Below are 144,179 nucleotides of genomic sequence, written 5' to 3' on the forward strand. Positions count from 1 at the left end.
GGGTTTAGCGATTCCTTGGAAATTCTTGCCAAGTCCCTTGCCAGGTTCATACCCGCTCCAGTTCAATATGCTTTCAATTTTGTTATCCCACCATTTATCTTTATCTACGGCGTTGACTCGTTCGATGTGGTGGTAAGTTTCTCCGCCTATCCTTCTTCTTCCTTCGATTGCTGGGATGGTTTGGGGACTGTATATGGGATTGCTACCGTCGCCATGAATGATCACCTCTTGGTGATTCCACTCAAACTTCACTGCCTGATGTAGTGTTGATGCCACGGCTCCGGCGGCATGAATCCATGGTCGTCCCAACAACAGATTGTAAGATGCCGACACGTCTATCACTTGAAAGTCAACATCAAACCAAGTGGGCCCCATCTGCAAACATATGCTAATCTCCCCAATAGTGGACCTCTGAGAACCGTCGAAAGCCTTAACGTTGATGGCCCCATCCTTGATTTCATGCAGCCCTTTTCCTAATGTCCTGAGTGTTACCAACGGACAAATATTGAGACTGGACCCTCCATCGACCAGGATCCTGGTGATAAAATATCTTCGCACTGCACGGTGATGTGCAATGCCTTGTTATGACTCAACCCTTCTGGTGGTAGCTCATCTTCATAAAATGTGATTTTGTGACTTTCCAATACCTGACCCACCATATTTGCCATTTCTCCTCCACTGATATTGCTTGGTACATATGCCTCACTCAGAACTCTTAACAAAGCATTATTGTGTGCATCGGAACTTAGTAGCAAGGCCAGGATAAATATTTGCGCCGGTGTTTTGTTCAACCGATCAATGACTGAGTATTCCTTTACTTGTATCTTTCTCCAGAGATCATCGGGCCCGGTTTCGGTGATGGCTTGTCGCCCAGAGGTCTGCTTACTTGACTCAGCCAAGTGTTCCGGAGTATAAACCCTGTCGGTTCATGTCATACCCTGTGCCGCAATCGTTTCCCAGAACATAGCTTTCCCCTTCCTTCTTGCCTCGGCTGTGTAGTCCCATGGTATGGCTTTTGTGTGGAATGGCGTTACGGCTGTCATTGCTACTGGAATGGGCACCATTGCTTTGGAAGGTAGTACAACAACTTCAAATGGCTCAAGCGCCTTTGGGGACCCAAGCTCGACCTCAATTGGTGTTGGCGTCTTTGCAGAGGCCGGTGTTTCAAACTCACGTGGTATGGACATGTTCACCTCGGCATCTTCAGAAGGCTGAATCTGGACTACAATCGGATTAAGGGTGACTGTTGGTTTCTTTGGATCGTCACCTTCGGTGACCAAACCGATTGTTCCCTTGGGATCCCAATCATCCTCTATTTCAATCATATGGACACCTCCACCCTTGTGGTCTGGTAGAGGGTTATTCCGAACATTCGGGGCTGGCTCCTTCGCCACGATGATCTTGTTGTCAATCAAAGTCTGGATCTTATCCTTCAGAGAGCGGCATTCATCAATGGTATGCCCCTTCATGCCAGAATGGTATGCACAGGTTTTATTTGGGTTGACCCATTGGGAAGGGATTTCAGGGATTATAGCAGGGATAGGGGTGACATAACCAACAGCTTTGAGTCTTTCGTAGAGCTGGTCGGTTGGTTCTGCAATGGCAGTATACTGTTTGGGAGGTCTGCGGTCGAAATTTGGTCGGGGTCTAGGAAAGTTTTGGCGATAGGGAGGTGATTGATAGTGGGATTGTTGAGTGTTGTAAGCTTGGTAGACGTGTGCGGGCTGGGAATATCTGGGTGAAATAGGTTGGTATGTAGGAGGTGGAGGCGATTGATGGGTAGGCGGTGGTGTTTGGTAGGGGGTGTGGGTGTTTGCAAATTTAGAGTGGGCTGATATGTAAGTGGAGGTATTGGGTAAGTTTGGTATTTGACAGGTGATTTGGTTCTCTGTGCAACCATTACGGCACCTACGTCCCTTTTCTTGGACGTACCACCAGACTGTAGAGCCTTGTTGGTGGCTTGCAAAGCTTCAAAATTTGTAACCATACTGATGTTCTAAACGTCAATACCACAAAAGAGGGGGGGGGGGTTGATTTGTGTGGTACCTAATTTTCGCACTAGAAGAACCTGGTTCTTCTAGATATACTTACTATAACTGTTTGCGGAATTAAGAGTGCATAAAATAAAGAACACAGAGATTTTTACGTGGAAAACACCTGGCTCAAAAGGTGAAAAAACCACGACCTAATGCTCGGTAGGATTTTCCCAAACTTTCACTAAAATCACTGAGCAAAAAATAGCATTTACAAACTCTTGTAAACCTAAGGATTAAACTCTAATCCCAGTGTAGCACACAACCTCAACTGTTGCGACACCTTCAAGTTAACTCTAACTTGAATACTCAAAATACCTATTACAATTGCTTCTAGATAAAGCTAAAAGGTACAATATGAAACACCTACTACAATTGAACTAGAAATAAAGAAAAACACAATGGAATTGGTTCTTTACTCTTGGTTCATGTAGCTTCAGATTTACACACTTGAATCACACATAAATTGCTTGCAAAATTCGCCTAGCTCTTTTGTTCTCAATTTAGTTTAACTTCTACGTATGTGCAATCACCTATAAAAGAGAACAATCTTTATTATTTATAGAGTTAGTAATCAGAGTTTGATTAAAACTCGAATTACTGATCCTTCATCAAATTCGAGTCCTAGTACACTTCAAACTCCAATCCTTTATCCTTGATCCAGATATAGTTCTGTTCTCATAAGGAGACTTCAACTCCTTATCCTATGCAACCTTTTCGATCAACTCTGAAGATATTGTTGGTGATTGTTGCTTACCCTTGAGACTTATCTTGACACGTCTGTCACATGAATAAATATATCAACATTGTGTATGTCTCACATGATGGACCTGGTTCATGGTTGAGTTCATTTTGTCAATCTTCAAAACTTCATCTGAACTTGGGCCAATAAATTCCCCCTTTTTGATGATGACAAACTCTGTGCTTTTATTGATCAGAGACCTTGTGGAACTCAGCTTAATTTTCACACTTTAATTTAACTTATCATTAAGAACCAGGTTTAATTAGGTTATAAACATCATATTTTTCAGAATACAAAGTAAAGCACAATATCTCTTCCCCCTTTTGGCATCATCGAAAAGTTGCATATTATATGAATGCCGGATGTTAATTAATACTCATGGCCACTGGGGCAACTGCAAGTGAAAACATGATATAGTTAATCAATAATCAACTTCACAAAAATTTAACTATTAAGATCAGAAGTTTCATAGAACAAGAGAAAACAAAGCATATTTTCATTGATTAGGGGGTGTTTCCACATAACAGACCACAAAAAGAAAAACAAACATCCAACCATGAGCAAAAAAAAAAAGTCCCGAATCTGGGTCACTGAGGGGGTTTCTAAACTGGTTCTAGGGCTTGGAGGAACTAGAGGGTTGGGATTGAAGGAGATTGAGCATTTTTTGGAGCATCCCTTCACTCTTTTCTTTTTCCTTTGCTAGCTCATCTTTGAGACCATTTCTTTCACTTTCTAGTTCAGCAATGCAAGCCTGGAGCCTAGCAATTTCTGTATCTTTTGTTCCGCACTCTAGAACCAATGCCCTAACTTTGCTGTTCACAGGAGTCTTCACGGGTGAACCAGGTTCATGTGGGCTACACTTAGCAGATAGTCACAAGCCTGCAGAGTTTTGATTCCAAAGTGCTCTTTGCTGGAGGCCATCTCCCACTTTTTCAATGGCACATCTAACTTGGCCAAGACAGTTGTCAGTATAAACCCATAAGGTGTGGCATGGGCCTTAGAGCCATTGATGACTCTATCCAGCAGCTTGACAATGAAAGCAGGCCAATTAATCTGCTTTCCTCTCACAAGACACTCCAGAAGGACCAGGTCAATATAATTTGTAGTGTGCCTTCTCTCCTGTCTGGGCAGCAAACACTTGTTCACAAACTCAAAAAGTACCTTGTGCTCAGGCTTCATTTCACTCTTTTGCACAAATCTATCCTCATGCACTTCTTCAGCAGACTTGGTATCACAGAAATTCCAAGTGATTTGGAGAGCAAAAGGGAGAGAATCTAGACAAGGCCACCTTTGCCTAGTATAATCATCATATCCCTCGCAGGGTATGTCTAGAATTCTTCCCAACTTAGGTGCATCAAACTGCACCTCTACTCCTCTCACCAAGCTTGTCACAACCCCATTCACCACTATGGCATTTGCTATAAACTCTATCAGTTCTTTTCTTGCAAGTCTGCCATCCAGTTTAAGAACCATGTCCTTCGAACCCTGTGCTTCCAGTGCATCAACCAATCTTTTCATGCCTGGCTCCTCCAGGTCTTTCAGAATTCTTCCTTTCAATATTTTTCTTTTTCCAAAAAGGACAAACCTGTCCTGCTCTTTCTCAGGTTCCTCTTCTTCTTCTTCTCCACTCCAAGCTTCTTCTTCTTCAGGAACTTTTACTTGTTTTCCTTTAACTGCAGACCTGGTTCTTTTTGCCAGGGAGGGTTCAGCAGAGATAGATTCTGAAGACTTCTTGGTAGAAGGCTTGGATTTCTTAGGTTTAGGAGTGGGAACCTCCTCAGTTGTACCTCTCTCCTGATGGATCAGTTCCATCTCTTCCTCTGCTTCTTTTGCAGCCATAGAACTTTCTAGAACTTTAGCTTTTCCCTTTTCCTTGTTCTTTTTCTTGCTTGCCTCTAAGGCTTTCTGCAACTCAGCTTTACTTTGCTTTACCCTGCTTCTAGTAGCTTTCACCTTTGGTACTGAAGAGACAGTAGACTTTGGAGATGACACCTTGCTCTTCTTTGTTGGCTTAGAGGCAATTGGAGCCTTTTGAGAAGAAGCTTTGCGCTTCTTGGGATCATAGCTTTCTCCCTCCTTCTTCAGCATATCATCCAAAGTTTCTTCCACAGTTCATCTAGTTGTTCACTCAGGTGTACTAGGCATTCAGCAGCCTCCCCAGTTTCACTTCCCCCTGCCTTGGTGCCACTTTCCTCAACTCCTCCACAAATTGCAAGAATTTCACCTTTCTTTTTCTTTCCCTTCCTCTTTGATTCTCCCTCACTTACATCTCTCACAGACCCCACCAACACAAACCTATCATCTACTTTCTCCAATACATCAGAAAAAACATAGCATGTATTTACCTCTTTAGGGGTTTCTTGATTCTTGTCTGATTCAGAAGACCCACGTTCTTCTCCATCGCTTGCAGAGACAAAAGCTTCAGGAGCTTGAGTCAGATGATTCTTTTTCAGAGCTTCCCCCTCTTTGACTCGCTTTCAATTTTTCGTTGAGAGTTGTTCTCAAAACACCAGTAGCTAGGAGGTACAGATGAAGATGTATTAGGAGATACTGGTGGGGGAGTTAAAGGATTTTCTTGAGAGTTAGTCATGGCGGAGAATTTCTGGAGGATTTTTTGGAATTTTGGAGAATTTTGGAGAGATGGAGGATGATCAGGGGTTTAACACTTAATGACGGTTATGGAGTGAAGTAGGATGTGGAGTGTATCTAAAGTAGAGTATGATTAGGTGCAGTAATGGCAGTCTTTTGCAGTGGTCAATCAGGGGTCTAATCTCATTAGGACTCCAGTCTTTAAGTGGTAATTGATCGACGCTAGTTTTAAGGAGATAATCCCGTTTTATTTCGAATTCGAAGAGAATGAAACTGGTTCAATGCACAACGGTTAGATTTTTAGGAGTTTGGTTAGGATAGGACTTCTGCTCATAATTGGAATATTTACTTTTCTAATTGTGCAAAGTATAGAAACATACCTGGCCCTTTCATATGAGCATTTACTGATGAACCAGGTTCTGCACATAGAACTTCTCTTGATTATGCCTCATATATCAGAATAGAAAAAAACTTTGTAAGAGATCAATGAATATCAACACATGTCACAGGAGTATACTGATTAGAGTATGAGACTGAGTAAGAATTAGTCTAGATATTTACATAAAATCAGAACTTCTAACCAAAAATGTTTTGGTTTTTTTTCATTTTTTTTCAATTTTTTTCATTGCATTTTGAACCGGTTCCTTTTAGGTGATCTTAATCATCCCTAATTCCAACTTGTTCCTTTCAAAGTTTTCCCTATTCAGTGCTTTGGTGAAGATGTCAGCTATTTGTTTATCAGTGGCATAGAATTCTATTGAGATTAGTCCTTTCTCATAATTATCTCTCAAGAAGTGGTGTCTAACATCTATGTGCTTGGTCCTTTTATGATGAACAGGGTTCTTTGTCATACTTATAGCACTAGTGTTATCACAAAATATTGGTATGCATCCCACTTCTATACCAAAATCTACTAATTGTTGTTTAATCCATAGTAGTTGAGCACAACAAGAAGCTGCAGCCACATACTCAGCTTCAGCAGTAGATAGGGCTACTGAATTTTGCTTCTTGGTAGCCCATGATACAAGACATGAGCCAAGAAAGTGTGCCATACCTGAGGTGCTTTTTCTATCCACTAGGAAACCTGCATAGTCAGCATCAGCATATCCTACTAGATTGAAATTACTACCTTTAGGGTACCAAAGACACATTTCAATAGTGCCTTTCAAATATCTCAGTATCCTCTTGACAGCAGTCAAATGAGACTCTTTTGGATTTGCCTGAAAACGAGCACATAGCCCTACACTGAAAATAATGTCAGGTCTACTGGCAGTAAGATACAAGAGTGAACCAATCATACCCCTATACAACTTCTGATCAACTGATGAACCAGGTTCATCAATATCTAATTTAGTGGCTGTTGCAATAGGTGTATCTATTTCTTTAGAATCCTCCATTTTAAACTTCTTGATTAGTTCTTTTGTGTACTTCTGCTGATGAATCATGGTTCTATTTTGACTTTATTTGATCTGCAGCCCTAAGAAGAAGTTAAGTTCACCCATCATGCTCATTTCAAATTCAATTCCCATTAGTTTTGCAAACTCTTTGCTTAACTTGTCAGTGGTGGCCCCAAAGATGATGACATCAACATAAATTTGTACAACAAGAATGTCCTTACCTTTTTCCCTTAAGAATAAGGTACTATCTATTTTACCTCTCTTGTACCCATGCTCCAGTAAGAATTTTGACAATCTTTCATACCATGCTCTTGGTGCATGTTTGAGTCCATAGAGAGCCTTGTCCAGCTTGTACACATGTTCAGGACATTCTTTGCTTTCAAACCCTGGAGGTTGTTTCACAAATACTTCTTCCTTCAAATAGTCATTAAGGAAGGCACTTTTGACATCCATTTGATGAAGAGTGAATTCCATATGTGCTGCAAAGGCTATGAGAAGTCTGATTGCCTCTAGTCTTGCAACTGGAGCAAATGTCTCATCATAGTCTATTCCTTCCTCTTGGCTGTAACCTTGGACCACCAACCTTACCTTGTTTCTTGTGACAGTTCCATCTTCATCAAGTTTGTTCCTAAAGACCCATTTAGTGCCAATGACTGATCTATCCTTGGGTCTTGGAACTAGGTGCCAAACTTGACTTCTTTCAAACTGGTTTAGCTCATCCTGCATTGCATTCGCCCAATCTGCATCCTGCAAAGCCTCAACAATATTTTTAGGTTCAATGATAGATAAGAAAGAATCAAAAGCACACAGATTCTTTAATTGTGATCTAGTTTTGACTCCAGAAGTTGGATCAGTGATAATATTCTCAATGGGATGAGAACTTTGATACTTGTGAGGTTTTACAACCAACTGGCTTCTGCTTGATGTTTCAGCAACTTGATGAGGAACAGGTTCATGAACAGGTTCCTACAAGGAGTTTATTTCAATTCCCTTTTGATTTCTTCCCCATGTCAGGTTGCCCTGTAAGGAAGAACCTGTTTCATTACCTGTTCCTTCTACAGGTGTCACTTTGACTTGAGCTGATGCTTCAGCCAAGTCTTTGACCAGTCCAATGGCTTCATCTTCATGTTCCTGTCTCTCAGAAAGAATGTTAGTTTCATCAAACACTACATGCACACTTTCTTCTACACACAGAGTTCTTTTATTAAAAACTTTATAAGCTTTGCTATGTGAAGAATATCCCAAGAATACTCCCTTATCACTTCTGGGATCAAACTTTCCTAGGGAGTCTTTTCCATTATTGTGCACATAGCATTTGCAACCAAAAGCCCTAAGATGGGATATATTTGGTTTTCTCCCTTTAAGTAACTCATAGGGAGTCTTCTCTACTAGAGGTCTGGTCATGCATCTATTTATAATGTAACATGCAGTATTTACAGCCTCTGCCCAGAAGCTGTGAGGCAATTTGCTAGATAGTAATATTGTTCTAGCCATATCCTCAAGAGTTCTGTTTTTCCTTTCAACCACTCCATTTTGTTGTGGAGTTCTGGGGGCAGAGAAGTTGTGATCTATGCCATTTTCATCACAGAACTCAACAAACTTAGAGTTCTCAAACTCAGTTCCATGATCAGACCTAATGGATGTAAGATGATTTCCTAATTGTTTCTGAAACTTCCTAACAAATGCAGAAAACATGTCGGATGCTTCATCTTTGGAAGTAACAAATAAAACCCAGGTGAATCTAGAATAGTCATCAACTAGCACCATTACATACTTCTTTCCACCTCTGCTCATGGTTCTCATTGGACAACATAGATCCATATGGACCAGTTCCAACGTCTTGGACGTACTTACCATTTTCTTAGATTTGAAGGATGACTTTACCTGCTTCCCCCTTGCACATGCCTCACAAATTTTGTCTTCCTTGAACTTGATATTAGGTAAACCTACCACCAAGTCCTTGGAGACTAATTTGTTTAGCTGATTTAGACTGGCATGACCAAGTCTTTTGTGCCATAGGAGGGGATCATTAACCAACACACTTAAGCAAGTGAGTTCATTTTCTGAAAGAGTTGACAAATCTACAATGTAAATATTGTTAACTCTTTTTCCCTGCAAAACAATCTTGTCAGTAGTAAGGTTAATCACAAAGCATTTGGTGGAGGTAAAAACCACAAGGTTACCTCTGTCACACAATTGTGACACACTTATTAAGCTATATTTCAAGCCATCTATCAGGTAGACATTCTCTATAGAATGAGAATCTGTTTTGCCTACCTTTCCAACCCCAATGATCTCACCTTTCTTTCCATTACCAAATGAGACATTACCTCCTTTTAGGTCCTCAAGTGAAAGGAACCGGTCCTTGTCCCCAGTCATATGTTTTGAGCAGCCACTATCCATATACCATATTTGGCTCCTCCCTTTCACTTGGACCTGCAAAAGGAAATCAGGGGTTAGTCTTAGGAACCCAAACTAGTTTGGGTCCCTTTCTATGGGCAAAAGGATGAATCAGATTTTTTCTTGCCCAACTAGGCAGCTTATGCTTTCCTTGAACAAAAGCTTTGTTTCTTTGACTGGCCTTTTCTTTTGCATTACATTCATATTTATAATGGCCAGTCTTACCACAGTGTGTGCAGATTTTATTTTCAGGAAGAGTGAGGTACTTGCTTTTTGGATCCCATTTAGGAGCTTGAGTCCCATAGCCAAGTCCTCTTTTGTTGCTGCTGTGATGCTCTTGCAACCAGGAGAGAGCATCAGAGGCTTTGTTCCACTTGCAAGTTCTGTCTAGTTCATGTTTTACCTTCCCTAGATCTTCTTTTAAAACTTTGATGAATTCATCTTTCCTGTATAATTCATCTTTCATTTTTCCCAAGTTTTCTTCTAGAGTGAGATATGTGTGATCAGCTATCTTTTTTCCTGTTCCTAATTTCAGTTTCAGGTTTTCAGACCTAAGTTCTAGGACACTGTTGTCAAGTTCAAGAACCTGGTTCTTCAACTCAACATTTTTGTTATCACTCTCATTTGCCCTAGACTCTAGACTCTTGCATTTTGCTTTCAGAATCACACATTCCCTAGACAGAACTGCCTTCTCATTATTAATTATCTCAGACTCATCAATGAAGTCTGTTAATAGCTCAGCCAGCCTTTCTTTAGACAAGAACTTAATCTTGTCTTTGAGATGAAGAATACTTACCTCTTGTTCATCATCTGATTCTCCGATGGCCATCAGTGCTTGCTCCTCCTCAGCTTCATCTTCTGAGTCTTCATCTGAAGTTTCTCCCCAAGCAGCAACCATAGCCTTGGTTGAACCTTTGTTTCTCTTTGGTTGAACCTGTTCCTTCTTCCTGTTCCTTCGTTCAGCTCTTTCTTTCTTCCACTGAATTTCCCATTGAGGGCAGTTTTTTATCATGTGGCCAGTCTTACCACACTTGTAACATCCCTCATTGGTCTGTTTCTCCAGAGGTCTTGATTTGTTGAAGTTTGTACCTCTTGAAGAACCCTTTCCTCTCATCAGGTACTTCTTGAAATCCCTAGTGATCATAGCCACTTCATCATCTTCCAAATCTGCACCTTTAGCAATTCTGAGAGCTAAGCTTCTCTCCTTTTTGGGGGTATCCATCTTCATGGTTTGTCTCCTCATTTCATAGGCAGTTAAATTTCCAATTAGTTCATCCAGTCTGAGAGTAGCAATGTTCTTGGATTCCTGAATGGCAGTGATTTTGCTTTCCCATGTGACTGGCAGAACTCTTGTCAGAATCTTCTCAACCTTGTCTTCCTCCAGGATAATCCTTCCAAGAGATTCAAGTTCATTTGTCAAAGTGGTGAATCTAGTATACATCTCCTGGATAGTTTCTCCTTCCTTCATAGTAAAATTCTCATATTGAGAATACAGAAGTGTTCCTCTTGATCTTTTCACTTGAGGTGTTCCTTCATGAGCCACTTGCAGAGTGTCCCATATTTCCTTAGCAGTTGTACAACTTTGGATCCTACTATATTCGTCTGGTCCTAGACCACATACAAGCCACTTCTTGGCCTTAGCATTTTTCTCCCACTTCCTCAGGTCCTCAGCAGTACAATCAGCCCTTGTTTTTGGCACATCAATTCCTTCAGCATTATTCTTAGTGGTTGCTAGGGGACCATCAGTGACTATGTCCCAAAGTTCATAATCTTCCCCTATAATGTGATCTCTCATTCTATTCTTCCACCAAGAATAGTACTGACCGTTGAAAAGTGGAGGCCTGGCAGTGGATTGCCCTTCCCAGTTCCCAGGTGGTGCACTCATGTTGATCTTTTCCTAAGGGGTTAGCCTCTTCAAGGATAACCTGCTCTGATACCTATTGATGTTCTAAACGTCAATACCACACAAGAAGGGGGGGTGATTTGTGTGGTACCCAATTTTCGCACTAGAAGAACCTGGTTCTTCTAGATATACTTACTATAACTGTTTGCGGAATTAAGAGTGCATAAAGTAAAGAACACAGAGATTTTTACGTGGAAAACACCTGGCTCAAAAGGTGAAAAAACCACGACCTACTACTCAGTAGGATTTTCCCAAACTTCCACTAAAATCACTGAGCCAAAAACAGCATTTACAAACTCTTGTAAACCTAAGGATTAAACTCTAATCCCAGTGTGGCACACAGCCTCAACTGCTGCGACACTTTCAAGTTAACTCTAACTTGAATACTCAAAGTACCTAATACAATTGCTTCTAGATAAAGCTGAAAGGTACAATATGAAACACCTACTACAATTGAACTAGAAATAAAGAAAAACACAATGGAATTGGTTCATGTAGCTTCAGATTTGCACACTTGAATCACACATAAATTGCTTGCAAAACTCGCCTAGCTCTTTTGCTCTCAATTTAGTTTAACTTCTGCGTATGTGCAATCCCTGTAAAAGAGAACAATCTTTATTATTTATAGAGTTAGTAATCATAGTTTGATTAAAACTCGAATTGTTGATCCTTCATCAAATTTGAGTCCTAGTACACTTCAAACTCCAATCCTTTATCCTTGATCCAGATGTAGTTCTCTTCTCATAAGGAGACTTCAACTCCTTATCCTATGCAACCTTTTCGATCAACTCTGAAGATATTGTTACTGATTGAACCTGACCCTTGAGACTTATCTTGACACGTCTGTCACATGAATAAATATATCAACACTGTGTATGTCTCACATGATGGACCTAGTTCATGGTTGAGTTCATTTTGTCAATCTTCAAAACTTCATCTGAACTTGGGCCAACACGATACATGGTATATCAATTCGGCATTCACAAGGAATACCAAACTGAAAACGGGCTGGTATATTTAAAATTTATCTTAATTATAATTTGAGTATGCTCGATTATTTTTTATCAGGAGAAATACGATATTTGGTGAAAATTTAAAAACATAATACAAATTGTTCCTTTTAATCATATGTATTACATTTTGACCTTGAATTTGGGCCCGGGCTCAGCACGGGCTTACTGCAACTAGTATTGCTAATACATGTGTTACTTATTCTACATTTTATCCCGTATTAAATAATAAATAGATTTTCATATAGGCCAAATGCATAGACGGATCCATAAAGTTTGTGTCATATTTGTTTAGATACCTCATATAAAGGTTATACCTAATACTTCAACACTATTCAAGTGAGCGTATTTAACACCTTATTCATAGCCATGAAAATGAGATGCGTGTAATTCACACATTGATAAGGTGGTGAAGTAACAAATGAGATTGAGACACATGGTTTTGGACATTGATAAATAATGAAAAGTGCATGTGTTTTTAGTTTGTTTGCATATTATTTCTTATGTGAGTTGCGGGAGATCACATAATTTTTAAAGTAAAAATATGTTCATTACGTATGTCTTATTTGTAGGAATGAACTCGCTCGGAAAAGAATCAAATAGGAAAAAAAATAGACAAAAAAAGAGTAGAAGAGAAAGGTCCTGGATAGCAAAGCAAGGTTTACTTCGCCAGACCGGGACCGGAGCAGAAGAAAACAGCAACTGGTAGCAGTCTGGGTCGCGCATCTAGCCGCACCCTGAGCTTTTCCAATCTGAAATATAAGAGGTCAAATTCGCCCCGTACAAACCCTAGTGGATATAAATACTTCCTAAAATATCCTTTTGAGGGGAGACACTACTTTAGGGTTAGACAACACCTTTGGAGGCAAGAATACATTAGAACTAAGGAAGAAGATTCAACCACAAGTTTTTCCTTTCTTCTTCCTATTTTCTATTGTTGGTTATAAATTTTAGTATTGTATTTCTACATATATGAGTAGCTAATTTATTATCTAGAGTTTTGATTGAACCTTTTGGATAATGAATTCTTGTTACTTTTTAATACTCCCTCCGTTTCAATTTATGTGAACCCGTTTGACTGGGCACGGAGTTCAAGAAGAAAAAAAGACTTTTGAACGTGTGGTGTAAAATGAGGCATATATATTTTGTGTGGCTATAATCATTGCATGAAGGTAAATTGTTTCCAGATATGGAAAGAGGTCATTCTTTTTGGCAAGTACTAAAAGGAAAATAGGTTCACATAAATTAAAACGGAGGGAGTATAATTTAGCCTTTGAATTTCTTTACTTGTTCAACTACGTGCTTATTTCAGTTGACTGAAAGTCCATCAATTGAATGTGCCTATTTATGTATTGCTTATGAAATAGTACATATTTAGGTGGTTGTAGAACAACGTCACTCATAACTTATGGGAGGAATCAATATGTCGGGTTTAAAGGCGGCTTTAGGAATAACCAAGTCGTTACATGGTCATAGTGAGCGGTAAGATAGTTCCAGCTAGCGTAGTTCGAAAAACTATGTCTAGTAAATTATTGTAGTTGCTTGGGATAGAGTTACGACATATAAAATGCTCGTGATCAGTAGAAAATACCTAGGTGAAATTATAGGAGATGTAGCAGTAAGGATTCCGGCAATTGGGGAAATCATAACTCTAGGCCTTCTTAACCTTATATCCAACTTTTAATCTCTTTAGCTGATAGATTTTTACTACTTTTCTAGTATTTGTTAGTTAATTAGATTAAAATAAAATTGTAATTTTTATAATTAGATTTGGAATTGTGTTTCTTAGCGATATTGAATAATTATAGTTATGCCCTAGTTCTCTGTAGGATTCGACATAGACTCTTAGATCAGATTATATTTGCAGCGATCACTTATCCTTTTTAGTACTAGAGTTGGGCGTGATCAAATTTTGATGTCGTTGCTGGGGAACTAACAATATAGTTATTGTTGTAAAATACTGTGAGAGTTTGAGTTTGAATATTTACTTTATTTTATTTTATTTATGATTTGAGAAACATGTCATCTTGAAATTATGGTACTTTAGATGTTGATAGGTCTACTTTTAAATTTTCTTGCGCATATGGTGGAGGAAATCACATTATTTCTTCTTTTTTGAAAACCTGATGTGAGGGGGCCCACTGAGATGTCCATAATTGAAGCATTTTTCTTCATCGACTGTCAACTTTTTACTAGGTGACCGATGTCTTTGATGCTTTGGTTTTCGCAGGAAAGGGTAAGGGTTCCAAACTTAGCGTGTGAGCTTTGATGAAGACGAAATGTATAGTGCTGCGAGAGCCCGTTCACCTTGAAGTGGAACTGTTGTGGCGGGGAATGTCACTAGTTGTGATACTTGCTGCTCTGGTTCCCTTTCACCCCTCTTACAATACAAGAAAGAAGGTGAGAGTAAGCACGACTTTCTTCTTTGCCTTCGTACGTAACAAACACGAAGCTTCGTTCCTCAGCGAAGTGTTCACTTCTTTTTCGCCAGGTTTCATTCGATTTGTTGTGGATTGGATGATGAAAAAACCAGCAAGCTACCGCTTCAAAACTTACCTTATTTAGAAAAGGAGAAAGGGCTTTTTTATAGATGTTGAGGTTGAGTAAAGGGGGCGGAGCTTGAAGAGCGAAGCGAGCCGCACTAGCCTATCAACGTTTTTCAGCAGCAAGCTACGGTCTAACGACCCCCTAACCTAGGTTGGGGCGAAACCTCCAAAATCCAAAACGTTGGTTAGGGTTCCAAACATTTCTCTAATAATAAGGCAAGCTTTCAAGTCGCCGCCCTTTAAAGGAGCGGGCGCATTGAACTGTAATTGTGAAAAGATTGGAAGATTTGGCCAAAGAAGGTGATAGTCCTATAGATTCGTTCCCACAGTTCGATCCTTCCCAGTAAAACGCGGTGTGTTCGAATTCTGGTCGTTTTTACGCGAGAAAGGGGGACCACCCTCTAAGCCTAAGTATTCCTCAATGACTGATAGCGTACAAGTACTGTGAGGGAAAGGTGAAAAGAACCCTATTTAGGGAGTGCAATAGAGAACCTGAGATCCGATGCGAATAATCAATCGAAGCCTCTAAGGAGCGGAGCTTAGAGCCTAGTAGCTCAAAGAAAGATAGCGAAGAAAAATTTTATTTGGAAAGCAAAGATGAGTGTACCAGTAGTGCAAGCAAGCGAAGTCGAATATATTAGATGAGCTTGCTGCACTCCGATCCATTCCCTTAATATAATAGGCCGTCTACGTCAATTTCTCTGTAGCAAGAAGCCTTGTGAACCCCCTCTCATAGGTGACTGGGAAGGGAAAACGCTAGAAAAAAAGTCCTTATTATTATTAAACGTAGTTGTCTTTAAAGTGCAAGTGAAATATCGACTTTCATTCAGCTTTAGAAAACTATAGTAAAGTAGCAAAGTTCAGAGGAGCAGCATTGTGTGTCAAAATTGTCAAAATATTATCGGGAGCGAGTTATCTGTACCAGCTTAATCTTATGTGTGGAATGTATGTGATGCATGCGGTGGTCAAGATGATCAGTTTTATGGTTGTGCTTGTATTTCTTATCCTCCCCTAAAACCGTACTATGATGATTTCACTTTTTCTTTTCAAGTTAATAGGAACAAAGAACGAGGAAATACTGACCTAAAGGAGATCAAGGATATATTAATATGCCTTGTGGACCAAAATAATGAGACACGTTTACAGATAAAAAGGAAAAAGAGGTAACTATTAACAACTTAGAGTCAATTGGTGGAAGATTTTCATATTCAACAAGCTAATATATTTGGATAATGTTGAGAATAGTATGAAATAGAATCAGTAGTTGACATTCTGATGGAGGAATTAAGAGTAGAACACCATCAACCTACTCAATTAGAATTTGGGGATGCCGATGTTAAACAAATGATACTAGAGTCAGCCAAAGACAATGAGGATACAAATTTAGTTGACTCTAGTATCGTCGGTGTTGAGGATGTTGAAAGTCCTGAAGTTAATATATTTAAGGGCATTGATCCTCACTGCAAGCATTTTTTCAAATTATATTTGGATGATTATAGAGTTATCTGAGCCAATTGAAGAGTCAAGGAATGAGGAACAAGGTGCCTATATTCTGAAATTTTTCGTATAAAAAAGACAGGATTACATACCTCATCTAAAGGCCAAGAAGTGTAGAATACTACATTAGTTGCTTGGGCCAGTTAGATTTATTTTACCACCCCTGAAGCATAATCGAAAACATAAAGCCAAATTAGGGGTACAATTCACAAGCTTGAGGTGGAGGCAAAAAGTGTTTCACGTCGTGTCGCGACATTAAATCAAGCGCTTGTTGGGAGGCAAACTAACTTTACTGCTTTTATTAATTTCTAGTTTATTTATTTATTTAATTTATTGTATTATTTTATAGTACTATTTTGGTTTTGTAGGAGTAGGAGCATGTGACACAAAGCCATTGGAAGAATGCAAAAGTAAGTTAAATAGTTGGAACTAAGTGTGGGGTGCCCACAGAAAGGACGAGGACCGGGAGAAGTCTGAGTACCTCATGAGTTGTTAATACTTCGGGCTTTGGTCTATCAGGGAGTTTCCTTTACCCTCTTGCATTTATGGTGTACATTGAGGATAATGTACAATTTTAAGTGTGGAGTGGGGAGATTGTCTGGATGATTTTGTGCTCTTTAATTTTGCTAGTTCAATTGAAAAAAATCATAAAATTTGAAAAATAATAATTAGGTGGAAATAATCCCTCTTGGTTTTTCTATTGTAACGACCCGATGTTGTTTTGTTTTCTAGATCCCCGTTCTCCTAATTAAGACTCCATGTATGTGCCTTTGCTATTTTATAACTTGCGATGATGGTTGACATGGGTTTGGAAGGGTTCAGGTTGAAATCGAAGCACATTGTTTCTTAATAGTGGCCTAAGATGGCCAAGTTTGACTTGAGTCAATATTCTTAGTAAACGACTTCAGAATCAGAATTTGACGGTTTCAATAGGTTTGTATGAGGATTTTGGACTTGGGTGTTGATAATATGCTAGATTCATATAATTTGGCGACTGTTTATGCCCCAACTTGACTATATTTCACTGTTATAAGATAGTTAAATGATGATAAATTGGCTCTAATTGTGAATTTCATGTTTTGCAGGAGTGAGTGGCATGTATGGAGACTTAGAACTGTAATTGGAGCTAAATTGAAGCAAGGGAAGCCCCTAGGAGCTGAGTACGTGGGAAGACGAGAGAAAGAAGAGCTGAAATGATGACCCAAACTAGCGCGTCCACTAGCACGACCATGCTAGCCCAGGAATTCGAGGCAGAATGGTAGGCCATATGCGCGGTCATTAGCGCGACCGTGCTAGCCCAGTTCCAGAAAAATAAAGTTCAGGGGTAAACTTGGAAGTTCGGGGGTAAATCCACTTAACCTATAGAAGGTCCAGCTCGCCCAAGGGATGACTATCAAGGTTTTCATAGCTTAGTTGAAGGCAAGGAGAGGCAAGAGGCAAGGAGGATAATTCAACATCCAGTTCTTCCTTTCTTCCTTTTGTGTTTTACTATTTGTGATGAATTTGACTATTGTTATGATGAACACTAGTATGAGTAGCTAAATATTTAGTCTAGGATTTTGATGGAACCTATTGAAGGATGAACTTCTTGTTATGTTAATATAGTTTGCCTGGTTTAATCTCTATTTGTTCAACTACATTCTTGTTGTAGTTAATTGATAGGATCCTCAATTAGCTGTGCCTATTTAGTGTGCATAACTCGGGAGAGAGTGCATATTTAGGTAATTGTTGAACAACACCACTCCCAAAGTATATGAGGGATCAATAACCGAGGGTTTAAAAGCGGGATTAGGGATAACGAAGCCTTGGGTGCATTCTAAAGTGAGCTGTAAGAAACAAAGCCAGCTAGCGTAACTCGGGAGAGTGCATCTAGTAAATTATCGTGATTACTTGGGAGAGATTTACGGTAATAAGAGTGCTCATGATTGATAGAGACGATTAGGTGAATTCTATGTGAAACATAAGCGGAATGGATTCCATGAATAGGGGAAATCATAACCTTAGATCCTTCTCTTAACTGTTTACACCTTAATCATAGTTAGTCTTTAATTGAGTAATTACATTCAGTCTTAGTTAGTAAAAACATCCTCAATTGTTATTCAGAACGTTTGGGAAGTTGATTACGTAGAATTTTGTAAGTCTAACGAGAGTAATTGATAGGTTAATTCCTTGTGGGTTCGACTCTGGGCTAAATATTCAGATTATATTTGCAACGTCCGCTTTATCCTTTTTATAAGGCATAGTTGGGCGTGATCAGGCGTGTGTTCGGATCAGGTTTCAGATGATCCAGGAGCGTCCCGGCGCTTAATGTTTAAAGTTGGCGCATTGAATGTTTTCAAGTTTTTAAATTTGGTTTGAAGTAAACTGTAGTGTTATCGAGGTTCGTTTGGGATTCTGAGCCTGGTAATAGTTTCCTATGGTGATTTATGACTTATACGCAAAATTTGGTGTCATTCCGAGTAGTATAAGTATGATTCGACGCGTTGAGAGTAAGTTGAAAAGCTTGAAGTTCATAATTTGATTCAATTTGATTTTGGGGTGCGATTCTTAGTTTTGATGTTGTTTTATGTGTTTCGAGGGTTCGATCAGGTCCGTATTTTGGTTATGGACTTGTTGGTGCAATTGGATGGGGTCCCGGGTGGCTCGGGTGAGTTTTGGACCACACAGAGCTAAGTCTAAAAATTTGCCATTGCTGGTTTGGGTTTCCCTCTTCGCGATCGCGGAGGTTGTGTCATGTTCGCGGTGAAGGAATTTGGGGGACTGTGTAATGTTTTTCGTGTTCGCGATCCCCAGTCCGCATTCGCAAAGGTCTGAGGCCTCTGGCCTTCGCGTTCATAAAAGGGTACACGTTCGCGTAGGGGAAACACATGGGAGGAGTCAATACCATTACCCTTCGCGTTCGCGATGCTCAGGTGAGCCAAGCCTTCGTGATCGTGAGAGAGCCCTCGCGTTCGTGATTAAGGTTCTTAGAGCTTTGCCTTCGCGATCGGGTAGAAGGGTTAGCTGGGTAGAGACTTGTTTTTAATCGGGGATAAGGTTCATTTTCTCTCATTTAACTTTGGGTTAGCCGATTTTGGAGCTCTTGGAGTGGGATTTTTCACCTATCATTGCAAAGTAAGTAATTACTACTTAATGTGAGTTTAATACAAGGATTTTGAGTAGATGTTTACATATAAATTATGAAAATTACAGGATTTAGTTTTTAAAAAACTAGGTTTTGATAAAAATGGATTAGACGACGAATGATTATGGAATTTAGTAGAAATGATATATTTGTGTTCGTGAGGTTATGGGTAACTTTTATTTACAAATATTTCCGAAATCCATGCACGTGAGTCTGGGGATGAATTTTAGGAATCTCCATATTTTGGTTGGCTAATTTCTCTAATAGTTAAATTATAAACTTTTGAGCATATATTGATTGATTTATACAATATTTGGTTAGTTTCGGATGGCGTGACACCGATTTCAGGCTTTAGTGTGAATTGTGGACCAGGAAGAAGACTTGAATACGAGGTAAGTATCTTGCCTAACCTTGTAATAGGGAATTTTCCTCGTAGGTGTTATAAATGATTGTTTGTTAATAATTGTGGGTGCTACGTGCGCACGATGTGACGAGAGTCCGAACGTAGCTAAAATCATGCTTATGTCCGGGTAGTTTTAGGACTCTACCATATATTACTTCTTTTATTTGTACTCAATTTGTTAGTTTAATTACTTAAATTATATTTGAAATTGGATAAAGTATTTGTAATGACTGAGCTTCATTACTTTGAGTTTTGGCGGGTTACTTGGCCGTTAGTGGAAATTATGCCTCCTTGAGTATTATTCTTGTAGTAGCTGTTAATCGGGGTTCGTAGAGTATTCTCTCTTCCAGTGGATCGGGCCGAACGCCTAGACAGTTTAATCGATGCATCTATGGTTCGCGCCGGTCGACCCTCGGCAATGTACACACTATTCTGGATTGGCCCGTATGACCTCGGCATAAATCGTGCGTGATATTGATCGGAGTCCGATTATACTTGATATTTCTTCCATGACTTGAGAATTTATAATTTCTTGATAGCTCTTACTTGTTGAAATTAGTATGTGATAGTTTTAGATTTTTAATTGATATTTAGTTAAAGAACCACTTACCTATTGTTCATTATTTCGTTATTACTGATGTGTTCCATTCCTATTTATAGTTCTACACTTTGTTTATTGACCCTTGGCAAGTGTCGATGTCGACCCCTCATCACTACTTCTTTAAGGTCAGACTAGATACTTAATAGGTACATGTTGTTTATGTACTCAAGCTACACTTCTGCACTAATCGTGCAGGATTTGAAGCAGGTGCATTTGGTGGCCATTCAGGCCCTCACCCCTGCTACTCGGAGACTTAGTGGTGAGCTGCTCTCTATGCCCATTCTGCAGCACCCGAAGTCTCTTCTTGTTGCATTTATTTTATGTCTATCTTACTCCAGACATTAGTATAGGATGTTTTGTATATTCTACTAGTTTGCTCGTGCACTTGTGACACCAGATTTTGGGAGATTCTAGTTGAACTTCATGGTTTTTGATTACTAAATTCACCGCTTCACTCTTTCGTTTATTTCATGCTTTGCATTATTACAATCACCTATTAATCGTCCTCTTATTAAATAAAATCTATGACTTTAAAAACCTTAAAATGAACAATTACATGGATATTTTACCGTTGGCTTGCCTAGCGGCGTCGTTGGGCATCATCACGGCCTATATTGGAAAATGGGGTCGTGACAACCTGGTATTAGAGCACTAGGTTCACATAGGTCTCACAAGTCATGAGCGGGCCTAATAGAGTCTTGCGGATCGATGCGGAGACATTCGTACTTATCTTTGAGAGGCTGTGTGTGTTAGGAAATTTCTCTTTATTCATCTCCTATCGTGCAGTTGATGTTGTGCTAAGTATCGTTCTCTTATTCTCTCAAAGATGGTGAGAACGCGCGCGGCAAATGTACCCGACGGTGGATGAGCTGCTCCCCCTGTTGTTAGAGGCCGAGGCAGGGGTCGAGGGAGGGCTCCAGCTCCTGCCAGAGGACGAGGACGTCCTCGAGTTTCTCCTGTTGTGCCACCAGTGGATCCAGTGGAGGATCCTTTTATTGAGGAACAGGGCGAGGTACCTGCAACTGAGCTTGCCCCGACGGATTTCATGTCCGCATCGGAATTTCAGGAGGTCACGGGCCGTATGCTGCGGTTCATAGACTCAATGACGCAGGCTGGTTTATTTCTAGTGGACCCATCCAAATCTCAGGCGGGAGAGGGAGCACAGACTCCTACCGCTCAGGCTCCAGGGCATGCCGTTGCCATATATCAGACACAGGGTGCACTACCTGCGGGCGGGGCTCAGCCAGTTTTAGCGACCATACCAGAGCCGAGACCAGCTGAGACCGGTGAGCTGCAGAACTTATTGGATAGATGGACCAGGCTACATCCTCCTAGGGGTGGGAATTCGTTACTTCGGTTTATTAATTGTGTATACCAAATACCGTACCAAAGTAGTTCGGTACGGTTCGGTATTTCTTATTTTTGTTCGATGCGGTTTCGGTTTGATACATTAACAGAATTTTGTCTTTCAAAAGGAAATCATTTACAAACGTAAAAATATGATATAAATGAAGAGTGGATAGTGAACACGATGTGCTAAGCTAGCAAGTTGTATGAAACATTTCAGAGATGAGTATTGTGTGTGAAATATGTGGAACCAAGCAATTGAAGAAGAATATTAACGAGCAACAGCAGCCAACAACATCAACTAACAAGCAGTAGAATTCACGTTTACATAGCAACGAACGAGCAGCAGAATGCAACAACATCTAACGAGCATCAACAAAATTAGACTAAGGCCTAACGAGGGTAAGCAAAAGCTAAGCTACTGTTATATAATTCTAAGTCTCTAAGCCTAAGGGACTAACTAGGGCCTAAGGGATTAGGGAATTAGTGGGCTTAGGTGTTGGGCTTAGGATTATTGAGCTGGAAAATAGAAATAGAGGTGGGCTTGGGCATAGAATCAAAAACGCAATACCGGGTACCGTACCGAAATCCCGAAATACCAAAAAATCTATACCGAAGAATACCGATACCAAAATAATTCGGTTCAGAATTTGGCTTTTTGGATTTTATGCCCACCCCTACATCCTCCTACCTGTGGCGGTGAGCGATATGAGGATCCCCGAGACTTTATTGATCGTTGCAGGGACACACTGCAGAACATGAGAGTATTGGAGTACCACGGGTGGTCTTTAGCATATTTCAGCTGGAGGGCAGGGCTCGTAGATGGTGGCAGTCCTATCTTCCCAACCAACCAGCAGGTTCTCCTCCCTTGGCTTGGGACCAGTTCACACGTCTCTTTCTAGAGAGATATATCCCACCCTTTCAGAGGGAAGATTTATGGGGTCAGTTTGAGTGACTCCAGTAGGGTCATATGTCTGTGACCGATTATAAGGTGAGATTTTTTGCGCCACGCACTTATGATACTCCCCACCAATGCAGAGATAGTTTGAAGGTTTATTGTGGGTTTGCACTATGGTATCTAGGTCGCTATGGCCCGTGAGATTGATATAGGGACTCCTTACGAGCAGGTTGTGGAGATAGCTTGGAGGATCGAGGGTATTCGTCAGCAGGGCCGAAAGCAGGCGCCGAGGGACAAGCGGCCTCGATGTTCTAGATTGTTCAGTGGTGCTCTGTGAGGAGGCAGAGATCAGTTTGTGAGGGGCCAGTCTAGCACGCCCACGTATTCAGCACCACCGCCTTCTCTGGATGCTCCAGTGCGGCCCTATTTCAGCGCCATTCCAGAGAGCTCCTACCTCCCACCGGCTATTCAAGGTTCTTCCGGTGGGTGTTTAGGTCCCTAGGGTCAGAATCAAGGTCAGTCATCTTCCTCATTGAGAGGTTGCTATGAGTGCGGGGAGCTTGGTCATGTGAGGACATTCTGCCCCAGGCTTCGGGGCAAGGCAGTATAGTAGGGCCATCAGCCCATGATTACCGCACCAACTACCGCAGTAACCGTCCGGCCGACCAGAGATGGAAGGCAGGTAGGTAGGGGTCGCCTAGAGGTGGAGGTCAGCCAGGTGGCACTCCAGCTAGGTTCTATGCCTTTCCATCCAGACTAGATGCAGTAGTCTCAGACACCGTGATCACAGGTATTATTTCTGTCTGTGGTAGGGATGCTTCGTGTGATGACCCGGCCGGTCGTCTCATGAGTTACTGCTCCGTTTTCCCCATTTTTTCTTCTATTTGCTTTAATTATTGGTTTTATATGTGATCGGGTTGGTTGGCTCGGGTTCGGAAAGGTTTTGAGAAGGTTTGAGATACTTAGTCTCTTTTAAGAAGGCTTAAGTTAGAAAAGTCAACCGGATGTTGACATATGTGTTAGAGGGCTCGGATGTGAGTTCCGACGGTTCGGATAGCGTTGGGAGGTTATTTGGGACTTAGGAGTGTGATCAAAATGTGCTTTGGAGGCCCGTAGCAGATTTAGGCTTGAATTGGCGAAATGGAGTTTTTGGCGTTTTCCGGTTGATAGGTGAGATTTTGATATAGGGGTCGGAATGGAATTCCGGAAGTTGCAGTAGCTTCGTTATGTCATTTGGGATGTGTGTGCAAAATTTCAAGTCATTTGGACGTGGTTTGGTTGGGTTTTTGATCAAAAGTGAAATTCGGAAGATTTTAGAAACTTAGGCTTGAATCCGAGGTGTTTTGGTTGATTTAATGTTGTTTTGAGCGTTCCGAAGGTTGGAACAAGTTTGAATAAGGTATTAGGACATGTTGGTGCCTTTGGTTGAGGTCCCCGGGGCCTCGGGTGAGTTTCGAGTGGTCAATCGGATCATTTTGAAGTTGGAAAAATTGCAGAAGTTGCAAGTTCAGCTGTTGCAGGTTTTTACTCTTCACGTTTGCGAGTGGACCCTCGCGAGGTCAGTGGAGGTCAGTGGAAGATTAGACTTCGCGTTCGCGAAGAGTCAGTGGAGGTCAGTGGAAGATTAGCCTTCGCGTTCGCGAGCGAGGCTCTGCATTCGCGAAGGGCTTGATGCTCGTGCATCGCGTTCGCGGGATGGAAGTCGCGTTCGCGTAGGGTCTTTTTGGTCAACGGGTCTGAGGTCGTGTTTGTTCTTCGCGTTCGCGAGAGAGGGTGTGCGATCGCGAAGTGTAAGGCTGAGGAACCATCGCGTTCGCGATGGTCATGTCGCGTTCGCATAAGAGGAAAATTTGGTCAAAGTAATTTTGTGCTTTGCGAACGCGAGGGTTTGACCGCGTTCGCGGAGAAGGATTTTAAGGCCTGGGCAGAATGTTTTAATAAGACTTGTTCCGCGACTTTGAACCCTTATACACCATTTTTGAACGGGAAGTAGAGCTTTGAGGTGATTTGGAAGAGGGGAAATCATTGTTCTTCATTGAGACAAGGATTTTGGACGCTAAAACTCGATTATTTGTGATTAAGGAACAAAATATCAGTGTTAAATCCATGAAAATCAGTAGAAAAAGGTGGAGTTAGGGCTTGAGATTAAGAGACCTTCTAGGGATGATTTGAGGGGTCAAATGAACTCCGATTTTTGAGTTCTTTATACGTACGGACTTGTGAGATGATGAAGAACATTTTGGCATAAAGTTTTTCCAGTTCCGGGATGCGGACCCGGGGGTCGGTTTTGACTGATTTCGGGTTTTGTGCTTAAAATTGATATTTTTTAATTGGAATTCATTCGTTTAGCATAAATTAATGATAAAAATCTGAACTTGGTAGATTTGGAGCACTCGGAGGTTGTTTCGAAGGGCAAAGGCATTTCAAGCTAGGTTTCAGGCCGGATTGAGGTGAGTAATGATTTTAAATGCTGTCCTGAGGGTATGAAACCCCGGAATTTCACAGCGTACGACTATGTTGAGGTGACTCGCACGCTAGATGACGAGCGTGGGGTAGAGAACCGCTGGGGATTGTGACTTAGTCCATCCCGAATGATTATTTTACTGCGTATTTGATAATTAATTGTTTGATATTAGTATATTTTGGGCTAAATACCATATGTGGGCTTCGTGCTAACTGTTTGAACCCTTAGGGGATTTTTTTAAATGATATTTTCCTCACTGATTGATTTCATACTGGTGCTCAGTCATACTATATTTTACTATTTTAAAGAGTCAGCTGTATTATTCTGTGTTAAACACATTAAATGATATTTTCAAAGGTATTTGAGTTGAGCTTCATATTTTACTGTGGCCCGAGGGGCTTATGAGATTCTGACTGAGTAAGGACGAGGGCCTGTGTTTTGAGGATACATTTGGGTCGGGCTGTACGCCGCACCAGTGATATACTGATTATGATAATGAGGCTGACAGCCTGAGATTATGATGCCACGAGATGACTTGATATTGCGCTTGGGCTGTAAGGGGCCCCTCCCGGAGTCTGTACACCCTCAGTGAGCGCGGGTACCCATTGTGATTTGAGATATAGCCCGAGGGGCTGATTATATTGTTACTGTGCCTGAGGGGCAGTTATTATATGTTTTACCTTTTTAGTTGTTTTTCCTGTATGTTGTTTAACTGTTTAAATGATGTTATGAGATTTCACTGCTTTATTGTGATTACTGATTTGTTATGCCTCTTGATAAATGATGAAAAGTGCATATTTTTTAGTATATTTGCATATTAATTTTGGTGTGTGTCGTGGGAGATTACATGATTTTCGAAGTGAAATATACTCATTATGTGTTTCTTATGTGTAGGAACGAGTTTGGATGCTAAATGATCAAAAGATGACAATTCGACACAAAAAGAAGAAATTAAAGGAGTGGGAGCACGTCTATTCTCGTGCGTGGCACGAAGTCGGACACGAAAAAGGAGAAAAGCTTAGGCACAAAATAGCGAAGCGAAGCAAAGGCACGGAGCGCTTCGCGAAATGGAAGAATCTCAAAAGCTGGATCCGCATCAAAGTCCGCGTCTAGACGCGAAGGCAATCGCGGATCCGCGTCAAAGTCTGCGTCTAGACGCGAAGGTAGACGCCGATTCCAGCTCTCCCATCCGAAGTTGGATTGAAGAATTTCGCCCCTCATCAACCCTAGGTCATATAAATACATCCTAAAACACCACTTTGAAGGAGGGGTGACACTACTTTAGGGTTAGACAACACCCTTGGAGGCAAGAACACGCTAGGAACAAGGAGGAAGATTCAACTACGAGTTTTTCCCCTTCTTCTTCCTATTTTATTGTTGGTTATGATTTTTAGTATTGTAGTTTTACATACTATTATGAATAGCTAATTCGTTTTCTAGGGTTTTGATGAAACCTTTTGGGGATGAATTGATTGTTATATTAATATAGTTTAGAGTTAGTTGTTAATCTCTATTTGTTCAACTACGTTTTGATTTTGGTTAATTGAAAGGATCCTTAATTAGCCGTTCCTATTTATTATGTATCTTCTTGAGAGAGAGTGCATATTTAGGTAGTTGTTTGAACAACATCACTCCGGGAGTATAGGCGAGAGTCATAACCGAGGGTTTAGAGGTTGGATTAGAGACAACGATAGGTGGGTGCGATCTAAGTGAACTAATGTGAATCTAGCTAGCGTAGCTTGAGAGAGTGCGTCTAGTAAATTATCATAATTGCTTGAGAGAGATTTATGATATCTAGAGAGTTCATGATTGATAGAGGCAACTAAGTCAAAGCTATAAGAAACATGCAACTAATGAAATCAACAATTGGGGAAATCATAACTCTAGACATCCTTAATTTAGTCTCCAAACCTTTGTCTCGTTAGTTGATAATTTTACCGTTTTATAGTATTTGTTGGTTAATTAGTTAGATATAAAAATCTTAATATTATAATTTAGAAATTGTTCAAACTTGTCTTCTTTGCGATATTGAACAATTACAGCGAAACCTTAGTTCTCTGTGGGATTCGACTCTGGACTTTTAGATCGGATTATATTTACAGCGACCGCTTATCCTTTCTAGGACTAGAGTTGGGCGTGATCAAATTTTGGCGCCGTTGCCGGGGAACTAACGGTGTAGCTGTAGGTGTACACATTGCTAGGTTACAAGTTTGAACTTTTATTTTTGTTTTGTTGTATTTGATTTTTTTTTATTTTTGTTTTACTTGTTAATTGAGAAACATGGCATCCTGGAATTATGGAAATTTTGATGTTGATAATTCTGCTTTTAATCCTCCTTATGCATATTGTGAAGAAAACCACCCATGGCAAAATTATCAAAATATTCCCGAATGTGCACCAACTCAATCTTATGTGTGGAATGTATGTGATATGTGTGGTGGACTAGATGGTCACTTTCATGGTTGTGCTTATATTTCTTATCTTTCCTCAACCCCTTACTTTGATGGTTCTTCATTTTCTTGTGAAGTTAATAGGAACAAAGAACCCAGGGATGATGACTTGAAAGAGATCAAGGATATGCTAAGGTGCCTTGTGGAACAAAATGATGAGAAACAACTGCACATACAAAGGCAAGATGCTGCTATTCGCAACCTGGAGGCACAAGTGAGTCAACTAGTTGAGGTATTTAATGCTCAACAAGCCAATATTGTGGATAGTAGCCAAGAAGAGCATGAATTATATGCTGAAATTGAGGTGCAAATGGAGGAGGTCAGAGTAGAAAACCAACAGCCTAACCAACTAGAATTTGAGGATGTCGATGTTGAAGATGTAATACTAGAGTCAACCAAGGACGTTGAAGATACAAATTTAGTTGACTCTAGTGTGATTGATGTTGAGGAGGTTAAAAATCTTGAAGTTCATGTATTTGAGCGCGTTGGACCTCATTCCAAACACTTCTCTACATTATGTTCAGACGGTGAAATGGAAATTCACCCTTATGAGCATAAAAAGGAGTCCAAGGAAGAGGTAGATGAGCCTTATATTTTGGATTTCTCAAGGCCATCTAGGCAAGGTGACACTCCTCGGTCGAGAGCCAAAAAGTGCATAAGATTTTATCTAATTTTTGGCTCGCAAGAATTTGTACCGCCCCAAGAGCATAATCATAAGCTTGAAGCAAAACTTGGGGTTCAATTCATAAGCTCGACGCGGAGGCAAAATGTGATTCGCGTCGTGCCGCGACGTTAAATCAAGCGCTTGTTGGGAGGCAACCCAGCTTTATTGCTTTCTTTTATTTATTTTTTATTTTTTTAATTGTATTATTTTTGTAGTGTCAATTTTTTATTTTTTAGGAGCATGGAAAGCAAAAGTATTGGAAGGATGCAACAGCAAACCAAATGGTTGGAACTAAGTGTGAGGTACCTACACGAAGGACCAAGCTTGGGAGAAGTTTGAGTACCCCATGAGTTGTTAGTGCTTCGGCCTTTGGCCTACCAGGGAGTCTCTTTTACCCTTTTATTAGTTCTGGTGTGCATTAGGGACAATGCACAATTTTAAGTGTGGAGTGAGGAGATTATCTGAGTGATTTTCTATGCTATTTTAGTTGTGTTAGTTTAATTGAATAATTTGTTTTTAAAATAGAAAAGATTGGACTTTTCCGACGATGGATCTATTAGACAATTTTCTTGAGGGATTTAAGTAAAAAAAAAAAAGATTTTCTGTTGTTAGGTAGTGTAGCAATTACCCCTTGGTTTTTCTTTGTGCCGCGGTTCTTTTCCAAGGGTTTTATTTGAACCGGCTGTAGTTAGTTTTTTTAGGAATAGGAGCCATTGTGTTGTGTTTTGAATTGAAGCAATATCTCTTGACTTTGTTATGCCTTGAGAATAGTGAGTACTTTGGTTGTGACGCTTAGACTCAGTTTTTGACTCTTGTTAAGTACCTTAAATTTTATGATCTTAACTTTGCTTAACTGCTTTGACTAGAGTGTCTTGATGAAACCAATCCCGAGTGAGTTATGTGCCATGTGTGTGTAAGGATTTGTTATATTCTGTGCATTGCATTTGATGCCTACAACTTGCCCTGTGTGTTTGCAAAGCGAAATAGTAGTTTTGTTCAGTCTTGGAAGTGATATAGGCGTTTCTTTGTTGAGCCAGATATGTATATTTTACCCACCTAATTGTTATGTATCGTAGTTAACCCCTTTGAGCCTGTAATCTTGTTTCTTTGGCAACCACATTACAAGCCTTACCCATTTGTTTGAATTAATCATCTATTTGAACCTTTTAACCTCTCATGAGCACTTGAATTATTATGAACTGTGTAAAAGCTAAAGTGTGGGGTGGTTGGTTTGGCTTTTGAGTGGAACTAATGAAATAAGGAGAAAGGTGCACTCTTTTGAAAAAAAAAGTAAGAGCCACTTGAATTGGAAAAAAAAAGTTGTATTGATGTGAAAAAAAATATTCCTTGATAAGTGGTGACTCTTGATGTAATTGTGCTTAAAGAAGTATGGGGTAATATACATTGAGGTGAAGGTGGAGTTTGGTTTGACATAAGTATGGGGCTTGAATGTTAAAGTATATGTATTAAAGTGCTTAGGGAGGTGTAGTCACTCTTATATCAAAATGTATCCTACCCGTCCCGCAGCCTACATTACAACCAAATAAAGTCCTACTTGATCCTAGACTGAATGAGCTCAATTAGTAGAGTATTACACTACGGGCAAGCCTATGGTGCATCTTTTGTAGCATATGAATGTTATTTTTGAGAGTGAGTGAATTCTTTCTATCTTGAGTTCCTAATTGTTCTTAAACTTTATTGTGTGTGGAACTACTCTCTTTTGTTGTGTGAGGGCACTTGATTCATGAAGGAAAGGTAATGTCAGTGACCTCTATGTTAGAGTAAGTGGGTGAGTTGTGAATAATGCGTGATACTTATGAGTCAAATTTCGAGGTGAAGATGTGATAAGTATATTTTACTTGATTTTTAATATATAATTTTCTCTGTAAAATAAAGAAATTATCATATTCTTCCCTAACTTTTAGTAAATTATGTAGGAAAGATTGCAAAGCAAGTGATGCAGAATCAAGGAAGATTTTAAGAAATAGCGCACCAAAGGAGAAAAGTAAGCTGTGATGGAGTAAATAAACCAGGCACAAAGAAGACAATATACAAAGGAACTTTCATAACAGACCCATAACTGATCCATAACCAAGATCCATAATCAACCCATAACAAAACTCATAACCAAAGCATAACTAGTTATGGAGTGGTTATAAAATGGATGTCTCAGAAATTCGGAGAGGGGCATCGAGAGAAGGAGAGCTCAGCAGATAACTGAATCCATTTCAGAGCTTTTCCTTTTCATTTCAGTTAGTTGTTCAGTTCTTTAAATTTCTGCCCAGTCATTACAGTGGCTTTTGTTTCTAGTTCCTAATAAATTTTAGCTTTGAAAATTACTCTATATCCTGCTTTTAATTAAATTGGGGGAATTATTCTTTCTGAATATTTCTTACTATTTTCTTATCTAATGGACAAGAATATTTTTATTAGCAATACTAGCTCCAGTATGGAGTAACTTTTCTCGTGTTGGAAAAATGACGGATCTTAATATTTTTATATAATAGTAGATATTATTCTTCAATTTCACATGCTTGAGCTGAAGCTTTTTATTTAAATTTTATTTGCTTTATAGTTGGGTGTTATTTAATTTGTTAACATCTATCTATTTCGTACTATATATTAACTTCTTACTGATTCTGTAATCGAAAGAGGCAGAAGAAGTAATACTTAATTTTGGTATTGATAGATGTTAACCTATATTTAGTGACATCTAGCTCATATATGTTAAAATTGATTCTACACTTATTTGTAATCGAAAGAGGCGAATGTTGTAGTAATCAGTTATAACAAGTAGAGTAACCGAAAGGGACTTACTAAAAAAGAGCATGCTTTAGTTCAAGTATATATTTCTAGTTCTTTAATATTACAATTTTAACGATTAATTGTATAACCGAGAGGAGCACATGCAGAGCGAGTGCATTTAATTGTTCGACTATAGTAATAATACTATAAATGATTTATACCTTTTTGAGAAATTGAAATTGAAGAATAATAATTCTACTATATAATAGAAATATTAAGTGAAGTCAAGATACCCAACTACCTTTTATTATATTTGTGAACAACAAAATATTTTCTACTGCTCTATTTATGCATTTTTAGTTAGTTAATTTACAACTCAACTCTTTCTGATTTTCTCAAATAGTAATTAAAACAAGAAGCATCTGTAGAATAGATGAAACAATCTCTGTGGGTTCGACATCTTTCTATACTATAATTTGACAGAGTACGAGTTTAATTTATACACACGCCAGGCACTCGTCAAATTTTTGGCGCCGTTGTCGGGGATTGGCTAAAGTCTACTACAGATTAATTGTTTTACTACTAATTTGAGATTTTTTTTATTGTCTAATTATTTTAACTTTTCTGCAGAAATTTCAGAAAGTGTCTGACCCGTTCCTCTTCTAGAGAACTAGTCGAATACGATCCTGAAATTGAAAAATCCTTACGGTTGTTGCGGAAAAAAAACTCACAGTCTCAATTTTTCACAATAGAGGAAATGGAGAACGAAGAACTCAATAACCAACTTCCACCACATCAAGTAGAAGAACAGTTTGATGAGGTGGCACCACGACGTGATAGAATACTCCGTGATTATGCAAGGCCAGATCATTTTGAAGGAGAATCAAGTGTGAGGAGACCACCAATTGCAGCAAACAACTTTGAAATCCGCACAGGCTTGATTCAAACCATTCAACAGTCATGTCAGTTTACTGGTGATGCGAGTGAAGATCCTCACACCCATTTAATTGATTTTCTTGAATTAGTTGAAACTTGCAGGTATAATGGAGTCACAACAGATGCTATCAGGTTGCGGCTTTTTCCTTTTTCATTAAAAGGTGAAGCCAAAACATGGTTGCGAAGTCTACCAAGAGGTTCCATTACAACATGGGACCGAATGACCCAAAAGTTTCTTAATAAATATTTTTCACCTGCAAAAACATTTAAAATGAAGCAAGAAATCAATAATTTTATGCAGACAGATTCTGAATCTGTATACCAGGCATGGGAAAGATTAGCAGCAATGTTAAGAAAATGCCCACATCATGGTATCCAAGACCCTGATATTTTATATGTTTTCTATCACGGTCTTAAACCCTCTGCTAGAAATGTAATTGATGCAGCATCAGGAGGATCAATAATGGGAAAAACTACTACACAAGCAATGCAATTGCTTAATGAAATTTCGGAAAATGCTGTTCAATGGCCCTCAGACAGAATGATTATAAAAAAAACGGCAGGAGTAAATCAAATTGAAGCTTTGAATTCATTGACACAACAAATTGCGACTTTAACACAAAAAGTGGAGGCTTTTCAGGTAGGTGCTCACTCATCATCCCAACTTGAGAATTGTGATGTTTGTGAAGGTAATCATCCGAATCATGAATGTCAAGCTTCAGCGCAAAATGAAGAACAGGTAAATATGATTGGTTATAGAAATAATTACTCATTTGGTAGTCCCATGGCACAAAAACATCCAGGATTTCAATGGAGTAATCCTAATGGTGCTGAAAATCCTCAATGATTTTTTAATCAAAAGCAGCAGGTACAGGGACCACCTGGTTTTCAAAATCAAAACAGAGGGCAACATGATTTCCAGAAATATCAACAACCACCCCAAAGAGCTCATCAGCAAAGCCTCGAAGACATGATGTACAAATTCATTAAGGCTACTGATGAGAAGGTTGAAAGTCAAAGTTCAGCCATCAAGAATTTAGAAATTCAGATGAGCCAATTAGCAACCCTCATGTCTGAACAAATAAAAGGTGCTCTACCAAGCAACACCGAGAAAAATCCAAAGGAACACCTCAAAGCCATCTCTCTGCGGTCAGGTAAAACTCTTGATGATCCATATGCAGATAGACAAGGAAAACCACAAGAAGTGGAACAGGTAAATGAAAGTGAGAATAAAAGAGACTCTGAACTTCTAAAAGAACAAAAAGATAAAGGAAAAAAGGTACAAGAAAATGAATTAATGACAAATCCTCACTCTGTACCCCTCCCTTTTCCCCAAAAGATGAAAAGAGAAAATCTTGACAAACAGTTTTCATAGTTTCTGGATATTTTAAAGCAACTGTACATTAACATACCTTTCACAGAAGCTTTGACACAAATGCCTTCATATGCTAAATTTCTCAAAGAAATTTTGTCAAGTAAAAGAAAATTGGAAGAAGTTTCAGTTGTTAAGCTTACAGAGAAATGTAGTGCTATGCTTCAAAATAAGCTTCCACAGAAACTTGGCGATCCAGGGAGTTTTACAATTCCTTGTACTGTGGGAGGTGCTCACTTTGAAAAGGCATTATGTGATTCGGGTGCTTCAATAAATCTAATGCCTTTTTCAATTTTCATGAAATTAGAACTTGGTGAAATGAAAGATACTGGTGTGTCTCTTCAATTAGATGATCAAAGTCCTAAGAAACCAAAAGGAATTATTGAAAATATCCTTATCAGAGTTGACAAATTTGTATTCCCAGTAGATTTTATAGTGCTTGAAATGGAAGAAAATACTGAGGTATCATTAATTTTAGGGAGACCATTTCTCGCAACAGGGAGAGCAATTATTGATGTTCATCAAGGACAACTAATTTTGTGAGTTGATGAGGAAAGAGTAATTTTTGACATGCAGAAAATGATGAAATATCCTGGGGATGAGTCATCAGCATCTTGTTTTCAAATTGACTTACTAGATGACCTTGTAGACAAATACAAAGATAATTAGTTAATTACTGATTCATTGGAAAGATGTTTAGTCAGGTCAGGTACCACAAGTGATGAAAATGCCACAATCAGAGAAGAAGAGGAAATATTGGAAAAAGAATCAGAAAATGAGAAAGTCTCACAAGAAGAAGTTCAATCAAAAATTGAACTCAAAAATCTTCCTTCTCATTTAAAAATTATTTTTCTTGAACCTGAATTATTTTCCGTAATCATTTCATCTTCTTTGACTCCAGAACAGGAATACAAACTGATAGAAGTCTTGAGGAAACATAAAGGAGCTTTAGGGTGGACTATAGCTAACATCAAAGGAATCAGTCCAGCTATTTGCACGCATAGGATCCTTATGGAGGATAATTACAAACCAATAGTCTAACCCCAAAGGAGACTTAATCCGGCAATGCAAGAAGTTGTCAAGAAAGAAGTAGTGGAACTTCTAGTGGCAGGTATCATTTATCTAATATCTGATAGCCCTTGGGTAAGTCCTGTACAGGTAGTACCAAATAAAGGAGGTATGACCGTAATTAAAAATGATAATAATGAACTTATACCTACAAGAACAGTCACAGGATGGAGAGTCTGTATTGATTACAGACGACTCAATGATGCCACAAGGAAAGATCATTTTCCTTTGCCTATTATTGACCAAATGCTTGAAAGAATTGCAGGGCATAGTTTTTATTGTTTTCTTGACGGATATTCTGGGTATAATCAGATACCAATTGCTCCCGAAGATCGGGAGAAAACCACATTCACATGCCCCCAAGGTACGTATGCTTACAGAAGAATGCCATTTGGACTATGTAACGCTCCTGCTACATTTCAGCGTTGCATGTCGGCAATTTTCTCAGATATGACTGAAAGGTTTCTTGAAATTTTCATAGATGATTTCACACTTTTTGGTAAGACATTTGATGATTGTCTCTATCATTTAACATTGGTGCTTAAAAGATGCGAAGAGACAAATCTTGTTCTTAACTGGGAAAAGTGTCACTTTATGGTAATAGGGGGAATTGTTTTAGGACATAAAATCACTGCTAAAGGAATAGAAGTTGATAAGGCTAAAATTAATCTTATAGCAGGATTACCCTCTCCCACATCCGTTAGAGGTATTAGAAGTGTCACGCCCCTAACCGAGGGACATGAGCGGCGCCCGACCGGGTAGCCCCAGTCAAGCAGACCTGGGTGCCTTTCCAATCCCACGTGTTACCCCGTATTTTCATTGCTCATTAATCAAGAAATTAGCCATTTATTATTAAAACACCTTTTTACAAAACTTACATAACATACATGGCTACTTAATGAGGTTTACAACTTACATCGCCCAACATACAAAATACATATTTACATAAGTTCGTAACCCATATTTACATAAGTTCGTAACCCAACTTACATCGCCCAACATCAATTATGATTCTTTTCCATCATTTGTTACACAGCTCTTACCACACAACCACATTTGGTTTGTTGCCGTTTACTTGCACTATCATATCGGAAGACTTAACCAATAACGTTCAAGGCACATTAATCACATGAATTCACAAATATTCCGCATAAGTAAACACATACCAATCACAAGAATTTAGTTTCACAAATAATCCACGTAGATATCACATACCAAATATTTGTACACCAAACAAGGTGATTTTACAAAGGTCAAAGTTAGCCATACATACCTCGTTTACGCTTTCCTTAAGTTACTACAACGTTCCGGAAATTCTAGCAATTCCAATCTACTATGAGACATAACAAAATTGAACACAAATTAGAAAGGTATTCATGGTTTCAGCTCATTTGAGCATTTAATCAAATACTAGTAGAGCATCTTAGTTTCAAATCTCTTTTCCAAAGTTTTCCTTCATTCCCCAACAAAATCTTTACTTAATTATGCTAAACAACCTTCCCACAAACCTAATTTGTACATGCATGTATACATAATAGTATTACACCCAAGAATCATACCTCAATACCCCATCTCATACCCCAAACTCGAAATTAAAGCCTAATGTATAGAATCTTACCTCTTGGATGAAGAACTTATGAATGGGCTCTTTGATTCTTGAAGGTTGATGCAAGATTTGGATGATTATGAAGCTAGACCTCTCCTTTCTCTCTCTATATGCTCTCATCTCTCTCTAAAATCAGTAAGAAATGACCCCAAAATGAACCCCAAAGCCTATATATTGAAATGGGGCCGGGTTATAAAAATTAGAACACTCCCTTCTTAGCGATATGTTTTACCAATCGATCCACAACTCAATACATTCTCCTAACAAGTCCTTGGGCTATCCACTCGGACTCAATGGTGGAATCAATCCCTCCTTACATGCTTCAGATTTGCGGATTATGGTATCAAGGTTACCAATCTTGAGAATAAGACTTAGAGAGGGAATCAGCTCCCTAACTTGAGTTCTATCGCACGATTGGAGTATCAAAGAAGGGTGAAATTCCTAAATGTCCGAATAGCCTCCAACTTATAGATGTGGTCGACAACACACCGATAAGAAGGACTCTACTAGACACGGCTCCGAGAGATCCTAGGACACTTTAAAACCTTAGGCCTGATACCAAGTTTGTCACGCCCCAAACCGAGGGACATGACCGGCGCCCGACCGGGTAGCCCCAGTAAGGCGGACCTGGGTGCCTTTCCTATCCCACGTGTTACCCCGTATTTTCATTGCTCATTAATCAAGGAATTAGCCATTTATAATTAAAACACCTTTTTACAAAACTTACATAACATACATGGCTACTTAATGAGGTTTACAACTTACATCCCCCAACATGCAAAATACATATTTACATAAGTTCATAACCCACATTTACTGTCTACGGAGCCTCTAAGGATACAAAGGATAATACAATACTTGCCGGTAGCAAGGTTCCGGCTATACCTTACACAATTACCCAAAACATGACTCCGGAATAAAAGCGGCATGAGCCACGCAGGGCCCCGAGAGGAAAGGGGCTCACCAATACAGCTGACGGAAAGTGAAAAGGGAGCTACCGTCGGTGGACTGGAGTACCTGCTATGGATCCACCTACAATCATAACACGAATGTAGCGCCCCCGGCAAAAGGGACGTCAGTACATTTGAATTGTACTGGTATGTATGAACAAACTTTGCCCTAAGCAAACTGAAACCATACACAAGTAACAAGTAGTAATGGAATCAACAATCAAATACACATGAAAGGAAACAACCAAGCCAAACAAGTTTACAATCTCTCCATTTCCCCTTTCAACATTTTCACATCAATGATTTCACAACTTTCTCATATTTTCATTTCAATAGTGATTTTGATCACTTTCCACCCTTATTACCTCGGCCACCCTTATTACCTCGGCCACCCTTATCACCACAACCCACACCTTATTACTTCGTGTTGCAGCGCGCAACCCGATCCAACCGAACAATCACAATTCACAAGCAACACAACAACAACAACAATTCACAAGGACAACGACAACAATTCTCAAGAACAGCAACAACGAATCTCAAGGACAACAACAATAATTCTCAAGGAATAGCAGCACAATTCACAAAGTATTTCCATAACCATCAATGCCATTTCCATCTTATTCAACAGCCCGATGTACTATTTAAGTCACAACGATAATTGCCCACGATAAGCCACATATGATATTACCACAGTTGCTTCAATTGCATCAATTACGATTCCTTTCCTTCATTTGTTACACAGCTCTTACCACACAACCACATTCACACAAACACATTTGGTTTGTTGCCATTTACTTGCACTATCATATCGGAATACTTAACCAACAACGTTCAAGGCACATTAATCACATGAATTCACAAATATTCCGCATAAGTAAACACATACCAATCACAAGAATTTAGTTTCACAAATAATCCACGTAGATATCACATACCAAATATTTGTACACCAAACAAGGTGATTTTATAAAGGTCAAAGTTAGCCATACATACCTCGTTTAAGCTTTCCTTAAGTTACTACAACGTTTCGGAAATTCTAGCAATTCCAATCCACTATGAGACATAATAAAATTGAAGACAAATTAGAAAGGTATTCATGGTTTCAGCTCATTTGAGCATTTTATCAAATGCTAGTTGAGTATCTTAGTTTCAAATCTCTTTTCCAAAGTTTTCCTTCATTCCCCAACCAAATCTTTACTTAATTATGCTAAACAACCTTCCCACAAACCTAATTTGTACATGCATGTATACATACTAGTATTACACCCAAGAATCATACCTCAATACCCCATCTCATACCCCAAACTCGAAATTAAAGCCTAATGTATAGAATCTTGCCTCTTGGATGAAGAACTTATGAATGGCCTCTTTGATTCTTGAAGGTTGATGCAAGATTTGAATGATTATGAAGCTAGACCTCTCCTTTCTCTCTCTAAAACCAGTAAGAAATGACCCCAAAATGAACCCCAAAGCCTATATATTGAAATGGGGCCGGGTTATAAAAATTAGAAAATTAACCCTCCGATGTCGGGTCTGCTATAGCAGAACGGACCGCAAACAAGAATGCTGGCCGCATAATGCACCGCAAAATCGGCGCCCAAAACAGGGCTACTCTGGCCCAGTCTGCGACAGAAATGCGACCGCAAAGTCAGAAATGCAACTGGTTTTGCGGTCGCAGATTTGACATGGGATCGCATTTTCCAGCCTTTGGTAATTTGATCGTAACATTGTGTAGGAATGTCCAAATGATGAACGGTTTGAAGCGTTGGAAACTAGACTTGAAGAATTTTCATTTGATAGGTAATTCATCACATAAAACCTTATACATATTTAGATATGCTCGTTCAAAGTAGGGACTAGTGCAAGCCTATTATGAACTTTTCCAATTTTTCTTAGACTTAGGCCTTTTCTTGGACCCCATATTACTTACCATAAGACTTATACACATATTTACCAAATCCAATTGATGTACCCCATGTTAATAGCACATAAAATATTATAATAAGCCTATGTGGCACCACGAAATCCTAGGTTACTTAGCGAAATTTTCCGGGGCCTTACATTCTCCCCCCCTTAGGATCATTCATCCTCGAATGAGGATTTTGAAAATCAGTTGGTTTTGAAAAAAAAGAAAAACATGATATGCAAGCTCCCAAATTTTTCACTAACTCCCCTATTTTTAGAAAATTTCGCCAGAGTTTCTTTTGTAATTTGGACATATCTACCTGTCAGAGAGCCCCCAAAACATATTTCCCAGCATCATTACACAACTCCTATTATCCCTACAACTGGTATACAATTCATTTCCTCAACACTTGCACATATTCAATCACTTGACACATTTTTGCACATAGTTTGGTCACTACAATGAGTCCCATACAGTTCAACCAATACACTATACGCATTTCAATTAATCATTACCAATCTATACTACCATTAATCATTTACTTATCACAAGAGTTCTTACAAAACTTTCATTTACCAAAAAGGGTTTGCATATGACTCAAATAATCACAACACATATAATTCTTGTACAACTTGAGGAGTTATAATAGTAAAGCATTTAGGGGAGATATGGGGTGTATTTGCACTAAATGGAACACAACATTAGTTTACTTAGAGATAAGAGTTCGCACGATCACTACTAGACTTGTTCAAACAGATGGGGATATTTTTCTTTCATTTCCTCTTCCGCCTCTCATGTGGCTTCCTCAACTCGATAAAGCACCACAATATTTATATATCAATGACAAGAATCTCAGCATTACAAAAACTACTTTATCACGATGATACCCGGGCATGGACTGCACATTTTGAAATCATATCACCTAGAAGGTAACTTTCAAATTGTAACCAGCTGCTATGCAACCAAGAGAAAATATTTTATTTCCACAACACTCTCGGCCTTCAATGGCCTCTTATATCTATAGACTTTGCCAGAACACATTTACCGGAGCAATTTCGACACCAAAACTTACTTAACAAGGATAACAAGTAGATATTTCGCATAAGCTAACTATCCACTAACTTCACCTTCAATAATTTCCACCGGAATGATACACAATTGATATCCACCTACTTTCTTAGGCATAGACATGTGAATCCACAAAAAATATGGCGAACAACTATGGAGACACTTCATACTCCTAGTGCGGCCTAACGTGGAATACACTTATGCAACCTTTATTATCAACTCACATAGCATCTTCAAGGGAAAATACTGAGAATAGCCTGCTCACCTTCCAAACTCTAAATCTCTAGGCGAACACTCACACTAAACCCTTGATGACCTTCAACAATTACTCTAAGATGTGCTATCATAAACTGACCATAAAATTACCTATCAAATATATATGTGACCCCACTGTGAACTTCATCTTTGACTCGTTTGAACTTACAATACCCAATGGTTTTAATACAATGAGGAACAACAGAGTTCAAGATCAGGCTGGAGTTATTCAGGAATCCATTAATGCGCTGAGTAGAGTAATTTCTGAGGTTATATGCTAAGGGACATGAAAGTTACAACTAACAATGCTAACATGGTTAATCACTGTGACGACGTCAATTATTACACAAATGAGGCATAGGGGTAAGTAGTACATTGGTAATAGGAATCATTAAGGAGGAATATTCAAGTACATGACCCAGTCATTTCCTAGAGTGAAGGGAAAATCAATTCATGCTCTGGTACCTTGAATGCGACATGGGATTCAAAATACATGAAGTGGAATTACACTCCTGACTTTAGCTGACACAAGGAATATATGCCGTAAGCCCATGAGAATGATAAGAAGTTGAACAATTATGAGATTATCACATTTCAGACAGCTTAACCCTTCCTGATAGTTGATCATATATGAGAGAACTAAAGATACGGACACTTGTCTTTCAAATCAATATGCTCATGATATGTGCAAAAATTTTGAAGGCATCTAATCTCACACCTTTCATGAGTAAAACCACATAGCTCGGACATCTAAATGTTGGGATGAAATCATGTATTGGTTAGAGGTGTTCTTAATGGTTAACATGATGCTCCAAGGAGAAAGACAAATGACGCTCCTATCCACCCAAAGAGGTGGAATACCAAGGGTAGCAAAACTCCCCTCACATGAAAATGATATAGTCAATTATTCTAGAAGTCGAGTGAGAAGGAGGCCACGTAACCCATTCAATCCGACCCATTTAAGACTTTTGAAAAGGACATACACTTTGGTTTGAAATCATGGCAATTAATTCTTGAGCCTTAAGGAAAAATCATTACTTTTTGAAAGCCAATAGATATGCCCTCGTGGTCCTAGAAAATCATTAACAATGGTGAGAAAGTACTCAAAACCGTTACGAGTTGGTATAAAACAAGACCTCAAAGTGCTCACATGGATAAGTTCGAAAGAATTAGGCGTCTTAATGCATTTATCGAGGGGAAGTAACATGGGTTATCTAGTCACATGAATAAGCGGAGCAGGTCAATGGTTGTTAGAAGAACATCTACAAGGAATACCAGCAATATTTATTTATTCAAACTAAAGGAATATGTCCCCTTCCTTAATGCTACGAGACTTCCCCTTTGATGCCATGAAACGTAAATGAATTTTCTATAATGAGAGTTATCAGATGAAATAGATAGTAGTGTAGCAAAACTAATGAGCACCACTTGGAACCAACAAACTTAAACTAAGTCAAAGATATTAGAAGTCCATAGTAAAGGAGAAATTTGCCCACTCTCGAGGCGCTTGTAGTCATATAAGAAAAATGAGGTGAATTTAATCGAATCGCATAGTTGGATGACTAGTCAAGACATTGGGATAATATCGCGTTGAAGATTACGGTTAAACAACACACCCTGCAAGACAAATGAAAAGAAAGTGAAAGAGCCTTATGGAAGTAACCTTTACATTGTATTCACTAGGAAGGGTGGTAATATAAAGCGATTACGAGAAGCTACCATATTTTTTAAAGAAGATCTCTGTATGAAGTCACGTGATGTATAGCTCTAGAATTCAAAATAATCCAATTATGTTTAGCAACTCTACTTCATAATGAAGCACTACGACACACTTCTGCACAACCAGCTATTGCAAACCACATTGGGAGATGCTATAAGACTTGACTGAGAGAAAGGCTTTGACATATGAATGTGTTACTAGGTGTATTTCTCCTTGGTCAACCCAAAACTTAAAGGCGAGAGTTAGACTGATAAGCAGATCGTTGGACCAGCACAAGTGTAGATAATCCATTATCCGAAAGAGATCATTCAATTTCAGTAATTGTGACATGCTATCAACCCTTGATGAACTTGAAGTGATATGGGAACCCAATGAGATAGTATAGAATAATAATGGAGGGTTTGCAGATGTTCATAATGAGTTCTTCATGGATTTTGACTTGAGAACTACCCATATGATAATGAAATACAGAAAAACAAGAGAAACAGACGTCGTGCTACAATAACCACCGAAGGTGTGCTTGGTCTTGACAGAGAGCCTAGTAGGGGTCCTTACGAGAAAGGAAGTGTTATAATGACTCATAGAAGGATATTTCTCTCATGGTTTTCGAACAAGTGTGGGGAAACTAGCACAATGGATTCACTAACTAAAGAACACAATGAACACATGTTATGGAGGTGTAAAGAGAAAATAAACATTTGTTATGAGCTGGACATGCTTCTGCTATATTAACTTCCAACTGCAATATACGACTATGCCACGAGCAACCACAATACTAGAACAAAGTGAGCTACCTACTGCGGGATGTCCCAAGTGGACACGAAAGTTATGGCAACACAATATTTTCCTATAACGGGGATGTGAGGATCCCAATTTTCAGAGAGACTTTATGCACACGGTGACCATTTCGATTGACATGCACTCATGTGATAGGTGTGAAGGTATACTCTTATGTTACTAGGCAATGAGAAGCTTTCATGATGATATTCGCAAGAGAGTAGATTGACTGTTCAAACCATATAAGCCATATACACAACTAAGTAAAAGAGTGACTCGAGAAGGATTGCAACTCTGGGATGCTTGGCATGGAACTTGACACCACATTGGTAAATTTTACGACGGTGCATGTATAGGCACGAGCGAGTAGATTTTGTCCATTTAAATAAAAAGATTCTGTACGAAATTCATCGGATATAGTCCCTTGGTGAGAATTTAGGAAAAGCAAGTGGGAAGTATCAACCCTAGAGTTATAACTCAATTCAAGGGCATAATTATAAAACTTAATTCCACAAAAATGTAAATAAGAGAATTCATAATAGAGTAGATTCACGAATAGTGCGTCTCGTTCAAAAGAGTCGATACACGCAATGTTTTGTTATTCAACACCTTGTTAAGACCATGTTTATGAGAATTCTGCAATATGGATGTACATATACAATGAGTAGAAATTTTCATTTGACTCCCTTAATGACTTTAGGTTGGTAGGGAAATAGATTAATCGATACTCCTCTACTCCACATCCCTAACGTACGTAGGTAGCATACTGATATACTACATGATCTGGTGGTGCAGAGACATCAATAGGGACAAGGACACTCCCCTCTTAGCGATATGTTTTACCAATCCATCCACATATCATTACATTCTCCTAACAAGTCCTTGGGCAACCCCCTCGGACTCAATCGTGGGTTCAATCCCTCCTTACATGCTTCAAATTCGCGGATTATGGTATCAAGGTTACCAATCTTGAGAACAAGACTTAGAGAGGAAATCAGCTCCCTAACTTGAGCTCTATCACACGATTAGAGTATCAAAGAAGGGTGAAATTCCTAAATGTCCGAATAGCCTCCAACTTATAGATGTGGTCGACAACACACCGATAAGAAGGACTCTACTGGACGCGGCTCCGAGACATCCTAGGACACTTTAAAACCTTAGGCTCTGATACCAAGTTTGTCACGCCCCAAACATACAAAACTTACATAACATACATGGCTACTTAATGAGGTTTACAACTTAAATTGCCCAACATACAAAATACATATTTACATAAGTTCGTAACCCACATTTACTATCTATGGAGCCTCTAAGGATACAAAAGATAATACAATACTTGCCGGTAACAAGGCTCCGGCTATACCTTACACAAATACCCAAAACATGACTCCGGAATAAAAGCGGCATGAGCCACGCAGGGCCCCGAGAGGAAAGGGGCTCACCAATACAGCTGACGGTAAGTGAAGGGGAGCTACGGTCGGTAGACTGGAGTACCTGCTATGGATCCACCTAAAATCATAACACGAATGTAGCGCCCCCGGCAAAAGGGACGTCAGTACATTTGAATTGTACTGGTATGTATGAACAAACTTTGCCCTAAGCAAACTCAAACAATACACAAGTCACATACAGTAATAATGGAATCAACAATCAAATACACATGAGAGGAAATAATCAAGCCAAACAAATTTACAATCTCTCCATTTCCCCTTCAACATTTTTCACATCAATGATTTCACAACTTTCTCATATTTTCATTTCAATAGTGATTTTGATCACTTTCCACCCTTATTACCTCGGCCACCCTTATCACCACAACCCACACCTTATTACTTCGTGTTGCGGCGCGCAACCCGATCCTACCGAACAATCACAATTCACAAACAATACCACAACAATAACAATTCACAAAGAACAACAACAATTCTCAAGGAACAACAACAACAATTCTCAAAGAACAACAACAACAATTCTCAAAGAACAACAACAACAATTCTCAAAGAGCAACAACAATAATTTGCAAGGAGCTTCCATAGTCATCGATTCCATTTCCATCGTATTCCACAACTCATATGCATTTTATGTACAACAATAATTTTCCACGACAAGCCATACATGTTATTACCACAGCTGTTCCGATTGCATCACTTACTATTTCCTTCCATCATTTGTTTCACAATTCTTACCACATAGCAATTCACAATCACACACTTGATTTATTGCCAATTACTTACACCATCTTATCGAAAGACTTCACCACAAATACTCAACCATACCAATCACAAGAATTTCACAAACAATCCACATAGAAATCACATACCAAACACTCAACACCAAACAAGGTGATTTTACAAAGGTCAAAGTTAGTCGTACATACCTCGTTTAAGCTTTCCTTAATTTACTACAACGTTCCGGGAATTCTAGCAATTCCAATCTAATATGAGACATAACAAAATTGAACACAAATTAGAAAGGTATTCATGGTTTCAGCTCATTTGAGCATTTTATCAAATACTAGTTGAGCATCTTAGTTTCAAATCTCCTTTTCAAGGCTTTTCCTTCATTCCCCAACCAAATCTTTACTTATTTATGTTAAGCAATCTTCCCACAAACCTAATTTGTACATGCATGTATACATAATGGTATTACACCCAAGAATCATACCTCAATACCCCATCTCATACCCCAAACTCGAAATTAAAGCCTAATGAATAGAATCTTACCTCTTGGATGAAGAACTTATGAATGGGCTCTTTGATTCTTGAAGGTTGATGCAAGGTTTGGATGATTATGAAGCTAGACCTCTCCTTTCTCTCTCTATATGCTCTCATCTCTCTCTAAAATCAGTAAGAAATGACCCCAAATGAACCCCAAGCCTATACTATTGAAATGGGTCCGGGTTATAAAAATTAGAATAAATAACCCTCCGATGTCGGGTCCTGCACTATAGCAGAACGGACCTTCGCAAAACGAAAATGCTGGCTGCATAATCACGCAAGAATTGGCGCACCAAACTGGGTTACACTGGCCAGTCTGCGACAGAAATGCGACCGCAAAAGTCAGAAATGCGACAGGTTTTGCGGTCGCAGATTTGACAAGGATCGCATTTTTCCAGCTTTGGTAATTGGATCATAACTTTGCGTAGGAATGTCCAAATGACGAACGGTTTGAAGCGTTGGAAACTAGACTCGAAGACCTTTCATTTGATAGGTTATTCATCACATAAAACCTTATAATATATTTAGATATGATCGTTCAAAGTATGGACTAGTGCAAGCTCATTTGGAATTTTTAGCCTATTATGAACTTCTCCTATTTTTCTTAGACTTAGGCCTTTCCTTGGACCCCAATATACTTACCATAAGACTTATACACATATTTACCAAATCCAATGATGTACACCATGTTAATAGCATATAAAAAATATTATAATAAGCCTTACGTGGCACCACGAGATCCTAGGTTACTTAGCGAAATTTTCCGGGGCCTTACATGTACCTCCGCAAAACATCCCAAGCAACAAAAACCATCCGCTCCTCACCACCACTGCAATTACCTGCCATACCTCAAATAACACCCCACTGTCATTCCCAGAACTCCAGAACTCCACAAATGACCACTGCCACACCCAACATAATACCCTCCACGACTAGAGACTGTGCCACACTCCACCCAGCCCATCTCAAGCACACCCGAGTCCGATGATAAGGACTTACTCATCAGAAATCTGGCCGAAGAACTAAAAGGTTGACTAGCAGAATTCAAGGCGTTAAAAGTAGTAAGGGAATTGAGCGGCTAAAACTATGAAGATTTTGCATACAGCCCGATGTCGAACTGCCCGAGGGGTACAAACCTCAAGTTCGAGATGTTTGATGTACAGGGGATCCAAGGTCCACTTGAGAACCTATTGTGACAAGCTGGTCGGAGTGGGAAGAGACGAGAAAATCCGCATGAAGCTTTTCATGAGGAGCCTGAAGGGAGACGCTTTATCTTGGTACATTAGCCAAGATCCAAAGAAGTGGTCGAACTGGGTAATCATGGCATCTGATTTTATGAACAGATTCAGGTTCAACACAGAGAATGCACCAGATGTGTTCTATATTCAAAACTTGAAGGAGAAACCCACAGAGACCTTCCGTGAGTACGCTACACGATGGAGATCAGAAGCTGCTAAGGTTAGGCCTGCTTTGGAAGAAGAGCAAATGAACAAATTCTTCGTTCGGGCCCAAGACCCACAGTATTATGAGAGATTAATGATGATCGAAGGCCACAAATTTTCTGACATTATCAAGCTAGGAGAAAGGATCGAGGAAGGCATCAAGAGTGGTATGGTTACGAACTTTGAAGCCTTACAAGCTACCAATAAGGCTTTACAGTCTGGTGGTACGTCCAAGAAAAGGGACGTAGGTGCTGTAATGGTTGCACAGAGGACCAAATCCCCTATCAAATACCAAACCTATCCAATACCTCCACTCACCTATCAACCTACTCCGAATTACCAAGCACCCTCACCCTCTTACCATACTCCACCACCCACTTATCAGTCATCTCTACCTCCCGCATATCAGCCCACTTCACCCAAATACTCCCAACCAACATATGTTTACCAAGCCTTCAACACCCAACCATCCCACTATAAATCACCTCCCCCACGTTAAAACTTCCCTAGACCTCGACCAAATTTTGACCACAGGCCTTCCAAACAGTATACCGCCATTGCTGAACCAATTGACCAGCTGTACGAAAGGATCAAAGCCGCTGGTTATGTCACCCCTATCCCTGCTATAACCCCTGAAAACCCTTCTCACTGGGTCAATCCAAATAAATCCTGTGCATACCATTCTGGCATGAAAGGACATACCATTGATGAATGCCGCTCTCTGAAAGATAAGATCCAGACTTTGATTGATAACAAGATCATTTTAGCAAAGGAGCCTACTCCGAATGTCCGCAATAACCCTCTGCCAGACCACAAGGGCGGAGGTGTTCACATGATCGAGATAGAGGATGACTGGGACCCCAAGGGATCAATCGGTTTAATCACAAAAGGCGACGATCCAAAGAAGCCAGTAGTCACCCTAATCCGATTGTGGTCCAGATTCAGCCTTCTGGGGACGCCGAGGTAAACATGTCCATGCCACTCGAGTTTGAAGCACCACCCTCTGCAAAGACGCCAGCGCCAATTGAGGTTGAGTTTATGTCACCAGCAAACGCACCTACACCCTTTAAAGTTGCCGTTTTACCGCCTAAGGGGCCTGCTCCGTTCGGAGTAAAGATAGCCACGCCAATTCCAGTGGCAATGTCGGCAGTAACACCATTCCACACAAATGCCATAACTTGGGACTACACAGCCGAGGCCAGAAGAAAAGGGAAGGTCAAGTTCGGGGAAGCCGTTGCGGCACAGGGTATGACAAGAACCGACAGGGTTTATACCCCGGAACATTTGGCCGAGTCAAGCAAACAGGCCTCTAGTCGGCCAACCATCACTGAAACTGGGCCCGAAGATCTCTGGAGAAAGATACAAGCCAAAGAATACTGAGTCATTGATCAGCTGAACAAAACACCGGCACAGATTTCTATCCTTGCTTTGCAATACCTGTCCTACCATGTTCGCCATCTCTCCTCCAGTGATGTTGCTTGGTACATATGCCTCACTCAGCACTCTCAGCAATACCTGAGAGTCACCGGAGGAGAGATGGCGAACATGGTAGGACAGGTATTGGAAAGTCACAAGATCACTTTTCATGAAGACGAGCTGCCACCAGAGGGGTTGAGTCACAACAAGGCATTGCACATCACCGTGCAGTACGAAGACTACTATATCACCAGGATCCTGATTGATGGAGGGTCCAGCCTCAACATTTGTCCGTTGGTAACACTCAGGACATTGGGAAATGGACTGCATGAGATCAAGGACGGGGCCATCAACGTCAAAGCTTTCGATTGTTCCCAAAGGTCTACTATAGGGGAAATTAGCTTGTGTTTGTAAATGGGGCCTACTTGGTTTGATGTTGATTTTCAAGTGATAGACGTGCCGGCATCTTACAATTTGTTGTTGGGACGACCATGGATTCATGCCACTGGGGCTGTAGCATCAACACTACATCAGGTAGTGAAGTTTAAATGGAACCACCAAGAGGTGATCATTCACGGCGATTGTAGCAATCCCATATACAGTCGCCAGAATATTCCAGCAATAGGAGGCAGAAGAAGGATAAGCGGGGAAACTTACCGCCACATCAAGCGAGTCAACACCGTTGACAAGGATAAGTGGTGGGACAACAAAATTGAAAGCATATTGAACTGGAGTGGATACAAAACCGGCAAGGGACTTAGCAAAAACCTTCAAGGAACCGCTAAGCCCATCAAGATCAAGAAACATGGCACCACCTTCGGATTGGGGTATGAGTATACCTGGAAAGAATTCAACGAATGGTCGCCACCATGGCGTGGTCCTTACTACCCACTGGAGCAGCCAATACCCCGCTTGGAGCAGACCTTCCAACCAGCCGATGTTATCTATGGGTCAGAAGAAGAGGAAGCACTGGCAGCAATGAGGAATTCGTTCTTGGAAGACGATGACATGGATTGTTGTGTCGTTTTCGAGGAGGAGGGGGAGGAAGGCCCTTCCATACAGGCTGTAAGCAGAGGAGCATGCCTCAATAACTGGACCGTCAGAACCACCAAAGCCCGGCGAGCCTCGGGGTAGCAAGGCTGAACAAGCATCATGCACTATTTTCTTTTATTTTACTAGTTGACTTTCCTTTCGCATTTTAAAATTTCGCAAGAAAGAGCTCCAATGTTCAAAAACAAGTTATGGAATTTATAAATCTTACTCTTATTATTTTCTCTCATTACTTTATTTATACAGCATTACTATTACTTATCTTGATGAACCAATGACTGTGACATGCAATGAGATAACGCAACAAACAGACATAGACTCAGAGGATGATGACATACCGGAAGAGATTGTTAAGGAAGTCGAGAATTTTGAAAATAGGCTAAAGTCCAACTTGGACGAGACCGAGATTATTAACCTGGGAGATGCAGAAAACGTCAAAGAAACACGAATCAGCGTTCACTTATGGTCATCAGAAAAGAAGGATTACACAGAGTTTCTAAGAGAATATGAGGACATATTCGCCTGGTCGTACAATGACATGACTGGTCTGAGTACATCTATTGTGGCACACAAACTACCGACTGATCCGACATGTCCACCGATAAAACAGAAGCTCAGAATGTTGAAACCTGATATGAGTTTGAAAATCAAGGAAGAGGTCACCAAGCAGGTCAAAGCCAAAGTTCTCAGGGTAGTGGAATACCTAACGTGGTTAGCTAACATTGTGCCAGTGCCAAAGAAAGACGGGAAGGTCAGAGTCTGTGTCGACTACCGGGATCTCAACCGGGCCAGTCCAAAAGACGACTTCCCCTTACCAAACATACACATCCTGATTGACAATTGCGCCAAGCACGAGTTGCAATCATTGGTAGATTATTTCACTGGGTATCATCAGATCTGGATGGATGAAGAAGATGCTGAGAAAACGACTTTTATTATGCCATGGGGAATGTACTGCTACAAGATGATGCCGTTTGGCCTTAAGAACACAGGGGCCACCTACATGAGGGCCATGACTACCATTTTTCACGATATGATACACAAGGAGATCGAGCTGTACATAGAAGACGTCATCATTAAGTCAAAGAAGGACACTGATCACATAGAAGATTTGAGGAAATTCTTCAATAGACTGCGAAGGTACAACCTAAAGCTGAATCTAGCGAAATGTGCATTTGGGGTTCCAGCTGGAAAATTGCTTGGGTTTATTGTGAGTCGCCGGGGAATCAAACTGGATCCATCAAAGATCAAAGTCGTTCAAGAATTGCCACCGCCAAGGAACAAGAAGGACGTAATGAGTTTCTTGGGGAGACTTAACTATATCAGCCGGTTCATAGCACAATCCACGGTCATCTGTGAGCCGATCTTCAAGATGTTGAAAAAGGATGCTGCCACCAAGTGGACCGATGAATGCCAGAAAGTTTTCGACAAGATCAAAGAATACCTGTCAACACCACCGGTCTTGGTCCCGCCTGAGCCAGGTAGACCTCTGTTTCTCTACATCGCAGTGTTAGATGGTGCCTTCGGTTGCGTCCTGGGGCAGCATGATGAAACGGGAAAGAAAGAACATGCCATTTATTATCTCAGCAAGAAGTTCACTCCGTACGAGGCTTGGTATTCTCTGCTAGAACGCACCTGTTGTGCTCTAAATTGGGTGGCTCAGAAGCTGAGGCACTACTTCTGTGCCTATACTACATATCTCATATCAAGGATGGATCCTTTGAAATACATCTTTTAGAAGCCCATGCCCACCGGCAAGCTCGCCAAGTGGCAAATCCTGTTGAGTAAATTCGACATTGTCTACGTGACTCAAAAAGCAATCAAGGGACAGGCATTAGCAGATCACCTTGCTGAAAACCCCGTGGATGGAGAATACGAACCCCTAAAGACATATTTTCCGGATGAAGAGGTATCATTCGTAGGAGAAGATATTGCGGAATCCTATGATGGTTGGAGAATGTTTTTCGATGGAGCAGCAAATTTCAAAGGAGTTGGCATAGGAGCGGTCCTAGTATCAGAAACCGGTCAGCATTATCCGGTGTCTGCCAAACTCAGGTTCCCGTGCACCAACAATATGGCCGAACCTGCATCTTAGGGCTCAAGATGGCTATTGGCATGAACATTCAAGAATTGCTAGTGATCGGAGATTCAGATTTGCTTATACATCAGGTACGAGGAGAGTGGGCAACCAAGAACTCTAAGATACTCCCGTATCTGCATCACGTGCAAGAACTGAGAAAAAGGTTCACAAAGACGGAATTCCAACATGTTCCCAGAATCCAGAATGAGTTCGTCGATGCTTTGGCTACCCTGTCATCCATGATACAACATCTAGACAAAAACTTCATTGATTACATTCCAGTAAAGATCCATGATCAGCCAGCTTACTGTGCTCATGTCGAAGAAGAAGCAGACGGAAAACCTTGGTTTCATGATATCAAGGAGTACTTGGCAAAAGGAGAATACCCAGAACTTGCAAACACTACTCAGAAGCGCACACTCCGAAGGTTGTCCAACAATTTCTTTCACAGCGGAGGAATCCTATATGGGAGGACTCCTAATTTGGGATTATTAAGGTGTGTCGACGCAAAAGAAGCATCCAGGCTGTTAGAGGAAATTCATGCCGGGACCTGCGGTCCACATATGAACGGTTTTGTTTTAGCCAAGAAATACTCTGGGCTGGTTACTTCTGAATGACTATGGAGACGGACTGCATCTAGTATGTCAGGAAATGCCACCGCTGTCAGATACATGCAGACATGATAAAGGTACCTCCCAAGGAGCTTAATGTAACGAGCTCACCATGGCCTTTTGCCGCTTGGGGAATGGATGTTATTGGACCAATCGAACCTGCCACATCCAACGGGCACAGGTTCATCCTAGTAGCAATCGACTATTTCACCAAATGGGTCGAAGCAGCATCTTATAAAGCAATGACTAAGAAAGTCGTGGCAAACTTTGTTCGCGACCGCATCGTTTGTCGATTCGGGATTCCAGAGTCAATCATCACTGATAATGGCTCCAACCTCAACAGTGACCTGATGAAGGCCATGTGTGAAACCTTCAAGATCAAACACAAGAATTTTACAGCCTACAGACCTCAGATGAAAGGAGCCGTAGAAGCCGCCAATAAAAATATCAAGAAGATACTAAGGAAAATGATAGAGAAGCATAAACAGTGGCACGAGAAGCTATCATTTGCTTTATTGCGGTACCTCACCACAGTCCGTACATCAACCGGGCAACCCCCTATATGTTGGTCTACGATACAGAGGCGGTCATTCCCGCCGAGGTAGAAATTCCCTCCTTAAGAATCATACAGGAAGCAGAACTCGACGATGCAGAGTAGGTGAAAAGTCGTTACGAGCAGCTAGCTCTTATACATGGGAAGAGAATGAATGCAGTTTGCCACGGTCAGCTTTATCACAACAGAATGTCCAGAGCCTTCAACAAAAGAGTCTAGCCGAGACAGTTCATACCGGGGCAACTGGTATTAAAGAAAATCTTCCCACATAAAGATGAAGCCAAAGGGAAATTCTCTCCCAACTGGCAAGGTCCATACATGGTTCACCGGGTTCTGACAGGAGGAGCCCTTATACTTGCAGAAATGGACGGAGAAGTTTGGCCAAAACCGATCAATTCAGATGCAATCAAGCGCTACTATGTGTAATCTTATGTTTCCCTATATGATGTAATTTGAACTACGTTCGACCTGATTCCCGTTTAAGAGGGGATACGTAGGCAGCCTTATGGGTTCGGTCACAATTCAATAAAATTTTTATTTCCCCCGCAATTGGAAACCGGGGCAGAATTTTGAGGAGGACCCTCAAAATTCCGAAGTAATTTCAGCCAGTCATCACAAGCAGCCGTCAGAGGCATAAACCCATTAAACTGGGGCAGAATTTTGAGGAGGACCCTCAAAATTCTGAAGCAGGAGAGGTTGCAATGTCCTGAACCACGTCACAGTCGTCGGTTCATCTAAAAAGTTATTTCTTAACTATATACTTATGTCATATTTTTACAAACTCATGCATGTTTATTATTGAAATCGCTTTGTTCAGCAACGCTATCCTAGTAATACATACTGTATCACCAGACCAAAGCGGAACAGGTCAAGCAAGGCTAGCAAGAATACGAACTAACCTCCCCTCTACAAAACTCATGATTTTTCTTTGTATGCAGGCATTTGGATTACGAAAGCATATGATATACTATACACCCACAAGACAAACATTGATTCATGAATTGCCACACTTCTTCAGTATTCACCATTCATACACGCCAGTGATACACCCTGTATCACAATATCCCCAGCGATCCCAACATCGAATCTTGTTATCAGCTAAGAAACTCTATTACCATCTACCACTTTATTTTCATTTCTGCATTGCATAAGGCTACCATTCTGCCTTCCGAGACTAAACTCTATTACCATCTACCACTTTATTTTTATTTCTGCATTGCATAAGGTGTTACACCCGCAATATTACGTCAATATTACGTCCCGCGATATTATATTCCGATAATGTTATGCTCTGCAATAATATGTTATGATGATGTCACCCACTGCAGTAATACATTACGGTGATGTTACGCTTCGCAGTAATAAGTTACGACGATGTTGCACCCTACAGTATTTTACGTTGAATTCGTCATAAGGTAATTGACATCAGTCCAAGGAAAAGATTATTTGGAGATTATAAGGATTTTAAGTGATTAGTAAATTCGTGAAGGTGAAAGGGGGAGCAAGTAAAAAAAATAAATTTTGTCCAAGTTTGGCATTATGGGGTAATGGGCTAGTGACGTGCAAGGTACTACATGCCCATGCTAGAAAGGCGTATAAGGTATGTGAAAAATGAGTAATATTTTAAATAATTTAGGGCAATTTTTAAATTATGCGGGTAATTGGTTAATTTTCGGGTAATGGGATATTACCCAATTAACTAATAAGCGGATAAAAAAACTTAATAATTATCCCCCACCCCACGTGGCAAGAAGCCACCAAAGTGGGAAATGACTAAGAAGTCATTTTTGCCAAATGGCTAATCATGAATATGACCAAGACATTACCTACAAGTCTTGGAAAATAAGACTTTGTATCTAGAAAATTTACCAAGGAATTCATTAGTAGAAATATATTGAACAAAAAGCTTCAGGACTATAATCTGCAAGAACAATGGAAAGCAAAGCAAACTCCAATTTCAAAAGACAAGCTTCATTCTGATGACTTCAAATTCATTTCATTTCAAAACCAACAACAATTTCTACATTCTGTTATGAAACAACGTGAAAAGCAGAAGCAATTTCAAGCTCCAATCTAACGTCCAAGCCTCACCCCAAATCAGATCAAATTCATTCCAAAATTTTAGGAACCAAAAACAAATTTCATCCGTGAATCCTTAAGAAGCAGGGGCAAGTTTCGCTCAGTCAACGAAGATTTTCCAACGGAGTATTACACGGAGTTTTCCTTATTCTAGGTATGTTAAGGCTAAGCTCTTCTTTCATTTGGCATGATCTCGTCATTACATTCATATCCCGAAATTTACCTATATTTTGCTAGTCTCGCAAGTTACGTATATTTTTCTAGTTTTGTAAGTTACAATATTCTCCTTATTGGGACTTTATATTCCATTGAGTATTTTCCTCTTCCAGTCAAGAGAGCAGAGAGTTTATATATAAAGTATTAAAAGTATTTTCATTACCATCGAGCTATAATCGATGGGCAGGCCCCTATTGGGCAACCTCTGATCAGATGGTAAGTTATATACCGAGCCTACTGTGGCCGAGCGCATATGAGCTAGCCCAGTTGGTCGAGATACAGAGCCTAGTATGGCCGAGCGCTTATGAGCGAGCCTACTACGGCAGAGCAGATATATATGTATACCGAGCCTTATAGGGCCAGGCAGCTATTTTACTTACTATATTGAGAGAATTGAGTCAGTATCAACAGGTAAGCATATCTTCAGTTTATCTTTGACTTTCAGCTACTTGCAGTTATTATATTATCAGTTCAGTTTCAGCTTTCAGTATATTGCCTTACATACTCAGTACATTATTTCGTACTGACCGTCATTTTCTGGGGGCGCTGCATTTCATGCGTGTAGGTTAGACAGACAGACAGGTAGGCCTCTTCAATAAGTGTTGCCCGAGTTCAGCTTGATCGGTAAGCTCCATGCCTTTCGGAGTTTTCGGGTCTAGAGCCTTATGTATATCTTGTATATATACGTATATATGTTATGAGTAGGTCAGAGAGCCGTTCCGATCACAGTATATCCATTAGTAGAGGCTTGTAGACATATCTTGTCAGTTAGTACAGTATGTTGGGCTTTCAGGCCTTATATGTATATTTGGTTGGTTTGTCAGCTGTAATAAATATGACGGCCTTGTCGGCCAAGTTTTATATTGATATTTAGTCAGCATTCGTTGTCGTCTTGCAATGTGGCCCATGGCCAAAAGTATGACATCATATGTTCAGAGTCCCTTAGTTGCAAGTTGGTACACAAGGATAGGTGAGGCACTGGGTGCCGGTCTCGCCTCCCAAGTTCGGGGCATGACAAAAGTGGTATCAGAGCAGTTCTGTCCTAGGGAGTCTACAAGCCCTGTCTAGTAAAGTCTTGTTTATGGGTGTGTCGTGCACCACACTTATAAGCAGAAGGCTACAGGGCATTTAGGACTGTCACTCTTTCTTCTTACTCTAGATCGTGTGGTAGAACTCACTTATAATTTTTATTTTGTTTTATTCGTAATAAGACGATACCTACATCCGGAATGAATGTTGGAAAGAGAGATTGTTGTGGAAAAACTGAGTAAGAGGAATTGGTTTCTGTATGATGCCTACGATAAGTAAATGTGGGGTCTTTAGCAGATCATGGGTGTACTGAAAGGTGTAAGCCTCTTGATAAGGAACCTTAAGGCAAGAATATCTATCCATCTTTATGGTGAAAGACAATTCTTTCAAGAAGTAAAAGAAGCAAGGTGAAGAAAGGGCACGAGGTGCCCAGTTAATGAAGATTATCAGTATTACTGTTTCGGCAGAAAAATATAAGCATTAAGAGTTACCCTCAACAGTAACGGAGGTATATACAATTGGTCGCACCCATTCCAGATATGCCCTATAGGGGTTAATAGAAGTAGTATAAGAAGATATGATGGATGAATTGTTTGTGTCAGTTGACATTTTCGAACGACATTGCAAATGTGCTAATAGATCTCCTTGTGAGACACCAGATGGTACACTTTAAAGTAGTGCAGCCAGATATGAGTACTACAAAGACATGCACTATAAGCCTTGAAGGGGATAAAATTACCTCAGTGTGGCTCGCGTCCCTAGTAAAGCGAGAACGTTAAGCAACTTGAAGAGACACTGGATGGAGCAAAGGAAAGCTAAAAGCAAAAGAATTTCGTATTGAAGTTTTCACAAGAAAATGGATATGCAGAAATATTAGCAGAGTAATGAGAAGAGAGATAAGGAAGCATTATGAATAAGGTGTGATACATGGATGAAAACGGTAGAGTGTTACCAGAACCTATAGTCAAATGAAGGAAGAGATGAAAGGTGAGGGCCTTAAGACAACAAAAGAGTATAGGCCATAAGGTTATATCCTCATTTCGAGAAATAAGTTTGTGACTCCAACGCGACTACCAGAGGGGAGAGTTAATCCCTAGAGTAATAGAAATCAGTATGGGCTGGTAAACAAGATAAACTAAATATGAATTAGGGACTGAATGATTGGAAAGTACTCGGCATCATGGGAATTTTAGATTTTGTTCCGGCGGTAATAGAATGGACCACAGAAGAATTTTCATAAGGAATTCATAGAATGGTCATTCAGGAAGACGCTTCCCTAAAGCAAGCAATGTTAGCAAAGTTAAGCTTAAGGGACTATATGTTCCAGCTACATTAAGTGTCACCCTCACGAGTAAGGGAATTTGTCATCCTTGGTACAGAAGGATTGCCGCAAGGCAAGTAAGGATCATTGATGTTGAGAAACGACGCCAAAGATGAAGAGGTAAAACATCTATAGGTAGATCCTCGTGGCTTCAGCATTTAGTACACCCCTAAAGGGGGGAATATGGACTGATGTTGCATTAAGTCAAAAATTAAGTAGTTCTAGGGACTATGGAATGGTAAAGAAAGAATGCAATAAATGAAAGAGGAATGAGATGGCACTTATCCAAAATCTTACAGATACGCTACGATTCAAGAATATTGTGCAAGCACGACATCAAGAAGAGGAAGTAAAGATTCCTGCCTGAGCTGTTATTAATAAATAAGGAGCCAGTGCGAGACATAAGTTAAGACAACGGAAGTAACCCAAGAAAGATTATGAGGATTATTGATATGAGAATGGGCCAACGAGTAGTTAGTAATTGGTCAGGAAGATCCCAGTTATGGCTAAACAGAAGGTTACATACGAATCATCATATTGTGTGAGATAAACATAGTAAAACCCAACATGGAGAGTTCAACCTCGAAGAATATCATTATAATACTTGAGATATATTCAAACAAGAGTCGGGGTAGTTAAAGATACCGTATGAGTGTTGCGGGGATAAAAGAAAGTGCCACTGGGAAGGCAATCAACATATCAGTTCAGAAGAAACCATAAAAGCACAAGGGCATGGAAGTAAACAACTACGAATGATTATAGGCAAGTAAGGATATCAAAAAGGTCCGTAATAAGCTCACAGCTTTACGAGAGTCAAGCGTTCTCCCAAAGTACTACAACGAAAGACTAGCTGAGAAAATGAGGAAGAAGGCTTTAACCTAAGCACAGTGACCTAAAGAGGAAATGGTCTGGTAACAACAGTTTCACAACAACATTGTACGGAAATTCCGGCATGCGTGGGAGCTAAGATAAGCTAAGTATGCACGCAACAAGGGGAAGAAAGATCAAGAAAGATAATAGCTTACGTTAAAAGAAAGCTGAGAAGGAATGAAAGGAGTTACTCGATCAATGATCCAGAGTTGGTTGCGTTAAGAACTCACTTAAAGGTTTGGAGTTTTATATATGCAGCATATACAGCCGTAGAAGATTCTGGTATACGTTAAAAGAGCCCAGGTCATAAACGAAGGATTAAATTGTTAAATAATTGTATCATGCATATTCCTCAGCGCCCATGAAAGGCTAAACAGAATAACTAATACCAGGAGTCGCAGGTCGGAAGATATCTTAAGCCTACATAGAGGCTGATCAGAAAAAGAGGATCCTAAAGAGTTACATCGACTAAGCAAAACAGGAGGGACCAAGAGAATTATAGAACTCAGGATCACTCTTAAGTAGCAGAGGTATAAGAAAGATAGTACAGTAGCCATATTTTATAATAGCTCTATGATGAAGCCAACTGAAGAGTACCGGCCTCATAAGAAGTCAGTACGAAGCTCCCACCGGATTGTGTATGCACTAGAGGTGTAAGAATTATAATAGAGCTTCAAGTTATGGACGTGAATTATACCTATGTAGAAGGGAGGTCATGAAAGAGATAGAAGATACGATGTGAGATTTTAAGGTAAGAAGGTAAAGGTGAACAACGTACGAGATACTCAAAGGCAGAATATGTGAATAGTCCATACTTCGGATAGAAGGCTAGAAGTGTTGGAATTTAATATCCAAGAATGATAGCGGCATAGTTAGTGGCATATCTCATAGCCTATGCTTTATCGAGGAGGCTAATTAAGACAGTAAAGAAGAGTTAGAGACGGTGTGATTTCTCACTTGATGTCCCAGAATGACATAAGGAAATCTATGATGCAAGCAAGTTGAAAGGCTGCAAGTAATATAAATAGAGTTGTGTAGGTCGCAAACCATTGTATGGTGAAGCGACAAGGTTCTAGAAGACAAGAGTAAGGATAAGAAAGGGTGAGTGAGAATGTAACGGAAATGGATAAGTCCTCAGGATTAAGCCCATGAATACAAGAAGAGCAAATGGTTTCTCTAAATTATACAAAGCTCGCTATAGCTTGAATAAACTCAAAGGAGTCTAAGACTAATAGTATTTAGAATGCCACCCCGGTAATAGAATGAAGGTGTAATTGTGATAGATAAAACATGACATTTGGGCCTTCGATTGAGTAATGATTCAACGAAGAAAAGAAACAGATCTTATGAATTGGACAGGATTAAAGTACCCACGCAAGGTGAATCACATTGGGATGTTGTGAGGTACGGCTATGAAAGCAGGGTATCGCCCCAGGTGGATCAATCTAATCATTTCAGACGTTCCCCGATAAAACGTGAATCCTAGCAGCAATATTACATAAAAGGTTAAGTTATCAGTAGTATATTGTAGATTAATATTGAGGTGAATCAACAATGGATGGACAAAAGCTACAAAGTATGAGATAAGATTAGGACGTCATTCTAAAAATGAACAATAATGAGGAAGCATTAAAGGATTTAAATTTATACATATGGAATGAGTAACAAGAGTAAGCTGGGACTTGGTAACAGACCTCAACAACGATAAATTAAAGTAAGAGTTATGGCAGTAAATTCATAAGGATGGTTAAACGGCCTATGCGATGAGATATAGCAATATTCGTAAATCCAACAAAGTATCGAGCAAAAGACTTCAATATGCCTATAGAGGCCTAGAGAGGCATCCTATTAAGCCTTATATATACAAAGTAAGGCCTACAGATTGACTAAAAGGTATAAGGAAAAAGGAAAGATGAATCGCATAAGTGCACCTACAAAGCCAGGGCCATACGGGCCGCATGACAAGAGGTAACAGAAGATGCAAGATTAGAAAGATTTCGACCACAGATCATGATATGAGCAAAAAGACTAAAGGGGGGAATACCCTAGACTTTGGATTTATTCAAGGAGCAAATGCTTGAATGGCAAGAAGAGTATTAATGTATTCACAAGAGCTATAAGTTACGAAAATGATAAGAGCACTAGTCAACATTCGAGGACGAATGTTTCAAAGAGGGGAATGATGTTACACCCGCAATATTATGTCAATATTACGTCCCGCGATATTATATTACGACAATGTTATGCTCTGCAGTAATATGTTATGATGATGTCACCCAATGCAGTAATACATTACGGTGATGTTACGCTTCGCAGTAATAAGTTACAACGATGTTGCACCCTACAGTATTTTATGTTGAATTCGTCATAAGGTAATTGACATCAGTCCAAGGAAAAGATTATTCGAAGATTATAAGGATTTTAAGTGATTAGTAAATTCGTGAAGGTGAAAGGGGGAGCAAGTAAAAAAAATGAATTTTGTCCAAATTTGGCATTATGGGTAAAATACGGCCCGAGCTAAAATACCCGGTATTTATGGGCTAGTGACGTGCAAGGTACTACATGCCCATGCTAGAAGGGTGTATAAGGTATGTGAAAAGTGAGTAATATTTTAAATAATTTGGCGCAATTTTTAAATTATGCGGGTAATTGGTTAATTACCGGACAACGTGATATTACCCGATTAACTAATAAGCGGATAAAAAACTTAATAATTATCCCCACCCCACGTGGCAAAAAGCCACCAAAGTGGGAAATGACTAAGAAGTCATTTTTGCCAAATGGCTAATCATGAATATGACCAAGACATTACCTACAAGTCTTGGAAAATAAGACTTTGTATCTAGAAAACTAACCAAGGAATTCATTAGTAGAAATATCTTGAACAAAAAGCTTCAGGACTATATTATGCCAAGAACAATGGAAAGCAAAGCAAACTCCAATTTCAAAAGACAAGCTTCATTCTGATGACTTCAAATTCATTTCATTTCAAAACCAACAACAATTTTTACATTCTGTTATGAAACAACGTGAAAAGCAGAAGCAATTTCAAGCTCCAATCTAACGTCCAAGCCTCACCCCAAATCAGATCAAATTCATTCCAAAATTTTAGGAACCAAAAACAAATTTCATCCGTGAATCCTTAAGAAGCAGGGGCAAGTTTCGCTCAGTCAACGAAGATTTTCCAACGGAGTATTACACGGAGTTTTTCTTATTCTAGGTATGTTAAGGCTAAGCTCTTCTTTCATTTGGCATGATCTCGTCATTACATTCATATCCCGAAATTTACGTATATTTTGCTAGTCTCGCAAGTTACGTATATTTTTCTAGTTTTGTAAGTTACAATATTCTCCTTATCGGGACTTTATATTCCATTGAGTATTTCCCTCTTCCAGCCAAGAGAGCAGAGAGTTTATATATACAGTATTAAAAGTATTTTCATTACCATCGAGCTATAATCGATGGGCAGGGTCCTATTGGGCAACCTCTGATCAGATGGTAAGTTATATACCGAGCCTACTGTGGTCGAGCGCATATGAGCGAGCCCAGTTGGTCGAGATACATAGCCTAGTATGGCCGAGCGCTTATGAGCGAGCCTACTACGGCAGAGCAGATATATATGTATACCGAGCCTTATAGGGCCGGACAGCTATTTTACTTACTATATTGAGAGAATTGAGTCAGTATCAGCAGGTAAGCATATCTTCAGTTTATCTTTGACTTCCAGCTACTTGAAGTTATTATATTATCAGTTCAGTTTCAGCTTTCAGTATATTGCCTTACATACTCAGTACATTATTTCGTACTGACGTTCCTTTTCTGAGGGTGCTGCATTTCATGCGAGCAGGTCAGACAGACAGACAAGTAGGCCTCTTCAATAAGTGTTGCCCGAGTTCAGCTTGATCGGTAAGCTCCATGCGTTTCGGAGTTTCCGGGTCTAGAGCCTTATGTATATCTTGTATATATACGTATATATGTCATGAGTAGGTCGGAGAGCCGTTCTGATCACAGTATACCCATTAGTAGAGGCTTGTAGACATATCTTGTTAGTTAGTGTAGTATGTTGGGCTTTCAGGACTTATATGTATATTTGGTTGGTTTGTCAGCTGTAATAAATATGACGGCCTTGTCGGCCAAGTTTTATATTGATATTTAGTCAGCATTCGCTGTCGTCTTGCAATGTGGCCCATGGCCAAAAGTATGACATCATATGTTCAGAGTCCCTTAGTTGCATGTTGGTACACAAGAATAGGTGAGGCACTGGGTTGCCGGTCTCGCCCCCCAAGTTCGGGGCGTGACATAAGGCTACCATTCTGCCTTCCGAGACTAAACATTGTCTCCATCTGCATTTTCTGCATTGCATATGGCTACCATTCTGCCTTCCGAGACTAAACACATTCTCCATCTGCATTTTCTGCATTGCATAAGGCTACCATTCTGCCTTCCGAGACTAAACACTGTCTCCATCTGCATTTTTCGCATTGCATAAGGCTACCATTCTGCCTTCCGAGACTAAACACTATCTCCATCTGCATTTTGTGCATTGCATAAGGCTACCATTCTGCCTTCCGAGACTAAACACTATCTCCACCTGCATTTTTCGCATTGCATAAGGCTACCATTCTGCCTTCCGAGACTAAACACTGTCTTCATCTGCATGTGCATGGCTGAAAGATTGCCGCTTTATTTACACTTGTACGGCTGAAAGATTGCCACTTTATTTACGCTTTCACGGCTGAAAGATCGCCACTTTATTTACATTTGCATGGCTGAAAGATCGCCACTTTATTTACGCTTGCACGGTTGAAAGATCGCCACTTTATTTACGCTTCATGGGCTGAAAGATCGCCACCTACTGCATTTCATGGGCTGAAAGATCGCAAAATTATCTGAGATCGTCATTGTTCGGAGGCACCATTTACATAGCCCGAGAACACCATGTCATGGCCTGAAGATCCCTTTAATTTCGCACATCATTATTCAAAGGCATCATGGTTCGGAGGCATCATTCGCATAGCCCGAGAGCGTCATTTCATAGCCTGCGAATCCTTTATTATATGCTTCATGGCCTAGGACATCATGGTCTAAGGACGTCATCCTAACCGTTCAAGGACATCACTCATGGTCCGACGGGAACTTGCTTCATGTTTAAATTTACGCACAATATATGCTTGTATTGCTTATTTGCAGGTAAACCGGCAAGCAACGGCCATCTCGGCAGGAGCGATTCCGCTCCAGTGCCCGCAACCCTACTAAACCTTAACCATTCATCCCAACCTGAATATTGCGTCCGTTCTTGAAAGGCTTCCATCGACATATTCCGCCGACAGATCCCGAACTACATATGGCCTGATTCCTGTAAAACCAGGGATATGAGGGCAGCTCAGAAGCCGGAGCACGGCCAAATTTTCTTCAAAACATTTCGTTCGGTCAAAATTGGTCATCATGTCTTTACCCGACAACTCTTTCTTCCTTCCCGGGTAAAGAGGGACAGCTGTTGATACCCAATTTTTTTCTGTATATTTTTTATATGCAAAATATCTTTAAAATAGCATATATACGCATATATAAGTATATCCAAGCATTTTACTATTTTTTTCCCATAATTTTAAGTTTTTTAAAATGATTTATTTCCCTTTTTCATCCATAAAAACCCAATGATTAATTCCGAAATTATTATTCTTTGGTAATTTACTTATTGGAATTTTATATTTATATTAAAATATAGCTAGTATGATTTTTGCACATTTTTTACAAATTTATTTAGTATTTTAAAAGCTAAATTGCGTATAATTGCAACATTAGCCTATTTTAAGATTTAATTGCGTTTATAATTATAAAATTGGGTCCAGTATTTTTAATCTAATATTTATATATTATTAATTAATTTAGTACCTTTAATTTTTTTCCAGAAATTAATTTATTGTTTTTATAAATTAAATAGGGGAAAATTGGCTATTTAAGTTATAGCCATAACTGGCTCTCGATTTTGGCCAAAATCGGACCAATTCCAACCCAATTTACAATTAAAAAAACCCGACCCACACCCCATTGACCCTTACCCAAACCTGGAACCCACCTACCTATTTTAGTCCTGACCGTTGATCTCCCAAATCAACGCTCCAAACAACTCCTTTCCTTTTTAATTTCTAAACGACCCCAACCCTAAACCATTTTACCAAAGACACCGCCTTCAGATTCTCTCCTCTTCTCTCCTCTCTCAAGACCTAACCCTAAAACTCCATCAAATCACCTCCTTCTCTGGCCATCTCCGGCCACCTCCTTTCAACCCCAAGTCTCCGATGGGCCTCTCATCGCCTTGCTCAACATCTCTAGGGCCTTCGAGGATCCTGGGCCGTGTTGATTTGGACCTAGGGTTTCTGGTTCTTTTACATATGGGTTCTCCGGTGTGATTTTGGGCAAAATCACACCCTATATGTCACGATCGGTGAAGTTTCAACAGGTTCTTTCAACTTATATTTGGGTTTCCTTTTGAAACCCTAACTCTCTCCTGAATCTCTCAAAACGGTGTTATTTTCATGCTATAAGCATGTTTTCTTCTATGTTCTGCTTATTCTCGAGCTTCTTCTGAAAGATCATCTACTTTGAACCGTTTTCCCTTTCTTTGAAAAACTAGGGTTTCTTGGAGTTCTTTTACGCATGTTTCAACCGATTTCTTTATGATTAAACCTTTTCCTTGTTCATTCTGACCGATTTTATGCTCCTACTATTTTTTTTTAGCTTGACTCTGCTAAAAACCCTAATTTCTAAAGATTTTTCTTCGTTTTGGTTATGTGTGTTAGCATGATTTCTGTACTCTGGTTCTATGTGAGCATATTTCTTCGTTTTGATTATGTGTGTTAGCCCGATTTTCTTTGCCTTGTCTCTATGTGTTAGCATGTTTCTTCGCTTTGATTATGTGTGTTAGCCTGACCTCCTTTTCCTTGGTTTTGTGTGCTAGCCTATTTACCTGATTCTTGTTAATGTGTCGTGGTCACCATGCTTCGAACATGTCCGGCTGAATCTTAGCCTATTTACACTATCTCTGAATGATTGTGTTTGCTCATCTCTTGTTCCCTTCTGTCTATATGGCTGACTTTGTTTGCTACTCTTGTTCATTCGCTTCTATTTATATGTTGAGAATACAGAATTATGACTTCACATAATTGATTCTTATTTTCCTTGATTGTTGGTAATTGAAAGACTTTCTTTCAAAGCCCTAGAATTCTACTCGCCTGTTTAAATTAACTGACTTTGTTACCTTATTTGCTTTGGTACCTTGTTATGCTGAGCCTTTCCTTAATTGGAATTTTCCTGAATTTGGTCCTAATTGACTACTATATGCATTCTGAACCTTGACTCCTTCCTTATTTAATCCTGCACTGATTTTTTCTTCTTGCCTTATATGGTGCTGAATCTTTTCGTTTGATTTTGATTCCCTTAACAAAGGGGAGTACTTCCTTGATTCTCTAATTGATTGATTCTGAGTTCTTAAATTAACATACTACTGTGATTTTTACCTTATTTCACCAGCTACTTTCAACTATAAATACCCTAAGTCTTTCACACGAAAAACACACCGTCTTCCTGACTTACACTTATACACAATAATATTCTCTCTTCTTGTCTGCACTCTGACCTGTTCACAAGACTTGCTGTTTTTCTCTACTTGTTTCTTTGAAACTGGTATGTCTGGATTTAAGCTTCAGCATTACAGCAATGTGTTTATTTATAGTTTGTGTATCCATGTCTATTTGATGTTTCTGTAGAGCTCAATATTTCAATTAGCATGCTGCTTTCTTTCTGTTTGTTTATGCTATGAATCCCTGTTCCTTACCCCTTATGTGTTTGAGCATATGGTTTAAGACATGGCAATATATAAGTTATTGTCCATGAATTAAACTTGGTCCTTTGGGATCCTAATCTCTAAACAGTGTGTTCTAACAGGCTTATGGGTGTGCTAGCATTTCCCATTGCTGGGTATGTCCACCAGCCTGTCTTTGCTTCTTTACCACCTCCCATATATCCCTATGTGTGCTGGTTTGAGCTGTTTCCCTTTACCTTTCCCCTCTCAGAACTCTGTTCCTGCACTTACACTCTCTCTTAGTCCCTAAGTTCTGCCCCCTCTTGTGAGCCTTGCCTTGGGACCTTGATTCCCTCTGAACTTGGACACTTGAGGGCTGGCCCTTCCACACTACACTATGTCTTAATCTGGTGATGCATTTGGGTGTGAGCACTGCCCGGAGTCCATATGAGGCTCTTAGGGAACTCTGACACATCCAAAAGGGGAGAAAGGCTTTGGATCATGATCTCATTGGAGTTGGTTTACTTCATATTTCAGACAGGAAATCTGAATCAGGCTCTCCTTGGTTGTACTTTTTAATTTCTTATGTATTTTTCTTTTTATCTTCATTCTGGGCTATAATAATTTTGTAATAAACTCTTGGGGATGGCTAGTGAAAAAAGGAGGGATAACTATGTATGCAAAGGGTAGATATCCTGCCTATAGGTGTATTTCTGAATTCCTGCATTCCCATATAGATATCCTACCTATAGGTTATTTCTGAATATCTGCACTTCTCATATAGATACCATGTCTACAATTACCTGAAAATCTGAATCCTGCATATGCACATAGAAAATATGCCTATAGGTCTTTCAGAATCCTGCATATACAGTCTTCATCAGGCAATCATGTTTATAGGTCTTAATCAATCAACTGCAATTGGATATCATGTTCATAGGCTTTATAAATGAAATTCAGTATCTAGGTATCATGCTTATAGGTTTTCTGCATTTTACCATGTCTGTTAAAAGGGTTTAAAATCAATATGCATAGAAAGCGTGTCCATAGGAGTTATTAATCAAGTCTGAATCGCCCCTCTCGCTTATAAGTCTAAAACCAGTAATAATAACGACCATCAATTACAGAACTTATGATCTCTTGCTAAAACTTGCTTTCTTTAATAACTGACGACTCTCTTAAATCATTATGTATTCAGTTTATTTCATTGTCTCTAAAATCAGTAGATATCATGCCTATAGGACCCTCGTCCAACACCTAGGCAAGCCTTAGGGCTAAAATTATAAACTGAATCAGATTTTATTAGCTACAACCAGCAGGCAGGCCTGATTCAGGCTTCTTATCCGAACTATGTAATAAATCAGTTTGCCTCAACCTCTAAGTTTTAATCATACCTTAAACAGTATGTGTAAGTATGTGTAAGTCATGCTAAATTATGTTTTTTCTTTGGTTTAAAGGAGGTCTATCTGAGCCCTTCACTTGTTTATGTGCTCTCCCCCAACTTGCTATACGTGTTTTTGTATGTCGCCTTAGAGTTTTTGCCTTTGAAACTATAAACAAGCCTAATATCCCTCCCTTTTAGGATTAGTAGTCCTAACTGCCTCCGGGACTGATAGGATTGAGGCGGGTAATAGCATGCAATAAGTAAACGAGACCATCCCGCGCATTAATACCTTAACGGGGTGGGAAAGGGTAGATATGGATATGATGACCACGCGATAACATCACGTGTAGCCCCTCACTGAGGAGTGATTACCGGATGTTGTGTGGGGTGATCCATATTATTTATAAACCTAGGACCCCCTTCCCTTTAATTCTTTGATTCTTTGCTTCTTTTTTTTTTCAAATTTTAAACTATTTCTCTAAGAAAAAAAAATCAGTATCCCTTTCGTTCTTTCTAACTTTGCTTATTTGTAACCATTATGTGAAAATCCCCTTACTTGAAGTTTTATTTTCCACTTAAGTCACAACAATAGTTTGGCCGGGAACCACACTAGTGGATCCTGAGGGGTGCCTAACACCTTCCCCTTGGGATAATTTCAAGCCCTTACCCAATCTCTGGTTACTTGACTCAAACCCTTCTAGTGTCCTAATGCACTTAAATCATTAGGTGGCGACTCTTCAATTCAAAACTCAATTCCCAAAAGGGAACGAGTTGTCTTCCTAGATGCCATAAACCCGATTTCGCGAGAAAAAGGGGGCGCGACATCGGGCTATCAGTAAAATAGGGTGCTCAGCCCTAAATAATATTTTCATGCATCAAAATGGAGTAATAAAGACTGAGTTATGAAATCAGTAAACATAGCATGACTGAGTATAGGTTTTTAAATCAAAATAGTGAGAGGATAATAAGAAAAAGCCCCTAAGGGTCCAAACAGCTCTGGCACAAGGCCCAAATATGGCATTCAGCCCAATTTATAGGAAATTCTTTCTAAAACACATAAGTATTATATTATTTAAGTCAAATACGCAACTTTATAGTTGCTACGGGACGGACGAAGTCACAATCCCCAACGGTACACGCCCACACGCCCATCACCTAGCATGTGCGTCACCTATAAATAGTAAAACAATGTGAAATCCGGGGTTTCATACCCTCGGGACTAGATTTACAATCATTACTTACCTCAAACCGGACCAAACTCTAATCCGCGATGCCTTTGCCTCTCGGCTCGGCCTACAAATGCTCAAAATCTAACCAAAATCAGTACTACATCATTAATACATGCTAAAGGAACAAAGCCCATGCGAAAATTATCAAATTAAATAAAAGATCCCGAAATTGGCCAAACCCGACCCCCGGGCCCACTTCTCCGAATCGAACAAAAATTACAAAACCAGGATCCTTATCCTCTCACGAGTCCATACACACAAAATTTACCAAAATCTATCTTCATTTGACCCCTCAATCGCCCTATTTTAACTCTCAAGTTCCAAGCCCTAATTCCCCAATTTTCACCCTTAAATCCCACAAATTTCATGCTTAATCAACTGAAAATCACCATAGAATCGAGTTTTAGGTTCAAAAACATTACCTCAACGAGTTTCCCCTTGAATCCCTCTTCAAAACCCTCCAAAAGCTCCAAAAAGCGAGTTGAAATTGTGAAGAAATGACCAAAATTCGCGAAGGGTCCTTTGTATACTTTCTGCCCAGGGATCTCGCACCTGCGACTCCATAAGCGCACCTGCACTTCCGCTTCTGCGGAAAAATATCCGCTTCTGCGGATTTCACTTAACTTGCCAGCTCTCGCATATGCAGTCGCCTTACCGCGCCTGTGGCATCGCAAATGCGGTATACCTAGCCGCACCTGCGGTCCTCCACGCACCTGCGCCTCCTTTCCGCTCCTGCGGAGCTCGCACCAGCGGTCCCCAATCCGCAGGTGCGGATATGACAGAAACAGCAGCACCAGCTACAATTTCTCAAGTTCAAACTTTTTGATGGCCATCCGAAATCATCCCGAGACCCTCAACCAAACATGCCAACAAGTCACATATCAACATTCAAACTTATTCCAACCTTCAGAGCACTTAAAACAATATCAAAACACCAAATCACCCTCGGATTTCAAAACTTCCGAATTCTGCAAACGATGCCAAAACCTATGAAACCTCATCCGAATGACCTGAAATTTTGCACAAACATCACAAATGACACAAGGGACCTACTCCAATTTCTGAAATTTCAATCCGACCTCGATATCAAAATTTCCACTACCGATCGAAAGACGCCAATTTTCCAATTTTGCCAATTCAAGCCTAAACTTACCACAGACCTCCAAATCACATTCCAGATGCGCTCCCAAGTCCAAAATCGCCTAACGAAGCTAACCAAATTATAAAAATCCAAATCCGAGATCGAATACTAAAAGGTCAAAACTTCGTCAAACCTTTCAAATTTAAAGCTTCAAGTTGAGAATCATTCTTCCATATCTGTTCCGATTAACCTGAAAACCAAAACCGACGATTTATATAAGTCATAATACATCATACGGGGATAGTCATGCCCGCGAACTGGCTAGCGAAGTGAAAATGCTCAAAACGACTGGCCGGGTCATTACAACACGAGTTCTCCAAAGTTGTTGTATTAACTGGTGGGGGAGTTTGCGCTGCATTGGGTAATCCTCTAACAAATACTTGCAGTGCACTGTTTACGTGTTCTGCAATTTGCTTTGGAGCATCCTGCTCCACGGTTTGGTCGTCTTCCTGCCGATCTTCAGCGCGCGACGCAGACCTTTCAGGTGAACTTCCACGGGATTACTGAGGGGATCCCGTAGGTGTGTGGTGTGGTGGAGTTCCACCTTGTTGGTTCAGCTGGTTGTTCTCGTTAACGGTTGACATACTTGGTCGTTAAAAATGAAGTTCGGAAAGTGAACAGATTACAGATTCCCGACAATTAAATCAATTTGTTTAACCCAAAAATAGATTTCTCGGTCAAAGTCAATATCTAGAAGAAATCAGGTTATTGATAACCAAGATTTACTTCACTTTCACAATAATTTGAAGAATAAATCAAGGAATGAAAATAATTGACAAAGAAAATATGAAACAGATTGATAATCACTCCCAAAATATCGATTTAGAACCTTGAGAATAAAGTAAAGAATGATTACATGGATTTTAATTATTATCCAATGCCATTACAAATGAGGTTTCGGTCCTTATATAGGAGCACACAACTGTAACGGTTTCCTTACTAATTCGGGTTCACTAATGGCATTAATTGTTTTGATTACCCGTTACCATATCAATTGTAACCGAAGTATTTATGGCTAAAGATTTCCTGACCGTATCGATTTTCCTTCCTTATTTATGACAGGTTCGTGCATCATTCTTTCTTTCTTAATGGCCTTTATTCATTCCGCTCCTTTTCTCCTTTTACAACTGTCAGGTTCGGCTCTTTTCTCGGTGTAAACCCAAAGGTGTTCCTTCCGTGTCTTTTTCGCATTCTTTAACTCATATAATTAGGAACGCCACTTGTCGCTATATTGATGGTCCATGTACCATGCCCTGTCACCTCAATGATAGACCATGTGTCATGCCTTTTTTTCACTAATCCAAATGAGAGGTTCACCTTTTCTATATCATATCTGGATGCAGTTGCAAGCGGATGCAATCAGAAATTTGCCTGGCGTAGTATCTTTGCGTCATTTCTTGCCCATTTTAGGAAGCTGTATTAGAAGAGCTGTTTGAAAACTAGTTCTAGCATATTATGTTAAGATTTATTTGTTATTTGTACACTGTAAATACTAATAGGATATAACTTATTATATGTTGAAAATTCATCCACAAGAAATCAATGCAAGGCAAAATCATTGAAGGTTATTTTAAAAAGAGGAAAAGGACCAACAGGACAAAATAAATTAACAAAATAAATAATTGTCGTAAATGTTTTAGCCTAGAGATATTTATAGGTAAAATAAGAAACTTGACCTCTCTTAATTTTTCAATTTATTAAAGAAATCGTGCATGTCCGATGTAGAGGATAGACATAGAAAGGAAGAGAATTTTACGATTAGTTTACGTTCAAATCATATTCTCATAATATGCGAGAACTTTAAAAAGGTAGCAAGCTCGCCTACTTGAGATTTGGTAATATATGCTAGTGTGTGATACTTCTTGTACTACCCTCGAGAGTTGTGGAGGATGGATAAGATTCCTCCACAAATCAAAGATCTTGGGCTAAAGCCTTGGAAATGGAAAAGTTTGAGCAATTTTTAGAAACCACTATTGTTTAGTGGCTATTAACTTCCTATAGCTATCATATACATAATTACTTTCTATAGCTACTATTTAGTTGTTAGGCGACTATATTTGCTGTATACGCGCTATTGTATTCATGAACACGGTAGCGGAATTCGCCTAAAAAATAGGGCAGTCCAGCTGTGCGATTGTATTCATGAATAAAGTAGCGAAATTCGCCTAAAAAATAGGAGAATCCAGCTATTTAATAACGGAAAGAGGATCAATTAGCTGTATCACTCCTAATAACTCAACAAAATCAATTATACATAAATTTCGAAGTTGTGGCTTTCGAGGAAGAAAAGGGCTTTCGGGTTTGGAAGCAGAAGTGATTTCACAAAATGTGTTGACGAGTGCTTCTCTTTTTGTGGATTGGCGGTGAGGTTTGCTTGATTTTTCATCCTTTTCTGTTGCTTCTTCATATTTCTCCATTTAAAAAAGATTAGTGTGTCTCTGTATTTTCTTTTTGTGGATTGGCGGTGAGATTTGCTTGATTTTTCATCCTTTTCTGCTGTTGCTTCTTCATCTTTCTCTCCTTCTGCTCACTACAAGAAAAGGAGGATATAGCGACACTTAATTAGTCACCTTTCTAATAAATGTCGGAAACAAAGTAATTTACTGATCCATTTATGAAAAAATGTTGTAAAGTTAATGTCATTTGATGATAAAAGCCGGGAATACTATGACAATTGTTATAGATGATACAATATTACGACATATTTAACGACGAGAATTTACCGTATTCAAAAAATTTAATTACTTTAAATGTAGAAACTATATCTCCAATTGTACAGCGGCTTCCGTGAAGACCTAATTCTTTTAGGTCTCCTTCACCCTTTGCGGCTGCAATCTCTTCTCGTCAACCGCAGTGGTTCCACCATTCATAATATAGCTTATTGCTGACCTGTAATTTCTTCTCTGCCTTTGGCGTCATGGTGGAGGGAAAAAGATGCAACACGAGAATTCCCTTTCTCTTTACTGTTTAGATCTCTCTTTCTCTATTGTGACCATGTATCTGTTTTGTTCTCAAATCGTTTATATGTGAACTTCTTCTTTTTTATTGATAATCTTATATGGCTTAATTACGATATTTATAGATTTATTATATGGTTTTGATGAGGTCGTTTGCCTACACATGGGTACTTTCTCAAATTTGTGGTACTTTTGTTATGTGCTTCATATATTCACTAAAGCTAATTTTTTTCTATAAAGCATTAAGGTTAATTTTGTTAAATTCTCCATCTTGCTTAAAATAAGTTAGTCATAATCTAAATTTAATGTATAGTGATGAATGTTACTGGTGTTTTCCTTCAAAGAAATTCAGATGATTGATTGGTAGGGAATATGTTGTTCTTGTGGAGAATGACATTGTTGCCAATTATATGAATATATGAGGCAACTCTTATCAGTTTTCGGTGGTCATAGCTATCAAGCTGAAAAATAAAATTGTTCATGACATGTACTTAGTCTTTTTGTGTATGATATGGAGTCCTAATGAGCACGTCTAGAGTATTGCTTCTTACGGTAATGTCCTTCTATATTTGATGGATAATTCTCTATTAATGTTTTTTGTTTTCAACTCATGATTATTCCTACTTGTTGAAATGAAAGGTAACTTATGAAGATGATGCTTATAAAGAAATTGCATTGTGATCCGTCTTTCTTATCTTTGTCAACAGCTATCAAATAGACAGATACATAAGTGAATGAGGAAGGGATCTTTGGAAGAAAGTGCAGAAAGAGTGAAAGAGGAGTTGAAGAAGTGAAGACGTCTCTTGTTGTTCGAAGATCGGATAGTTAGATTTTGCCTGAATATTGATAAATAATTTTATCATGACATTGATTATTGTAAAGAGAACATATATTATTCTATTAGATATTGAGAACTTCTATCTTTAAAATATTGCTTTCAGTATATATTGTCTATGGTGGATTACATTTATAGGATATATAACTTGAATTTGGATTACGGCTTCATGTAAACATCGACGCTTCTAAATATGTCAAAAACAAAACAGAATGTGCTTGAAACTCATCATGCTGACATTAATAAAAGTCTAGAAATAAATGTAACTCTTTATTTAGTGATATTAGCTCACATGTCGTAAATTTCTATGTGACATGTACCTAAATGACGTAAAATAAATGTTGTAAAACTTTTGCCGACATTTAATTAGATATCAAAAAATTCCTGACCCCAAAATCTCCGACATTTAAGCTAAATGTAAAATAAATATCAGTTAATGAATTGGTGACATTTATTTAACTAAATACGATACTTATAAAGTGTCGTCATAGGTCTAATTTCTTGTAGTGGCTTCTACTAGGTGTACTAGTATGCATTACTCCTCCTTTTTCTCAAGAGGCAGAGTTTGGTATGTATTCGTTTCTTCAGCCGAAATTGGAGGTTTATGACTATGGCCAAATTTGATAAAGAAGAGAGATGATTGAGAATCTTGCTGAGGAGGAGAGAGAAGGAAAAGAGAGAGAACATAACTTTCGTATTTCACGTCTTAATGGTAGGATATAAAATATATATTTATTTTATTATAAAATAGATTAGATAGCTATAAGTAATAATATTTTAAAATTATTTTGGTTTATAGTAAATAGGGTGTCATAGGTTGCTATAGGAGGTAAAGCGTTTTCCTCTTTAATGAGTCGTAACAAAACAAAAAGTACTCCTCCCATTCTACCTTTTTATGGGCACTATTTTCTTATTAGTACATTTTAAAAAGTTTAGTTTGTCTCTGTATTTTCTTATTTGGAAAACTTTTATAATCACACAAATGTTTTGACTTGTTTAACACCACAAGTTTTAAAATTTTATAACACATAAATGTTATGATACATTTAAGACTACAAGTTTCAAATATATTTCTCTTTTTATTAATTTTTTTGTCAAATCAAACTAAGACAAACAAATTGAAACTCAAGAAGTAAATTTGAGGAGTTAGGACACTAGTCAAGATATAAACATTCTAAAATTGTTTGAGTATTCTCCGTTTGAAAGGAAACAAAAAAGTCAAGCAGATTTTTGGGGAAACGGTAAGCTTGACCACGTTTACTCTGTTTGGTTTTGTTTTTTGAACTCAAAAGAAAAGCTTTATTAAACTGAATTAAACACCACCGAGTTTAATAAAACACAATAAATAAAAAAATATACGACTCTGCTGGGGATCGAACCCAGACTCTCTGGTTTCGTAGACCAGCGCCTTATCCATTGGGCCACAGAGTCTTTGGTGCTCCTTTCCCTAAGCACAACAGATATACCCAATATTCACTTGGAAACACTCTTCCTCTCATTTTCCTTTTCCTGCTATTTCCACCTGTTACCTTCCTTGCTTGTTCTAAGCAAATATTATCAGCTATATCCTGGATTCATTTTGCCTTAGAAGGGTAATGAGAACAGTGGCATGCCATGGAGCAGCACAACTTTCAGCCATTGACCTTGCAATGTAATATAGAATTTACTCTATTTCGAAGAAAATAAATATTGTAGTAGACAGTTTATGCTCTTGGGTTTCAAGCACCTATTAACAACTTAAAAGATTTTACTCCCACACTCTAATTACATTCCACGGAATGCATTTTATGTTCCATCTGCTAATGTCAATTGAGCACATAAAAAACAAAATTCTTTGAGCATATGAGGATAGGGTTAATTCAGTTTACTGCATTCTCAGTCAAATCTCTAAACATAAATGGCTTTTTTTTATAATCTTTTTTTCTTCCTTTTTCCTACTTAATTATTTTAGGAAACAAAAAATGTTTGTTATTTTTTCTGTTGACGAAAAGTGATATAATATATTAAATTTTAAACAAACAGTCTTGGAATATTAGAAACCTATAACGATCCGACCGGTCGTTTTGAGTTTTAGTACTCCGTTCAATGGTTTGAGACTTTGAATAGCTTTGCTTGATGCATTATGCCTTGCTTATATGGTTGAGTTTGATTTTCGAGAGGTTCGGAGTTGAATTGGAAGAATAATTCTCAATTCGGAAGCCTTAAGTTGGAAGAATTGATAAGAATTCGAATTTTGAATTAAAGGCCTCGGAATCGGGATTTGATGGTTTCAATAAGTTCGTATGGAAGTTTTGGAATTGTGCATGTGTTCAAAAATTCAGAGGTTCCTAGAAGATTTTGTCCCTATTGTCCAGAGTTGGCAAGTTGAAAGCTTGGAGAGTTCATAAGTTTGACCGAAAATTAACTTTGGTGTTATCGGGTTTTGATTGGTATTTCGGGACTTCCGATAGGTTTATTTGGTTGATTGAAAATTGTGTGTAAAGTTTGATTGTGATCCGGTATGTCTAAGTCTGATTCAGAAGAGTTCGGCGAAATATATGAAAGTTAACAGAATGATTCGATATTTGACTCTTTATTTTGATATTATTTATGGTGTTGCTAACCTTTGGATAAATTTGGTGTATGTATATAGACTTGTTGGCGTGTTTGGACAGGTCCCGAGGGGATCAGGTGAGTTTCGAGGTGGTTTCAGATCATTTGGAACCACTTTGATGTTGCTGATATTTTGGTGCTCAGGCATGCATCGCGATCGCGGGAGTGAAGTCACGATCGTGAAGTGTTGCTGTTGAGCTGGGGATGTTTGTTCATCGCGGTCGCGATGAGATGGATGCGATCGCTAATAGGATCTTGAGGCGGCTGGATTTTGGTCTTCGCGTTCGCTTGAAGTGGCCCGCGTTCGCCTAGAGGAATAGGCCGGCTGGGGGTTGTTTTCACGTTCACATTTGGGCAATGCATTTGTGGTGGAGGCTGAGCTAGAGAGCTTCGCGTTAGCGAAACGGAGGTCGCGATCGTAGAGGCTTATTTTGGGCAGCGGCATTTTTTATGGTTCGTGACACGATCACGAAAGGTCTACCTGGAGCAGACCTTTAAGTGTTAAATTTCAGGACTTTTGTCCATTATTTCATATTTTGAGCCGTAGACTTCGAAAGAAGGAGAATTTGAAGAACGCTTTTACTACTACATTGGAGGTAAGTAATTTTCACTTGGATTTGTCTTTATATGTTGATTTCTCATAGATTTCTACACCTAAAAACTTGAAATTTTAAAGTGAAATTTAGAGTTTTTATCTACAACTTAAGAGGGTGTATTTTGGAGATTTGAGGGTCGATTTGGACCCGATTTTGGAATCTAATCATATATTTGGACTCATGGAATTATGATTAACCAGGATTTACCCCTTGACTCGCGTTTTGATAGTCTAGGCTCGGGTTGACTTTTAGAGATTTAACTAAAGATTGAAGCTTTTTTATTTGGAGTTATTTCTGTTGCTTTCGTTGACATTATTGAGTTGCTTTTCACTATATTCGAGTCGTTGGAAATTGAATTTGGACGGTAGGTGATTTTTGCTTGATTTTAGCTTATCGACGAATGTAAGTCTCTTGTCTATCCTTGTAAGAGGAAATTCTCCCCATTGGTGATGTACTTGCTACTTGATCGATGATTTATGAGCCAGGTATATATGAGGTGACGAGCGAATATGCATAGCTAGATCTTGAACATATCCAATATTATTGACCTAAATTATGCGTTATTGAATTATGTGAAGTTGGTATCCATATTTAATTTATTTTATGACTATGTGATAATATATTCATGACTTAGGAGCACATCTATGGTTATGGCCGATTGATTTGACATGAATGGTTATTTTGATATGCTGAGCTTTATTGTAAATCCTTAGTCATATACTAGTCTTATTTGCTCCATGGCTTTGGTTGTTTCTATGGCCTAATGGACTCATAATAAATAATATGATTAAGCTAGAACATGCTAAAGAGTTTATTGAGTCGTTGTGATAAATTGAGTTACATGATTTTCCATATCCATCTTTTAGCCATATGAGCTTTTTATCGGTATTTTTATTATCATGTTTAGTGCTCTTTTATTACGTCATTTCATTTACATATGCATGAGTTGGACAGTTTTTGTGAAAATATTGATGAATTTGTCACTAAGGATAATGTGAGTGAATATTGGTTATAGATTATTGATGATATTATGATTGTAACGGGTTGCGTCCTGCAATGACTTATTGATGATATTATGATTGGAACGGATTATGTGCCGCCATGATTGATTGATGATCATTAAATATAAAATGATCAATTATTGAATATGGATCCATCCCTCTAGAGTCAAATGATTACCCATCTTACCTTAGGTCCTATGAGCGTAGGCACCCGTGATTCTTTTGGTGCTTGTTGGATACGTCAACTGTGTCAGGCACATGTATTTGTGTTGTGAGTTATTGATATTGGATCAGGGGCATACATTGAAGCTTAGACTCATGCATTGGATCTTATATTTATTGATATTGGATCAGGGACATGCATTGGTAACTTAGACTCATGCATGGGCTCTTATACACAAGGATATTGGATCCTGAGCATGCACATATATATTTTTTACTCATACACTGATTTGATATAAATTTTTTTGACATGAATCATCTCTTGGTATGAGGACCAAGGTGTTGATATCTTAATTTCTCTCAAGCATGCCTAAATTCTGTTCGACCTATGTTTCTTTGATCCATCATATTCATTTGATGATAACATGCTTATTTTCGTATTTTATTTATGTTGTACCTAATTATTGGATGCATATATCTTAAATTCCTTCCATTCACTCGTATGCGATGTAGAGTACTCGATTCAGTTGTGTGCCGGTTAGTGGTGGTGATGTTGCGGATGTGGTGTGGAACTATTTTCCTCGTGTTTTGAGGGCATACTACTGATGTCGCTTTGTGGAGAGGTTTCCATTTATAGCAGCCCCGATGTTGGTGTTTCCCATAGGTTCAAGGCCTTATTCAGTGCATTGTGATAATTCACACATAGGCCTTGATGCAGTGTTGGTATAGAATGGTATAGGGTGGTTGCTCTACGTGTTGCGACAGTTGAAGCCTTGTGAGGAGAATTATTTGGTTCATGATTTGGAATTTGTTATTTGTTCCAGCGGAGGAGAGGAATTAGGGATATGAAAGTTCCTTCCTTGGTTTATGCATTTGTGGGATTGGGCATCTATGAGCACAATAGATTTATTGCTTGCACGGGTGCATTGTTGTCCTTGTTAGCGCATTAAGGATCATCAATATGATGGTTCCCATTTTCTTGTCCTTAGGGACATAATGTTGTGAGGTAGTGCTAAGGAGGTTGTCCTTAGTGTGGATAGTGTGTTGCGACTTTAGGGTCGAATATGTGTTTCTAGTATTGATGGGTCAATGGAGATGGTCCTTGAGGAGGCTCGTAGTTGTGGTATTCTATTCGTACAGGTGATACATAGATCGTAATTCGAGGCAGTATTATGGGTGGCAGAGGACAAAGAAGGACATTGTTAGGCATGTCTCGCGGTGTCTGATTGTCACCAGGTCAAGAATGAGCATCAAAGAACAAGTGTCTTACTGCGGAAGGTGGCTATACCTACGTGGAAGTGGGGTGTATCATTATGAACTTTGTGGTAAGGTAGCCATAGGTTTTGCGGAAGGTTGGTGCGATTTTTTCATTGTGGAAAACTGATTAAGTCTATACATTTCATATTGGTGATGACTACTTATATTTTGGAGGGTTTGAATTTGACAGGAAGGGTTGTTTGTGCTATAAAAGAAAGTGAATGGGTGATTATCATATTGGCGTACTATACAATCTTGAGTTTTGGATGTGTTGATGGATCTTTTGATTGTTCAATAATGAAATGAAATAGATTCTTGCTACCTGGGGACGAGCGTGGCTTTGGGAGATTGGTTGATTACTTAGTGGTTGTACTCATGAAAAGGTCATAGGAAGGTGCTGGTATAAGGTCACACAGGTGGGATACCTCCTATAAGAAGGTTGGGGGTTGCATGATTTCTTATGAGATTCTTATGAAGAGTTTTACCTTTTACTCAGTGGAATGCATGTGCTATGATATAGGTTTGGATTTGGGCTAATGATCTAGGATGTGTTATGGGTAGTGTGCATTTGCGGTGATGATTAAGGATGTGTTATAGGTAGCGCAACAAGGGCTTATGAGGATTTGGCTGAGTAATAGTGTGGGATCATGGTAGTTAAAAAGGAGTAGTCATTATGGGTTCTTGGCTTAAGGCCAAGTGGGGGAGTCTACCATCGACGATTGGATCACCTAATCATCTGTTGTTATATATTATGAACTAAAGGACACTTGTGGATTATGTATGTCTTAAGGAGGATGACGTTGAGGATGATTTGAGCAAAGAATTGCTGGGTGCGTGTTGTATTACACCTTAGTGGTATTTGGAGGCTCTGGAAGGACCCATGTTCGATATTCTCCTATGGAGGTAGTGTGCAAGAGAAAGGATTTGCCCGACTATTTCTTTTTAGAGTATTCATGTGCTAATAGAGCACTACTTGACGGCACGTTTGGCTATGCAGTCAGGACTAGGTCAGAGTGGGTGACTCTCGAGAAGGTTCTAATGGGTTGAAGATTTAACATGTGGTATCTAAGGATTTATGTACTTGCGTGTGAATAAGGATTGGAGTTTTGCGTGGGTTTGTGAAAAAGACTTAGACTATTTTTGTATCATCATCAGTTCTGCGAGGCAATGTTTGAGAGATGAAGAAAACAACTTCAGATTCATAGAAGGCCTCCTCAGAACATGTATTTCGGTTTGAGGTAATATTGGAGGTGTAAGAGGAAATAAAGTGGCTTACGAGTCTTAGGACGACGAGGTTTCATGATGGGATCACTTGGTATGAGCTTTGATCGAGGTCTGTAGTGTACTGGGAAGAGTAGAATTACCGTGAAGGTAGGTAATGACTTATCTGAATGAGTTGGATTCGTCTAGTAGTGGCTTGGGCTAGCATGGTAATAGAGACGATAGATCAGATTGGTATTATAGGCTTTACATGTGTTTTTGTGGTAATACTGTTGGGTTTGGCAGTCTGTGTGACTTGGGTGATCTAGAGGGATTCAGTTCGGCTGGTTTGGTTATGTGCGTATGAGTTCCAAAGAGTTTGCGAGGATTGTGACAACGTCTTGTGGTTAGTGTCTTCTAAAAGCATGAAAATGTTGTTGCTTGTTATGATTTTCTACTAAATTGAGCTAAGTGGAAGTTTTCTGGCCAATGGAGTGTATATCTTATTCGTGATTTTATTAACGGGATTCTCGTGTTTTCGCATATTAGTATGATAGATGCGGTGAGCTGTGTGGAATTGGGATTGAATGGACAAGGTTGCGGCTCAATTTTGAAAGGAATGTCATGAGTTCTAGACTGCATGAGAGATTTCAAATGTTTAAGAGTATGCTAGCACTATCTCGTATGTCTTGAGAAGGATGTGTTGTGTAGAAGATGCATTGTATATTGTTTTGCAGATGTTTGACTTGTACAACAGAAATCGCATGGTTGGTAGCCATTAATGTTCAATTTATGCTACTTGGTGCGCAAGGTATGGTAGTATTTCTTATGATGTGATTGTGTATGTGTGACGTGTCAATCATTTAAGTGAGAAGTTTAGAGATCAGATATGGAGATTTTGGTACTCTCGCAGTTTGGAGATTCTATTTCTGAGAGGTAGACTATTCTTCTAGTTCCGGACTGTGGAAGCATGTTGAGGATTTGACAGTCGATTGTATGTGTCATGGATGCAAGCTTTGATTATTCAATGATGTTAGATGCATATCTTCTCTATATGCTAAGCATTTAAACTGGTACGGTACCTTTACATATCTTTTCTATATGTAATTATTGACATGATATCTGATATCAAATGCATATCTTATTTATATGTTGAACTAATTAAGAGACTTGTGCACATATTCTTTACCTGCACTGATTGGTTGTACCTCTATTTCATGCTTAAATTCGATACTATTGTTGGCTACATGTATATGTTATTGAGCTGTACAGATTATGTAAAGTGACTATTCTTGACCTGAGACCTCATAACTACTTCACCGAGATTATGCAGGATATTTACTAAGTACATGGAGTCAGTTGTACTCATGCTATACTTTTCTACCTTGTGTGCAGATCTTGGAGTTGAGATGCTATGGATGACGATGGATGGCATTGAAGATGTACCTGTATTCCAGATATAGCTACCACTTGTTCTTGGTAGTTTAGGGTTTGTACTTATATTCATGTATATTCGAAACAGAAGTTATATTTATTTTTATACCAACTTTGTAGATCTAAATCTTAGTAGCTCATGACTTGTACTACCAATACTTGAGGTATACTGTATGGATATTCATCTTCTTATTATTATTATTGATGATCTTTCATTTGAGTTAAATTATTCATAGTTTGGATTACCTAGCATGTTGTGGTTAGGTGCTATCACGACTAAAGTCATTTTGGATTGTGACAAGTTGGTATAAGAGCTCTAGGTTCATAGGTTCTACAAGTCATGGGTAAATGTCTAGTAGAGTCTTACGAATTAGTATGATGACGTCCATACTTTTCTTCGAGAGGCTACAATGCATCTCAGAAACTTTACTTTCTTTAATTTCTTCCCTTATCGTGCGACATTGATTCATCTTGGAGCTTATATCTTCGATCTTTTTACATCCACTTGTATGGGATATTAAGCACGCGGTATCAGATGTGCACCCACCAATCATGATGTCATGGAGGAGGTACCAGATGTGTTTCAGTGTTATGCAGGTAGTCCAGTCTGGAGGAGGACTTGAGTCCTGGTTTAGAGCACAATTTGGGCTCGGTACTCTTACTTTTATGGGTATATGAATTTGGGCTTATATGTCTGGTAGTATCCCTAGGAGTGGGATTAATGTCTCAGTTAGTGGACATATAGCTGTGTGATGAGTATTATGTGACTAAGGGTTACTCCTATGTAGTTGGATATCACGGGAAGGATTTGCTTGGTATGCCAGGCTATGGATTTCTGATTATCATCTGGATGTGTAGTACAGTCTTGAGTTATGAGTTTGTTGATGAATCTTTCAGTTGTTTATTTGAGTAATTAAGCGGATTTTTACATCTTGTTGATAAATATAGACCTGGGAGGATTAATTGATTGCATAGTTTTATGACCATGGTAGGGTTATAGAGGATGATGGCTTGAGGCTAAATAGGTGGGTTATCTCTTATGAAAAGGTTAGAGGTTGTTTGATTTTTATGAGGTTTCTATGAAGGGTCTCATTCGATCCAGTGGGATGTATATGCTACGACTATAGTTCAGAACATTTGAGAAAGTTTGCACGACTGTCACGAGAATTAGCATGCACTTGGCTGATGATTTAGAGTGTTTTGATGACTAGTGCTACGTGAGCTTATGAAGAATTCAGCTGAATAATAGTGCAAGATCATGGTATCTATGAAAGAAGAGTATTATGGGTTACCCAATGATGTGTTCTGTAGCTTCGAGCCAAGTGGGGAGTCTACTATCAACGATCAGATTGCATGGTCATGTGTTTTCTTAGTTTATGGACTAAGGGACTCTTATGGATTAGTTATGACTTGAAGAGTATGACTTCAAGGATGACTCGAGCAAGGAAATTGCTGGATGTATGATGCACTATACTTTATGGGTATATAGAGATCTTGGGATGATTCAGGTTTGATATTTGTTATGGATGTGGAATGACGGGAAAAAAGAATCGCTTGGTTGCTTCTTTTTGGATATTCATGTGCTGGTGAAGCACAAGTCATTCAGCGTGTATTGGTTGGGCATTGGAGATTAGAGCAAGGTGAATGACTCTCGAGAAGGTTCTAATGAGTTTAAGATCATATATGGTATTTAAGGATTCCCGGATGTGTGTATGCCTAAGTGCGTCTCCTAAACAGTATAACCTGAAAAACCTAGACTAGGAAGTGCGTCTCCTAGAGGTGAAACATCAATGAACCAGACTAGGAAGTGCGTCTCCTTTAAATGACTCTGACTAGGAAGTGCGTCTCCCATGAATGAACTTTCAATTTAGGAATTGCGTTTCCTATGGGTGAAACTTCAATGACTCAAACTAGGAAGTGCATCTCCTAGGAATAGACTTAAATGACCCAAAACTAGGAAGTGCGTTTCCTAGGGGTGAAACGCAATTTAGGAAATGCGTCTCTTAAATAGTATAACCTAAAAAAAAACCTAGACTAGGAAGTGCGTCTCCTAGAGGTGAAACTTCAACGAACCAGACTAGGAAGTGCGTCTCTTAGGGGTGATGTGTGATCTTCTCAACAGCCTTTTTGTAAGCAGCATTGGGGCATTACACCTGAAAATTTCAAGCTTCCTAGCTCTGATATGAACATAGCTTCTGTCCCTATTTTAGACAAAGAGAACTTGTGAGTTTAAACATGGTGGTTGGTTTGTGGCCTTGACTTTGCGACGATTGCTCCTTCACTTTCCATGATAACTTTGATTTCACCTTGAAAGACATTGCTTGCTTATTGATTAACCAATTTCTTTGCCACCCTTATTACAGAAAATACTTCTTTTCCTTTAAGAACCAATTCCCTCTATCTGTTGCATTGCTCATGAACTGACTTCTACCGAACCTTTGTGTTTCACATGAATCCCAAAGCATGTCCATTGACCCCACTCCGTTTGTATGTCGTTCTTTCTTGACTTAAACCACTGGCCTTGGCCTTGAGGTCTACTGCTCATTCACTTGCCATAATAACGGATTCCTGCTTGAAGATCTTGCTTGTTTATTGACTAACCACTTTCTTTGCTACCCTTGAAACGGAGAATATCTCTGATCCGTTCACCAAACACCCTCCATCTGTTGCATGGTTCCTGAATTGAGACGTACCAAACCCTTGTTTTTCACACGAGTCCCAAAGCATGTTGATTGTTACCAGCTTAGTGCCGCGTTATTCTTTCCTGACTTATGCCACTTTGATGTGCTAGCCAGATCCCGTTTTGTCCAATTGGAAAGCTTGGTGGAAGATTTTGAAGTCATTTCTCACTTGTTATGACCAAACAGACTCAGGAGGAGGAAGAAAACACAACAAAAGGAACAGAGTAAAGGACAAAGGAAAGAGATGATTCCTAACAAGAAAACTACAAAGTAGAAACCTATCGGATGTGGGTACCGACTCTAATGACCTTGACATGCACCTGTGGCCTATCCTGTTAGGCAAAGCTGATGTTCAGCCCCTATTATACCCCCAAACTGTGAAATTGGGCTTCGCTGCTCTGTCGTCTTTCACGATCTTCATCTTGTAATTTCCCATCTGATTCTCAATCCTCATTCGACTTGTGGTGCCCGTAGGTTTTCACCATCAAGCCTCTCTCATTTTGGTCTTTTCTCTCACCTCACCATCGCCTTATGGTGCCCGTGAAGGTTTTCACCAATAAGACTCTCTCATTTTTGATTTCCCTCAGCTTTCGTCGCCTTGGGATACCCGTGAGGGTTCTCATCAACAAGACACTCCCATTCTTCATTTCCTTCGTTTGGACCGGAGTGTTGCCCCTGATATGATTCACCTCTACTCGCTTGACTTGGCATCTCTCGAAGACTGATCAGAAGGTCTTCCTTTGGACCGTAATGTGGGCTTTTGGATAGGGTTAGAAAGAAAGGGTATCAAAGGCTCAAAACAATTCAACATGGGTTCAAAATTACAACTTTCGGAATCAGATTTCCCACAACAACCACAACTTCTGCCCCAGTTTCTTCCTTGGGGACTTTGGACTTTTATTTCGGTGTGACTGAACCTCAGAGAGAGGCTGCCTACGTACCCTTTTGGGATCAAGTCAAACGTAGTTCATGTCATAGAATTACTTCGTTGTTGCGATCTTTCCTTTTCTTCCACTTTTCTTTTCTTTCTTTTCATTTCTTTTCTTTTCCTTCTCTTTTCTTTTCTTTTCTTTTTCTTTTCTCTTCTTTTTCTTTTCTTTTCTTTTCTTTTTCTTTTCTCTTTTTTTTCTTCTTCTTTTCTTTTCCTTTTCTCTTTTTTTTCTACTTCTTTTCTTTTCCTTTTCTTTTTTTTTTCTTTTTCACTGTTTTTCTCTTGTTTCTCCACTTACTTTCCCCGCCCGGACTTACGAGTTTTATTATTGATTCCGAAAGAGGGATATGCAAGAAAATAACCGAGGCTCAAAGGGGTAACAAAGGATAAAGTGTTTGGATAGCAGAACAAAATGCCTTCGTCATTCCAATCTCCAAAACATGCCAAGTACAAACTACACAATTAAACAAACATGAGGAAAACATACGTAACATCTTTTGATTACACCAGAATTACTAACCATATCCACACATTTGCCTTCTACATTTGTCGATTACCCAGCACCATTGGACAACAATCTCGGTACCACGAGCGGCCCCTGTAGACTTGGGGGCAAACTTGCCTCTGGTTTCAAACCGATGTGGCATGATGCATTTCAACAGTATTTCTTTATGTTTCGTCTGCCCCAGTGTCACACAATTTGGGCTCGAAGTGATCTCAAAATGCCCTTACATATTGCCCTCGAATGTCCTTACATCTTCAACATTGTTTCATTGCTGACTTTTAAAAACCAGGCTGAGAATTATACGTGCACGTCATGTCACCAGAACCAGCATGAAAAGAACTGTAAAAGGAGAAGAAAACTAGACAAAATGACTAGAAATGCAGGAAACGGAGAATTGCATTAGATTGACGGTGAAAAGGGTTTAAACAACAAAACAAACTACATAAATTGGGGTCCAATCCTAAAACAAACCTAGATAACACTGAATGACTAAAGGAACTAGACATGATGAAAGGATAGAAGGGTTTGAGTCACAAGACCATGTCCGGATTACAACCCTGAAATAACCCGGACAACAGAAATGACAATAAAATAAGCCACCAAAACTCCTCTTCAGCTAGCCAAGAGATGGAGCGTCTTTCCAATCACCAAGCGCGACATCTTAGCCACTGGGTTCCACATCAATATTAACAACTTCATTATCATCAACTTCATTCAGCAAGTTCCCAAGAGGATTCGCATGCTCCCTGTCACTGTCATTGATCATAATTACCCCTTCTTGAATCATTCTTTCTATTTCCCTTTTCAAAGAACGACAATTTTCAATGCTATGCCCTTGGACATTAGAGTGGTACATGCATCGTACAGTAGGATCAAAGCCTTTTGCATATGGGTCTGGAGTATAGCCGAGGAGCGGCTCAATCAAGCCAGAATGCCTTAACTTTTCAAACAAGCTCGTGTGGGACTCCCCAATTGGCGTGAAACTATTTCCTTTCCTCTATTCTCTTCCCTGCCCCTGTTTTCGAGGGTTGTTGGGTGCTCGAAAATGTTGCGAAGGCAAGGAGGCATTATGCGGCGCTGGTGCTTGCCATAGGGAATGACCTGATGGTTGACATATGACCGGACATCGTTCGGAGGATAATACTGAGGTGGATTATGTGGAGCTCGGGGATAGGTTTGGGGTCGAGGTTGATTTTAATATGGTGATGGACCTCTGGACCAAGCTCTTGATTCAACTACTGCCACATCTTCTTTCTTTTTCACTACCCCTCCAGTGCCGCTCTGGATAGCCTGGGTAGTTGCCTTGATTGCAGAATAGCTCATGAGTTTGTTGGACTTAAGCCCCTCCTCCACCATACTTCCCATTTTTACTACCTCGTTGAAGGATTTTCCTACTGCTGACACCAAGTGACCATAGTAGGTGGGCTCCAAAGCCTGGAGGAAGTAATCAACCATCTCGCTTTCCCTCATTGGAGGATCGACTCTTGCCGCCTGCTCTCTCCACCGGAAACCATACTCTCTGAAGCTTTCCCCGGGCTTCTTCTCAATTTTGGTCAGTGACAAACGGTCCGGGACAATTTCGAGATTATATTGAAAGTGGCCTGCAAATGCTTGGGCCAAATCATCCCACGTGTACCATCGGGCATGATCCTGTCGCGTATACTATTCCATGGCTACACCACTGAGACTTTGACTAAAGTACGCCATCAATAATTCATCCCTTCCCCCAGCTCCTCTCATTTTGCTGCAGAATCCCCTTAGATGTGCCACCGGATCACCATGTCCATCATATAAGTCAAACTTGGGTAGCTTGAATCCTGCTGGCAACTGGACATCGGTAAACAAGCACAAATCCTTGTAGGCCATGCTGACTTAGCCACCTAATCCTCGCATGTTCCTGAAGTATTGCTCCAGGCTTTTTACTTTTCGAAACATCTCTTCCTGTTCGGGATTCTTAGGCGGCTTGTCAGTTTCCACCGGGAGCTCAAAGTGAGGGGTGTAGGAATATGGCTCAGGAGCTTTAAAGGTAGGCTCAGGAGGGTAGTACTGGCTGTCGTGACTTTGAAACAATGGCTCACTGGAAGATCTTTGCAATGTGGCAGGTGGAGGCGCCACAAAGACAGGGGTGATTGGTGGAGGAGGGTTTTATTTGGGTAGTGGAGCTTGGGGAGGATAGGAGGCGGTGCCATAACTCTGTTGGTAGAAAGGGAAAGTTGGCGAAGAATTCACAGTAGCAGGCTCCTGGGACTGAGCCAAAGGTGGGATATATGCTGGATTGGCGGGATAAACTGGCGCCGGCTGACCCTTAGCCCAGGCCTGATGCATCTCGGCCATCTGCTGCCTCAACTTATACATCTCTTCCCTCATTGCTTTTACATCCACCACGTCTACCTCTTTTGACGGGTCCATGACACTGGTATCTGATTCTTGGCCTGTCATTTTCAGTTTGTTTTTTTGACCGGGTGTTGTAGGAATGGGTTGCCAGGATGCCAACCAACTAAACCACCTGCCTGGGCTCATTATCAACAACAACTTTGTTAGCAGTTAGAGCGTTAACAGATAGATAACCGCACATTTGGGGAATGAATGCACCTAAGCAGTTAACCATTTCTATTATGACTTTGCTTGGTTGCATGCGTCATCCCGGCTTTCATTTTTCTTTATTTGCCATGCCTTTCCTCTCATTCTTCCCTCGTGTTTTCCATTGTTTGTTTCTTGCTTTTCCCTCTTTTCTTTTGCTTTTCTCTCTTATTTTTCCCTCTTTTCTTCTTTTTTTTCTTTTGCCTTGGTTTTTCCTTGTTCCTATTCGCTCATTTCCTCAAAATTGTTTTTCCGCTCTTTTCTTTCCTTTGCTCCCTTTTTATTTTCTCTTGTTTGCTTTTGTTTGGTTTCCTATTTTCTTTTTGTTTTTCTTTTTCCCTCTTTTGTTTTTCTTTCCTTTCTTGTTTTTCACCTCTTTCTTTTCATTCTTTTCTTGTTTTTTCTTTTTTTTCATTTAGTTATGGTCGAATCCTATAGAAATTGCCTACGTATCACGACCCCGCGTGAATCAGACCTTTGCGTAGTTCTTGCAGAATAAATGTAAAGTAGAAGCAAAATATTTTTTTTTGACATTTTCAATTTTATTGGTAGCAAATACGTCTATTACAAAGACTCAAAACTGACAGATTAAACAACTAACAGACTCTAATGCAGAAAAGAACTACAGACTCCACCATCCCTATTCCATTTTAAACGAAAATACAGACTCAATCAACTGACTGACTTTTAACGAAAAGGAAATACAAACTCCAGTAGAAAAGGAAATACAGACTCAAATGACCAACTCTAGTAGAAAAGGAAATACAGACTCAAAAGAAAAACTCTGGTAGAAAAGGAAATACAGACTCAAAAGACAATCATGAATACATTTAAGCTCCTGGTGCCCGCGGGACATCGTTCGGTCTCGCCGCGGGCCTATATGCAAGTTCCCCTTATTTTGAATCGTGCTCATCCTGCACATTTATTAAGGTGATTTAATCACTTATTTTGACCTAAAAGGAAAAATGACACTATTTTGTTCAAATTTCCAATTTTTAAAAAAAACGGCCGATTTTGCAGTTACGGCCTTTCAGCACTTCGGGGAGAAGATTTTAAGGTTGTGCCTGCTAACCGTTGAAACCGACTCAAGGTGGCTGTTCTTGCAAAAACAGCCTTCCGGCGCCCTTTTGGGGACATTCGGCTTATTTTAAACAAGAATGGCGGCACCCGACTTATTCATGATGAAATTAAAAATTTTTGGCAATTTTGGCTATTTTTGGAAAAAGGGAGTTGGACTCGATGAGGGTTGCCTACATATCTCACATCCGGTGAGAATCAAACCTGCGTAGTTCGGGCAAATAAACCTATCTATTTTTGACAACAAGACTCTTTTTGTTTTTTGTTGGCAAATACACTATTTCTGAAAGCAAGATTCTTTTTTATATTTTCTTTTTCAGTGGCAAATAAACAAACTAATTTGAAAATAAAACTCTTTTTTTTTTGTTTTCTTTTCCATTGGCAAACAAAACAAACTAGAAAAAAAAATACTTTCCTTCTTTTTTTTTCTTTTTTTTTTCTCAAAAGTTCGGCAGCATTTCGGCACTACTTGGATATTGGTTTTTCTAATATAGGTAATTAACTCTCTACACTGCTATTTTCTCTTTTTCTCTTTTGTTGTTTTTTCAGTTTTTCCCAGATATTCAAAGCCGGTCCGCATGCGAGTCCAAAACAGATAAATGCACAAGTAGGATGCATCAGGATGGTCCATTATTCCGGGTACACCTGTCCTAGACGGACCCAACCCCTGTGTTGAGTCCCCTAAGTCAAAATGCACGTGATGCAAATAAGTGTTCCTACTAGGGATCCGGCATGAGGTCAAGTTATTCTAAGTTCAAAACCTGGGTATAGTTTCTAGACTGTGTACCCGAGCGGACAACTCGAGTCGAGGAGGGGGCTACGTACCGGGGACCCGCGGGATCGTCCGGCTTAGTAACTTGTCCGGCCTCTTTCTTATTTCAAGGTATGACAATAACAGAATAGGGAGTCTCCACCAGTGAGCACATCCCCGGAGGTGAGAAGAGAAGGGTTTCGGCATAGTTTATATATACAGTTCACATAATATCAAAGCGGTAAAGCATTTAGCACATAAGGCATGGAAACATGTAGGAAAATCAGATAAAGCCAAACATAACAATTATTCTAAGCTCGAATTCTGAACCCTGAACAAAACGTTCTGGGTTTGTTTCCCCAGCAGAGTCGCCAGAGCTGTCACGCCTCCTTTTTCCCTACACCCGCAAGGCGTAAAGGAGTTTTTCCACTTAAAGGACAATCGGAACGGGATTTATCATTAAGATTCAGAGTCGCCACTTGGGAGATTAATGGTGTCCCAAGTCACCGGTTTAGAATCCCGAACCGAGGAAATTATGACTCTGTTAAGAGTCCGCGAACCAGAAATCCAGGTAAGGAATTCTGTTAACCCGGGAGAAGGTGTTAGGCATTCCCGGGTTCCGTGGTTCTAGCACGGTTGCTCAACTGTCATATTTCGCTTATTTATTTGATTTTAGTACATGTTTTTGGAATTATGTCTTTAGCTTTGAACCGCTTTTATTATTATTGTTTATTTTAAAAGAATTGCAACGTCATGAAAACATGTCTCGAACCACGTCACATAAATGCACCCGTGGTTTTTGACATATTTCGACTTCGTTGGAATTCGGATTTGGGTCACATAAATGTGCACCCGTATTTAGGAATGTAAAATTATTTAAAGTGCGTACCTAAAGAGACTATCGCGTTATTATCTTTGGGGAAGGTCGTGAAATTCGCTAACGGCCTATCCCGAATTTTAAGTATTTTAATATAATATTTATTGAGGGCCCCGCAATTTGTAGTTTTATTCGGCGAGGCTCATCTCATTTTATTTTAAAGCCAACCTAAGAGCAACTACAATTATCTACTTAATTTTGACTCTAAAATAAAGGGAAAAGTCCTAATTAATTTGTTATAGGAAAAAAAAACTTCAGTCTGGCGCGTAAACGCTAACAAGTCAAATGTTGTTTCGGACTTGGGTCCAGAAGCCCAATATGTACGCTGGATCAAACCTCTCAACAGTGAGTCTCAGGCAGGCCCAATCCGGGCGATGATGGAACAGGCCTCGTTCATGAGGCTAAGGGATCGAATCCCTGAATTAGGAAACCACAATTTGAACATATTACTCCAACTGAATCCAAACCAAACACCCACTGAAACTAGCACGATATTTCACTCAATTGAACGAGACTATAGCATGTCAATTTGGCATTCAAAAATCATCTAAATAGACTATCACACCCTTCTGACATTAAAAGGCAAACAGTCAATTTACTGTCAAACTTAGATTTATCAATACTATAGCCATTAACTCTGCTAATAATAATACGAGATCCCAGTTGTCAATTACGAAACGACAATAAATTTAAACATGCTAACTGTTTTATCAGATTTTAGTTCATTATCAGAATTTCTATTTTTGGGTTTAACCACTATTATGTTCTAATGAGCTTGGGAACAAGCAAACTATAACAAACGAATTATAATGACATGTTTTACCTATAACAAACTAAATTCTACAATTGTTTAGCCAAAACTAACACGCATATAAACCAAACAAATTAACTGAATGATGGTCTATTGACATTACTCACTTCAGCCTAAAATGATAACTCACAGAGTCCACTTAGGTACATATCGTAGATCTACTGGTCCATAAACAAATTGAGGTAACATAACTAATTTGATGCAGTTTCAATACCAAAAAACTAAATAAATACAAGGCCAAAACAACTAAACACAGCAGGAGTTTCAGCCAACATCAAAATGCACCGGCGTTTCCATTTCATCAGGGAAGTTACAATGTGTACCTGGATTTCAATAGAACAAAGAACAAAAGGAAGTCAGCAGCAGCTTAAACACAGCAGGCCAGTGGAGTTCCAATTAGATCCAAATGCACAGGCCAGAATAAGTTTGAAAATCAACAGCAACAGCAATTAACCAAACCAATGGACTCAATTGAACTTGAATACACTCAAAATAGAAGCTGTAAGCTGCAGAGTAATTCCAGCACCCATCCAGGTGACCAAAACAAAACCAGAAAATCCAAAGTTACCCCAATTTCAACCCCAGCAGACGTGAAACCACTTGAACAGCACCACACTACTTCAATAAACCCAAAACTTAACGGAAACTATCAAAATGTGAGGAAAACTAGCTAAAATCAGAATCAGATCTGCAAAATTCTCGATGAAACAGTATATATTTTTTTTGTGATTTTTCAGTATTTTTTTTTTTTTTTGGTTTTTGAAATTAAAACTGGAAGACGATTTGGATCTCAGATTTGAATTCTTAAACTAGAACTTCTGGAGGATTTTTAGAGGCTGAAAAACTTGTGAATGAAGGCAAGTATGTTGCCTTTTATAGGCACAAATGAGGGAGTTTCAGATTTTTAACTTTACAAAACAGTCCCTCCTTTTATTTCTATTTAAACCTCTATTTATTGACTTGCTTCTCAAGTAACTACCTTAGCTTTTGCAATTTATCTAAAAGGCCCCATCTAGAAGCTCCTAGAAAGTTCACTCTGAATTCCCTACCCTTGAACTTCCTATTTTACCCTTGAGTTTAAACANCTGGAGTTGTTGCAAGTCCATTTCTAATTGTGCCAATGCCGTGTAGCAGTGCTCTCTTTCAACTTTGAATTCTTTTGCCTGTTTGATCATTCTGTTCTCTATGGCAATGACCTTTTTCTTCAATCATGTGGCCTCATTATCGTATTCTTCTCTCAACTGCTTAATCATGCAGGCTCGTTCTTCCGCATTTTTAGCCAATTGTTTTCGAACCCCAGCTAATTCCTTTTCTCCTTTGTTGAGATCAAAACTGTAGTCATTCACTTTTTGCCTTAGATTTTCTATAAGCTTTGCATCTTTGGCACTCCTAATGGGACTTTCGGCCGCTAGCTTCATCTTTTGGATTTGGGCTCGTAAGGCTTCATTCTCTTTGGCCAATTTCTTTCTCTCACCCTCATCAGCCGCGGCTTGCACGTTGTTTTCAAACTGGAGGTCTTGGACCTGTTTGTCCAATGCTCTTATGCGGGCCCTGTATTCATTTTCTTTAGCTAACCAAGCCCACTGTTCTTGCGATGATTCGGCAAACTCCTAGATGTGAGGTCTTTTAGCTAGCCTCTCATGCTCATATTCTCTCCTATACCAAGCAAGGTATCCTGGCGACACTTTGCCTTTGGCCCGATCCTGTACGCAAGTATCCGCTTTTAAGTATTGGCATTCATTCCAGATCTGGCGGACTCTTGCTTCAGGAAATTGTCCATCAGGGCTGATTTCAACTACCTGAGCACTAAGATCGCCGTCTTTTGGCACTATTTGGCACCTCCCGAGTTGCCTTAAAACCCGATACGGTGCATAAGGCTGGATGCTCTTAAGACCCATCAAAAGGAAGTGCGGTCCCGTTGCTGGCATATATATGATTTCATCAACAGGCAACCATCAAAACGTCCACTCTATTTGACTAGCGGTGAGGGACCGAAAGTATGATGTCCAGCCCGTGAATCCCTCGGGCAAGCTGATCCCCTTAATCCTTGTGTAAAACTCTTCTATACATGTCTTCTTTGTAGACCCATAACTCAGGAATTGAGGACGACGGCACAAGTGTTCGGTCATCCACATTTGCAACAATAGATTGCACCCCTCGAAGAAGTCTCCCCCGGCTTTGCAGGCTGTGAGGGCGCGGAAGATTTCGGCTAATATCATGGGCGCAAGAGTGCTTTTGGCTTGAGTGAGTAGAGTGCTGACGACCCCGGCTATTTTTATGTCAATGTTTTCGTCTTTCCTTGGAAATACCACAAACCCCAGAAAAACCACCATAAAAGCAAAACGTTTGTGTTCTTCCCATTTTTGGCGGTTTCCTTTGCTACACATCTTGCCTTCCGGGTTGTTGAATCCCCCGATGTGGCCATATCTGTGATATATGAAGTGTGGAGCACAAAAGCCATTTGCCAGATCTGTGTTGTGAACCGTCCTGCTTATCTTCAGGCAGTCTAAAACTCTGTGCACAACTACAGTTCTTGGGGCAACTAAGTACTTGTGCCTTAAAGGAACCTCATCTTTTCCGATGTAGCCGGCTATTTCCTCTAGTGTCGGGGTTAGTTCAAAGTCCGAGAAATGGAAGACGTTATGTGCCGGGTCCCAACATGTGACGAATGCTCTAATGATGTCTCCCCGAGGCACAATCTCCAACAAACCGGTAAGCCCTTTCAAATATTTTTTGACTTCATCTTGCCCTTCTCCTCCTAAGTCGTTCCACCACAGACGCAACTCCAAAGGGATTTTATGCATGATTGAAAAATGTTCATTTTGAGTCGTGCTCATCCTGCACATTTATTAAGGTGATTTAATCACTTATTTTGACCTAACAAGGAAAAATGACACTATTTTTTGTTCAAATTTCCAATTTAAAACAAATGGCCGGTTTTGCAGTTACGGCCTTTCAGCACTTCGGGGAAAAAATTTTAAGGTTGTGCCTGCTAACCGTTGAAATTGACTCAGGGTGGCTGTTCTTGCAAAAACAGCCTTCCGGCGCCCTTTTTGGGGACATTCGGCTTATTTTAAACAAGAATGGCGACACCCGATTTATTCATGACGAAATTAAAAATTTTGGCATTTTTGGGCTATTTTTGCAAAAGGGAAGGTTGGACCCGATGAGGGTTGCCTACGTATCTCACATCAGGTGAGAATCAAACCTGCGTAGTTCGGGCAAATAAACCTAACTATTTTTTAAAACAAGACTCTTTTTATTTTTGTTGGCAAATACACTATTTTCGAAAGCAAGATTCTTTTTTATATTTTCTTTTTCAGTGGCAAATAAACAAACTAATTTGAAAATAAAACTCTTTTTTGTTTTTCTTTTCCATTGGTAAACAAAACAAACTAAAAAAAAACTACTTGTCTTCATTTTCTTTCATATTCTCAAAAATCCGGCAGCATTTCGGCACTACTTGGACATTGGTTTTTCTAGTATAGGTAATTAACTCTCTACACTGCTATTTTCTCTTTTTCTCTTTTTGTTTTTCCAATTTTTTTCGGATATTCAAAGTCGGTCAGCATGCGAGTCCAAAACAGATAAATGCACAAGTAGGATGCATCAGGATGGTCCATTATTCCGGGTACACCTGTCCTAGACGGACCCAACCCCTGTGTTGAGTCCCCTAAGTCAAAATGCACGTGATGCAAATAAGTGTTCCTACTAGGGATCCGGCATGAGGTCAAAGTATTCTAGGTTCAAAACCTAGGTATAGGTTCTAGACTGTGTACCCGAGCGGACAACTCGAGTCGAGGAGGGGGCTACGTACCGGGGACCCGCGGGATCGTCCGGCTTAGTAACATGTCCGGCCTCTTTCTTACTTTAAGGTATGACACTAACAGAATAGGGAATCTCCACCAGTGAGCACATCCTCGGAGGTGAGAAGAGAAGGGTTTCGGCACAGTTTATATATAGTTCAGATAACATCAAAGCGGTAAAGCATTTAGCATGAAACATGTAAGAAAATCAAATAAAGCCAAACATAACAATTATTCTAAGCTCGAATTCTTAAACCCTAAACCGAAGTTCTAGGTTTGTGTCCCAGCAGAGTCGCCAGAGTTCTCACACCTCCATTTTCACTACACCCGCAAGGGCATAAAGGAGTTTTTCCAATTAAAGGACAATCGAGACGGGATTTGTTTATTAAGATTCAGAGTCGCCACTTGCGAGATTAATGGTGTCCCAAGTCACCGGTTGAATCCCGAATCGAGGAAAATATGACTCTAATTAATAGTCCGCGATCCAGAAATCCGAGTAAGGAATTCTATTAACCCGGGAGAAGGTGTTAGGCATTCCCGGGTTCCGTGGTTCTAGCACGGTCGCTCAACTGCTATATTTGGTTATTTTATTTGATTTTCGTACATGTTTTGACCTATGCGTTTTTAACTCTGAACCGCTTTTATTGTTATTATTTTAAGAGAATTGCAACGTCGTGAAAACATGCCTCGAACCGCGTCACATAAATACACCCGCGATTTTTGACACATTTCGACTTCGTTGAGATTTGGATTTGGGTCACATAAATGTGCATCCGTATTTAAGAACGTAAAATTATTAAAACGCGCCTAAAGCGTCTAACGCATTATTATCTTTGGGGAAGGCCATGAAATTCGCTAAACGGCTCATCCCGAAGTCTAAGTATTTTTAGCATAAACATTTATCGAGGGCCCCGCAGTTTATGCGTTTTATTTGGCGAGGCTCATCTCATTTTTATTTTAAGGCCAATCTAAAGTAAGCTAAGGTTTTCTATTTAATTGTCTCTAAAATAAAGAAAAAAACAAATCCTAATTAATTAAAATTATTAGCCTAACCAAGCGACGGTTTTAAACTAAACAAGTCATTAGGCTCCAAGAGAAGCCCAAGGGGTAAGAATTGCAAACCAGTCCTACAACCAAAATCAAACATACGTAGGCTTTGGCCCAGGCCCCAAACGAAAACAGGAATAAGCGTTGGCCTGGGGCCGTACAGTCTAATACCCCTGAAGCCCCAAACTCCCGGAGGCGAGCTACTGGGCCCTGACCTTTAAGCAAAATACGGAGTTCGATCCTTTTAAACAAGAATTTGCTGAATGTACTTCTAGTTACTTCAAATGTTCAATGATTTGCAACAAAAGAGTCACTGACTCAAATTAACAAGATATNTTAAGATGGCATTGGACCGGGTATTTGGGCTGGCCTGGGAATGGTTTGACTTGAGTAATTCCTTTTGGGCTAGAATAGCAGCCCACTTCATGGGTTTTTAACAAAGCAGCCCTTTTATTATTATTTCCCCCTTTTATTGTTTTTATTTTTGTATTTTATTTATTTTTCTGATTTTATAAAAATGCAAAAAAAGTAAAAATGAAACCTAATTTATTTCCAAAACTAAGCTAATTAATTCCTAAAATTGTTTTAAATCTATTTCGTGACGAATTCACAATTAAACAATTAAAAATGCAAAAGTGAACTATTTTTGTTATTTTCTTCATATTTTGTTCTAAAACAAATTAACCACTAATTAATCCTAAAATATGAAATTAAATCCTAAATGCAAATGTCAAGTGTAATTTTTATATTTTCATATGCATTAAAATGCACAAATAAAATGCAACAATTAACAGAAAGCAACACAAAATTCACAAAATTGTAAAATAATGAAAGAAATTATTTTGTTTGAATTTTTGGGAATAATTCATGTAGGGCAAACATCACGTGCTCACACAATGCCTTGCTCGGTAGGCCATGGATACTTAACATGAAGGCGGTACCATCGACCCTGTATCAGATGATGAATTTTCCAACAAAGGACGGAATAAAGACAATGTATGGAGAGCAACATACGGCGAAGGAAATGTTCACGGTCCATGAAGAGGTACCAAACTCTGTACACTCCACCTCGGAAAAGTTGGAAATCCAACAAACCCCCGAGGATGATGAAGAGGATTTCCTCGCTCCCAGAACCTTCATTGCCCCCAAAGAATCGGATGCAACAAAGTCGACCATTGAAGAACTGGAGCAAGCCGTATTGATCGAGCATCTCCCAGATCGGAAGGTATACCTGGGGAACTCAGGAAAAAACTCATTCAATTTCTTATTAACAACATCGATTGCTTTGCTTGGTCCTATTTAGACATGACAGGGATCCCACCGGAGATAACCACCCATCGACTGAGTGTCGATCCCAGGTACAAATCGGTGAAGCAAAAAAGGAGACCCCAGTCCGAGATAAAGCATGCATTCATCAAAGACGAGGTAACGAAGCTCCTCAAGATAGGGTCTATTAAGGAAGTAAAATATCCCAAATGGCTGGCCAATGTGGTGGTAGTTCCCAAAAAGGGGAATAAACTAAGAATTTGCTTAGATTATAAAGATCCAAATAGGACGTGCCCAAAGGACTCATTCTCACTGCCCAACATCGACCGTTTGATCGATGCCACGGCCGGCCATGAAACCCTCACTTTTCTCNATTTGGGTCTTTAAGATCAGCCCTCTTCCTTTATTTAAAAATGGTTTCCTTTTCTTTTCTTCTTTTTCTTTTTGCTTTTCCACTTTGTATTTTTTTATATTTTTTTTTTCATTAAATGCTAAATTAAAAACCAAAAACCAAATTGACTCTAAAAATTATATTTCTTTATTTCCAAATATAATAATTCCTAATTTAAAGGCAAACTAAGACAAATTAAAACTATAATTCAAAAAGGACCATTTTTGTTATTTTCTCTATTTTTAAGCAATTTTAACTACTAATTAATCCTAGAATGTGAAATTAAACCTAAATGCAAATGTCAAGTGTATTTTTTATATTTTCATATGAATTAAAATGCACAAATAAAATGCAAACAATTAACCTAAAATGTCACAAAAGTCCACAAAATTGCAAAATAATGAAAGAAATCATTTTGTTTGAATTTTTGGGAATGATTCATATAGGGCAAAAATCACGTGCTCACAACACCTCCGCACCAACTGATTAGCACAGAGCCTGTATAAGAATGGCTCATCCCACATGTAGAGCCTCACGTCATGCAAGAACCTTCTTCCATTGTCTGGTATCAATTCTGGTGGTGTCACCCCACTTGCAATAAAGTTCACATAGTCTGCATACCACGGAGCTGTGCTTGAGGTGATTGCCAATAACTGCTCATCAGGGAATGTTTCTTTGATTGCACCCCCTTCAGCCACATGGTTCCGATTTTCTAATCTGGATAAGTGATCTGCCACTTGATTTTCTGTTCCTTTACGATCCCGGATCTCCAAATCAAAATCTTGCTACAGTAGGACCCACCGAATCAGTCTCGGCTTGGCGTCCTTTTTCTCAAACAGGTACCTGATGGCTGAATGATCAGTGTAGACGATGACTTTGGTCCCCACAATATATGACCGGAACTTGTCAAACGCCCACACCACTGCAAGTAACTCTTTTTCAGTGACGGTATAGTTCATCTGAGCTGGATTCAGGGTTTTGCTCGCATAGTAGATGGAGTGAAAGATCTTGTTTCTCCTTTTCCCCAAGACAGCTCCAATTGCCAAGTCGCTCGCGTCGCACATCAATTCAAATGGTTGCTCCCAATCCGGAGCAACTATGATCGGTGCAGTCACCAACCTGCCCTTTAGCTCCTCGAATGCCTTCAGACAGGCATCATCAAATTTAAAGGCAACATCCTTCTCAAGCAACCTGCACAAGGGAGAGGAAATTTTTGAGAAATCCTTAATAAAACGACGATAAAAACCTGCATGGCCCAAGAAACTGCGGATGCCTTTGACAGATATCGGTGGAGGCAATTTTTTCAATTGCTTCCACCTTTGCCTTGTCCACCTGCAAACCATCTTTCGACACCTTGTGTCCCAAGACTATACCTTCACGTACCATGAAATGGCACTTTTCCCAGTTTAGCACCAAGTTAGTCTCTTCACACCGAGCAAGTACTTTATCGAGGTTCATTAAGCAGTTATCAAAAGAACATCCAAAAACAGAAAAATCATCCATGAATACTTCTACAAACCTCTCGACCATTTCAGTGAAAATGGCCATCATACACCTTTGAAAAGTCGCAGGTGCATTACAAAGACCAAAGGGCATTCTCTTGAACGCATACGTGCCATAAGGACACGTAAAAGTGGTCTTCTCTTGGTCCTCTGGGGCTATACAAATCTTATTATACCCAAAGTAACCATCCAAGAAGCAGTAGTACTCCTGGCCAGCTAATCTATCAAGCATTTGGTCGATAAAGGGGAGGGGAAAGTGGTCCTTCCGGGTAGCATTGTTCAATTTTCTATAGTCAATGCAAATTCTCCACCCGGTAACAGTTCTTGTAGGGATTAAATCATTATTCTCATTAACTACCACAGTCATCCCCCCTTTCTTGGGTACACATTGGACGGGGCTTACCCATTTGCTGTCTGAGATAGGAAATACAATTCCTGCGTCAAGCCACTTAATCACTTCTTTTCTTACCACCTCTTTCATGATTGGGTTAAGTCGTCGTTGTTGCTCGACATTGGGCTTGTGTCCGTCCTCCATGAGGATTTTGTGCATGCAAAAGGCTGGACTAATGCCCTTTATGTCGGACATCGTCCACCCAATTGCTCGCTTGTGCTCACGTAGCACTCTCAACAGCTTTTCTTCCTGCAATTTAGACAAGTCAGAGGAAACAATAATGGGTAAAGTGTCAGAGTCTCCCAAATAAGCATATTGCAGGTGAGATGGGAGAGGTTTAAGCTCCAATTTTGGGGCTTCCTCAATTGACGGCTTTGGAGGAGGTCCCTGTGGCCTGTTCAAAGGTTCAAAGGGGTGTGTCCCCTGCATGTATGCACAAGATGTATCAAGAATGTGCATCATCTCCTCAACCTCCTCATCATTCCCCAGGCTATCAAACAACATAAGTGCTTTCTCTAGAGAATCGTCTAGATATACACTTGGATCACGAATTTGCTCATCAACCTCAATAACTGATATCATGGACAGCTCCTCATAGTGACGGGGGAGTTGGATTGCTTTGTAGACATTGAAAACTGCTTCCTCCTCATCTACCCTCAAGATCATCTTTCCCTCTCTCACTTTGATAATTGCGTACCAGTAGCCAGGAGAGGTCGCCCTAATATGATTGGGACCAGTTCATCAGCCTCATAATCGAGGATAATGAAATCAGCAGGGAAGATGAATTTCCCAATTTGCAGCAACACATCTTCAATCACCCCCTCAGGGTGTGCTATCGACCTGTCAGCCAGCTGCAACATCACAGTAGTTGGCCTCGGAGCTCCAAGACCCAATTGCCTGAACAACGATAGGGGCATCAGATTTATACTTGCCCCCAAATCACAAAGAGCACGACCCACATCAATATTACCAATGCGCACAAGAATCGTGAAGCTGCCAGGATCCTTAAGCTTTTGAGGGAGCTTATTTTGGACCCTAGAAGTGCACTCCTCAGTAAGTGCAACTGTCTCAAATTCAGTTAATCTTCTCTTGTGAGCCACTATATCTTTTATGTACTTAGCATACTTTGGAATTTCACGGAGTACATCAACAAGTGGGATATTCAATTGAACATGGCTCAACATGGAGAGAAATTTGCTGAACATGCGATCATCATTCTTTCTCTGCAATCTCTGGGGAAAAGGTGGTGGTGGCCTTGGGGCCCCCACTGGCTCTGGAATTTCAGCAGTCTTCTTTGGCTCATTTGTCACTTTAGGGATCAACTCCCCCTCAGGCACGGGCTTATCTTTCCTTTTCTTTGGCACTTCCTCAAGTTCCCTCCTGTTTCTAAGTGTAACTGTATTCACTTGCGGATTCTTTTCTGTATCACTGGGGAGGTCTCCTGTAGGTCTAGTGTTTTGATTCGTTGCTAACTGCCCCATCTGCCTCTCAAGATTTCTGAAGTCGGTCCTGAGTTGCTGATTGTCAATCAACAGTTTCTTTAGTAAATCATTTGTGCTCTCTTCCATTTGTTGGGGTGGTCTCTGAGGCTGATTAAAACCCCTTCGGGGTTTATACTGATTCTGATTCTGCTGATTTCCACCCCATGAGAAGTTGGGATGATTCCTCCAATTTGGTTTGTAGGAATTCCCGTATTGTGCATGCTAGTTCGGTGGGCCTCTATTTTGCTGCCCTACATAATAGATGGATTCTGAATTCGTGGGGCACATATCACTCATATGGTTGTCACCACACAATTCGCAGCAAATAGTCATCTGTTGTACCTGTTGCATTGGTTGTGGCTGCTGCATTGTCATCCTCGTCATCTGATTGGACAGCCTTGCAATTTTAGCTCTCATTGCTGACACCTCGTCGAGCTCAAGTAATCTAGCTGATTTTTGCTTAGCTGTCTTTCGTGAGTCACCATCACCTTGCCAGTTATTATCATTAGCAGTGAAGGTATTCAGCAGGAGTTAGATTTCACTATACGGTTTGGCCATGCAACTACCTCCACAAGCTGAATCGAGATTCATCTTTGAAGCATCATCTAGCCCATCTACAAAAGTGTGACCCAATACCTCGTCCGTCTGGCAATGGTGAGGACAGTCTCTGAGCAACTTCTTGTACCTTTCCCATGCTTGACGAAGTGTCTCGCCAGCTCGTTGTTCGAACCCAAGAATTTGACTCCTCAACATCNAGATAAATGCACAAGTAGGATGCATCAGGATGGTCCATTATTCCGGGTACACCTGTCCTAGACGGACCCAACCCCTGTGTTGAGTCCCCTAAGTCAAAATGCACGTGATGCAAATAAGTGTTCCTACTAGGGATCCGGCATGAGGTCAAGTTATTCTAAGTTCAAAACCTGGGTATAGGTTCTAGACTGTGTACCCGAGCGGACAACTCGAGTCGAGGAGGGGGCTACGTACCGGGGACCCGCGGGATCGTCCGGCTTAGTAACTTGTCCGGCCTCTTTCTTATTTCAAGGTATGACACTAACAGAATAGGGAGTCTCCACCAGTGAGCACATCCCCGGAGGTGAGAAGAGAAGGGTTTCAGCATAGTTTATATATACAGTTCACATAATATCAAAGTGGTAAAGCATGTAGCACATAAGGCATGGAAACATGTAGGAAAATCAGATAAAGCCAAACATAACAATTATTCTAAGCTCGAATTCTTAAACCCTGAACCGAAGTTCTATGTTTGCATCCCCAGCAGAGTCGCCAGAGCTGTCACACCTCCTTTTCACCTACACCCCGCAAGGGCATAAAGGAGTTTTTCCACTTAAAGGACAATCGGAATGGGATTTATTATTAAGATTCAGAGTCGCCACTTGGGAGATTAATGGTGTCCCAAGTCACCGGTTTAGAATCCCAAATCGAGGAAATTATGACTCTGTTAGCAGTCCGCGAACCAAAAATCCGGGTAAGGAATTCTGTTAACCCGGGAGAAGGTGTTAGGCATTCCCGGGAACCGTGGTTCTAGCACGGTCGCTCAACTGTCATATTTGGCTTATTTATTTGATTTTAGTACATGTTTTGGATTTATGTCTTAGGCTTTGAACCGCTTTTATTATTATTGTTTATTTTAAGAGAATTACAACATCGTGAAAATACGTCTCGAACCACGTCACATAAATGCACCCGTGGTTTTTGACACATTTCGACTTCGTTGAGATTTGGATTTGGGTCACATAAATGTGCACCCGTGTTTAGGAATGTAAGATTATTTAAAGTGCGTGCCTAAAGAGGCTATCGCGTTATTATCTTTGGGGAGGGCCGTGAAATTCGCTAAACGACCCATCCCGAAGTCTAGGTATTTTAGTTAAACATTGAATGAGGGCCCCGCAATTTATACTTTATTCGGCGAGGCTCGTCTCATCTATTATTTATTTTAAAGGGCAAATCCTAAAGCAATCGATAATTTTCTATATTTATTCGTCTCTAATAAAACCCTAACTATTTATTATTGGACCTAATGGTGACTTTGTACTTTATTGCAGCCACTGGGCTCCAAGACAAGCCCAACAAAAGAAAAGTTAAAATCATGCACACCATAAACTGACCAAGCAGACCTGGGCCCAGGCCCAAACGTACATAAGCATCCAACTGAGCCTGGGCCGTTCATTGAGGCCCTGAGACTTACTCTTCTTGATAATGGGCTATTGAGCCCAAACAGTTAAGCCAGGCCAAATTCCAATTCAGTTGTATTAGATAATTACTGAAACTTATTCAAGTTGTTCAAAGTGCCCCTCAGGTTAATGAAGCACTGATCATTCAACTTCCAATTTAATACTCATATTATTTCACTCATTTAACTGCTAGTGGATTATTAGATAACACTAGGTGAAGAACAAACTGAAAACGACAATAATACTACACAAGATAGACTAATTATGTTTGAATTGACTCCACTCATATTAATAAATCAGCGTTCAGGCTTATCACTTGCAAAATGTAAACTGCTAGTACAGACTATTTCATGCGAGAGTATTTGAGCAGTCTCCTTAACTTGAACTCATGATTAGCACGGATGTCATATGTGATTTTACAGGCGATTGTGAATCCAAACTAGTCCTGATTTTTACTTGTCCACAAAACGTGAAACTAGATCCAACATCAAATCATACTAAGACTGATCATGTCCACAAACAGATTCAACAGTCCAAAGTCCAAATTATACAATCCAGTATCCAGTTTAATCATCTAGCATCTATGTAATTTTGGAGATGATCCTGAACAACATTCATTATCAGTATCTAAGCTATTATGACAATATGAATACACATATTTAGAAAATAGATGAATAGGTCTTTCATTTCAGCACTTCACTCAAAGCTACACCAAATTGTGATTTGAATATGTACCTGGAAATGGAATTTTAACAGAAGAAGAGATCAGCAGCAGCAGTACAATAGCAGACCAAGAGATGATCAAACAGCAACAATACACAGCTCAGGAAGTTAGTTCAACAGCCCAGAAAAGTTTGAAACCAAGCAGGCTCAAGCAATCAACTACGAATCACTTGAAATGCACNAGATCCCATATTTCAATACGGACCCACCAGGACCGTCAAAATACGAGTCCGAGTCCATTTACTCAAAACGTTGACTGAAATCAACTAAAATTAATTTTTTAGGCAAAAATTCTTATTTTTATCATTTTTTTGCATATAAGCCTCCCGGGTCAATACCCGGACTGCACACGCAAATAAAGGAATGCTAGAACGAGGCTCTAAAGGCTTCGAAACACAGAGTTTGGCTCTAAATCACCGAGCGAAGTGCAGATACTAAAAACGACCAGTCGGGTGGTTACATAAGAGCCTGTTTGTATTAGTTGAAAAAAGTGGCTTTTAAGCACATGTGCTTAAAAGCACTTTTTAAGTGCTGAAACTTTTTTATTTATAAAAAAACAGTTATGTGTTTGGATAAAAGTGCTGAACTTGAAAAAAAAAAGTTGTTGAAGTGTTTGGTAAACAAGTGCTGATAAATATTTTTTCAGTTTAAATGACTAAAATATCTTTAAAATCTGTTAACACTATAAGCGCTGATTACTACAAGATTTTTAATTCTAAATTGATTCCACTAAAAAATAATTTATATTTCAATTCACTTTCTGTAAAATGTTTAAAATTGCCCTTAAAGAAATTAACACCAAAAAATATGCTTATTACTGCTAAATTCCTAATTTGAAACTAACTCAAATACAAACCAATTTGTGTGTCTTAATTCATTGCAAGTTAAGTTGACTAGATAATGTTATTTTTAGTAAATATAAATTATTTATTAAATAACATACAATCCTAATAATTTGACGAAAGTTTGAAAGTAAAAAAAATTATACTTAAATATATAAAATAAGATACTTGAATAGTTCAAAATATAAAAAAGACCAATTTTTAATATTACAGATATCATGAACAATAATATCATAAATAATCATCCAATAGTAAATTAGTAATAGAAACTGAAAACTCCCTCCAGGGTATAATCAATAGGATCGAAACAAGGTACTGCAGCAATCATGTAACAAAAATTTCAAGGTGATTTATCTCTTTTTTTTCTTCTGTATTTTGTGGTTGAATACGTAAATATACTTTTTTGCACACATCAAAGCTGAAAACTAACAATATTTTTAGAGCAACAAATTAAATAGCAATAACCAGACATAATACATGTTCCTTAAATCAAAATCATTTTTGTATGCGGCTAAAATCGAAAAGACCAATTTCACGATCGGCGAGGCATTACGTAATTTAACCTCGAAGGGCCCGGAGAATTGCTCGGGGTTAGAAGTCTTCGAGGGTTCTTTGTGCCCGGTGTCGGGGCAGAGCAAACCGGTGGTTATCACAAGAAAACGGGAAGTTCCCTAGGAGCAGTATTTTTTCTGACAACGCCTGCACCAACAGTGACAGCCTGCACCAGGCTGATTGAGTGGTTGTACCGGCTACTTTATAATTACGCATATGTCATATTGGAATTTTTCCCTCATATATAAAGGGGACCCTTGTCGTTTTTGTAAGTTACACATATACAACACACTACATTCAATACAAGAACATTCTCTGCTCTCTAAGCTTAAACACATTCTTTTGGTTTCATTATTTACATTTATTGCTTATATTCATTGTGTTTAATTAATTCTTCATCATTTATTGGTCATAAAGAGCCGCCATCAAATTTATCATAACTGTTAATCCTCCATCGACTGCCCTTAGCTGGGCATCGGACTCGACCTCGAGGCCCCATATACGCAAGCTCGAGGCCCCGATTTCAAGCCATTCGGTTTGATTATTACATCATCTGCAAGCTATTATCTTATTTTCCAATCTTTCACTTATCATCTATTGCCTAACAACTAGAATAAAAATAGATCACGTATTTTTAGAACCATAAAATCAAATCTAATTGTTATTACCATTTTCAAGGTAAACAGTTTGGCGCCCACCGTGGGGCTAAAAATAATAGTGATTGTTTTCTTGCTGGTTTACTACATAACGCAAGTTATCTTTCATACTTTTTCTTGTCCAAAGATCTTTGATTTCAGGTCAAAATGCCTAACTCAGTAAACACACATGAAAACAACAATCTTGAGGACCATGGAGAAAACGGTGTAGTTGTTCCAGATGTTGGTGTACCACCACAAAACCCTGAGGTTGCACCAGAGCCGATTCCCGTCGATATGGTCTCATACAACACTCAACACATTGGCGTAAGTTCCCACACCAATAGGAGTATACGCCGAGAAAATCAACAAGACACTCGGAAAAACCTCACCCGGGGAGAAAGAGAGGCAAACAGGGGAAGCGAAGCGGGAAAACCTTAGCACATCATTCATATGATTATCGGGGGGACCGACATTCCACAGGGGCCCGTGATCAAGCGGATAAAGGTTTCTGTGGCAACGCAAGGGCAAACCCGGGCCCACACATCCGAGGACATCCTCGCGTTCAGCGAAGAAGACTTCGAGACTCTGTCTTATCCACACAACGATGCGCTGGTAATCTTGTTTCTCTTAAATAACATCCAAATTAAACGTGTACTCGTGGACCCAGGTAGCTCGGCCAACGTAATTAGATCGACGGTGGTAGAACAGCTCGGATTACTCGATCAGATCATACCTACCTCCCGAATCCTCAATAGGTTCAATATGGCCAGCGAAGCAATAGAAGGAGAGATCACCCTCCCGGTTAACATATCCGATGTTGTTCAAGATACCAGATTCCACGTCATTAAAGGTGACACAAGGTACAATGCCTTGCTCGATAGGCCATGGATACATAACATGAAGGCGGTACCATCGACCCTGCATCAGATGATGAAGTTTCCAACAAAGGACGGAATAAAGATAGTGGATGGAGAGCAACATGCGGTGAAGGAAATGTTCGCGGTCCATGAAGAGGTACCAAATTATGTAGACTCCACCTCGGAAGAGTTGGAAAGCCAACAAACCCCCAAGGATGATGAAGAGGATTTCCTCGCTCCCAGAACCTTCATTGCCCCCGAAGAATCGGATGCAACAAAGTCGACCATTGAAGAACTGGAGCAAGCCGTATTGATCGAGCATCTCCTAGATCGGAAGGTATACCTGGGGACTGGATTAACCCCCGAACTCAGGAAAAAACTCATTCAATTCCTTATTAACAACATCGATTGCTTTGCTTGGTCCCATTTAGACATGACAAGGATCCCACCGGATATAACCACCCATCGACTGAGTGTCGATCCCAGGTACAAACCGGTGAAGCAAAAAAGGAGACCCCAGTCCGAGATAAAGCATGCATTCATCAAAGACGAGGTAACAAAGCTCCTCAAGATTGGGTTGATTAGGGAAGTAAAATATCCCGAATGGCTGGCCAATGTGGTGGTAGTTCCCAAAAAGGGGAATAAACTAAGAATGTGCGTAGATTATAAAGATCCAAATAGGGCGTGCCCAAAAGACACATTCCCACTACCCAACATCGAACGTTTGATCGATGCCACGGCCGGCCATGAAACCCTCACTTTTTTTGATGCCTATTCGGGGTATAATCAAATTCAGATGAACCCCGAGGATAGAGAAAAGACTTCATTCATTACAAAGTACGGTACGTACTGTTAAAATGTAATGCCCTTCGGGCTAAAAAACGCAGGGGCCACATACCAACGCCTAGTTAATAAGATGTTCGAACATCAAATAGGCAAGTCCATGGAAGTTTATATTGATGACATGTTAGTTAAGTCCCTATGCGCAGAGGACCATTTGATTCATTTGTAGGAAACATTCGACATCCTCAGAAGTTACAACATAAAGCTCAATCCCGAGAAGTGCGCCTTCGGGGAAGGATCGGGAAAATTCTTAGGTTTCATGGTATCGAACAGAGGAATCGAGATCAACCCCGACAAAATCAAAGCCATCGAAGAAATTACGGTGGTAAATAATGTAAAGGCCGTGCAGCGGCTGACCGGGCAGATAGCAGCCTTGGGCCGGTTTATATCAAGGTCGTCAGATAGGAGTCACCATTTCTTCTCCTTGCTAAAAAAGAAAAACAACTTTGAATGGACTCCGGAATGCCAATGCGCCTTAGAGGAGTTGAAGCGATACCTAACAAGCCCGCCTTTGCTCCACACCCCAAAAGAGGATGAGACATTGTATTTATACCTGGCTGTATCCGAGATAGCAGTAAGTGGTGTACTGCTTCGAGAAGAACAAGGTACGCAATTCTCTATTTATTATGTAAGTCGGACCCTGGGTGATGCCGAAACCAGGTATCCGCACCTGGAAAAACTAGCCTTGCATTAATAAGTGTGTCTCGAAAATTGAAACCTTACTTCCAATGTCACCATATTTGCGTTTTAACAAAGTATCCCCTTCGAAACATATTGCATAAACCCGATCGGGCGGACTGGCCAAATGGGACATCGAACTCGGGGGATATGATATCGAGTATCAGCCCCGAACGACTATCAAGTCTCAAATTTTGGCAGACTTTGTAGCCGACTTCACTCCCTCCCTCGTACCCGTGGTCAAGAAAGAACTTTTGCTAAAAACTGGCACATCTTCCGGGATATGGACATGTTCACTGACAGCACCTCGAACGTAAGAGGGTCCGGGCTCGGCATAGTTCTAAGGCCACCTACGGGCGGTGTGATTAGACAATCTATAAAAACCACAAGGTTAACTAACAATAAAGCCGAGTATGAGGCTATGATTGCAGGTCTGGAATTGGCCAAAAGCCTAGGAGCTGAAATCATTGAAGCAAAGTGCGATTCCCTCCTGGTGGCAAATCAGGTAAATGGGAGCTTCGAGGTTCGGGAAGACATGATGCAAAGATACTTAGAAAAAATTCAAGTCACCTTGCACAACTTCAAAGAGTGGACTCTGGTCCACGTACCTCGAGAGGAAAATGGCGAAGCCGATGTCCTCGCAAACCTGGGATCGTCTGTCGAGGAAGATGACATACTCCCCGGATCTGTTGTTCAACTATCCAAGTCAGTGATCGAGGAAGGCCATGCCGAGATAAACTCCACTAGCCTAACATGGGATTGGAGAAATAAATATATTGATTATTTGGAGAGCGGGAAGTTACTCGAAAACCCAAAAGAGTCGAGGACCCTGCGAACCAAAGCGGCCCAATTCTCGCTCGACGAAAACGGAACTCTTTACAGAAGAACTTTTGATGGCCCCCTAGTGGTATGTCTGGGGCCGGGAGACACAGATTATGTGCTCCGAGAGATCCACGAGGGCACCTACGGAAATCACTCAGCTGCCGATTCTTTAGTTCGAAAAATAATCAGGGCATGCTACTATTGGGACAGCCTGGAGAAGGACAACAAAGAATTTGTCCGCAAATGCGACAAATGCCAAAGATTTGCCCCAATGATTCACCACCCTGGTGAAGAACTACATTCAGTTTTGTCGCCATGGTCGTTCATGAAATGGGGGATGGACATCATCGGACCTCTACCAACGGCGCCAGGTAAAGCTAGATTTATTTTATTTATGATTGATTGCTTCTCAAAATGGGTTGAAGCGCATGCCTTCGAAAAAATAACAGAAAAAGAAGTCATTAATTTTATCTGGGACCATATCATGTGCCGATTCGGAATTCCTTTCGAGATAACGTGTTATAACGCGAAGCAATTCATCGGAAGCAAAGTGACTCGGTTCCTCGAGGACCACAAGATCAAAAGGATCCTGTCAACGCCCTACCACCCGTGTGCAAACAGCCAAGCCGAATCAACAAACAAAACCATCATTCAAAACTTAAAGAAGAAGTTGGAAAGCGCAAAAGGAAGATGGAGAGAAATATTACCCGAAATGCTCTGGGCATATCGAACAACTCCAAAATCAAGCACGGGGGAAACGCCTTTCTCCCTGGTATATGACGCCGAGGCTTTGATAATGGTCGAGGTCGGAGAACCTACCCCCAGTTTCCGACACGCCACCAAGAGCTCGAACAATGAGCCACGACTAGTACTCTCGAACTATTGGATGAAAAGCGAGAAGCCTCGCTGGTCCGAATATCCGCACAAAAACAGAGGATCGAAAGATACTACAACAGGAGAACAAATCTCCGACATTTTGGAATCTGGGACTTATTCCTAAGGAAAGTCACCTAGAATACTCGAAATCCTAATAAAGGAAAGCTAGGTCAGAACTGGGAAGGACCGTACCGTGTCCTTGGGGTAGTTGGAAAAGGGTCCTACAAACTCGGCACCATGGAAGGAGAACAGCTTCCAAGCAATTAGAATGTATTAATGCTCAAACGTTATTACTTCTAAAATTAAAGGCCTTAGGTTTCAAAGGCATGCGTTGCACTCTTTTCCTTCAATTGGGTTTTTCATCCCAAAAAAGGTTTTTAACCGACAAGGTTTTTAACGAGGCAACATCTATATGCTACCTAAGGAAGACTCAACAAATATTCAAGGCTTCTCTTCAATCAACCTCGAATACAGGGAGGCATCCTCCCCCCCCCCCCCTGGAAGATCGCTTCCTCGGAGAAGCCAAGACATGCTAAATGGGGTCCCGATAGGAAAATGATGTACCGGGCCAAACAGTCGAACGAACCGTGCCCATATAGAATAACCGAGCCCCTGACAGCAAGAACATGTATACTTGTACCAAGTAATCAAAGAATACTTTCCCCTCCGTCAAAGCATTACACGTGCCAAAGAAGTTTGCTATTTTCTACAAAAACGGCTCCAGAGCCAAAAATGTCCCGAACACTCTGGGACTGGCGTCAAAACTCAAAGCCGTATAACCTCCGGGTCGAAAGCTTAGAACTCGTAAGCCCTCAACGAGGCAGTGTCAAGTTTACGAAAACGGCTCCAGGGCCCAAAATGTCCCGAACACTCAGGGACTGGCATCCCGAACACTCAAGGACTGGCGTCAAGAAGCCTTCAATGTCTCAAGGATTATCGCCAATCGCCACCTCATCGACTTATCAAAAACTCGAGGCCATAATACCCCGTGTGGGCAACCTCGGCCTTGTAAGACCTATATAAGGCAACAACAATATTTGTAAGACCTGAAGCAAAGCATGAACTATACTTGTACCAAGTAACAATATCTGTAAGACCTCAAGCAAGGCATGAACTATACTTGTACCAAGTAACAATATCTGTAAGACCTCAAGCAAGACATGAACTATACTTGTACCAAATAACCAAAACTATAAGACCTCAAGTTAGGCATGTAAAAACATAAGACCTTACGAAAGGCATCACCCCGACCTTAAAGTTAAGGCTACATACTCGAACTTGTAAGACCCCTAATAAGGCATACCCTCGGTATAGACGCCAAAACTGCTTCATTCGGGAATCAAAAATGACCACGGTCATAAGGCTCTGGCCAAACTAACGCGACTCGGGGACGCCCGACCGTCGTTATAAAATCACAGACCTTCAATTACTTCAAAAATACTTCGAAAAGAACCGGTTAAATAGGCTACCCTCGACATAAGAAAAAGAGTTTCGACCATATCAGCTCCAAACTATAGGCTTCGAAACACTCAGCCACCGAGCAAAACCTCCCGATGTGCTCGTTCATCGCCACATAACGACTCAGAATCGAGTTATTTATCAAACCGTCGAAGAGTCAGGCAAACACAATTTCAAAAAGTCCTTAACGAGGGAAAAATAAAGCCTATATTAGAGGTCGTACTGACCCTAATGCGTAAGAGCCATTGTTGCCAGCCCATATTAGAGGTCATACCGACCTAACGCATAAGAGCCTAAGGGCCAGCCTTAAATTCAAAAACTGAAGGGTCAATGAGCTCGAGTCAAAAACCGACTCGGAGACTGAATCCAAAATAGTAAATTTAACTGAATATTCCTAAGAGCAAAAGCATAAGAGCTTTAACGTCGGCTTATACTAAAAGGTCGCACTGACCCAGTGCGTGAGAGCCTAAGGGCCAGCCTAAAATCCAAAAACTCGAAGATCAAACACGGTCAAAAATGCCTAAAGGCGAACGCGTAAAGCCTACGGGCCTACGGGCCAGCGCAACAAGCCCCAGGGTCGTACTATAAACCCAAGGGTTCTTTTAATTCGAAAACCAGTTCATTTGGCTAATAACTGACAAACATCGAAGCAAAGGGAAGTACGTAAAAAATGAAATCGCAAGGCTTCCTTTTATACATATATGCGAAAAAATACAAGCTCCATTTATAACGCTCTCTGAAAGCCCTATACAAAGAATCAAAAAGGAAAAGCCTAGTCTACTTCCCCCTCGGGGACTATGGACAGACGGCCCCTCGGAAAGAACGCTTTCAACAGCTTCGGCCAAAACCTCCGGGATTCCAACGGCCTCCTCCACTTCAGGGACTCCGCCTCCATCCTCATCGCCTCCCGAGTCACTGTTCGACTCGTCTTCGGAAGGAAGCAGGCCCGCAGCTTCCTCTTCTAGGGTCTTCGCCCTCTCAATTTCGGCAATTAAATCAATGCCCCCCGCATATATATCCTCAAACGTCTGTCTCCGAGATTCTAACTGGACATGCTAGACTGCTCGGGTCAAGTGCAGCTCAGCCTCTTCGAACACCTTCCGGGCCTGAGCATTTGCAGTAACGGCGTCCTCCTTATGCGAGGTCCCAAGCGCCTCAGCCTCAGCCCTGACCTCGAATAGCGTAGTAGCCAACTCAGTATGGAGAACCTTATACTTACTGCTCTCAGCCCTCGCATCTTCGAGGCAATGCCCGATCAAAACCACCTCTCCCCAGAGGACATCTCTCTCAGAGGTTACCTCACTCAAATGCCGCTTAAGTTCGAGGATTTTGGAGTCCCTAGCTCGGAGCTCCTTCCCCATGAGGACATCTTTCTCCTTAAACTGCAAAAATCGATCAAAAGATATTAAAACACTAAAGTCAGTTAGACATACAGACAAAAAACAAACGGGAGCTGTGTAACCTGTTCAGCAAGATGAGCCTTTTCCCGGGACGCCGACTCCAAGCAATCCCGAAGGCCACGGAGTTCTTTATCCCTCTTGGTAGAAAGAGCCCTGAGCTCATCAGCTTCCGTGGCAAGCTTCTTATGTTCGTCCTCGTGGCGAGTCAGCTCGGTTTCAAAATTGGCAAACGTTTGATTATAGAGCACCTTGGCCTGGAACCACGAAAGAAATAAGGTTAGAAGGGCAAAGGTCGAGGCACCAAGCAGAATTTACGAATAGATTACCTGATCACATAGCCTGTCAATCTCATTAAAAATGAGCGAAATGTCAGGGTCGGGCTTTTCCTCGGGCGTAGAAGAAGGCTTTTTACACATATTTTTATCATCAATGGACGGCCCCACATCGAGAGACTCTGTATTGGGAGCATCTTGCATCTCTCTCGCAGGAAAAGCCGATTCCATAGGGGAATCGCTAACTTCAACGACCTCCACCGAATTAATCAGGGCCGTCCCTTGCTTTTGAGCTTCGGAATTAGGCTCCCCCATATCGCCTACCAAGCGCACCTCGGCTCGAGGAAATTTTGGTCGTCAACCGGCTTGGCAGTACCACCCGATACACCCTCGTAGGCCTCTTCAGCCCGAGGCGGGGCGATAACGGAACCAAGCTGCGATTCGGTAGCTGCCAACTCAACAGTATGTGAAATAGTCAAATCCTCTCCCCCTTCGGGTGCTATCAAGGGATCGTCTTTCTTTTCGCCTCCAACTCGGGGGCTCCCCGACGCTTCTGGAATTAAAGCTATTGAATCATCCTTAGGATCTTCCACTTTGGTTTTCTTGGATTTCGGAGGATAAGTCGACGACCTCCCTCATTTTTTCCTCTCTTCGTCGGGTTTTGAGGTACCCGCTTTATCAGGCAGAGTTTCTCTCATCAAGAAAACCTCCCCCAGACCTGCCCGAATACAAAAACAAGCACGAAGAATGAGAACGCAATTAGCAGTAACTTTTGTAAAATTGAAACTACAGCAAAAAACAAAGTCCCACCATGATCCTTGGCTTCCCATCGAGCCTTGGATAGATCGCGCCACACGCGCTCAACATATGGGCAAATCGAGTCCAGTTTAGCTACCCAGCCTGAAAGATTCCTAACCGCATCAGGGTACGCCGCCGCAGCTGTATCAGCGGAGCAAGTCAATTCATGAGGAAATGCATCCGAAAGAAAGAAACGGGCAGTTAATTAAGTATGTCTACTTATTCTTCATGTTCCATCTTTCAGGGAACGACATCTTCTCTGCGGGAATTAAGTCCGAATTCCTAATTCGGATGAAACGACTCATCCACCCCCCGTTCCTAACCTCGTCGGTATAAGCGAGGCCTGGCAGCGGAGCTTAATCATGCCCCCGTTAAAAAGTCGAGGACTATACATTCTGATCAAATGGTCAAGGGTGAAGGGCATCCCCTTAATCATATTCGCATAATACCTGGTCATGTAAATAATACGCCAGAATGACGGATGAATTTGGCCGAGGGTCACTTGATATCGTTCGTAGAAGTCGAGGATCACGGGGTCTATCGAAGGCAGGGATGGCACGACCGGGCCAAAGGTAAATGGATAAGTATACACGCTAAGGAAGTCGGCCTTATACGTCGTTACATCCTACCCCGGAGAAGGAACCTCCGCTAACACCGTATCTCCCCAGCGGCAGTCGATTTTTACCCTTTCGAGATCTGTTATCAAACTGATGTATCGAGATGCGGCTTGCATTACCCCGGCTTCGAAGAAGGTCTTTCGACCTTAAAATCAGAGGTCGTCTCAAAGGCCTCCAGAACGCATTCTCCAGCACTAGGAGACGACGTTGCTTTACCCTTAGAGGGGAGCGTGGAAGAGAAAGGCACATCTTCTTGAGGGATAGAGGTGGAAATGTTCGCCATTTTTATCAAAAGGTTACAAAGAAGAAACGAAAAATCGCACTTAGGAAAGAACACAAGAGAAAGGTAAGAAGAAAGAAAAACTTTGTTGGGAACCTTATGATGCAGTAGAAAGGAAGGGGCGAAGAAATGAGTATTTATAGAAGCCTAAAATGTACGATTGGAGCAGACCAAAGGACAGCCAACGACTATAATTAAATCGAAGACCTTGAGGATTGTGTGGACACGACCTTTAGAAGCCCTGTTTGTTACATCAGTCACTTGGCAGGACGTAACTATTTGCTTCGATGGAAGCACCCGAGGGGCAAGATCTCGAGGTCATTTCTCTTCATTTTACTTTGAGAAACACGGGGACTATCTGTATGCGGGTAAAATCGGAAAGACCAGTTTCACGATCGGCGAGGTATTACGTAATTTCACCTCGAAGGGACCGGAGAATAGCTCGGGGTTCGAAGTCTTCGAGGGTCCTTCGTGCCCGGTTTTGGGGCAGAGCGAACCGGTGGTTATCATAAGTAAGCAGGAAGTTCCCTAGAAGCAGTATATTTTTCTGACAACGCCTGCACCAACAGTGACAACCTGCACCAAACTGATTGAGTGGTTGTACCGGCTACTTTATGTAATAATTACGCATATGTCATATTGGGATTTTCCCCTCATATATAAAGGGGACCCTTGTCATTTTTGTAAGTAACACAATACACAACATACATTATTCAATACAAGAACATTCTCTGCTTTCTAGCTCAAACATACTCTCCATTTGATTCTATTGCTTACATTTATTGTCGTACTTATATTTATTACATTTCATTAATTGTCCTTCATTTATTTCTCATTATTGGTCATAAAGAGCCGCCATCAAATTTATCATAACTGTAAACCCTTCATCAACTTCCCTTAGCCAGGCATCCGACTCGACCTCGAGGCCCGCGTATGCCAGCTCGAGGCCCCGATTTCCAACTATTCGGTTTGGTTATTAAGCTATCTACAAGCTCTTATTTCATTTTATAATCTCTCACTTAGCATCCGTTGCCTAACAACTAGCATAAAAATAGATCATATATTTTTAGAACCACAAAATCAAATCTAATTGTTATTACCATTTTCTAGGTAAACAACTACATTCTAAATTGTATCATCTTCCAGCCAGTGTAGTTGAAGCGGAAGCTGTTGTAGCTTCTGGAAAAGTGATCTGAATCAGTCTCAGTTGTGATGCTTGCGACTTGGTCACATGGGTGATAAAGGATTGTCTTTGTTGAGTAAGCAGAATTTACTGAATGGGTACAAAAATCAAGTTTTGATTTTTTGTGAGCATTATGTGTTTGGTAAACAGACAAGGGTATAGTTCAGCAAGAAGGCCGAGCACAAGATGAGAGACAAGTTAGATTATATACACTCAGACTTGTGGGGTCCAAATGGAGTTCCCTCCAAGAGTGGTGCCAGGTATTTTATGACTTTAATTGATGATTACTCAAGGTTGGTGTGGGTGTATTTTCTGAAAACAAAAAATTAGGCATTTTCAATATTTGTTAAATGGAAGACAATGGTTGAGAGGCAGATGGAAAGAAAAGCTAAGCGTCTTCGAACTGAAAATGGGTTGGAATTTTACAATTCTGAGTTATCTGCAGCTGAGAGGGCATAGTGAGACACCGCACTTGTGTCGGAACACCATAACAAAATGGTATTACAGAACGTATGAACATAACGCTTTCTGATAGGGCACGGAGCATGCTTTCACACTCATGTGTTAGCAAGGAGTTTTGGGTTGAAGCAATCAATACAACTTGTTATTTGGTCAATAGATCTCCATCCACAACTATTGAGTTCAAAACTCCTTTTGAGGTATGGTCCGATTCGCTTGCTGATAATTCAAATTTAAGGATATTTGGTTGTCCTGCTTATGCTCATGTGAGGAATGAAAAACTTGAGTCGATGGCAAAGAAGTGCATATTTCTAGGGTATGAAACTGGAGTGAAAAGTTATAGGTGCTGGTGCAAAGATCAAAAGACTCCAGCGCTAATTATCTGTAGGAATTTAACATTTAATGAATCTCCCTCACTGGACAGTCAGAGAGAGAAGGCAATAACAGAAACAGATCGTGGTGTCAGTGACCGCATAGAGCTAGAAATTGAATTTTCACTAGCTCAACCCAATAATTCTAAGGTAGAGAAAGTGGAGTAGGTGCAAAATATTGATCAAGATGATAATGTTGATGCACCTGCACAACAGCAACCATATAGCATTGCAACATGCAGAGAGAAGAGAGTGATCAACCGACCACAAAGGTTTGCAAACGTAGTTGATGGCAGAGACCGTTGATGCGTTTGAGTGTTATAGCTATCTAGAAGTTATTCCGGGTGCAGAACCAAATCGACGGATTAGTGTTATGGCTGAAGAGATTGAGTCTCTTAGGTCATCTCCAACCTTACCCCCATTTCCTATAATGGGGGCAATTTTTGGGGTAATTTAGCTCCAACCCTCCCCCATTTTTGTCCCCAAAATGGGGGATGAATAGTGTTCCCTCAAATATGGGGGTACACTATTCATCTCCCTCATTACTATTCATCACTTTTTTATTATTATTTTATTATTTAATTTTTTAATTTATCTCTTTATATATATATATAATTATGTTTATGTAATGTCTTTATAATATTAATTTTACATCTTCAATTCGGTGTATAATTTTGATAAATTAATTTTCGTGCATTTATTATTTTTATGTAAAATTGTAAATTAATTTTATTATAAGTTATAATTGTACAAAAAATATATAGTTATCTCAAAAAATGAATGGTGCAAATATAAAATAAAAGATGTTGCACTTCGTAATGCATTAATAGATCATTTATGGGAGAATACTAGATGTTGAAGTTGAATATTTATGTAGTATTTCGAATGAATTTATCGTTATGTAATATGTATTTAATTAATCTTGTATCACAATGATTTCACTTTTATTTGAATTATTAGTTAATCTATAATAATTGCTTACAAATTATATTATTTAAAATTTTATGGAATTGTTTTAATGGAAATTACAAATTAATAAAAATAAAAGATGGAATTTGTTTAATGTAATTAAAAATGAAATTGAAATGAAAGATAATAATATAATATAGAAGAGAGAGAAGAATATAAAAAAGTTTGGGAAAAAAATGGGGGAATGGTTGGAGTAAGTTGTCCCCACAATCCCCATTTTGGTGACCAAAAATGGGGTAAAGGTTGGAGATGCCCTTAACAAGTTTAGACGTTGCCTAGACTTGGTTGATGTGTGCGGCAATGAATAGAGCCATCGTGAGGGCTGAGGGCAACCTCCAATTTTAAAGGGTCAAAAAGATAATGATATTTTTCTAAGGGGTTTCGTGCTTTTAATACAGTATGAATAAATTATTAATCTTTCTTCCTCTTTGACTCTTTCAGCCCTCCCAATGGTTCCACAGTCCAATAACCAAAATCGTCGGTAGAGAGCATCGGAATTCTGCATGAGCTGCGCCAATTATGCCTTGGCGGTAGCAAAATAGATATGTGGAAGTAATGGTGAAGACATCGAGCTGATTGTTTGAGAAGCGGAAGACGAGAACTGAGAGTTTATAGCTTTCACGACATGCCTGGATCTAATTTGAACGGTGTAGCAATTGATGGTTGACTGCAGAGCTGCAGATCTCGAGAGAAATAAATAAAGGGCAAGAAAACTGATATGAGACCAGCAAGGTGGATATCTAACATGAGTTTTTTTAACATAAAGAATTAACACCAACTAATAAGAAGCAGAGTGTCAAAAAGCTTTCGGAGCTAAAAGAATAAACAAAAAGTAGATTAAAATAGGAGGAAAGATAAGTACAAATGAAAAAAAATATTGAAAAGGTTTAATTATAAATAAGTAGAGGAAGTGTGAATATTCCTTGTCAAAAAATAGATTTTTCTTTAAGCTAACATTTTACATGGTCAAAACGTCTTGTAACATATAGATTATGAACTAATCTTTTGCAAAATGAATATTGATATGTGATTTCTACTGTAGCCATCGACATAAGGAACTTGTAATCGGAGTTGGTTCGAGTGGTCTTACCGTCCCATCAGAACCTCTACTCAATCGAGAATCTAGTTGCGCCCGATTGGCAGCTCTAGTGGTGAAGTCTATGAGATGGAGAGAAAGCACATCTGTCGCCTTCGCCGGAGATCCTCTTCTTTCTCACGATGAATCCTTCATCCTCCTCATCATCGTGTCTGCCGTCATCTTCATCGAATTGATCGGCATGCTCCGAAGACGTTAATTGTGAAGGAGGGGAGGGGTAGGAGAGGGGAGAGCTGGTGGATCTGATTGGGTAGGATTAATAGATCCAATGTGTATTTTCTTGCTAATGTGGCTATATTTTATTGGTTGTGTTTCCATGTAAGTAGCGAGTGAGATTCTCACACTTATAATTACTAGTATCTATAAACATGCGCTGCACGTTAATAATGGTACACGATGGTTTAAATATTTATTTATATGAAAGAATAATAAATTTAATTAATGAGAGAAGTTTTATATATAATACTACAACAATCATCTAAATACCGAAAAATATTATTACATTAGCATAATACGTGAATTCAAAATGAAAGGATATCATTAGAACTTACATAAATGATCAATTTTAGTCATATTAAGTAGATAATTATGTATTGTAGTTTAAAGGTATCTAATGCGATGATATCTTATCGAATACTTCTTTATAGACGGTGTTTTTTTTTTTTTGTATACGTTTCCTTCTAATGCTTTGGTTACTCTGTCATAACCAGAATTCTTGTTGTCGATATTGATATCTCTCTTGAAAGTGCAACATACAGTTATTCGTATAGGAAAATATATTGTGGTAAATATAGTTTAATATTTTGGATGTTTATCCTTGTGCTTTATTTGTTATACCTACAGAATATAAACATACTGAAAATTATTTTCACATAAATTTAAAAGGATAAAAGTTGAATTCGGGGATAAACACATACTTAGAAGCATATTGACTAGTATCATAAGTTCTGCATGTATGACGTTATTATCAAAACTTCTATATACCATATGTGTACTATTACATAAGCTATTCAGTGGATCTAAGTTTTCAGTAGCATGACATACATATTTTTCTTCAAAATCAACCTATATGCAATGGAAGATCAATTTTAACTTAGTCTATTATATATATGGTGACACTAACATACGTAAAAAATAATGAACTTGACAACAAACATGTACGGTAGAAGGCCAGTTGGTATTAAAGTATTTAAGTGTTCTTAGCAGTTATTGTTGGTATCATCTTCTGCTGAGTCAAAACTGAAAAATATTTTGTTTTTACCATGAAACTTAGCAATCAACCTTTTATTTAGTTGATCAACATATTCATTTCTGCTAGCTAAGATAGCTCTTTAATTTCTATCATGTAATTTGCACAAATTGCGTTTTAATCTAATGATAAAAATATATATTTTCTTTATTAAATGCACTAGTATTACCATTGAGGTTGATAACCAAGTGTTATAGAAGAACCAATTCATCGTTTATTTGATGCTCTTATTCGTTTCCGACATGAAGCAAGAAGTCACTGAATGTTGGATTTGTTCTTACTTTTATATTTCTTGTCATCTGAATTTTTCTCATTTGAGGTAATAAGTATAATTTGGCAAGCTAGCTTTTACATTTTCTGCTTTGGTCAACTTGGAACTACTAATCGTACTTGACAGAAATCACCTCCCAAACTATTACTTTCCACCAAACGATTCATCGATATCCTATATATCTCTATAAAACTTTTTAAGTTTGTTTCGATCGTTTGACGCTAAGCCAAAAGCGCTTCATCCCCTATTATCACTTTTGCTTTTCTTATAAATTTAGTACTATTGCTCTGATTTGATATATTTGTGATGGTTATTTCAGTTATTTGAAGAGGTATATCGAATCTAAAGTGAGTTGTACGACCTCATAATAAAATCGTTGCTGGTACGCTATTTGTTCTTATTGCTAACAATATCATGCCTCTCGATCTGACATTTGAAAGTAATGCACGACATAGAAATATTATTTCGATTCCGCCGGAGGCATCTAAAAAGGATAATCCCGCTATACCAGAGTCGATGTTTTATAATATAGTCTTGAAAGCTTATTCTTGTTCAGGATTTAGCTTTGATTGTGCTTCCTCAAACACTTGTGTGGCCTTCTTAATATTATACTAATCTTTTTTACTTTGTGATCTATTTTTTTAAATCTCTAACGCTCTTTTTATGGAATAAATTTATGTACCCTAAGTTTTTTTTTAACTTGAAAAATACTTTTACTCATACGATGATTTAAAAAATAATTAAATTGGATTATCTTTCTAAATAATTAATTGAAAGATTTGATTATTTGGATTTAACATAAAATATAATTTATTTTCTGTTGCATTAGATTCTTAATATTAGTTCATCTCATTTTTGAATATTTAACCGTGATAATAATTTTTTCTTCCACAAGTTTTATTTTAAAGAGTAAAATGATCGATAACATTCCACTTTTAGATCTTTATGTTTGCAAAATCATTAGTGGTATTGTCTCTTACCAACCTTTTTTCCTTTTCTCGCACATTTATATTATGAAAAATTTTCTTTGTTGTTCTTTAATAATTGGGTATATTTTTCTATATTATACGAAAAATTAATAATAAAAAAATATTATTGAGTAGGAAAGCAGTTTAAATATAATATAATATATTATCGTGGGAATTTTTTTCTCAATTTTAACGCTTTATGCAGTCCGTTTAGCATTTTTTTTTTGGTATTGAATATTATAGAGTGGTAATGTGTTACCAATATGGAGGATTCTTATGAAATTGATTTTATTAAACCTTCATACATATTTTTAAGGATTCAATAGACAAGATTGTATTAATTTTAAAATCTTAAATATTAAAAACAATTAACATAGAAATTATTGTAGTCCAAAAAAATAAGTTATTACAGCTATGTCATTTCCCTATGAGTTCTTCAGCTTAATATTTTAGAGCTATTTTGGTCTATCAATATTATGTCCGTGCTTTTATAATCATATATAGGCTCTCCTGTTTTTAAATGGATTTGGACAATATAATACGCTTTCAAATAAAATTAGTAATAGGAATTTTTTAAGAAGTATATTCTAAAAGTAATAGGATTGCAAGGCTAATATCTATTCCCAAAAATAATTATACTAATAGGATTCCTAACATGTAGTATTATGTCCTAAAACTAATAGGATTACAAGGCTAATGTCTAGAGTTCCGATTATGTCCTTTTATCATGAGTTATTATGCTTAATATTAAAAGATTATTTTTGTAATCCAATATTTTATTCATGCTTTTATAATGATATAGATATAGATAGGCTAGTGAGGGTATCGCGGGCATTGCTTGTTAGAAAATCGTAGAAGATTAAAAGAGAAGTATAGCTTTGAGGCGTGAGAGATCACTATCTTTCAAGAGATATTGCCCGTATATTCTTTAGGATATTACAAGCAATTCTCCGTCAGGATACAACAAAGCCAGAATTATACTTGCAAATTGAATATCGCTATTCCTGGAGTCTCCTTGTATTTATAGAATTCAAGAGAAGATTTTTCAGAAAAGTCACACTCCTATATGAACAGTTATGTCTGTTCTATTTAAATTCAAATTTAAATAATCAGAAACAGCTCCAAAAAATAAATAAAACCTTTATTTAAAAGTCCAAGTCCAAGTCATATATATATATATATATATATATATATATATATTAAATACTCATTCTATATGACTTAGTGGGCTTAGCCTTTTATGGCCTCAAAAGTGACTTAAAGTCACCGATGTGGGAAACCCGCACATATACAAACTAACTATGTCTAACATTGCAACAAAGGTATATTGTTTTACTATACATTGTGTTATCCTTCCAATTCTAACCGTAAAATTCTAAGAGCTTTGACTTCTGAGGATTGGTTACTAATTTCTTAAATTCTTTGTCATTGTTTGCAAGTACTTAAATGAGACATAAAAAGTAGTACCGTTGTTAATGAGGGTATAATGACAATGTCAATTGGAATATTTTATATTTAGATTGTCTGTTAGCTCTGCACCATCCAAGGCAAACCAAAAGAGAGCAAAATATTGTTTAATGAAAATGACCTAACTATCAAGAAGTCAAGATTAACTAGCTACTAAGTTTCACTTGAATCGTTGTGTGTTCTAAATGAATGTGAGAATAGTACTTCTCTAATTATATGAATGGTATGTTAGGTCTAAGTTAATTTCAATGATGCAAAATAATGAATTACTCTTTATGTGCAGGAACAGTTTCTGAGCAATAGAACGGAGGCATAAAAAATCAAAACGAAAAAGGAAAAAGGAGCAGAAAAATTATCAAGGGAGCTGGCAAAACCAATTAAAGAGGATACTACAGGAAGGATCTCAATTAAAGAAGGTCAAGGGCACGAAATTATCCGCTTAAGATTCTTACACATAAAAACGTCAGTTAAAGCATAAATCAAGGGATTTGACAACGGAAAAATTATCTCATTAAAGGAAGAAATAAATCAAGCCCACGAGTCAAGGCAAATCAACAGAAGAATCAGTCTTGGAAAGAATCAATCTACGATTCCTTTCTGAGACACAACTCCCTTGGGTTTGCTATCTCTCAAAAGATTTACAAGACATGAAGGCCTCATGAAGTATAAATACCTACTGCACCAGCCTTGGAAATTCATACTTCGATCGAACCAATTTCAATCTCTTCGTTCTACTTCAAACGAGCAATGTAGTCTGATTTAGATTTCTTATGTAACAGAGAGAGAGAGAGAGAGAGAGAGAGAGAGAGAGAGAGAGAGAGAGAGAGAGAGAGAGAGAGAGAGAGAGAGAGAGAAAAGAACATTGGTGAGGCATTGTACCAATTATAGAGAGAAGAACAAAGAGACAAAAGTTGTTGGTGTATAACAATATCAACCCATTTGTATTAAGCCGTTTTATACTTGAAAGAGATCACCCTTGCAATCCAAGGGACTAGACGTAGGATTCACTCTAAATCTGAACCAAGATAATGAGTCATTTACTTTCTGCAATTTATTTTCTATATTTAGTTTTGAAAACCCAGTCAACTAGAACGCAAATTAGTCGACTACTTTGGGGAAAAAATTGCAATTCACCCCCTTCCCTCTTGCACTTTCAATTGGTATCAGAGTAGGTCTCACATTCTTTGCTTAGCGGCTTATGATAAAAGATCATGGAAAATCAAGTAACCGTTGGAGCACTCTTTTGAGAAGGAACGTCGCAAGTTAGGCCACCATATTTCAATGGACAACACTTTTCTCACTGGAAAGTACGAACGGAAATTTATGCAAAATCTTTTAATGTCAAAGTATGACGCGTTATCAAAAAGGAAAACTATCCACTACCAGCAGCAGCTCAAGCACCCGTTGATCCTGAAGATATAGATGAATACACAGACGAGCAAGTGACGGTTTTTCAGGTTAATTCTAAGGCACAAAACTTTTTATATAATGCTATAAGCGGAGAAGAGAATTAGAAAATTTCAAGTTGTGATACAGCCAAAGAAATGTGGGATAAACTAGAAGTCACTTATGAAGGAACCAACTAAGTGAAAGAAACTCGGATAAACATGTTTGTTCATGATTATGAACCATTCCAGATGAAAGAAGGAGATCCATCAAGATTCAACAAAATCATTGGCGATCTGAAAGCCTTTGATAAACCCTACTTAAGTGGTGATCAAGTTCGAAAAACCTTAAGAAGTTTACCTACCACTTGGCAGACAAAAGCAGTTGCACTTGAATCTCAAGATTTAAACATACTTTCATATGATGAACTACGAGGAGATCTTATAGCATTCGAGAAAACCCATCACATGAAAACAAGTAAGGAAGAAAAGAAAAAAATAGTTGCCTTCAAAACTACAACTGAAGGACCTGAAAATGATATTGATGACGACCGAGAAGCTCTTGAAGAAGAAATTACCATGGTATCAAGAAACATGGATGGATTGATGAGAAGGTATAGAAACACAAGAAGGGGAAGGACGTCATCTAGGCGAACCAGGCAATACAATGAACAAGACAAGAATGACGGGAAGTCTTATGAGTGTGGAAGGTATGGGCATGTTCAAGCTAAATGCCCAAATCTTAAAGGAAAAGTCTCCAGAGGGTTCAATAAAAACAAATCCTTCGGAAGCTGGAGTGATGATGATAGTTCAAAACACGAAGAAATAGCAAATCTGTGCTTCATGACCATCTTGGAAAATCACATGAACAAATACTCTGGTTGTTGGACTGATGAAGATGCATCAGATGATGAATGCAAGGAAGATACTGAAAAGTGTTTCATGGAACGAGGTGAAACAAGCGAGTTAAGTTCCTATAATTGTGATAGATATAATGAATTGCATGGTACTATTGACCTTACCCTAAAGGAGTCTCAAAAAATATTGAATGAACTAAGGAGACTCAATAGGGAAAAGAAGGATTGGGAACTTAATCTTGATATCTGTGAAATCAAAAGAGATGTACTTCAAGATGAAGTTCAGGAATTGCAAATGCAACTTTATGGCATGCGCAATTCCACCAGTCACAGTTCTGTCAAGTCTAACCATGCGACTTACAAGTCAACTGGATAAGGACTGGTTAGAACTGAGTCCACAAGTACTAACACAAGTGGTAGATTGAAAACTGGATCAACAAATATTTCTTTTGTAGATTTCGTAAATCTAATGTTTCAGGATAGATTTGAAAACCCAAAAACAATCCTGATTCCAATAGAACTAACCAACAAGGACCCAAGCAAGCTTGGGTACCTAAAAGAAGGTGATAATTCTATTTTGCAGGAAAATGATATTTTAGAGAGTGTGTATTCCATTCACATGACGGGTGACAAAAATCTGTTCAAAGAAGTCAAAAAAAATGGTCGAAACGTCAAATATGGTAATGATTCAAAAGGAAAGATAGTCCGTACCGGCATAGTTCCATTTGGCAATAATTGTGATATTACTGAGGTATATCTTGTAGATGGACTCAACTACAATCTCTTGAGTATAAGTCAGCTATGTGATTCGGGATACGAAGTAAAATTCAAGAAAATAGGATGCACCATTGAAGATGAGATAGGTAAACTCATTCTTCCTTGAAAAAGGTATGGAAACATTTGTATTCTAGATGTCATTGAAAATCTAGATAGTCATATTTGTTTGGCATCTATATCTGATGATCTATGGCTTTGGCATAAAAAACTTGGTCATGCAAGCATGCATCTAATTGAAAATCTCTCCAAGCATGATTTAGTTGTTGGTCTTCCCAAACTAATCTTTTCTAGAAATCATGTTTATGATGCATGTCAGATAGGTAGACAAACTGGAAACTCTTTCAAAACCAAGGACATTGTGTCCATTACTAAGCCCTTGCAATTGCTTCATATGGACTTGTTTGGACCTACTAGAATTGCCAGCATTGGAGGTAAACGATATGCTTTTGTTATTGTTTATGGCTACTCACGTTTTACATGGGTGATTTTCTTATCTCATAAAGATGAAGCATTGAAATTTTTTGAGATTTTTAACAAAAGAATTGAAAGAGAGAAAGTGTATCTTATTACAACCAACCAAAGCGACCATGGAGGAGAATTTGAAAGTAGATCCTTTGAAGAATTCTATAACGATCAAGGTTATACTTATAACTTCTCAGCCCCAAGAACACACCAACATAATGGGGTAGTTGAGCGCAAGAATCGAACTCTACAAGATATGGCCAGAACAATGATATTAGAAAATTCATTGCCAAATCACTTTTGGGCAGAAACAGTTAGTGCAACATGCCATATTCTCAACAGGTGTCTCTTAAGACCTATTTTGAAGAAGACTCCATATGAATTATGGAAAGATAAGAGGCCTAATATTGGCTACTTTCATCCGTTTGGAAGTAAGTGTTTCATTCACAACAATGGTAAGGATAACCTTGGAAAATTCGATCTTTTCTTGGTTATTCAATTAATAGTAGATCATTTAGAGTTTATAACAAACGTACTTTATCCGTAGAAGAATCATTGCACGTTATATTTGATGAAAATAACACTATGGCCGAGAAAGGAATCATTGCAGATGATGAAGATATCAACCAAGAAATATCACGGACAAACAAGCCACAAAAGTCGATTAATAACACAGTCATAGTCAGGGAGTCGACTAATGAACCTGTGAGCAATCCTGTTGAACAACAAAAGGAGTTAACTACTTCTGCAGTTGGAACCCGACCAAATGAATGGAGAAGTGAACCTAAATATCCTCAAAAGTTCATCATAGGGGATCCAAACGAAGGGATGAAAACTAGAGGATCTCTCAAAAAGAAAGCAAACAATGCACTCATCTCTCAAGTAGAACCAAAGAAAGTTGATGAAGCCTTAAAGGACCAGCCAGATACAAGCTATGCAGGACAAACTTGATCAATCGACAAAAATCAAGTTTGGGAATTAGTACCTAAGCCAGCAAATGCTACTATAGTCGGAACAAAATGGGTATTCAGAAACTAGTTAAATGAAGAAGGAAAGGTAGTGAGAAACAAAGCCAGACTAGTAGTTCAAGGCTACTCACAGCAGGAAGGAGTCGACTATGATGAAATGTTTGCATCGGTAGCACGGTTAGAATCAATTCTTATATTGCTTGTCTATGCATCTTTTAAAGGTTTCAAACTATTTCCAATGGATATTAAAAGTTCTTTTCTAAACGGTTTCATTGATGAGGAGGTATATGTAAAACAACCTCCTGGCTTTGAAAACTCACAATTTCCTCACCATGTGAATAAGTTAGCTAAAGCTCTCTATGGACTCAAACAAGCCCCTCGAGCTTGATATGAAAGATTGAGTTCCTTTTTACCAATCATGTGTTCATCAGAGGTAAGGTGGATACTACTTTATTTATCAAGAGATCTACTGAAGGTAATCTCATTATTAAAATTAATGATATCATATTTGGTAGTACTAATCTTCTTTTGTGCAAGGATTTCTCAAATCTCATGCAAAGTGAGTTCGAAATGAGTGTGATGAGAGAGCTGACATTTTTCCTTGGACTTCAAATCCATCAATCAGAAAGTAGAATATTCATCTGCCAAACTAAGTATACGAAGGAATTGATTCAAAAATTTGGAATGAGCAATGCCAAATCAATTGGATCTCCTATGAGTCCCTCTACAACTTTAGACAAGGATGAACAGGGAATATCAGTAGACAAAACCAAGTATCATGGAATGATTAGATCTCTATTATATCTAACGGCTAGTCGATCAGATATCATGTTCAGTGTTTGTAAATGTGCCAGGTTTCAGTCAGCTCTTAAGGAGTCTCACTTAACTGCAATAAAGCAAATAATTCGCTACCTCATTGGAACCACTTCTTACGGACTTTGGTATCCTCACTCAAACAATTTTAAACTTGAGGGATTTAAGATGTTGATCTTGCAAGTGACAAGGAAGACAGAAAAAGCACAAGTGTGACTTGTCAATTACTGGGAAAGGCATTAATCTCCTGGAACATTAAGAAACAGGGGTAGCTCTTTCCACAACTAAAGCAGAGAACATTGCAATTGGAAAATGTTGTGCCCAATTACTCTGGATGTCTCATCAATTGGGTGACTATGAATTATTTTTTGCACATGTCCAAATATTCTATGATAATTCTAGTGCTATTTGTTTATCAAAAAATCATTTGCATCATTCTAGAGCTAAGCATATAGATATTAAGCATCATTTTATTAGCAATCATTATTAAAGGCAACATAGAATTATTGTTTGTAAGTTCCACTAACCAATCTTTACAAAACCTTTGCTTGAAGATAGATTTTGTGCATTACGAGACTCTCTTGGCATTATTTCCATAAACTCATAATTTTAGGGCCCTTTTGATATTTTTAATTATTATCGTCTCTTAATCTAAATATTTTCTTATGTGTGTAAGTTGCATTAATTGTGCGTCTGTTACTTTTTCTTTTTCACATCTTTTCATACCTTTTCAAAGACCGGCCAATCATAGCGTCGAATCTCTGACGTATTTTCATCTGTACTCAACCGTCGTTTCTCATCCTTTTAAGTCCAAAATCTCATCAGTGCTCCTCACATTGTTTGTATCTCCATTCCTTCATTCCAAACCCTACCATGGCGAAAAACTCCAAAAACCCCTCTGTTTCTACCCGCAAAAGCACCCGCTCTAGGGCAAAATCGTCCTCTCAACCTCCTGAACCAGTCAATCTAGGATCAGACCACTCTGAGGATTTTGTCTCTTCTCAAGACCTCTCCGATGATGAGCGCAGTCTCAACAAAAAAGCTCTAGGAAAACGACCCATGGTAGATCCCCCTGAAACTTTCATTCCCAAAAATCCCACTGATCTCTTTAGTTCTCTTGAGTCTGATCTAAATTTCTGGGACACTCCCAACAGGGATGCCTTCATTGCCTTCAAAGACAAGCCTGTCGCTCATGGCAGAGTTGTTGATTTAAATGTCATGGATAGTCTTAACTGACAATGAAGGATCCCTTCGACTTCCAGGGTTGGAAAAACTTTCTCTACTTGCCTCCTCCAAAGGTATATGAACCCCTTGTTAGAAAGTTCTATGCTAATATTCGCTCTAGCAAACCTGACAAGTTAGAAACCTTAGTTCTTGGGAAACACATTGTTCTGGACTGTGCTCTGTTTGATTCCATTTTTCAATGTAGTTTTTCTGGTTTTTCAATGCCTTTTAAGAATACCTGGCCTGAGGATTTTGAAATCTCTTTTGATCAAGCTAAAAGGTGTATAGTTGAATCACTCTGTGACTCCCTTCCTAGTCAATAAGTACCTAGTGATGTCCTTTTCGAAACTCCTATCTTAGCACATATTGTGGCAACCACTCTTCTTCTAAGAACATGATCCTTCTCTACCTTCTCCCAGCATGTTGCCTTCCTAGTTTACTATCTTCTGAGTAAACACAAGGTCAAGATATCCTCTTGGGTCATCAATTTTATGATAAAGAGTGTCAATGATCCCACAAGTCTTCCTTATGGTATGGTTATCACCCATCTACTAGAATCCAACAACATATCCCTAGTTGACTATCCCTATATCACTGTCACAGTCTTACAACTCCAGGGGATTTGCTAGCGTGGGCTATATTTGCCTGGGTCAAGAAACAAGAAAGTGAAACCAAGAATGTCCTCTCCGACTCCAAAGCAAAAACGTCTGTGTCTCACCCTAGTGCAAGTGATCCTGACCTCTTAGAAAAGCTAGTATCCGTCAACAAAAAATTGTCTGTCATCAAGGACTCCTTAACCTCTGTGCAAGGCAAAATTGAAGATGTCCATGGAATGGCAAAGGAAACAGGGTCTATCATGTCCAAGATTCGAGTGCAGATTCTCAAGACTGCAGAAAAAGCAGTAACGACCTTTAAAGAGATGCACGACAAAATTGATGGGGTCTCTGTCACAGTGAATGCTAGTTTTGATCGCCTCAAGGAGGCAGTTTGCAACACCCTTACTTATTTCTGCTCCACTGCTTCTTGATTGTTCAAGACAATTTTATTTCTTTGTTTTGCAACTGATGATTCAGCCATGGGTTGTACTCTTCGGACAAATACTTCTTCCTGCCTGCTTTTATTTTTATTGATGGCAAAGGGGGAGAATTAGTAAGCAAGGCTTAAGGGCCTGGGTTTCTATGTAATTTCCTATTTTATGTTTTGTGTTCTGTTTTCCGGTAGATATTCAACTTGCAGGTAAATCATACGGTGTAAAATTAAGTGGGAGTCGACTACAACTAAGGCAACTAAGGCAACTAAGGCACAACAAAATGTCCAGCTGAGGGGGAGTCGACTAGACAATCCTAACAAGAAACGCAGATTGAGGGGGAGTTGACTACAACACACTCAAGTCAACTAATCAGCAAGGAAGTATTTTCATTGCTATTTTGTCATTATTAAAAAGGGGGAGATTGTTAGATCTAAGTAAATTTCAATAATGCAAAATAATGAATCACTCCTTATGTACAGGAACGATTTCTAAGCAATAGAAAGGAGGCATAAAAGAATAAAAAAAAGAGGAGCGGAAAAATCAATAAAGGGAGCTGGAAAAATCAATCAAAGAGGATACTATAGGAAGGGTCTCAATTAAAGAAGGCCAAGGGCACGAAATTATTCTCTGAAGATTCTTCCACATAAAAACGTCAATCGAAACATAAATCAAGGGATTTGACAACAAGAATATTCTCTCATTAAAGGAAGAAATAAATCAAGCCCAAGAGTCAAGGAAAATCAACAGAAGAACCAGTCTTGGAAAGAGTCAATCTATGATTTGTTTCTGAGAACAACTCCATTGAGTTTGCAATCTATCAAAAGATTTACAAGACATGAAGGCCTCACGAAGTATAAATACCTATTGCACCAGCCTTGTAAATTCATACTTTGATTGAACCAATTTTAATCTCTTCGTTCTACTTCAAACAAGCACTGTAGTCTGCTTTAGATTTCTTGTGTAACAAAGAAGAGAAAAGAGAGAAAAGAACACTGGTGAGACATTGTATAAATTATAGAGAAGAACAAAGTGACAAAAGATGTTGGTGTATAACAACATCAACCCACTGTACTAAGCCACTTTATACTTAAAAGAGATCACCCTTGCAACCCAAGGGGACTGAATGTAGGATTCACTCTGAATTCGAACCAGTATAAAACATTATGTGTCATTTACTTTCTGCAATTTATTTTCTATGTTTAGTTTTGAAAAACCCAGTCGATTAGAACACAAATTAGTTGACTACCTCGAAAAGAAAAGAAAAATTATAATTCACCCCTCCTCTTGCACTTTCATGGTATAAGTGTCATCTATGTATTTTAGTTTCTTTTATGGTGGTTGTCCGAAAAGAAATAAAAAAATAATACTTTTGTTTAAGGGTGGAGCATTGAGGTAAACCTTGAATTTAAGCTTCCAATCATCAGCATATGACGCAGTATTTATGAACTAACTTAAGCTTTGAGCTGTTTAGGTTATTCCGCCATAAATATTGAGCTTGCATCTCTTAAGTATGAACAACTTTCGATTAGACGATGAGCATGGTTTCAATTTTTAGTTTTTAAAAATAGTTATCTAATTACAACTAACTATCTGTTATTGCTAACAATGCACAAGAAGGAAGCACCCTCGCACAAAAAGAGAGAAAAGGAAGCAGAAGAAAAATTAATATTAAGTTAGTACAAATATTTAAAGGTATTTGACTATCACCTCAAAATAATTGATGAGATCATTTAAGTATGTTCCATTCTCTTAAAGAGATGATTTAAAGTCGGCACAACCTTCATTTTATGATAGTGGTGTCTTTTTGTAGATTGGCCACACATTACGACTATCAACAAAATGCACATGCTCTATGCCTACGCATTGTCATGGTGTCATGACCCAATTCCCACCATAGGCCATGATGATGCCCAATATCGTTGTTAGGCAAGTCAACGGTGAACCTCCAACATAATAATTCGTTCATAAAACTTTTAGAATTAAGAATTATATTAATAAAGTGAAATTAAGTTTGATTACCATGGTAAAATACTTTCATTCCCACTAAGTCATAAAGTATGAACAAAACATAAAGCGAAATGATGATAATATTAGGTACAACCATGAACATATACCAGAAATCCCCAAAATCCGATGTCAAAAGTGCATGAGCATCTATTAGACTATACAAAACTACTATAACTATTGGCTAAAATAAAATAGAGAAAATTAATAAATATAGTGAGAAGGAGACTCCACGTGCTGCGGGTCGAAGCATGGAAAGTAGCTTACCACTAAGTCTCCGGGTAGTGCGCCTACGTGCCTGAGTGACCACTTGAAGTACCTACCACAGTACCTGCACAATTACTGCAGAAGTGTTGTATGAGTACGTAAATCAATGCATACCCAGTAAGCATCTAGTCTAATCTCGAAGAATTAGTAATGAGGGATAGATATCGACACTTACTAGTGGTCCAATAACAAAGTACATAAAAATAGACAGGTATAAAGCCCAGCAAGTAGTAACAGAACAGGTAAATATAAATCACATGATTTTCAACATTAAAATAGTTATGAAATCATCAAATATCTTATGCTAGCTCGAACTAACAAGGATAATCAAGAAAATATCAAATCTCAAGTCAGGAAATAACTCATTTGTACTACGACCTCTATCGAATATTACGCATGAATTCTGCCATACGGTCCGATCTATACTAATAGTGTACATTGCCGAGGTCGTACAACTTGATCCATGGATGCATCTCATAATACTGTCGTGGTTGTACGTCCAGATCCATAATGCTATTTCATAGCACTACCAAGGCTTACGACCCGATCTGTAGAAATAGAGAAATTTTTCCACCCGCGAACATCCATGCGGGTCAAGATGATACGAAACTACCGATCACATAAATACAACGCGAGGATAGGAATACAAGAGAAGGCATATACCGACAATTAAATATCCTGCCAAAGCTCAAGGTGAAGAGGTTCGGTCAAAACATATATTTTCAACGGTTAAGGCATGATGTAGGTCTAAGTCTACCCAGACATAAACATAAATCTAGCTTACACATGGATGTTTGTCACCTCATATGTACGTAGCACCCATACCCCGTAGCACATAGCAAATAAAATACCTATGGGGATAATTCTCTCATACAAGAATAGACAAGAGACTTACCTTACTTCCAAGCTTACTACTCGGCTCCCACACCTCACTAGTCATCTCAAATCAATGTCGAGCAACCTAAAACTAGTCAAAGGATGTGCAAACCAATCAACACATGCTCAAAAACTCATAATTTAACTGGTATAGTTAATTCCTTACCCCACTCGAAAAGTCAACAAAAGTCAACCCCGGGCCCACATGCTTGGATTCTTGAGATTTTTGAAGATAAATATTACCCATGACCTTACGAACTCAAATATATAACTTATACCCAATTCCATAATTAATGTTATGGTCAAATATCATTTTTACTACATTCTAGATTTTTCAACAAAACCCCAAAATTCTATTAATTTTCATGTTAAGATCCACACGTGATCTGTGTATTTAACTTACAGTAGGTAGAAATCACCTACCCTATGATACTTGATGAAAATTCCCCTTCAAAAAGCTCCAAAATCGCCCAAGCCAAGAAAAAAATGGGCGAAATGAGCCTAAGTCCCGTACTAAACTTTTATTCTGCCCTGGTATTACACTTTGTGATCGCGGATCAAAGCAGCCTGATCGCGAAGCACAAACATACTTCTGTCCAGACTTCCCCTTCGCGAATGCGAAGGCTTACCAGACTGGACCACCACAAACGCGAGCCTCAAATCGTGAAGGCATAGGCTTCACTGCAGCCCCCCTCCCCCCAGAATCTCCTTTTCCATGATTACGGAAGCCCATACGCAAGCGCGTTGACCAACTGACTACACTGACCCTTGCCCCTAACTCTTCGCATTCGCGACCTTAACCATGTGAACGTGAATCACTACCAAGACACACTCCGCGATCGTGATGCCCACTACGCGATCGTGATGCCACTACGCGATCGCGTAGAACAAATCCTCCTCGGCCCCACATAGCCCTCCGTGATCGCAAGACTTCCTCCATAATTGCGATTCACACCAGAAACCAGCAAAATCTGCCAACTTCAACCTTGCTCCGGGTGGTCCGAAACTCACCAGAGCCACCCGGGACCCCGTCCAATTATACCAACATCATAAACATAATCCAGACCTAGTCAAAGTCTCGGAACACATAAAATAACATCAAAAGTAAGGATCACACCTAAAAACCAAATTAATCAACTTTTAAACATCAAACTTCTTCCAACTAACTTCGAACCTGACAAATCATACTTAGACAACTCGGAATGTCACCAAATTTTACACATAAGTCCGAATATGGCAAAACAAACCTACTCCCAGGCTCAGGATGTCAAACGGGATCCGATAACACCAAAGTCTACTTCGAGTCAAATTTAGAAAACTCTAAAACCTTCAAAATGCCAACTTCCAACAAGAAGCGCCGAAACGCTCCCGGTGCACCCAAAACTCGATTCAAACATACGCCAAGTCAAAAATCACTATACGAACCTATTGGAACCTTTAAATTTAGATTCCGGGGTTATTTACTCAAAGTGTTGAGACAAACTTAGCCATCTTAAGCCACTATTGTGCAACTAAGTGCTCTGAATCCAACTCGAACCCTTCCAAAACCAAATCAAGTTGTCCCTGCAAGTTATAAATTAGGAAAAGCACACACATGAAGTTTTAAATAGGGGAACGGGGATCTAGAAAGAAAAATGACCGATTGGGTCATTCCTTATGGTTGAAAAGCTTTGTAGTGATTATGTTTTTTATTGTTTAGTTTTTCGGAAAGTGCAAACTAATTTGATTATATGAGGATGAACTTACTGGATATCAATAGTTTTTTTCAGCTTTCATTGAATTTGTATAGGGCATTTCAAACATCAACAATACTAAATCCTTAGAGGAGGTTTCCCCCACACAAGGTTAGACAAGCCACTTACCTCGAACCGGCTCTAAATCAACCCGAAACCACTTTCTTGCCACGAGTATTCGGCTCCAAATGGCCCAAATCTATTCAATTCAATTGCATAATGTAAATAACACTTCAAGTAACTGATTCTACAAATAAATTCTAAGCTAATATGCGTAATTAGGTAAAATGACTAAAACGCTCCTCGGGCCCACGTCTCGGAATCGGATAAAATTTATATTTTTAGAATTCCCATACTCTCACGAGTTCGTGCATACCAAAAGTACCAAAATCGGACCTCAAATGGCCCCTCAAATCCTCAAGTCCAGGTCTCCAAAACCAAGCCCTAGTTTCCCCAACTTTTAACCCTTAAATTCCATTAATTACAGCTCTAATCCGTGAACTAATGCCATAGAAACGAGTTATTAGATCCAAAATCCTTACCTTAATGGAATCCCCTTGAAATCTTTCTTCAAATCACCCAAAAAGCTCCAAGAACCGACTTAGAAATGGTGGAATAGTTTAAAAATCGCGAAGGAAATAACTTATACCTTCTGGCCCAGACATTTCGCATCTGCAGCCAAAATTCGGCTCCTGCGGCCCCGCTTTTGCGGTCCTCACTTAAGTCTCCCAACTCCGCATCTGCGATGATTAATCCGCACCTGCGCCATCGCAGGTGCGGCTCCTTGACCGCTTCTGCGGTTCCAGCTCTCCTAGCCCCTTTCTGCTTCTGCGACCACAATCTCGCTTCTGCAAGACTGCACCTGCGGTCCCCTAGCCGCAGGTGCGGTTATGACAGCAATGGGAAACTTCAGCTGTCACAACCAACTCCAAATCTTTCCGCCAACCATCCGAAATCACCCCGAGGCCCCCGGGACCTCGACCAAAAGCACCAACAAGACATATACCACTACCCAAACTTATACCAATCCTCAAAATACCTCAAACAACATCAAATCAACCAATTAGCATCGAATTCAAGCCTAAGAACTTCAAAACTCTCAAAATACGCTTTCGATCAAAAAGTCTATCAAATCTCGTCCGAATGACCTAAAATTTCGCACACACGTCACATTCAACACTACAGAGCTATTCCAACGTCCAGAATTCCATTCCGACCCTCGGATCAAAATCTCACTATCGAACCGAAAACTTCAAAAATTCAACCTTAGGCATTTCAAGCCTAAATGAGCTACGGACCTCCAAAACACAATCCGAACACGCTCCTAAACCCGAAATCACCCAATGGAGCTAACGGAACCATCAGAATTCCATTCCGAGGCTGTCTTCACACTATTCTGACTATGGTCAAATTTCCAAAACTTATCTCTCATTTAGGGACTAAGTGTCCCAAAACTCTCCGAAACTCCCAATAATTCCTCCCGGCAACCCACAATAGCAGAAACAAACACGGGGAAAGCAGTTAATAGGGGATCGGGGCGTTAATTCTTAAAATGACCGGCCGGGTTGTTACATCCTCCCACACTTAAACATTCTTCTTCCTCGAACGAGCATAGAGACATACCTGAAGTAGTGAAAAGATGAGGGTAACGGCTGCGCATATCCTGCTCGGTCTCCCAGGTCGCCTCCTCGACCGACTGACCCCGCCACTGAACCTTCACAGATGCAACGATCTTTGACCTCAGCTTCCGAATTTGCCTGTCCAATATCACCACTAGCTCCTCAACATAAGATAGATCCTTGTCCAACTGGACTGAACTGAAATCCAACACGTGTGACGGGTCACCGTGATACCTCCGGAGCATCGAAACATGAAATACCGGGTGAACTCCTGCCGGCTGGGAGGTAAGGCAAGCTCATAAGCGACCTCCCCAACACGCCTCAATATCTCAAAAGGGCCAATAAACCTCGGACTCAGTTTCCCTTTCTTCCCAAATCTCATAACGCCCTTCATAGGCGAAACCCGAAGCAGAACCCAATCTCCAACCATGTAGGAAACATCACGAACCTTCCGGTCCGCATAACTCTTCTGTATGGACTGGGCTATACGGAGTCTGTCCTGAATCACCTTGACCTTCTCCAAAGCATCCTGAACCAGGTCTGTGCCCAATAATCTAGCTTCACCCGGCTCAAACCAACCCACCGGGGATCTACACGACCTACCATATAAAGCCTCATACGGCGCCATCTGAATGTTGGACTGATAGCTGTTGTTGTAGGCAAACTCCGCCAATGGCAAGAACTGATCCCAAGACCCTCCGAACTCAATCACACACACACGAAGCATATTCTCAAGAATCTGAATAGTGCGCTCGGACTGTCCGTCCGTCTGAGGGTGAAATGTTATGCTCAACTCTACCCGAGTACCTAACTCATGCTGTACGACTCTCCAGAATCGCGATGTGAACTGAGTACCTCTATCTGAAATGATGGACACTGGAATACCATGCAGACGAACAATCTCCCGGATATAAATCTCCGCCAACCGCTCCGAAGAATAGGTGGTGCACACAGGAATGAAATGCACGGACTTGGTCAGTCGATCCATAATAACCCAAATGGCATCGAACTTCCTCAAGGTCCGTGGGAACCCAGATATGAAGTCCATGGTGATCCGCTCCCACTTCCACTCTGGAATCTCTATCTGCTGAAGCAATCCACCCGGTCACTGGTGCTCATACTTCACCTGCTGACAATTAAGGCACCGAGCTACAAACCCCAACTATATATTTCTTCATTCGCCTCCACCAATAGTGCTGTCTCAAATCCTGATACTTCTTCGCGGCACCCGGATAAACAGAATACCGCGAGCTATGGGCTTCCTCTAGGATCAACTCCCGAAGTCCATCAACATTGGGTATACAAACTCGACCCTGCATCCTCAACACCCCGTCATCACCAATACACAATGTATTGAACATTCAATCATTTGTGACGACATCAAATACTATAGATTTTTATAGGCATTTGGTTTTGGACAATAGTTGAAGGAGACACACTTTTCAAACAATTTTTTCAATATTTTATTAGCATTTTCACATTGTGAAGTTCAATATTTGCAATTACTGATGGTAAAACAAATATTGCAAATATTAAACTTCAGTATTTCCATACTCCTAAACTTCATGAAATTATGTTGTACGATCAAATGGAAATCAAATCTTAACATCACAATGTAGAGGGTTTTGCAAAACAACTATTTGGTCTGACTATGGGTAATTGTATCACCTAGAAGTTTCGTTGCTAATAAAAACGTAAAAATTTCTTTTTGGTGTTACTTTTTAGTTGTCGGTAATATTAGGAAAATCGTCCAGTGAATTTTCATTTAGTTGAATCAACAATCCTTTATGGTATTGGATTATCTTTTGCTGAAAGAATAAAGGAGATCTACTAAAATAAAAGCATGGTTTTCTTCCATATAGTTTGGTATTAAAATTTCACCAAATAGCTCATGATTAGCATTTAAATTCAATGTTACTTGATGTGTTTGTCACACCTCCTTTTTTACACACCTACCCCGAAGGATAAATGTATAAGGGAGTTTTTCCATTTAAAGTGACATTATTCGAAATGAGATTATTTATTTATTTTATAGAGTCGCCACTTGGGATAGGATTGGCTTTTGGTGTCCGAAGTCACCGGTTTAACTTGAATCCCAAATCGAGGAAAATTTCGACTTCCCAATTGGATTTTGCGAACCAGAAATTCTGAATAAGGAATTCTGTTGACCCGAGGGAAGGTGTTAGGCACCCCCGGATCCCATGGTTCTAGCACGGTCGCTTAAATTATTATAATTGGCTAAAAATCTGATTTTAATACATGTTTTAACTTATGTGCTTTTAAAATTTAAAACCGCTTTTATTATTATTATTTTTTTAAGGAGAATTGCAACGTCGTGAAAACGTGTCTCGAACCACGTCACATAAATGCATCCGTGGTTTTTGACACATTTCGATTTCGTTGAGATTTGGATTTGGGTCACATAAATGTGCACCCGTATTTAAGAAGGTAATATTATTAAATGCCAGCTAAACATTGCATTTCTTATTCCAGTTGACGCAATTGGATCACAAATTTAAATTTAGAGTTTGTATCTAATTATCTAATGACTAATTAAATCAGATCAAACAACTACTGAGATTACATGCTAAATTCAGAGGACTCATTAATATCAAATACTAAAAACTAACGCCTGTTCTGAAACAATGAACTTAAGGAAATACTAATTTTGGACGTGGAACTCACTATACTGATGTTAGCGAAAACATGAACTCACCAATTTCAATCTAATAGTAAATCAAACTGACCCTGATTTTAAATTTTTAAAAAAAAATAGATGTGCTAATATGAAATGAGTACTAACTAAAGCTGATAATTACAACTCAACAGTCCGTTACAATTAGAAGTCCATTCAGTCCAATATATTCCTAACAAACAACAATTCAAGTTATTACAGTCAAGTACAAGAGTAAACGTCGACTATAGCTTCTGAACTTAAGCTCTTATTTCATTTCATTTCAATCAGATGTCCACATGAAAGCAGGCTCAAATGTGTAACTGAAAGTTGCAAAATAAAAAGGAATGGTATGGTCAGCTACAATCGATGAGAGGCAAGCAGCAACAAACTCCAGCAATCAACAAAGTGTATCAACAGGCACGATTTGGAACTCAGATAAAGCAATTCAAGTCCAGGAGCACCCCAACAATGAAATAACAGTAAAATGAACTTGATTGAGCCTTAATTCGAATCAAAGTACACACAATCAAAGCAATCTCACAAGTTCAGCTACCAAATGCTGAATTTTGAGAGATCAAACTGACAACTAGTTTCCAATTAGATTAACAGTGCCAATGGAACAACAATTTTTTTGGTTTTTTATAGATTTTCTACTGTTTTTGGTTTTTTAATGTTTGAATTTCAAAATTCAGATTTGGAGAATATAGGAGGCGTTTTGGAGGGATTTTAGAGGCTGAAACTTCTGGGAATTTTTTCAAGGGCTCAAAAAACTTCTTATGCAAGGCAAATGAATGCCTATTTATAGGCAAACTTAGGGTATAATTTCAGGTTTTCATTTTACTCTTTAGTCCCTATTTTATTTCTATTTTTACCCCTTATTTTCTGACTTGTTACACAAGTAACTACACCTATTTTGTGAATTTTCAGTTCAAAACCCCTTCTAGAAAGTCCTAGGGGGTTCTATTCTGATTTTTCATGATTGAAATTCCTAAACTACCCCTACCTCATTTCAATATTTACTAAATCTGATTAAACTACCATTTCCCATGCCTATACTACCCCTGAAACCCTCTAAAATTACTACCCACAATTAACTGACCCAAACCCCTTTAACCATGGTTAGCAACCATAATTAATCAGCCAAATTTAACTAGTATACTAACAATCAGACTTGATTAAGCTAAACTTCAGTTATTCCAAACATTGATCACACTGACAATCCTAACGACTCTGTTATTCAAAATACTGATTAAACAAGGCTACTTAAAAACAAAAATTAAATCTATACTAGCAGGAACAAAGCTGAATTGAACAATACACATATTACAACCAGACGAATATCCTATTACTATCAGAAGAGAACAAACACAGAGAAACAAATTATTGACAATTAATCACTTGAATTAATTTACTGTCATTTAAAAGTAAAGCAAAAATCATGTCAGGATTGAACTAAACTAAAGATTAAAACAGGAATTGATGCGAGACTAATTGTCACCAAGAACAGAGTCGAATCGAACACTCATGAGACGAAGAAATAACAAAATTACAGGTAGAACTTACTGATTAGAACAACCTGAATGCCTACTCGAATTAGGGTTTGTAGGATTCTGCCGGCTTATTACTTCAAACAAATAAACAACCTCGGCGAGATTTGAGCACCATCAACACTGGATTCACCATAGGAGGGAGGAGGAGACCACGTGGTATGAATTTGAAGCCGATTGGGTGAAATAGGGTTTTGAGGGGAATCTTTGATTTGAAATTCGAAGACTCCGACGAGGATTTTGAAAAAAAAGGTCTAAGGATTTAAGTAGAGGAGGGTGAGGAGGTTATATGGTGTCAATTTGGGTCGGTTTGGACAAGGTTGTGTTTTGGCCGGAAATTTCGATCTAATATTCGAAACGATTTGTTACGATTCGAGGGGGATGGTTATGGGGGTTGGAAAGAGGAGGGGAAGATGAGTTTGTGGTGAAATTTTGGGGCCATTGGGAGCTTCGCCGCCGCCGGCGGCGATTTTCGGACGGCGGAGGGACGGTGGGCGGTGGTGGTGTTACAGGGTTAGGGTTTGAGAGACGGTGAGGGTAGGGGGGTTCTGGGGGGGGGGGTATCGTTTGGACAATTATATAGTAAGTGATGTGGGCTTCAGGACCGTCCGATCAAGAAACCTCGACGGTCCTGATTGAAACCCACAAAACGACGTCGTTTTGAATATGGGGCAATTGGACCGGGCAGGGTTGTTTGGGGCTAGGTTGGAGCAGGGCATTTTGTTTGGGCCTTGGGGTAATTTTGGGCCCAATTCTTGGCACCAAATCCCTCTTTATTCACCTATTGCTTTCTTGTATTTTATTCACTTTGCTTTTTGTATTTTATTTTTTTGAATTTTTTTGAATTTTATTTATATTTTCTGGTTTTTATAAAAATTGTCTTAAAACTAAAAACTAAGGTACCTAATTTAAAACTATTNGGATGGTTATGGGGGTTGGAAAGAGGAGGGGAGGATGAGTTTGTGGTGAAATTTTGGGGCCATTTGGAGCTTCGCCGCCGCCGGCAGCGATTTCCGGCCGGGGACAGCGGAGTTAGGGGTTTTTCGGTGAGGTCTGAGAGAGATGAAGGGTAGGGGGTCCTGAGGGGGGTAGGGGTTATTTGGACATATTTATATTAGGTGATGTAGGCTTCAGGACTGTTGGATTAGATTAACCTCGAGGGTCCTGATTGATTTGGCCTAAAACGACGTCGTTTGATTTATTTAGGGGCTAGACCGGGTTGGGGGTCTGGGTTTGGACCAGGTTGAACGGTATCAGGGGTTGGGCTGGTATGGGGCCTGTTTGGACGGGTTCAGGGGTGTTCATTGTTTGGGCCTGGGTGATTTGGCCCAATTCTTGGCAGCCATTTCTTTTCTTTATTCTTTTAATTAAACTATTTAACTACTAAAATTACTTAAAACTCTATTTAAAGATAAAATGCAACGATTAACAATTAAAAGGGCAAAGAAACTATTTGCAATTTTTTTTAAATTTTGTTCTAAAACTAATCAATAACTAATTAATCCTAAAATTGTGAAATTAAATCCCTAAATGCAAATGCATATTTTTGTATTTTTATATGAATAAAAATGCAACCAATTAACACAGAGATTTAACAAAAAATTCACAAAAATTGTAAAATAATAAAGAAATCAATTATTTGAAACTTTTGGAATAATTTACTTAGGGCAAAAATCACGTGCTCACAGCTGCCCCTCTTTGCCCGGAAACACGGAGAGTTTACGTGCAAAGATAAGTGAGCGGAAATGAGCGATTTTTGCCCGTTCGAATATTCCGTGTGAAGCATTGTTGAAAAATTTGACCGCACCCTACTTCAGAGGTTGCCTACATATCCTTGGCTAAAAAGGAATCAGGTCAGTGTAGTTCGGGAAAGTTTGGTAGCTGGGCTACCAGGAGCTGTGATTTCACTATTGTTGCTGCTGCTATTGCTTGCTGACCTCCTTGTTACAGCAAAAGGAAAATCAAAGCTAAGCTAGCTATGCCTATCAACTATGAGTTACAAGATTCCTATCTATAATTCTCTTGGAACTTGATCTTGAATCTTAGCTGATTTTGTTGTGGACTTCGATCTGAATCTTGATGCTCGCAAGTTGTAGGTGTTTACTTCTTCACGCAGCATTGGGTCAAAACAGGATCAGCGGAGCTTGTGACTACAATAAGATTTTGAGCAATCCGCACCCTTGTTTGCTTCACATTTGAGTTCATCTCTTTTTGGTTCTTTTCTTCTTTTCTTGATTTCTAGATTGATATTCATTCCATTGGTCATTTCACACCTTGTGTCTTGAGGTTGACCTGCTTAAGATACCAAAACAATCAAACGAACGAAATTTTCTACCCCAGTTTTCACTAGGAAAATTTCGTGAGTTAGTTGTGACATATATCTAAGCAATCAAATCAGGAATGTGTAGAGAGGTTCTCGGTTTTTTGACCGGGATTTGGAAAGAAAAAGCTCCTCGGTTTTTGGCCAGGAGATCCTCGGTTTTTGGCCAGGATTTGGAAAGAAAAAGCTCCT

General features: G+C 39.5%; 3 protein-coding genes and 1 non-coding gene across 4 annotated transcripts; 3 read left to right on the forward strand and 1 right to left on the reverse strand.

The window, feature by feature from the left end:
* Positions 1 to 31,570: 31,570 nt before the first annotated feature.
* Positions 31,571 to 70,852, forward strand: LOC109237337. Its single transcript, XM_019403633.1, has 7 exons — positions 31,571 to 31,946; positions 32,055 to 32,488; positions 32,618 to 32,962; positions 33,305 to 33,583; positions 68,922 to 69,042; positions 69,803 to 69,900; positions 70,760 to 70,852. Exons 1-7 carry the CDS (start codon positions 31,571 to 31,573, stop codon positions 70,850 to 70,852), a joined length of 1,746 nt encoding a protein of 581 aa, XP_019259178.1.
* Positions 70,853 to 74,566: 3,714 nt separating this feature from the next.
* Positions 74,567 to 74,639, reverse strand: TRNAR-ACG. The gene has a single exon. It is a non-coding gene; the product is annotated as a tRNA-Arg (tRNA).
* A 50,396-nt stretch (positions 74,640 to 125,035) lies between these two features.
* LOC109237338 lies at positions 125,036 to 126,046 on the forward strand. The gene has a single exon (XM_019403634.1). It carries the CDS (start codon positions 125,036 to 125,038, stop codon positions 126,044 to 126,046), a length of 1,011 nt encoding a protein of 336 aa, XP_019259179.1.
* Positions 126,047 to 128,447: 2,401 nt separating this feature from the next.
* Positions 128,448 to 128,906, forward strand: LOC109237339. Its single transcript, XM_019403635.1, has one exon. The coding sequence runs from the start codon at positions 128,448 to 128,450 to the stop codon at positions 128,904 to 128,906; it is 459 nt and encodes a 152-aa protein (XP_019259180.1).
* The last annotated feature ends 15,273 nt before the right edge of the window (positions 128,907 to 144,179 follow it).

The sequence above is a fragment of the Nicotiana attenuata genome, unplaced genomic scaffold, assembly GCF_001879085.1.
Source record: "Nicotiana attenuata strain UT unplaced genomic scaffold, NIATTr2, whole genome shotgun sequence".
Lineage (NCBI taxonomy): Eukaryota > Viridiplantae > Streptophyta > Magnoliopsida > Solanales > Solanaceae > Nicotiana > Nicotiana attenuata.

Excerpts from the sequence above, each read along its gene's own strand:
- LOC109237337 (XM_019403633.1), top strand. The coding sequence starts at position 31,571 with ATGGAGAACGAAGAACTCAATAACCAACTTCCACCACATCAAGTAGAA. Across the intron at positions 33,584-68,921 it reads AAATGGAAGAAAATACTGAG|TCGCCTTACCGCGCCTGTGG; the intron begins GTATCATTAATT and ends TCGCATATGCAG. Across the intron at positions 69,043-69,802 it reads CAGCGGTCCCCAATCCGCAG|TGCACTGTTTACGTGTTCTG; the intron begins GTGCGGATATGA and ends AAATACTTGCAG.
- LOC109237339 (XM_019403635.1), top strand. The coding sequence starts at position 128,448 with ATGAGTGTGATGAGAGAGCTGACATTTTTCCTTGGACTTCAAATCCAT.
- LOC109237338 (XM_019403634.1), top strand. The coding sequence starts at position 125,036 with ATGTTTGTTCATGATTATGAACCATTCCAGATGAAAGAAGGAGATCCA.